The sequence below is a fragment of the Ranitomeya variabilis genome, chromosome 3, assembly GCF_051348905.1.
Source record: "Ranitomeya variabilis isolate aRanVar5 chromosome 3, aRanVar5.hap1, whole genome shotgun sequence".
NCBI lineage: Eukaryota > Metazoa > Chordata > Amphibia > Anura > Dendrobatidae > Ranitomeya > Ranitomeya variabilis.
The window spans coordinates 250,158,183-250,302,361 of NC_135234.1; the positions used below are offsets into that span (position 1 = coordinate 250,158,183).

At 45.8% G+C, this 144,179-nt stretch overlaps 1 protein-coding gene across 3 annotated transcripts; it reads right to left on the minus strand.

Annotated features, from left to right (window-relative positions):
* Positions 1-56,716: 56,716 nt before the first annotated feature.
* Positions 56,717-106,757, minus strand: SLC30A2 (solute carrier family 30 member 2). 3 transcript variants are annotated; one of them, XM_077295360.1, is made up of 8 exons: positions 106,095-106,757; positions 98,291-98,505; positions 78,774-78,920; positions 76,050-76,203; positions 69,330-69,513; positions 61,008-61,113; positions 60,766-60,900; positions 56,717-57,407 (listed from the first exon to the last, which is right to left on the minus strand). In XM_077295360.1, exons 1-8 carry the CDS (start codon positions 106,136-106,138, stop codon positions 57,262-57,264), a joined length of 1,131 nt encoding a protein of 376 aa, XP_077151475.1. In that variant the 5' UTR covers positions 106,139-106,757; the 3' UTR covers positions 56,717-57,261. The 3 variants fall into 3 exon arrangements, with proteins under 3 accessions (XP_077151475.1, XP_077151476.1, XP_077151477.1); XM_077295361.1 differs by lacking the exon at positions 106,095-106,757 and adding an exon at positions 104,881-105,018; XM_077295362.1 differs by lacking the exons at positions 98,291-98,505; positions 106,095-106,757 and adding an exon at positions 79,364-79,448.
* Between the last annotated feature and the right edge of the window lie 37,422 nt (positions 106,758-144,179).

Genomic DNA, 144,179 nt, shown 5'->3' on the forward strand with positions numbered 1-144,179 from the left:
TCCTAAAAATCAGAATAGAAAGCAATGAAAAAACGTCATGAGTCTGAAAATGGTACCAATAAAAACGTCAACTCATCCCATAAAAAACAAGCCCTCACATGACTTTGTCAGCAGAAATATGTAAAAATTATAGCTCTCAAAATATGGTGACCCAAAAAACTAGTTTTTAAAAACAGCAGCCAAACATAAAAACACAATATAAATCTGATATCGCTGTAATCGCACCAACCCAAAAAATAAAGTTATCCAATCAATTATAGCACACGAGGAACAGCATAAAAAATAAATAAAAGCAAATCTTCACCTATAGTTGATTTGTTCATTCTGCTTCCCAAAGATCACAGTAAGGCTCGGCTCTAGTGATGAGCAAGTATACTCGTTGCTCGAGATTTCCCGAGCATGCTTGGGTGGTCTCCGAGTAATTGTGAGTGCTCGGAGATTTCGTTTTTGTTGACTCAGCTGCATGATTTACGGCTGCTAGCCAGCCTAAGTACATGTGGGGGTTGCCTGGTTGCTAGGGAATCCCCACATGTATTCAAGCTGTCTAGCAGTCGCAAATCATGCAGCTGCTGAGACAAAAACTAAATCTCAGAGCACTCCCAAATACTCGGAGACCACCCGAGCGTGCTCGGGAAAACCCAAGCAACGAGTATACTCGCTCATCACTACACGGCTCACATTTATCCTGCGCTCTACATTGAGCGCTTACACCGGGTTTCCATGTAAATTTTTGAAATACGGGATTCAGACAGAAGCCACGGAGGAAGATGCCCAATAAAGAGGCAGATGGAGGCACTGTGGATGCCAGTGAATAGACCCCTCCGGGGTTTCATCTGTTAAGTCACTCGGAGATTTAAATGAAAACCCGAAAGTGGTCAGTGTAGAGTGCCGGATAAATGTGATCTCAAGCGTTATGTAAAATATTCCCAGTAAAAGCTTTACCTCAATCCACAAAACAAGCAAGTTCCAACTCAGGTTTGTCATCTGTTAATGGAAATATTGGGGGTTTCCACTTTACTGGTAGTACAAAGGCTATGAAAAAGCGAAATGGCTCCTCATCTGCCAAAAGAAATTCAGCAAATTCTGTGCTCCCAAATCCAAATGCCCCCTCCCTTCTGAGCTCCACAGTGGCACAGTGCCACATCTGAGGTGGCTCAGTGGTTAGCACTGCAGCCTTGCAGAGCTGGAGTCCTGGGTTCAAATCCAACCAAGGACAACATTTCATCTGCGAGCAGTTTGTATGTTCTCCCCGTGTTTGCGTGGGTTTCGTCCGGGTACTCCGGCTTAGACCCACATTTCAAAGACATACTGATAGGGAATTTAGATTGTGAGCCCCATCGGGGACAGTGATGATAATGTGTGCAAACTGTAAAGCGCTGTGGAACATGTTAGCTCTATATAAAAAAATAAAGATTATAATTATTATTATTACCTAAACCACATATAGCATCCACATGTTTGGCATTCCCGAAGAGATGAGAGACTGCCAAACTTACGGGTGCATGTCTCCAGAAGCACGGACTGAGCATAACGTATTGGTGACTGCAACCTACTGGTCACTACAATGGCAGTTTACAATTTTCACTCGGAAACATTCATTGTTGCTTCTTTCTGGAAAATACCCATGGAGTCAAAATTGGCACTACACCTGTAGATAAATTACCAAAGGAGTATAATTTCTAAAATGGGGTCACTTGAGGGGGGATTCTGCTCTTCTATCAATTAGGGGCTCTGTATATGGGGTCGGTAAACTCTTCCAGGAAAATCTGCGCTCCAGGAGGCAAATAGCAATTTTACGGCTCAACATTATAAACTTTTTTGAAGCACTTGAGGGTTCAATGTGCTCACTAGGGTTGAGCGAAACGGGTCGATCATTTTCAAAAGTCGCCGACTTTTGGCTAAGTCGGCGTCTCATGAAACCCGATCCGACCCCTGTGCTTGTCGGCCATGCGGTACGCGACTTTCGCGCCAAAGTCGCGTTTCAATGACGCGAAAAGCGCCATTTCTCAGCCAATGAAGGTGAACGCAGAGTGTGGGCAGCGTGATGACATAGATCCTGGTCCCCACCATCTTAGAGAAGGGCATTGCAGTGATTGGCTTGCTGTCTGCGGCGTCACAGGGGCTATAAAGGGGCGTTCCCGCCGACCGCCATCTTACTGCTGCTGATCTGAGCTTAGGGACAGGTTGCTGCCGCTTCATCAGAAGCAGGGAGAGCGTTAGGCAGGGTCCACTAACCACCAAACCGCTTGTGCTGCAGCGATTTCCACTGTCCAACACCACCTTCGGTGTGCAGGAACAGTGGAAGCTATTTTTTTTTTTTTTTCCCCTCAGCGCTGTAGCTCATTGGGCTGCCCTAGAAGGCTCCGTGATAGCTGTATTGCTGTGTGTACGCCACTGTGGAAACCAACTGCTTTTTTCAAAGCACATATCCTCTTGTTCCTTCCTTTCTGCACAGCTATCTTTTTTGTTTGTCCACACTTTTTATTTAATTTGTGCATCAGTCCACTCCTATTGCTGCCTGCCATACCTGGCTTACATTACTGCAGGGAGATAGTAATTGTAGGACAGTTTTTTTTTTTTTTTTGATTTTTTTTTGGGGGAGATTAAGATTGGCATTTCTGCTACAGTGCCATCCCTGTGTGTGCCATCTCTCACTGAGTGGGCCATAGAAAGCCTATTTATTTTTTCCGTGATTTGTGTTCTAAAATCTACCTCAACACAGAAACACTACATCAATCAGTGGGAGAAAAATATTGGCCTCAGTCAGGGCTTGTGTGCCACTGCTGTGTGTGCGCTATCTCTCATTCAGTGGGCTATAGCAAGCCTATATTTTTTTTTTTTTTTTTTTTTTAATATTATTTGGTTTCAAAAGTCTCCCTGAAAAAAAAAAAAAACCTAAAAAAACAGTGGGAGAGTAATATTGCCCTTTCAGCTTGTGTGCCAGTCTTGACTCCTGGGTGTGCCACCTCTCTCCCTCTCATTCAGTGGGCCATAGAAAGCCTATTTATTTTTTTTTTTAAATATTATTGGGTTTCTAAAGTCTCCCTGAAAAAAACAAAAAATACATAAAAAAACAGTGGGAGAGTAATATTGCCCTTTCAGCTTGTGTGCCAGTCTTGACTCCTGGGTGTGCCACCTCTCTCCCTTTCATTCAGTGGGCCATAGAAAGCCTATTTATTTTTTTTTTTAAATATTATTGGGTTTCTAAAGTCTCCCTGAAAAAACAAAAAAAACCTAAAAAAACAGTGGGAGAGTAATATTGCCCTTTCAGCTTGTGTGCCAGTCTTGACTCCTGGGTGTGCCACCTCTCTCCCTCTCATTCAGTGGGCCATAGAAAGCCTATTTATTTTTTTTTTTAAATATTATTGGGTTTCTAAAGTCTCCCTGAAAAAACAAAAAATACATAAAAAAACAGTGGGAGAGTAATATTGCCCTTTCAGCTTGTGTGCCAGTCTTGACTCCTGGGTGTGCCACCTCTCTCCCTCTCATTCAGTGGGCCATAGAAAGCCTTTTTTTTTTTTGGTTTTTTTAATATTATTTGGTTTCTAAAGTCTCCCTGAAAAAAACAAAAAAAACATAAAAAACAGTGGGAGAGTAATATTGCCCTTTCAGCTTGTGCGCCAGTCTTGACTCCTGGTTGTGCCACCTCTCTCTCTCTAATTGTGGGCCATAGAAAGCCTTTTTTTTTTTTTAAAATATTATTGGGTTTCTAAAGTCTCCCTGAAAAAACAAAAAATACATAAAAAAACAGTGGGAGAGTAATATTGCCCTTTCAGCTTGTGTGCCAGTCTTGACTCCTGGGTGTGCCACCTCTCTCCCTTTCATTCAGTGGGCCATAGAAAGCCTATTTATTTTTTCCGTGATTTGTGTTCTAAATTCTACCTCAACACAAAAACACTACATCAATCAGTGGGAGAAAAATATTGGCCTCAGTCAGGGCTTGTGTGCCACTGCTGTGTGTGCTATCTCTCATTCAGTGGGCTATAGCAAGCCTATTTTTTTTTTTTTTTTTTTAATATTATTTGGTTTCTAAAGTCTCCCTGAAAAAAAAAAAAAACCTAAAAAAACAGTGGGAGAGTAATATTGCCCTTTCAGCTTGTGTGCCAGTCTTGACTCCTGGGTGTGCCACCTCTCTCCCTCTCATTCAGTGGGCCATAGAAAGCCTATTTATTTTTTTTTTTAAATATTATTGGGTTTCTAAAGTCTCCCTGAAAAAACAAAAAATACATAAAAAAACAGTGGGAGAGTAATATTGCCCTTTCAGCTTGTGTGCCAGTCTTGACTCCTGGGTGTGCCACCTCTCTCCCTCTCATTCAGTGGGCCATAGAAAGCCTTTTTTTTTTTTGGTTTTTTTAATATTATTTGGTTTCTAAAGTCTCCCTGAAAAAAACAAAAAAAACATAAAAAACAGTGGGAGAGTAATATTGCCCTTTCAGCTTGTGCGCCAGTCTTGACTCCTGGTTGTGCCACCTCTCTCTCTCTAATTGTGGGCCATAGAAAGCCTTTTTTTTTTTTTTTTTTAATATTATTTGGTTTCTAAAGTCTCCCTGAGAAAAAAAAAAAAATAAATTAGGTGGGAGATTAATATTGACATTAGTGCTTGAGTGACAGTCCTGCGTGTGTGTCATCTCTGTGATTTTGTGCCACAGAAAACAGAGTGTGTAACATTGTGCCTGATTTTCCTTGTGGTCTCACCAACCTGTTAAGGGATATTGAAATCATACTGAAGTTATAGCTCACCGTGTAAGTTGTTTGATAGCAACAAATAAAGTTACTTTGGTTAAGATTTTAAAACAATGAGGAAGTCTGGTGCAAGAGGTCGTCGTGGGCGTTCATTGTCAGCTGGTAATGATGGTAGTGGTAGTGGAGCATCAGGTGGTCGTGGGGATAAAAATATTCCACCTAAGTCTGGAGCTGTGGAGCCAGTTTCGTCGTCAGGCTACACAAGGCCTCGAACGCTCTCTTTTCTGGGAGTAGGAAAACCGCTTTTAAAGGCGGAGCAGCAACAGCAAGTTTTGGCTTACATTGCAGACTCAGCCTCTAGCTCTTTTGCCTCCTCTTCCGAAACTGGTAAATGTAAAAGCAGCGCGTCGCTTGTGGATGTTCACGGTCAGGGACAAGTCGCTTCCTTGTCCTCCTCAGCAAAAACTACAACAAGAGAGAAGGATGCAGCAGGCGACACAACGGGTCACTCCATGGAGCTCTTTACACATACCGTCCCTGGCTTAGAAAGTGAAACATTTAACAGGCCATGCCCATTACAAGTATATTCTGACATGGAGTGCACTGATGCACAGCCACAGCCAGAGTACTATGCTGCTCCTTTGACTCAGACCACCACATTGCCCTCTCAGGGTACAGATCCACAATCAGACCCTGATGAGACTATGTTGCCCCGCCACGAACGCTATACCACCGACCGACACAGTGACACAGACGAAGTTGCACACGAGCTCGAAGAGGAGGTAATAGATGACCCAGTTATTGACCCCGATTGGCAGCCATTGGGGGAACAGGGTGCAGGCGGCAGTAGTTCAGAAGCGGAGGTGGAGGAGGGGCCGCAGCAGGCATCAACATCGCAACAGGTTCCATCTGCCGGGCCCGTATCTGGCCCAAAACGCGTGTCAAAGCCAAAACCTGTTGGAGCACAGCGTTGCCATCCGGTTAAAGCTCAGTCTGCAATCCCTGAAAAGGGATCCGAGTCTAGGAAGAGTGCAGTCTGGCATTTTTTTAAACAACATCCAACTGATCAGCGCAAAGTCATCTGTCAAAAATGTTCAACTAGCTTAAGCAGAGGTCAGAATCTGAAAAGTCTAAATACTAGTTGCATGCATAGACACTTAACCACCATGCATTCTCAAGCCTGGACTAACTACCAAACGTCCCTCAAGGTTGTAGCACCCTCGGCCAATGAAGCTAGTCAGCAACGCAACATCCCTTCCGTCACTGTAAGGCCACCATTTTCCGCACCACCGGCAGTATCTGTGCAGGTTTCTTTGCCAGCCAAAAGCAGTCAGGGTCAGGGAATCACCAGTTTTGTAGGAGGAAATATTGCATGTAGGGCACCGGCGGAAACAATACCGTCTCCAACCGTCTCTCAGTCTGCCATGTCCACCGGCACACCCGAAAGTTCCACGATCTACAGCTCTCCAGTCCAGCTCACCCTACATGAGACTCTGGTTAGAAAAAGGAAGTACTTATCCTCGCATCCGCGTACACAGGGTTTTAACGCCCACATAGCTAGACTAATCTCGTTAGAGATGATGCCCTACCGGTTAGTTGAAAGCGAAGCTTTCAAAGCCCTGATGGAGTACGCTGAACCACGATACGAGCTACCCAGTCGACACTTTTTTTCCAGAAAAGCCATCCCAGCCCTGCACCAGCATGTTAAACAGCGCATCGTCCATGCACTCAGGCAATCTGTGAGTACAAAGGTGCACCTGACTACAGATGCATGGACCAGTAGGCATGGCCAGGGACGTTATGTGTCCATCACGGCACACTGGGTGAATGTGGTGGATGCAGGGTCCACAGGCGACATCAATTTAGGGACAGTTGTGCCTAGCCCACGGTCTAGGAAACAGTTGGCTGTAGGCGTTCGCACCCCCTCCTCCTCCTCCTCGTCCTCCTGCAGAAGCTACAGCTCTTCCACAGAACGCAGTCGGCCAACCACTCCATCGGCAGATGACACTGTTGCACACCAGTTGTCCCATTATGGGCCAGCTACTGCCAAGCGTCAGCAGGCTGTATTGGCTATGAAGTGTTTGGGCGACAACAGACACACCGCGGAAGTTCTGTCCGAGTTCTTGCAACAAGAAACGCAGTCGTGGCTGGGCACAGTAGATCTTGAGGCAGGCAAGGTAGTGAGTGATAACGGAAGGAATTTCATGGCTGCCATCTCCCTTTCCCAACTGAAACACATTCCTTGCCTGGCTCACACCTTAAACCTGGTGGTGCAGTGCTTATTGAAAACTTATCCTGGGTTCTCCGACCTGCTCCTCAAAGTGCGTGCACTTTGCTCACATATCCGACGTTCGCCTGTACACGCCAGCCGTATGCAGACCTATCAGCGGTCTTTGAACCTTCCCCAGCATCGCCTAATCATAGACGTTGCAACAAGGTGGAACTCAACACTGCACATGCTTCAGAGACTGTGCGAACAGAGGCGTGCTGTTATTTATTTGTGGGAGGATACACGGGCAGGCAGTAGGATGGCAGACATGGAGTTGTCAGGTGTGCAGTGGTCGAAGATACAAGACATGTGTCAAGTCCTTCAGTGTTTTGAGGAATGCACACGGCTGGTTAGTGCAGACAACGCCGTAATAAGCATGAGCATCCCCCTAATGCGTCTGCTGATGCAAAGTTTGACGCACATAAAGGAGCAGGCGTCTGCACCAGAGGAAGAGGGAAGCCTTGATGACAGTCAGCCATTGTCTGGTCAGGGCAGTGTACAGGACGAGGTAGCGGGCGAAGAGGAGGTGGAGGACGAGGAGGATGATGGGGATGAGTATATTTTTAATGCGGAAACTTTCACGGGGGCACAGGAAATTGGTTGCGTGTCACGGCCGGGTTCTGGTTTTTTGAGGGACACAAGTGACGTAGATTTGCCTGCAACTGCCCCTCAACCAATCACAACCGGAGATTTGACAAGTGGAACTTTGGCCCACATGGCGGATTATGCCTTACGTATCCTACAAAGGGACACACGCATTACGAAAATGATGAACGATGACGATTACTGGTTGGCCTGCCTCCTTGATCCACGCTATAAAGGCAAATTGCAAAATATTATGCCACATGAGAACTTGGAACTAATATTAGCAACCAAACAATCAACTCTTGTTGACCGTTTGCTTCAGGCATTCCCAGCACACAGCGCACGTGATCGTTCTCACACGAGCTCCAGGGGGCAGCAGACTAGGAGTGTTAGGGGTGCACACATCAGAAGTGGCGTTGGACAGAGGGGTTTTCTGACCAGGTTGTGGAGTGATTTTGCTATGACCGCAGACAGGACAGGTACTGCTGCATCAATTGAAAGTGACAGGAGACAACATTTGTCCAGTATGGTTACTAACTATTTTTCATCCCTTATCGATGTTCTCCCTCAACCGTCATTCCCATTTGATTACTGGGCCTCCAAATTAGACACCTGGCCAGAATTGGCAGAATATGCATTGCAGGAGCTTGCTTGCCCGGCAGCAAGTGTCCTATCAGAAAGAGTATTCAGTGCTGCAGGGTCAATATTAACCGAAAAAAGGACTCGTCTGGCTACCCAAAATGTTGACGATCTAACATTCATTAAAATGAACCACAACTGGATTTCAAAATCTTTTGCCCCACCTTGCCCGGCCGACACCTAGCTTTCCTATGAAAAGCTCTTGCCTGTGAATTACTTTTCTAATGTCTAATTTGCTGCTGCAGATTGTACAGCATACGACATGTTTACACCTCCCTAAATGGCCAAACTCCCCACACGGGGCCGTGGTATCGCGACTTGGCGCAAGCACCCGTGAGACTGCTGTTTGTCTGAAGAGGTGGGTGTGCTCGCTTTTGGTTGACGGCATTGCTACTGGGTCCCTCATAGTACAATGTAGTGTCTCTGGCGGTGGTGGTGCGCACCCAACGTCAGACACACCGTTGTAACATGAGTGGCCCTGGGGCGGTCCCGCCGGCCTCAAGAGAGTTCCCCCCTACCCCAGCTCAAACTGGGCTCTACTACGTGCAAAATTATGTCGCACAGCTCCACCAATCTTTAGTCTATTCGCTGACATCATTCAATGTCTGGCACTGACAATACAAATTTGTAGACATCTATGATGCAACTTAAAGTAGTCTGTGTCTGTGTCCTATATTGGCACCATTAAATAGTTACTGCCAAATTACTATGTCAGAAACACAGCAGATGAGCCCACCCCTGTACCTAAGTATGCCATCTTTTTTTTTGTTTTGGTTGTTTTGCGAGACATTAACATCTATTTATATTTTGGGAGTACTGGGACAGACACTCCTTGCACTACTCCTCCACTCAGCACCAAGCTGCCTGCCCGTGTATCCATGTAACCGCTGTAAAACTGCCATGAGCCTATTGTTTGTTATTTTAGGCCTTTGATAGCCTGTCTGCGGTCCCTACTCCTCCACTGACCACCAAGCTGCCTGCCCGTGTATCCATGTAACCGCTGTAAAACTGCCATGAGCCTATTGTTTGTTATTTTAGGCCTTTGAAGCCTTTCTGCGCTCCCTCCTTCCACTAGTCCTCCACTGACCAGACCACTGCTGCCCGTGTACCCCTGGAACCAATTTTAAAGTGCCTACAGCCAGCCCATTTTATTGTGTTAGGCCTTCGAAGCCTGTCTGCGGTCCCTCCTTCCACTAGGCCTTTGTTGACCAGACCACTGCTGCCCGTGTACCCCTGGAACCAATTTTAAAGTGCCTACAGCCAGCCCATTTTATTGTGTTAGGCCTTCGAAGCCTGTCTGCGGTCCATACTTTAAATACTCCTCCACTCACCACCACCAAGCTGCCTGCCCGTGTATCCATGTAACCGCTGTAAAACTGCCATGAGCCTATTGTTTGTTATGTTAGGCCTTTGAAGCCTTTCTGCGCTCCCTCCTTCCACTAGTCCTCCACTGACCAGACCACTGCTGCCCGTGTACCCCTGGAACCAATTTTAAAGTGCCTACAGCCAGCCCATTTTATTGTGTTAGGCCTTCGAAGCCTGTCTGCGGTCCATACTTCCACTAGTCCTCCACTGACCAGACCACTGCTGCCCGTGTACCCCTGGAACCAATTTTAAAGTGCCTACAGTCAGCCCATTTTATTGTGTTAGGCCTTCGAAGCCTGTCTGCGGTCCATACTTCCACTAGGCCTCCACTGACCAGACCACTGCTGCCCGTGTACCCCTGGAACCAATTTTAAAGTGCCTACAGCCAGCCCATTTTATTGTGTTAGGCCTTCGAAGCCTGTCTGCGGTCCATACTTCCACTAGTCCTCCACTGACCAGACCACTGCTGCCCGTGTACCCCTGGAACCAATTTTAAAGTGCCTACAGCCAGCCCATTTTATTGTGTTAGGCCTTCGAAGCCTGTCTGCGGTCCCTCCTTCCACTAGGCCTCCACTGACCAGACCACTGCTGCCCGTGTACCCCTGGAACCAATTTTAAAGTGCCTACAGCCAGCCCATTTTATTGTGTTAGGCCTTCGAAGCCTGTCTGCGGTCCATACTTTAAATACTCCTCCACTCACCACCAAGCTGCCTGCCCGTGTATCTATGTAACCGCTGTAAAACTGCCATGAGCCTATTGTTTGTTATGTTAGGCCTTTGATAGCCTGTCTGCGGTCCTTACTTTAAATACTCCTCCACTCACCACCTAGCTGCCTGTGTATCCATGTAACCGATGTAAAACTGCCATGACTGCCTACTGTTTGTTATTTTAGGCCTTTGATAGCCTGTCTGCGGCCCCTACTTGCAATACTCCTCCACTGACCACAATGCTGCCTGGAGTGCCTGCCTGTGTATCCATGTAACCGATGTAAAACTGCCATGACTGCCTACTGTTTGTTATTTTAGGCCTTTGATAGCCTGTCTGCGGCCCCTACTTGCAATACTCCTCCACTGAGCACAATGCTGCCTGGAGTGCCTGCCTGTGTATCCATGTAACCGATGTAAAACTGCCATGACTGCCTACTGTTTGTTATTTTAGGCCTTTGATAGCCTGTCTGCAGCCCCTACTTGCAATACTCCTCCACTGACCACACCAATGCTGCCCGTGTACCCCTGGAACCTATTTAAAAGTTCATAGAGCCTAGTTATATATTTTATTTACTATTAATAAGGCCATGATGGACTACGCTGTACCACGCTACAAGCTAACCAGTCGACACTTCTTTTGCGAGAAAAGCCATCCCAACCCTCCACCAGCATGTAGAAGACCGCATTGTCCATGCACTCTGGCAATCTGTGAGTACAAAGGTGCACCTGACAACAGACGCATGGACCTGTAGGCATGGCCACGGAAGATTACGTGTCCATTACGGCGCAATGGGTTAATGTGGTGGATGCATGGTCCACAGGGGACAGCCTACTAAGTCTGTCTGCAGTCCCTAATTCAAATTGTCCTCCACTGTCTAAATCGGAGCTTCCACCTTCTGGCTTTCGGCCTATAGTATCAGAAATTAAACTGCATTTGGCCTTCAACTTTGGTTAGGGCCTACTAACGGCTTCTGCCCCTCCCTGGTGTTGCCCTCAACTAAATAAAGCTGAGCTTCAACCTTCCGGCTCTCATTATGTGGTTTTAAAAAAAAAAATGGTGGTTAGGGCCTACTAACGGCTTCTGCCCCTCCCTGGTGTTGCCCTCAACTAAATAAAGCTGAGCTTCAACCTTCCGGCTCTCATTATGTGGTTTTAAAAAAAAAAATGGTGGTTAGGGCCTACTAACGGCTTCTGCCCCTCCCTGGTGTTGTCCTCAACTAAATAAAGCTGAGCTTCAACCTTCCGGCTCTCATTAAGTGGTTTTAAAAAAAAAATGGTGGTTAGGGCCTACTAACGGCTTCTGCCCCTCCCTGGTGTTGTCCTCAACTAAATAAAGCTGAGCTTCAACCTTCCGGCTCTCATTAAGTGGTTTTAAAAAAAAAAAAAATGGTGGTTAGGGCCTACTAACGGCTTCTGCCCCTCCCTGGTGTTGTCCTCAACTAAATAAAGCTGAGCTTCAACCTTCCGGCTCTCATTATGTGGTTTTAAAAAAAAAAATGGTGGTTAGGGCCTACTAACGGCTTCTGCCCCTCCCTGGTGTTGTCCTCAACTAAATAAAGCTGAGCTTCAACCTTCCGGCTCTCATTAAGTGGTTTTTAAAAAAAAATGGTGGTTAGGGCCTACTAACGGCTTCTGCCCCTCCCTGGTGTTGTCCTCAACTAAATAAAGCTGAGCTTCAACCTTCCGGCTCTCATTAAGTGGTTTTAAAAAAAAAAAAATTGGTGGTTAGGGCCTACTAACGGCTTCTGCCCCTCCCTGGTGTTGCCCTCAACTAAATAAAGCTGAGCTTCAACCTTCTGCTCCAAATTACCATTTTAAAAAATGCAATAGGCTTTTCCGGCCTACTAAAGGTGTCTGCCCCTCCCTGGTGTTGTCCTCAACTGAACAAAGCTGAGCTTCCACATTCTGGCTTTCGCCCTATACTATCAGATATTAAACTGCATTTGGCCTACTAGTGTGGTTAGGCCCTTGAAACAGTGTCTGCTGCTCTTGGGTTTGCTACTCCACTGAACAAAGCAATGCCGCCTGTTTAGTCCTGTTACCAATTTTGAACTGCATGTAGCCTACTTTATTCTTTGGCCCTATATCTGTTTCCTCCTCATCCTGCCCATTGCCCAGCCACTGCTAAATGAGTCTGCTGGTACATTGACCTAGACCACTACATTCCCCTTGTACTCTACACAGCCAGAATCTGTCCCTGCTGAAAGTAAGGTTCCCCTTCCCGCATGTTATACCACCTTACACAGGGACAAAGAGGAAGGTGCAGATGAAAGTGCAGGTTCCTTCATCAGGTGGGGGGGCATACTCGTTGGCGACGTCACTGGCACAGGGCCCCTCAGAGTACGCAAAAGTGTCGCTGCTGGTGGGAGGCGCCCCCGCCATGCAAACACACCGCCGTACTTTGAGGGGCCCTGTGCCAGTGGCAATGCGAACGAGTGGGCCCCCCCTGCTTGCTCAGGATCACAGCACTTGCAACTTTTAAATACTTACCTTTCCCTGCAACACCGCCGTGACGTAGTCCGCATTTCCTGGGCCCACGAAAAACTTGAGCCAGCCCTACTCCCCCCACAACTTTCCCCCAATTCCCTATGCCCAACTATTATTATACAGTTAATTAAGATTGGCAAGCTTCAGAAACAAGAATGGATGTTTTTGGCATTAAAATGGGCACTGTAGGTGTTTTCCTGGCCTCCACTCACTGCCGACTATGCTTCCCCATTGACTTGCATTGGGTTTCGTGTTTCGGTCGATCCCCGACTTTTAGCGATAATCGGCCGACTGCACTCGACTCGACTCTGGACAAAATCGGGTTTCCCAAAACCCTACTCGATCTTAAAAAAATGAAAGTCGCTCAACCCTAGTGCTCACCACATCTAGATCAATTCCCTGAGGGATCTGGTTTCTAAAATGGTGTCACTTGTGGGGGGGTTTCACTGTGGTTTTCTTCCTTTTATGGGGTATCGGCACACTCAGAAGAAACTACACAACAAATGTTTGGGTCCATTTTTTCCTGTTACCCTAGTCAAAATAAAAAAATTGGATCTGAAATAATTTTTTTACGAAAAAAATAAAATGTTATTTTTTTCCGATTCACATCCCATGAAGGACCTGAAGCATTAATAAACTTCTTGAATTTGGTTTTGAGCACCTTGAAGGGTGCAGTTTTTAGAATGGTGTCACTTTTGGGTATCTTCTATCGTAGGTATGCAGATGGAGAGACCCAATCGGGAGTCTCCACATTCCAAAAAATTATGGCCTGACACCAGCAAAGTGGCATTACTTTCACCAAAGTAGAAATAGTAGAATAGAGACCAACACTACAGCCAACCAGCAGATGAAGAGACACAATCAGGAGTCTCCACATTTCCAAAAATGTGTGGCAGACACCAACAAAGTGGCATCAATTTTAGCAGAGTAGAAATAGTATAATAGGGATCGACATCTCTTCCACTACAGCCAATCAATCAGATGGAGACCCAATCAGGAATCTTAAAATTGAAAATAATTAGGGGCAGATGCAGCGCCCCAGAGTCCTGGTCGTTGCAGTATTGTTGCTCTTCCACAAGGGGGAGTGATGGTACATCTGATGGCACTAAAGGAGTTCACCTGACCAGGTATCACAGTCACACACTACACTTCACACTCCGGCCACCAGGGGGAGCAAAAGGTTCTATGTATTAGGCCACTCCTCACACTCTGGTAAAACTGGGAGTCGGATAGGAAGTTAGGGAGAAGCTGACTGGGTTTTGCACAGGTAACATCTAGTGAGAGGAGAGCGTTGCTTGGGAAGACTCAGGGAGGTCCCTGTCAGGGGTGGGATCATGACAGTGGCCTAGCACGAGACAGATCGTTATGGAGCTGCACCTGCACTTCCTTGCGGCAGCATCCTAAGAAAGGACAAGAAGCGAAGTATTTTGTGGAGAAGTGAGAAACGAGATCACAGCACAAAGGAGATAGAACCAGGAGGAGTCGTGCCCCAAGATCGGCAACATCCTTCTGAGGCGCGTAGCCGGCAGCCAGAACGCAGAGGGAGTAATAGGCTCTACGCATTACTCTGAACTACGGCAGGGCAGTTAACTCTAGGTTGGCTGTCTCACCTTTACACCTAATGAAGACAACGGAGGAAATTGTGGGAGAGGGGCGTCTCTAGGGTCCCTATAAAATAACTCCAGGCCTACCCCGTCATACGGGTGCGTCCTATCCAAACCATCTGGGGGACGGAGAGAGAGAGAACGGAAACATACAGGACAGTTGTGAGGACTATCCCGTGGTGCTCAGCAGGGAGGTACTTCAACACACAGGCGCTAGTAGGAAGGCTACTGATTTCCACCTGCAAAGGGAACTCTGGATGTGCCTTCGGACCGGCCGGTCCCAGCCAGCCCTGTTAGCAGTGCTCTGGATTGTGGATGCCGAAGCCTTCAGTAAAAAGGTAAAGAGACTGCAACCCTGTGTCTTTGTCATTTACTGCGACCTACACCATCACCATCCGCTCATCAAGGGAAGCCCTGGGGACATACTTCACCTGTGGGAAGTTACACCATCTAGCTGCCATTCCATCACCCCAGCAGACCCCTAGCAGCGTCGGTCACCCTGACCGAACACCACAGGTGGCGTCATGAACACTTGACAAACTCTCACCTACACCTTTAATTGGGTGCCCTTTAGCAGGGCCACGGACCGGGTCGGGCCACCGTGACATCCTCAGAACCGAGACAGAAGGGACCCGGTACCGAGTACCCCACTGCCCTGCGTTTGGGGGCCGCTCCAAACTTGGCGTCACGAACAGGATCTACTTAAGCCTGAGAATCAGGTCATGTGTGCCTTGGAACTGTGCCAGAATTGTGCTTGAACTGTGATTTATTGCCAAGACTGTGTATTGCCATTTGCCGCCAAAAATTCCCGCCAAAACCGCTGCCATTACAGCGCCACGAGGAGCGCAGGAGAAGAAGAAGGGCGTGGAGTTGTGGGCGTGAACAAACTGAAGAGCGCGAAGAACAATGGCCGCCCAGTCTAAGTATTTCTGTACCTTGAGGACGTGTCCGTCAGCAGCCGAGATCCGCCTCCTGATTCTCAATGGAGGGCGAAGACAAAGAAAGCGAAACCGCCCACGAAGGAGAGAGCGGGAAAAGGACAAAGCAGAAGTCAGCCACGTGGAGGATGCCATGGCCAGCCACCCGGAGCGTGGGGTCGGAGCAGAGGACTCCCCCAGCTACCCGGAGGGGCACCTGTTGTGGATTCTGTTTTTGGGCTCCCTCTTTTGGTTACGGCTGGTACTGGGTGACTTTGGTGGGTTGCGGTCTCTGCTTTCCACCTGTCCATCAGAGGCTGGGTGTTTCCTATTTAACCTGGCTTTTCTGTCATTCCCTTGCCGGCTATCAATGTACTCAGATGTGCTCAGTTTGGTTCCTGACTACCTGCTCCCAGATCTCTCAGGATAAGCTAAGTTCGGTTTTTTAGTTGTTTGGTTTTTTGTCCAGCTTGCTAATTATGACTCTATGCTAGCTGGTAGCTCTAGTGGGCTGAGGTTCTCCCCATGTGCCATGAGTTGGCACATGGGTTCTTGTAATCTCAGGATGGTTTTTGATTAGGGTTTTTTGCTGACCGCTCAGACCCCTTTTGTATCATTCTGCTTTCTAGTTATAGCGGGCCTCATTTTGCTAAATCTATTTTCATCTCTATGTGTGTGCCTTCCTCTCATTTCACCGTCAATACATGTGGGGGGCAACTATACCTTTTGGGGTTCATTCCTCTGGAGGCAAGCTAGGTCTTTATTTCCTCTGCAGTGCTAGTTAGCTCTTAGGCTGGCGCGTGGCGTCTAGAATCAACGTAGGCACGCTCCCTGGCTATTTCTAGTTGTGTTTGTCAGGAGTAGGGCAGCGGTCAGCCCAGGTTCCATCACCCTAGAGCTCGTCCGTTATTTATGTTATTTTGCTTGTCCAGTGCGATCCCCAGCCATTGGGATCCATGACAGTATAGCCGGACTACAAAGTGTTAATTGTTTGGGCTGAAGCAGGAGAAAAAGAAGTGTTTAAGGGAAATTTTTTTTTTTTTTTTTCCCCTCAGAGTTTTGCTGCCTAGCCCTTAATTGCTGTCTAGCTGCTTCTTACCTCCTCTTAACCCTTGAATGGCTCTGACCTTAGCTGTTTAACATGGATGTCCAGAGTTTGGCTTCCAGCCTGAGTAATCTTGCTGCAAAAGTTCAAAACATACAGGATTTTGTTGTTCACACTCCCATGTCTGAACCTAGAATTCCTATTCCAGAGTTTTTTTCTGGAGATAGATCTACCTTCCTGAATTTCAGGAACAATTGTAAATTGTTTCTTTCTTTGAAATCTCGCTCCTCTGGAGACCCTGCTCAGCAGGTTAAGATTGTAATATCTTTCCTGCGGGGCGACCCTCAGAATTGGGCATTTGCATTGGCACCAGGGGATCCTGCATTGCTCAGTGTGGATGCGTTTTTTCTGGCACTGGGATTGCTCTATGAGGAACCTAACCTGGAGATTCAGGCTGAAAAGGCTTTATTAGCCCTCTCTCAGGGGCATGATGAAGCGGAAGTATATTGTCAAAAATTTCGGAAATGGTCGGTGCTTACTCAGTGGAATGAGTGCGCCCTGGCTGCAAACTTCAGAGATGGTCTTTCTGAGGCCATTAAGGATATTATGGTGGGGTTCCCTGCGCCTACAGGTCTGAATGAGTCTATGACTATGGCCATTCAGATTGATCGGCGTTTACGGGAGCGCAAACCTGTGCACCAGTTGGCGGTGTCTTCTGAACAGGCACCTGAGACTATGCAATGTGATAGAATTCAGTCCAGAAGTGAACGGCAAAATTATAGGCGGAAAAATGGATTGTGTTTTTATTGTGGTGATTCAGCTCATGTTATATCAGCATGCTCTAAACGCACAAAAAAGGTTGATAAATCTTTTGCCATTAGTACTCTGCAGTCTAAGTTCATTTTGTCTGTAACTCTGATTTGTTCACTGTCATCCATTTCCGTCGATGCCTATGTGGATTCGGGCGCTGCCCTGAGTCTTATGGATTGGTCATTTGCCAAACGCTGCGGTTTTAATCTGGAGCCTCTGGAAGTTCCTATTCCTTTGAAGGGAATTGACTCTACACCATTGGCTATGAATAAACCGCAGTACTGGACACAAGTGACCATGCGCATGACTCCCGTTCATCAGGAGGTGATTCGCTTCCTTGTACTGTATAATTTACATGATGTACTAGTGCTTGGTCTGCCATGGTTACAAACTCATAATCCTGTCCTGGATTGGAAAACAATGTCTGTGTTAAGCTGGGGATGTCAGGGGGTTCATGATGATGCACCTCTGATTTCAATCGCTTCATCTACTCCTTCTGAGGTCCCTGCGTTTTTGTCTGACTATCGGGATGTTTTTGAGGAGCCTAAGCTCAATTCGCTCCCTCCTCATAGGGATTGTGACTGTGCTATAGAATTAATTCCTGGCAGTAAGTTCCCTAAGGGTCGTTTATTTAATCTGTCAGTGCCAGAGCATACTGCTATGCAGAATTATATTAAGGAGTCCTTGGAAAAGGGACATATTCGTCCATCTTCGTCCCCTCTGGGAGCAGGCTTTTTTTTCGTGGCAAAAAAAGATGGTTCCCTGAGGCCTTGTATAGATTATCGCCTTCTGAATAAGATTACAGTCAAATATCAGTATCCATTGCCATTATTGACTGATTTGTTTGCTCGCATTAAGGGGGCTAGGTGGTTCACTAAGATAGATCTTCGCGGTGCGTATAATCTTGTGCGGATAAAACAGGGTGATGAGTGGAAAACCGCATTTAATACGCCTGAGGGCCATTTTGAGTATTTGGTAATGCCTTTTGGACTTTCTAATGCTCCTTCAGTCTTTCAGTCCTTTATGCACAATATTTTCCGTGAATATCTGGATAAGTTTATGATTGTGTATTTGGATGATATTTTGGTGTTTTCTGATGACTGGGAGTCTCATGTTCTTCAGGTCAGGAAGGTGTTTCAAGTCCTGCGGGCCAATTCTCTGTTTGTGAAGGGCTCAAAATGTCTCTTCGGAGTCCAGAAAATTTCTTTTTTGGGGTACATTTTTTCTCCTTCTACTATTGAGATGGATCCCGTCAAGGTTCAGGCGATTTGTGACTGGACACAACCTACATCTGTTAAGAGTCTTCAGAAGTTCTTGGGTTTTGCTAATTTTTATCGTCGGTTCATTACTAATTTTTCCAGTGTTGTTAAACCTTTGACTGATTTGACTAAAAAGGGTGCTGATGTTGCTAATTGGTCTCCTACGGCTGTGGAGGCCTTTCAGGAACTTAAGCGCCGGTTTTCTTCTGCTCCTGTGTTATGTCAACCAGATGTTTCACTTCCTTTTCAGGTTGAGGTTGATGCTTCCGAGATTGGAGCGGGGGCGGTTTTGTCACAGAGAAGTTCCAATGGCTCGGTGATGAAGCCATGTGCGTTCTTTTCTAGAAAATTCTCGCCCGCCGAGCACAATTATGATGTGGGTAATCGGGAGCTTTTGGCCATGAAGTGGGCATTTGAGGAGTGGCGTCATTGGCTTGAGGGTGCTAGACATCGTGTGGTGGTCTTGACTGATCACAAAAATCTGATTTACCTTGAGTCTGCCAGGCGTCTGAATCCTAGACAGGCTCGTTGGTCGTTGTTTTTTTCTCGTTTCAATTTTGTGGTTTCATACCTGCCAGGTTCAAAGAATGTGAAGGCAGATGCTCTTTCCAGGAGTTTTGTGCCTGACTCTCCTGGAGACTCTGGGCCTACTGGTATCCTTAGGGATGGGGTAATATTGTCCGCCGTCTCCCCAGACTTGCGACGTGCATTGCAGGAGTTTCAGGCGGATAAACCTGATCGTTGTCCACCAGAAAGACTGTTTGTTCCGGATGATTGGACCAGTAGAGTCATCTCCGAGGTCCATTCTTCTGTGTTGGCTGGTCATCCTGGAATATTTGGTACTAGAGACTTGGTGGCCAGGTCTTTTTGGTGGCCTTCCTTGTCAAGGGATGTGCGCACCTTTGTGCAGTCTTGTGAAGTGTGTGCTCGGGCTAAGCCTTGCTGTTCTCGGGCCAGTGGGTTGTTGTTATCCTTGCCTATCCCGAAGAGGCCTTGGACGCACATTTCCATGGATTTTATTTCAGATCTCCCTGTCTCACAGAAAATGTCCGTTATCTGGGTTGTGTGTGACCGCTTTTCTAAGATGGTTCATTTGGTACCCTTGCCTAAGTTGCCTTCCTCTTCTGAGTTGGTCCCTTTATTTTTTCAGAACGTGGTTCGTTTGCATGGGATTCCGGAGAATATCGTTTCTGACAGGGGATCCAAGTTTGTGTCTAGATTTTGGCAGACGTTTTGTGCTAAGATGGGCATTGATTTGTCTTTCTCGTCTGCATTCCATCCTCAGACGAATGGCCAGACGGAGCGAACTAATCAGACCTTGGAAACTTATTTAAGGTGTTTTGTTTCTGCTGATCAAGATGACTGGGTTGCCTTTTTGCCACTGGCCGAATTTGCCCTTAATAATCGGGCTAGTTCTGCTACTTTGGTCTCTCCTTTCTTTTGTAATTCGGGGTTTCATCCTCGTTTTTCCTCTGGTCAGGTGGAGCCTTCGGATTGTCCTGGAGTGGACGTGGTGGTGGACAGGCTACATCAGATTTGGAATCAGGTGGTGGACAATTTGAAGTTGTCTCAGGAGAAGACTCAGCAGTTTGCTAATCGCCGTCGCCGCGTGGGTCCCCGACTTCTTGTTGGGGACTTGGTGTGGTTGTCTTCTCGTTTTGTCCCTATGAAGGTCTCTTCTCCTAAGTTCAAGCCTCGGTTCATCGGTCCTTATAAGATCTTGGAGATTCTTAACCCTGTATCTTTTCGTTTGGATCTCCCAGCATCGTTTGCTATTCATAATGTGTTCCATCGGTCGTTATTGCGGAGGTATGAGGTGCCCGTTGTTCCTTCGGTTGAGCCTCCTGCTCCGGTGCTGGTGGAGGGAGAATTGGAGTATGTTGTTGAGAAGATCTTGGATTCTCGTGTTTCCAGACGTAAACTCCAGTATTTGGTTAAGTGGAAGGGTTATGGTCAGGAGGATAATTCCTGGGTGGTCGCCTCTGATGTTCATGCGACTGATTTGGTCCGCGCCTTCCATAGAGCTCATCCTGATCGCCCTGGGGGTTCTCGTGAGGGTTCGGTGACCCCTCCTCAAGGGGGGGGTACTGTTGTGGATTCTGATTTTGGGCTCCCTCTGGTGGTTACGGCTGGTACTGGGTGACTTTGGTGGGTTGCGGTCTCTGCTTTCCACCTGTCCATCAGAGGCTGGGTGTTTCCTATTTAACCTGGCTTTTCTGTCATTCCCTTGCCGGCTATCAATGTACTCAGATGTGCTCAGTTTGGTTCCTGACTACCTGCTTCCAGATCTCTCAGGATAAGCTAAGTTCGGTTTTTTAGTTGTTTGGTTTTTTGTCCAGCTTGCTAATTATGACTCTATGCTAGCTGGTAGCTCTAGTGGGCTGAGGTTCTCCCCATGTGCCATGAGTTGGCACATGGGTTCTTGTAATCTCAGGATGGTTTTTGATTAGGGTTTTTTGCTGACCGCTCAGACCCCTTTTGTATCATTCTGCTTTCTAGTTATAGCGGGCCTCATTTTGCTAAATCTATTTTCATCTCTATGTGCGTGCCTTCCTCTCATTTCACCGTCAATACATGTGGGGGGCAACTATACCTTTTGGGGTTCATTCCTCTGGAGGCAAGCTAGGTCTTTATTTCCTCTGCAGTGCTAGTTAGCTCTTAGGCTGGCGCGTGGCGTCTAGAATCAACGTAGGCATGCTCCCTGGCTATTTCTAGTTGTGTTTGTCAGGAGTAGGGCAGCGGTCAGCCCAGGTTCCATCACCCTAGAGCTCGTCCGTTATTTATGTTATTTTGCTTGTCCAGTGCGATCCCCAGCCATTGGGATCCATGACAGGCACCGTAACCAGGCCTCCACCGCTGATGCTGAATTCCTGCAGGTCGGAGTGGACGAGCCCAGCGACCAACTCCGGTGGACGCAGCTGAGCACTGAGGCCTGGTGGAAAAAGACCTTCGTCAGGAGCCTCCCCAGACACCTGTCGGCAGCCTCGTCTGGTACGGAGCAAGAAAGAAGTTCCAGCGCTCCGAAGCCAGAAAGCAAGGCCCTGCCGGAAAGCGAGATGCTGCAAACAGAGATGACAACGCCGCAGCACAAGGCCCTGCAACCAGCGTTCCAGACCCCAGCAGAGACGGAGCAGACCAGCACCGGAGGGACCGCATCTGAAGCAGGTATGAAGAACGACCCTGCCCTGAAGTCCGACACCACTCCAGCGACTGCTCGTGCCACCGCTACTGACTCCGTTCCAGTGACTGATCCTGCAGCAGTGCTACCTGCTGCCACAACTAAGACTAACGACATTAATCCCCTAGTCTCTGAACTAGCGGGTCCCAACACTACTACCACTACGACTATTATGCCTACTTGTACCTTTACTAAGACAACTGTGTGCACTGTCACAAATACTGAAGCTGTCGTGGCCATAGAGCCAACTCCAATGGTAACCGGTGCCCAGGTTACCCCTGAACGGAACATTGTGGGTACTCAGACCCTCGTCTGGAGTGAGGGAGCACCCTATGTAGCACCTGGTAGCCGCCAGTATCCAACCGGGCTACCTCCACCAGTGCTACCTCCAGAGCTGCAATAAACCTCGGAGCCAGGAGTATGTAAATAGTTAACTGTTTGTTTTACTGCCGTTTTGCTGCTTTACACCCGACCAGGGTTAGTTCTTAAAGGGATCCCTTTGTTGACCTGGGATCCTTATTGTTTTTGAGTTTGCACAAGTTTTTCTAATTTTGCATCAAAGAACTGCTGGGATCATGAACTGCGCATGATTACAAACTGCCTGTACATAGTTTGCACCTTCTTAAAGGTGCTCCCTACTGGTTTTACAAAAAGAAGAGCTTTTTGAAGAGACTGTTCCTGATTACAGCGCAGAGGTTCTTGATTTTAAACTGACTTGCAACTTGAGAGTTCGCACTACCTCAGAAGAGACTTGGGTCCCTCTTAAAGGGAATGTTCATTTGTTGCACTTAGTTGAAACCTGATAATGTTGCCTTAAATAGTAAATAGTGATAGTATGTAGCTAGAAATAGGAATGTTGATAATGTTTGCTGAATAAAACTGAAGTTAGAGTAATTACCAGAATTCTATGAGAGACAAGCTGAAGAAAGATGCAGTAGGCCCGTAGAGGTAGACAGATAGTCCTGCATATGTGAAAGTAAGTGTTAAAAGAAGAAAATGATGACTTATGCCTTAAAGTTTTATAATATACCTTTAGTGGGTACCTGCCCTTACGCCCTTAAAGTAAAAGTTAAATTATTGTTCAAGAAAAGTTTGCACTTAGTAGATAGTAGATAGTATGCCCTGCTGGGTAATGATAGTTATTTATAGTTAGTTAATTATGAGTGTTATTGAAAATCTTAAGCACAATGTAAATATGTTCTTGTTTGCAACGTTCAAGTGTCCTCACCTCCCATAAAGGGAAGCACTGTTAAATTTAGTTGTCTACCGCATTCCAAAAATGTTGTATGTCTTTTGCTAACATGTATTATTGTTCTTCTTTTCCCAGTCCGGGAGTACTGGATTTAACGGGGGGGAGTGCAGCGCCCCAGAGTCCTGGTCGTTGCAGTATTGTTGCTCTTCCACAAGGGGGAGTGATGGTACGTCTGATGGCACTATAGGAGTTCACCTGACCAGGTATCACAGTCACACACTACACTTCACACTCCGGCGACCAGGGGGAGCAAAAGGTTCTATGTATTAGGCCACTCCTCACACTCTGGTAAAACTGGGAGTCGGATAGGAAGTTAGGGAGAAGCTGACTGGGTTTTGCCCAGGTAACATCTAGTGAGAGGAGAGCATTGCTTGGGAAGACTCAGGGAGGTCCCTGTCAGGGGTGGGATCCTGACAGTGGCCTAGCACGAGACAGATCGTTATGGAGCTGCGCCTGCACTTCCTTGCGGCAGCATCCTAAGAAAGGACAAGAAGCGAAGTATTTTGTGGAGAAGTGAGAAACGAGATCACAGCACAAAGGAGATAGAACCAAAAGGAGTCGTGCTGTTATGATCCGGTGACTTTGGAGCCGCATGAACTTTCTCTGGAGTAGGTGGAAACTGTACTGACCACAAAACCTGAACTAACACCGCAACTAGAAGTAGCCGTGGGGTGTGCCTAACAAACCCTAGACACCTCGACACAGCCGGAGGACTAAATACCCCTATAGATGGAAATAGGAATACTACCTTGCCTCAGAGCAGAACCCCAAAGGATAGGCAGCCCCCCACGAATATTGACTGTGAGTAGGAGAGGAAAGACACACGCAGGCAGAAAACAGGATTCAGCAAAAGAGGCCACTTTAGCTAAATAGGGAAAGATAGGACAGAATACTAAGCGGTCAGTATTAAAACCCTTCCAAAAATATCCACAGCAGATAATACAAAAAGTTCCACAATCTAACTAAAGACATGGAATGTATATCTGCCACTCCAGAGAATCCAACAAGACTGAGAAAATACTGACACAATCTAAGCTGGACAAAAAAACACTGAATAGCACAGAATTATTAAGCACACAGCATGTGTGCCACAGAAACAAAACCAGACACTTATCTTTGCTGATTTGGCAGAAGGCAGAAGGAACCAAACCAGGACCAAAACCTCCCAACAACCATAGACAATTGGCAAGGACTAATGAATCCTGCACGCCTAAATACCCCAGTCAGAACTGCAATCAGCAGATACACCTGACCAGGACTGCAACTCAGGGACAACTGCATTACCACCTACAACCACCGGAGGGAGCCCAAAAGCAGAATTCACAACATCGTGCCCCTAGATCGGCAACATCATAGTAAAATGGGGAGCAGATATGGGAAAAAAGGAAAAACAGATTGCAATAGGGTCTTAACTGATAACACAATAAGGTGTAGAGAAAAAAGGAATATGCTCACCTGATGAAGTTGCACCTAAGTAACATGTTTAGCACATGTCAGCCTCTGCAAGACACAGGTCCATAAGGCAAGAGTTTCACAAGATCTGGGTGAAGTGTCAGTGGATGTGCTGGTAATGAATATATTCGGATAGTCGGTAATATTTTCAAACGCTTTACTGGATAGGTTTCAGGTCAACGCGTTTCAAGTCATACACAGGACCTCTTCATTAGGACAAAACCTATGTTGACCTGAAACCTGTCCAATAAAGCTTTTTGAAAATATTATCGACTATCCGGATATATTCATCAGCAGCGCATCAACTGACACTTCACACAGATCCTGTGCCACACTTTCCATAATAAGGAGCGACATTTCTTCCACTACAGCCAACTCAACAGATGGAGAGACCCAATCAGGAGCCTCCACATTTCCAAAACTTAGTGGCAGACTGTTATGATCCGGTGGCCTTGGAGCCGCATGAGACCTTCTCTGGAGAAGGTGGTACCTGTACAGACCGCAACCCTAAACTGACACCGCAACTAGAAGTAGCCGTGGGGTGTACCTAACACATCCTAGACACCTCGACACAGCTGGAGGACTAAATAACCCTATAGATGGAAATGGGAATTCTATCTTGCCTCAGAGCAGAAACCCCAAAGGATAGGCAGCCCCCCACAAATATTGACGGTGAATATAAGAGTAAAGACACACACAGGCTGAAAACAGGATTTAGCAAAAGAGGCACTTCTAGCTAAATAGTAAAGGATAGGACAGAGTACTAAGCGGTCAGTATTAAAACTCTGAAAATATCCACAGCAGAAAATACAAAAATTCCACATCTAACTAAAGACATAGAATGTATATCTGCATCTCCAGAGAATCCAGCATGACTGAAAAAATCCAAACAAGTCTAGGCTGGACAAGACAAAACAATGAATTGTTCTGAACTGAAAAGCACACTACATGTGTGCTGCAGGAAAATAAACCAGACACTTATCTTGGCTGAATTGGCAGCAGAGCAGAAGGAACCAGACAGGGATGTAAACCCTCCAAGAACAATGGACAACTGGCACTGACTAATGAATCCAGCACACCTAAATACCGAATAGAGCTGCAATCAGCAGAAACACCTGCCCTGGATTACAACCCAGAGACAACTGCACTATCACAAACAACCACCGGAGGGAGCCCAAGAGCAGAATTCACAACAGTACCCCCCCTTGAAGAGGGGTCACCGAACCCTCACCAGAGCCCCCAGGGCGATCAGGACGAGCCAGATGAAAGGCACGGACCAAATCAGCAGCATGGACATCAGAGGCAAAAACCCAAGAATTATCCTCCTGGCCATAACCCTTCCATTTGACAAGATACTGAAGCTTCCGCCTCGAAAAACGAGAATCCAAAATCTTCTCAACCACATACTCCAACTCCCCATCAACCAACACAGGGGCAGGAGGATCAACAGAGGGAACAACGGGCACCACATATTTCCGCAACAAAGATCTATGGAAAACATTATGGATGGCAAAAGAAGCCGGAAGGGCCAAACGAAAAGACACCGGATTGATAATCTCAGAAATCCTATAAGGACCAATAAACCAAGGCTTAAACTTAGGGGAAGAAACCTTCATAGGAACATGACGGGAATACAAATCAGACCAAATCCCCAACCCGAAGCCAGGAACCAACACGCCGACGACGGTTAGCAAAACGCTGAGCCTCCTCCTGAGACAACACCAAATTGTCCACCACATGAGCCCATATCTGCTGCAACCTGTCAACCACAGAATCCACAAAAGGACAATCAGAAGGCTCAATCTGCCCTGAAGAAAAACAAGGATGAAAACCAAAATTATAAAAGAAGTGCGAAACCAAGGTAGCCGAACTAGCCCGATTATTAAGGGCAAACTCGGCCAATGGCAAGAAAGCCACCCAATCATCCTGATCAGCAGACACAAAGCATCTCAAATAAGTTTCCAAAGTCTGATTAGTTCACTCGGTCTGGCCATTTGTCTGAGGATGAAATGCGGAGGAAAAAGACAAATCAATGCCCAGCCTAGCACAAAAGGCTCGCCAAAATCTAGAAACAAACTGTGAGCCTCTGTCAGACACAATATTCTCCGGAATACCATGCAAACGAACCACATGCTGAAAAAACAACGGAACCAAATCAGAAGAGGAAGGCAATTTAGGCAAAGGCACCAAATGGACCATCTTAGAGAACTGGTCACAAACGACCCAGATAACAGACATCCTCTGGGAAACCGGAAGATCTGAAATAAAATCCATAGAAATATGCGTCCAGGGCCTCTCAGGGACCGGCAAAGGCAAAAGCAATGCACTAGCACGGGAACAACAAGGCTTAGCCCGCGCACAGGTCCCACAGGACTGCACAAAAGAACGCACATCCCGCGACAAAGAAGGCCACCAAAAGGACCTACCAACCAAATCTCTGGTACCAAAAATACCAGGATGGCCAGCCAACACAGAACAATGAACCTCAGAAATCACTCTACTAGTCCATCTATCAGGAACAAACAGTTTCCCCACTGGACAGCGGTCAGGTTTGTCAGCCTGGAATTCCTGAAGAACCCATCGTAAATCAGGGGAAATGGCAGAAAGGACCACCCCCTCTTTCAGAATGCCGACCGGTTCAAGGACCTCAGGAGAATCAGGCAAAAAACTCCTAGAGAGGGCATCAGCCTTAATATTCTTAGAACCCGGAAGATACGAGACCACGAAATCAAAACGGGAAAAGAAAAGGGACCATCGAGCCTGTCTAGGATTCAGCCGCTTGGCAGACTCGAGGTAAATCAGATTTTTATGATCGGTCAAGACCACAATACGGTGCTTAGCTCCCTCAAGCCAATGTCGCCACTCCTCAAACGCCCATTTCATAGCCAACAACTCCCGATTGCCGACATCATAATTGCGTTCAGCAGGCGAAAACTTACGGGAAAAGAAGGCACACGGTTTCATCAAGGAACAATCAGAATTCCTCTGAGACAAAACGGCCCCTGCCCCAATCTCAGAAGCGTCAACCTCAACCTGAAACGGAAGAGAAATGTCCGATTGACGCAACACCGGGGCAGAAGTAAATCGGCGTTTAAGCTCCTGAAAGGCAGAGACAGCCGCAGAGGACCAATTCGTCACATCAGCGCCCTTCTTCTTCAAATCGGTCAAAGGTTTAACCACACTGGAGAAGTTAGCAATGAAACGGCGATAAAAATTAGCAAAGCCCAAAAATTTCTGAAGGCTCTTCACGGATGTGGGCTGAATCCAATCATGAATGGCCTGAACCTTAACCGGATCCATCTCAATAGATGAGGGAGAAAAAATGAAGGCCAAAAAAGAAACCTTCTGCACTCCAAAGAGACACTTAGACCCCTTCACAAACAAAGCATTATCACGAAGGATCTGAAATACCATCCTGACCTGCTCCACATGAGACTCCCAATCATCGGAAAAAATCAAAATGTCATCCAAATATACAATCATGATTTTATCAAGATAAGTCCGGAACATGTCGTGCATGAAGGACTGAAAAACAGATGGAGCATTAGAGAGCCCGAATGGCATCACAAGGTGTTCAAAATGGCCTTCGGGTGTATTAAACGCAGTTTTCCATTCATCCCCCTGCTTAATACGAACAAGATTATATGCCCCCCGAAGGTCAATCTTAGTAAACCAACTAGCCCCCTTAATCCTAGCAAACAAATCAGAAAGCAAAGGTAAAGGGTATTGAAACTTGACCGTGATCTTACTCAAGAGGCGATAATCAATACAGGGTCTCAAGGAGCCATACTTCTTAGCAACAAAAAAGAATCCCGCTCCCAACGGTGAAGAAGATGGCCGAATATGCCCTTTCTCCAAAGACTCCTTAACATAACTCCGCATGGCGGTATGTTCAGGCACAGACAGGTTGAAAAGTCGGCCCTTAGGAAACTTACAGCCTGGAATCAAGTCAATAGCACAATCACAGTCCCTATGCGGTGGAAGGGAACTGGATTTGGGCTCTTCGAATACATCCTGAAAATCAGACAAAAACTCAGGAATTTCAGAAGAGTAGGGAGAGGAGATTGACATCAAAGGAACGTCACTATGAACCCCCTGACAACCCCAACTAGTCAGACAGACATAGACCTCCAATCCAACACAGGATTATGTACCTGCAACCATGGAAAACCCAGCACAATAGCATCATGTAAATTATGCAACACCAGAAAACGACAATCTTCGTGATGGGCTGGCGCCATACACATGGTCACCTGTGTCCAAAACAGGGGTTTATTTTTAGCCAAACGTGTAGCATCAATGCCCCTTAAAGGAATAGGATTCTGCAAAGATTGCAAGGGGAAACCACAACGCCTGGCAAATTCAAAGTCCATTAAGTTCAAAGCGGCGCCTGAATCCACAAACGCCATGACAGAAAATGATGACAATGAGCAGATCAGGGACACAGATAACAGAAATTTAGGTTGTACAGTACTGATGGTAACTGAACTGGCGATTCTCCTTGTATGCCTAGGACAGACTGAAATAACATGAGAAGCATCGCCACAATAAAAACACAACCCATTCTGATGTCTGAATCCTTGTTTTTCTGTTCTAGACAGAATCCCATCACACTGCATAGGCTCAGGCATCTGCTCTGAGGACAACGCTACAGCGCGCACAGCTCTGCGCTCACGCAAGCACCGATCAATCTGAATGGCCAGAGACATAGAATCACTCAGACCGACAGGCGTGGGAAACCCCACCATAACATCTTTAACGGATTCAGAAAGACCCTTTCTGAAAATTGCCGCCAAAGCATCATCATTCCATTTAGTCAGCACAGACCATTTTCTAAATTTCTGACAATACAATTCTGCCGCCTCTTGACCCTGAGACAGGGCCAACAAGGTCTTCTCCGCTTGATCCACAGAATTTGGTTCATCATATAATAATCCTAGACCACCAAAGTGGCATAATAGAGATCGACACATCTTCCACTACAGCCAACCCAGCAGATGGAGACCCAATCAGGAGTCTTCAAATTTAAAATAATTATGGGAAGGCACCCCCAAAGTAGCATTAATTTCACCAGAGTAGAAATAGTATAATGGGGAGCGAAATCTCTTCCACTACAGCCAACCAGCAGATGAAGAGACCCAATCAGGAGTCTCTACATTTCCAAAAATGTGTGGCAGACACCAACAAAGTGGCATCAATTTTACCAGAGTAGAAATAGTATAATAGGGACCGGCACCTGTTCCACTACAGCCAACTGATCAGATGGAGACCCAATGAGGAGTCTCCTCATTTTTAACCCCTTAGTGACCAGGTCAAATTTTTGAAATCTGACCAGTGTCACTTTATGTGGTAATAACTCTGGAACATTTCAACAAATCCCAGTGATTTTGAGATTATTTTTTCATGGCACATTGTAATTTATGATAATGGTAAATTTAGGTCGATATGTTTTATAAACACAAAACATAAAAAATTTGGCAAAAAATGTAAAAAAATATGCAATTTTCGATTACCCCTTTAATCCCGATAGTTATACCACAGAAAAACATAAATAAATATCATTTCCCTCATGTCTGCTTTACATCAGCACCATTTGTAAGATGTTCTTTTATTTTGTTAGCATTTTAGGAGGTTTAAAAATGTATCTGTAACTTTTCATTTTTTTCAAGGAACTTTACAACATTCATTTTTTATGGATTTATCCAGTTTTGAAGTGACTTTGAGGGTCCTATATATTGAAAAAACTAATTTTAAAAACTGCACCCCTCGACATATTGAAAACTGCTGTCAGGTAGTTTATTAACCCTGCAAGTAATATTCAGGAATTAATGCAAAGTGGCATAAAAGAAACAAAAAAGTGTATTTTTACTACCTAAATGTCACTGACTTCTGAACAGGTCTCTGTAGCCGGGAGACTAAGGCCACTATTTGGCGAAGAATTCCCATGGCAAACATCAGGACCACAAAATCATGATCTCTTGGTACCGATGGGGTTAACTAGGAAGCCCCACACTCTGTTAACCATTTATATGATGTAGTCACTTTTGACAGCAGCATCTAAGGGGTTAAACAGATATGGACGGTGCCAACACTGATCGTGGCTTATGTAGCAAGTTGTCAGCTATAGTGTACAGCCGACAGCTGCTGGATTGTCACTTGATTGGGGATGCTATTCTCTTATATCTCAGGTCAGTAAAAAGACCAGTTGGCGATCATTAAGGGGTTAAAAATTATGGCCTGACACCACCAAAGTGACATCAATTTTACAGAGTAGAAATTGCAGAATAGGGACCGAGACATTTTCCACTACAGCCAACCCAGCAGATGGAGAGACCTAATCAGGAGTCTCCACATTTCCAAAAATTAGGGCCTGACACACCCAAATTGGCATCAATTTCACCAGATTAGAAATAGTATAATAGGGATCGCCACATCTTCTACTACAGCCAACCCAGCAGATGGAGACCCAATTAGGTGTCTTCAAATTTAAAATAATTAGGGGTAGGCACCACCAAAGTAACATCAATTTCACCATAGTAGAAATAGTATAATGGGGAGTGACAACTCTTCTACTACAGCCAACCCAGCAGATGATTAGACCTAATCAGGAGTCTCCACATTTCCACAAATTAGTGTTAACATCTGCAGCAGCAACAACAGCAGGCATACAAGCCCCACTATAGATATTACAGATTGAAATTACGCAAGATCAATGCAGCATACTAAAAACTACAACATCGCCTAGTTTGTACAGTCTGCAATTGGGGTGCAAACGTCCTTGGAGAATCCATGACTTGTTCATCTTGATGAAAGTTAGGCAGTCTACACTTTCAGGGGACAGTCGGCTGCGCTTATATATCAAGACACCACCAGCAGTGCAGAAGACACATTCTGAGAGAACGCTGGCTGCTGGGCATGATAAAACCTCCAATGCATGACAGGCGAGCTCAGGCAACTCATCCATTTTTGAACACCAAACTGTAAAAGTCCAAACCCTCCCTAATGGCATTGATACTGGGTCATTCAGTCTCCAGTCATTCACCACGTGTCAGACTTGGACTCTGTTGTGCTGGTGCACAAGCTGGTCTAAAAAATATGTCAAAGGACTCACAGAAATTGCTTCTGCCACTAACACCGCTGCTGCTAATGTTTTAGCATTGACAAATTGGCTTGCTGGAGGTTAGAAGTCTACAGGTGCAATGCACACTGTGTGCCTCACCACTGTCTTGGGGAATACCTCTCTTATGGTTGTGTAAAAGCGTGTTTCAATACTTCATCATTCGCAGGTCTCTTTCCAGAACAGGAAGCATCTGGCAAAATTTTACATTCATAATGTGGATCTAACAGAATGGCAATCCAGTAGTCAGCACTATTTTGAATTATAACTATACAGGGATCATGTTGCAGCTAGTCGGGCTCTTCCATGAGGTCCAAGCTCATGCGGTGTTGGCGGCTGGATAACACTGATGCTTTTTTCCTCCATCCCCTCACACCAACCACGATCAACACAGATGGGATGATTATCTTCTTCATCTCCTGACAGTTGCTCGTTCATCACCTCTACCTCCTCCATTTGTTCCTTGGCTCTTGCACCTTCACTAAACACTTTGTCTGGTATCACCAGCCCCCTTCGATCGCAGTAATCCACCCTCCCTTGGCACACGCCTGTGTGACGACAGTCTGGAACTTTAAGACATTGTTATCCCTTCCGCAACTTACATAGTAACAGAATATTATTGAGGCTGAAGGAAGACTTTAAGTCCATCTAGTTCAACCCATAGCCTAACCTAACATGCCCTAACATGTTGATCCAGAGGAAGGCAAAAAAAACCATGATGCAAAGAGTAAGCTCCACATTGGGGAAAAAAATTCCTTCCCGACACATATGTCAAGCAGACTAGTTCCCTGGATCAACGCCCTGTCAAGGAATCTAGTATTTATAACCTGTAACATTATACTTTTCAAGAAAGGCATCCAGTCCCCTCTTAAATTTAAGTAATGAATCACTCATTACAACATCATACGGCAGAGAGTTCTATAGTCTCACTGCTCTTACAGTCTGTTATTATGCTTAAACCTTCTTTCCTCCAGACGTAGAGGATGCCCCCTTGTCCCTGTCTCAGGTCTATGATTAAAAAGATCATCAGAAAGGTCTTTGTACTGTCCCCTCATATATTTATACATTAAAATAAGATCACCTCTTAGTCTTCATTTTTCCAAACTAAATAGCCCCAAGTGTAATAATCTATCTTGGTTTTGCAGAACCCCAGTCCTCTAATAACCTTGGTCGCTCTTCTCTGCACCCACTCTAGTTCAGCTATGTCTTTGTTATACACCGGAGACCAGAACTGTACATAGTGTTCTAAGTGTGGTCGAACTAGTGACTTGTATAGAGGTAAAATTATGTTCTCCTCATGAGCATCTATGCTTCTTTTAATGCATCCCATTATTTTATTTGCCTTTGTAGCAGCTGCCTGACACTGGCCACTAAATGTGAGTTTGTCATCCACCCATACTCCCAGGTCTTTTTCATTGACGGTTTTGCCCAGAGTTTTAGAATTAAGCACATAGTTATACATCTTATTACTTCTGCCTAAGTGCATGACCTTACATTTAATCCCATTAAAGCTCATTTGCCATTTATCAGCCCAAGCTCCTAGTTTACATAAATCATCCTGTAATATAAAATTGTCCTCCTCTGTATTGATTACCCTGCAGAGTTTAGTGTCATCTGAAAATATTTAAATTCTGCTCTGTATGCGCCCTACAAGGTCATTAACAACTATGTTAAAAAGAAGAGGTCCTAATACTGACCCCTGTGGTACCCCACTGCTAACCACGACCCAGTCCAAGTGTGTTCCATTAATAACCACCCTGTTTCCTATCCCTGAGCCAGCTCTTAACCTACTTACACATATTTTCCCCTATCCCCATTATTCTCATTTTATGTATCAACTTTTTGTGTGGCACTGTATCAAAAGCTTTTGAAAAGTCCATATACAGTACGTCCACTGGGTTCCCTTGGTCCAGTCTGGAACTTACCTCTTCATAGAAATTGATCAGATTTGTCTGACAGTAAACCCATGTTTACTTCCTCTGTTTCCTTCTCTTTCTCTGGGACCACCACCTCCCGCAGGCTATTGAAAGTCTGCTCCAGCATGTAGATGACCGAAATAGTGATGTTGTTGTTTGCATCGTCAATGCTAACCATCTTTGTAGCCATTTCGAAACTGTGCTGAAGTTTCTTAATCTGTGCCCACTCCATAAACGTGATATGCCCTACGTCCGTACTGCGTTGGCCCAGTCTATATCACATGCTGTACTGCATCAAGATTAGTTTCTGCTACTAAAGTCACTGCAACATGTGCAGAGTGGAATTTCACGGTGTCAGCACATTGCATATCATCCTGTCAACCGGCATTGACAAAAACCTCTGTATCGATGCAAGTCGATAACGTGAGGGGTGCAAACGGTGGAAGTGAGCACACAGTTTCCATGCTTTATGCAGCAGCTCACCCAGGCCAGGATAGTGAAGAAATTTCTCTACTACCAGGTTGAGGACGTGGGCCATACAAAGCACATGTGTGAGCTTGCCTCTGCATAGGGCTGCCACCAGGTTCGCATCATTATAGGACACGGCCTTTCCTTGTTCAAAGTTTAACGGAGACAGCAATTGCTCAAAATGGACCTAGAATGCTGTCCACAACTCTTCAGGTATATGATCGTGATCTCCAAGGCATATCACTTTTAACACTGCCTGATTATGGCGAGCCCTGGCTCCGCAGTACGGATGTGGTGGGGATTCACTCTGCACTGTTTGAACACATGTCTCATTAAGGCAGAGTTGAGGGCAAAGGTGGAGGCCCTTAGAAGAGCTGGAGGAGGCAGAAGCAGTGGAGGAAATGTGAAATACAGAGGTTTGTCCTGCAAGCCTTGGGGATTCCAAGACTTGTGGAGCAGCACCATCCCCGCCTGCTCCCCACAGCCATCAGTTACCCAGTTCCCAGTCAGCAAGATGTAGCGTGCTCGGTCAAGTGTCTGTGGGGAAATGCACCCTGGCAGACATAGATTTAGTCAAGGAACAGGTGATTTTATCTGTGACATGCTGGTGTAGCGCAGACACCGCTTTCTTAGAGAAATAATGGCAACTGGGAAATTGGTACTGGGGGACTGCAACATCCATCTGCTTTCAGAAACCGTCTGTATCCACTAGGCAGAAAGGCAGCATTTCGGTGGCAAACAGATTGGAGATGGTGGAGTTCAACCTCTTAGCTTTGTCATGCGTAGGTGGAAACAATCTTTTACGTGATCCCAACTGCGGAACCGAGGGCTGGATACAGTGCTCAGAGATGGTGGAGTATGGTGAATTGGACAACTGCTGGACTGTGAGAGAGTTGCAGGCTGAGATTTACGGTGGATTGATAAAGTTGTGGTGTGCTCATTCTCTGACATCGGTCAAAAACAGCAGACATGTCCGCTTCAGTTACAACTGATGGACTCTCAATCAGTCTGACTGGAGTGGGTAGAGAACCGGAGGTTCTGCGGTCAGAGGCCTGTGTGACAATACTTGGCACGGTAAAAGAGGAGGACGAAGCAGCAGATGCGGTTGATGAGATGGCTCATGGTTGCTGAGGTCTGCTGGTCCATATTTTATAACAGTGGGATTGCCAGAGTAACGCATGTTGATTGTGCATGTGAAGGTTCATGCATGTAATAGTCAAATTATTGCACTTTTTCCTTCTACTCAGTTTTGTTTTGCAAAGTTTGCAGATAACGTGAGTTGGTTCATCCTTTGTGATGTCAAAAAAGGCCCAGGCTAGGCAACCCTTGCCACCCCTGTGAGCTGCATACACACAAACTCTGCTGGCTACAGTTGTGGCTGAGGATGCAGTGGTCGTCGTGGTTACACCACTCTGTGTCTGCACCGTAGGGTGCAACATAACCTCTTTTTCCTCCACCTCATCAGATGACATACTCAGCTGCGTGCCTCTGTGTTCACACCAAGTGGGATCTACAACCTTATCAACCTCTCTGTTATCCCATTCCTCACCCTGACAGTCACCCTTCTCCTCTTCCAGCCCTGACAGCAGAGTACAGTCCGCGTGAGCCTCAGATATCTTCGTCTCATCAGGATCAACTCCTCCTCCAGGGGTTAACGTCTGTGATGAGGGTTAGGATGCTGCTCGGACCCAAATTTGTTCTGCCCTGGATCCAATAAAAAATAATTGGGGGCATCAGTGCAGATAATTTCCTCCTCTTCACTCTGTGAAGATTTTGAGTACACTTCTGAAGCCCATGGCATAGAATGTGTGGACAGCAATGCAGACTCACTCATCTATGGTTCCCTACAGTCAGTTGGGCGGTTGAAGAGTTGTGACATGGCGGGAAGCAAGGGTAATTGGGTTGCCACCTTAACATTACCACCTACCCCATGTACGCCTTGAACAACAAGCCTATGCCCCCTTCCACCACGACCTTGCTTTTTCCCCACTTATGTTGCTCAGATAGCGTGGTAGGAGCACAGTATTAGCAACAAAAAGATAGATTTTTTTACTCTGCACCAGCTCTGCACACAGCTGAATTTCAGCGCCACTAAATGACAATGTGAAATATGGTGTGCTAAGTCACATTAGTAACAGAAGAAATTATTTTTTTTAGTGTGGATGAGACCTGCATAACAAAGAGTATATGCTCCAAACTATTTCAAACTGAGATCTCCCCTACTGCATCTCGTTAGTAACAGAATGAAGTATTTTTTTTAGTGTAGATTAGGCCTGTATAACATAGAAGATATGCTCCAAGCAATTTCATATTGACATCTAGCCTACTGTAAGACATTACTAACAGAAAAAAGTATTTTTTTTTTTACTGTGGCTGAGGCCTGTATACAACAGAATATATGTTCCAAAGAATTTCAAACTCAGATCTGCTGTATCACGTTTGTCACAGAAAAAAAATGCTTTTTTTTTTTTTTTTTACTCTGCATGAGCTCTGCATACAGATGAATTTCACTGCCACTAAATGATAAGGTGAGATATGTCGTGCTAAATTACGTTAGCAAGAGGGATAAGAGAATAGCTTCGTATAAGTCCTTACCCGAATAGCTATAGTGCTTACCGAATAGCTGCATCAGGAACCCGGATACCTGCAGCGCTCCGGATAATCAGTTATTCGGCACCGCAGCTTCATTTTTCGTGGCTGTGTGACAGTCACAAAGCATGCAAGAAAAGCCCAACAAACAGGCTGAATAAAAATCGGCGCAGAAGAAAAACACCTTTTCAATGTGTCAAACACTTTCCTGGCAGGATTGGTCCACCTGGAGAAGTCCATCCTCTTCTTGGTCATATCTGTAAGAGGTTTGGCTACTACCGAAAAGTTATTTATGAATTTACGGTAGTAGTTGGTGAAACCAAAAAAATCTCTGTAAGGCCTTCAAATCCTCTGAATGATCCCATCCAAAACCGCCCGGACTTTCGCTGGATCCATGCGAAAACCGGTGGAAGACAACACATACCTAGAAAAGGGATCTCTTCCAGTGAGTTCCCCGCTAGCACAATAAGCGCTCACGGTGCTAGCGGGGATCTCACAGAAGTCACTGCAGCTCAGCCCAGCTGGAAACAGAGCTCAGGGACCGGAGGTTACCTTTATGACATCACCCCCAGTCACTGACGCTGCATTCCCAAGCAGATCATTCACCAGTGGTTTTCATCCGGGACGGTCGCATTTTGACACCGTTCAGGTTGAAAATGTATATCTCCCAGACATGGATTACATGGGACACAACGATGGACAGGGCTGGTATATTATTGTTTTATTATTTTACTTTTATTACAGGAGATCGAGGGCTTTGCTGGAATTAGGCGCAGTAATAATAAAAATGTTTTTGTGTTTTGATTTTATTTCATATAAAACACTTTATTCTTGCTGTGACTTTATTTACTATACAACTATAGGATTAGTAATGGATAGGTGTCTTATAGATGCTTCTCCATTACTAAACCGTGGGCTTGATGACATCAACCCCACAACTATTACCCCACTTGCCACAGCTACAGGGCAAGTCGGAAGTGCAGGGCAAAGTGCCAGAATTGGTGCATCTAATAAATGTGACTTTTCTGGGCAGCTGTGGGCTATTTTTAGGCTGGGGGGGTCAATATCCATGGCCCCTTACCTGCCTGAGAATACCAGCCCCCTGCTGTGAGCTTTAGCAAAGCTTGATGTCAAAAATGGAGGGACCCCTCTCCGTTTTTTTTAAATTATTTATTTAAATAATTAAAAAATATGGCATGTGGACCCCTCTATTCTTGATATGCAACCTTGGTGAAGCTGACAGATGAGGGTTGCAGCCCCCAGCTGTGAGTTTTGTCTGTCTGGTTATCAAAAGTAGGGGGAACCCAAGCAGATTTGTTTTTAATTACCATATTTATTTACAGCACAGGAGCAGATGAATACTCCCATCCGCTGCTCCTGCTGTCACTGGTATTAGCAGCAGCAGCCTGTTGTCTCTTTTATTACTGTAATGTAGCTCTCTTCATTCTCCCCTGCTCGTACCAATTGCCGGCAGAGCAGGGAAGAATGAGAAGAGCCGTGTTCAGCACCCGGCACCGCGGGGAACAGCGCTTACTGTACCGCTTCTTCCACGGTGCCGATGCGTGTCACATGGATGACATCCATGTGTGTTATGTGTATGCACATGTGCGGGACATTTTATGGCCCGTGCTGACATGAAAAAATGGACATGTCAGAGTGTTTTGCCAATGGACACACGGTCCATGGAAACACACTGACATGTGCACAGACCCACTCACTTGAATAGGCAAATAGAACGCCCGAGTCTCTCTGCATGGCTAAGCAGCACTGTACAGCCACATATGGGGTATTGCACACATTCAGTAGAAATAGTGGGACAAACTTTGTTGCCATTTTTACCCACTTCTTGTGTGAAAATGTAAAATCTTTGGCTGAAACAAAATTTTGGTGGTAAAAATGTAGTTATTTTGTCCTCACTGCCCAATGGTATAAAATTATGTGAGACACCCATGGTGTCAATATGATCACTGCACCCCTAGCTGAATTCATTGAGAGGTGTAGTTTGTAAAATGGGGTCACTTGTTGGGGATTTTGCTCTTTTGGCACCTCATGGGCTCTCCCAGTGTGTCATGGCACCTGCAAACCATAACAGTAAAATCTGGCGCTCCTTCCCTTCTGAGCTCTGCCTTGCACCCAAACAGTGGTTTATCCCCACATATGGGGTATTGGCATACTCAGGACAAATTGCACAATTACCATTGGGGTCCAATTTCTTCTGTTACCCTTGGGAAAATAAAAAATGGGGGGCGAAAAAATAATTTTTGTTGAGAAAATTATGATTTTTTATTCTTATGGCTCTAAATTATAAACTTCTGTGAAGCAGCTGGGGGTTCAAAGTTCTCACCACACATCTAGATAAGTTTATTAGGGGGTCTAGTTTCCAAAATGTTGTCACTTGTGGGGGGTTTCCACTATTTAGGCACATCTCTCCAAACGCAACATGACGTCCGATCTTAATTCCAGTCAATTTTGCATTGAAAAGTAAAACGGTGCTCCTTAACTTCTGAGCTCTGCCATGGACCCAAACAGAGGTTTACCCCCACATATAGGGTATCAGCATACTCAGGAAAAATTGCACAACTTTTGGGGTCCAGTTTCTCCCGTTACCCTTGGTAAAATAAAAAAACATTTTGGTCTGAATTAAATTTTTTGCGAAAAAGTTAAATTTTCATTTTTTAAAACATTCCAAAATTCCTGTGAAGCACCTGAAGGGTTAATAAGCTTCTTGAATGTGGTTTTGAAGGGTGCGGTTTTAAGAATGGTGTCACTTTTGGGTATTTTCTATCATATAGACCCCTCAGAGTAACTTCAAATGTGAGGTGGTCCCTAAGAAAAAAAAATGGTGTTGTATAAATGAGCATTGCTGTTTAACTTTTAACCCTTATAACTTCCTAATAAAAAAAAAATTACTTCCAAAATTGTGCTGATGTAAAGTAGACATGTGGGAAATGTTACTTATGGAGTATTGTGTGTGACATATCTCTGTGATTTAAGGGCATGAAGATAAAAAGTTGGAAAATTGTGAAATTTTCAAAATTTTCGCCAAATTTCAGGTTTTTTTCACCGGGATCCATTGAAGCGTTCCACAGTTATTTCTTCATAAAGGGACAGTGGTCAGAATTGTAAAAATTGGCTTGGTCATTAACATGCAAACCACCCTCAGGGATAAAGGGGTTAACGCTGCTATAATTTTTGTGAAAACCCTGAGAGCGGTTGCGAGGCCGAACGGTAGGGCTACGAACTGAAAACGGTCCTGCTGCACCGCACAACACAGGAATCTGATGCCTTGAGAAGATAGGGACATGGAGATAGGAATCTTGGAAGTCTATGGAGCATAGGAACTCCTGCGAATCCATGGAGGCAATTAGGCTATGTGCACAAGTTGCAGATTTTGATGCGTTTCTGCAGTGTTTTTGGACACGCGGAATTGCATCAACTCCGCAGTGTAGTGCACAAGCAATGTTAGTCAATGGGAAATTGGTGTGCACATGCTGTGGAAAAAAACATGCTGATTTGCCGGTTTGATGTCACCTTACAATACAAAGGTGACATTAACCCATTACCCCATATGCCACCACTACAGGGCAGTGGGAAGAAAGAGGCTAAGTGCAGGAATTGGCACATCTTAGAGATGTGCCATTTCTGGGGTGGCTGTGTGCTGGTGTTTGTAGCCGGGGGGGCCCAATATCCATGGTCCCTTCCTAGGCTCTGAATATCAGTCCGCAGCAATCTGCATAGCCTTTTATGGCTATTAATTATAGGGGGACGCCATGTCGTATTTTTTAGGGGGTCTCCCTATTTTAATAGCCAGTAAAGGCTAAATATACAGCTGCAGGCTGATATTCATAGCCTAGGAAGATCCATGGGTATTAACCGCTTCCTAGGCTATAAATATCAGCCCCCAGTCACTGGCTTTCCCTCTCTGGTGCAGAAAATTGCACAGGAGACCACACCATTTTTTTTTTTTTAAATTAAACAGATATTGCGTTTAAGGCCGGGGTCACACTTGCAAGAAACTCACACGAGTCTCTCACATCAACAGGTACTCGGGACTGGAGTGTGCGGCTGCATGTCTTTCTATATAGCTGAACGCTCCAGTCCGAGTGCTGGTAGCAGTGCCGGGTACTGAGGTGCGAGACTCGTGCGAGTTTCTCGCAAGTGTGACACCGGCTTAACGCATATTTCGTGTGTGTGTCTTTATTTAACTCTTTATGTACCATTTTATTATATTTATTACTAAACATCAGTCTTGGTATCATCTATCTATCTATCCATCTATAGATATATCTATCTATAGATCTATTTATTATGTGTCTACAGGTGTGTGTGCGCATGAACATTCTTCAATGAAGAGGTACGACAGAAAATGACTTCACAACTTTTTTTTTTTGTTAAATAATAGATCTTTATTTAGCCTACAAAAACGCATACAAATCCGTAAGGAAAAAATGCATGAAAATCCGCATCAAATACTGCGTTTTCTGCCAAGAGATGCAGAATCTGCACAGAAAATTCCACAGGCAAATCTGCAACATGTGCACATACCCTTACTGAACGAAGAGACTCCATCCTGAAATGTCATAGACAGACCCTTTTGTTCAGTAACTTTAGATCCAGAATGGGTTGAACCACGCCATCCTTCTTCGGAACCACAAATAGGTTTGAATAAAAACCTGTGAAACGTTCCCGATCAGGGACAAGAACTATGACCCCTGAACTGAGAAGGGAGACAATGGATGCAGAGAAACCTGGAACCAGAGAAGCATCTCTTGGAGAATGGGATTCGAAGAATCGATCTCGGGGCCCCGAAACTAAATCTATTTTGTATCTGGAGGATACAGCCTCCATGACCCATGTGTCCTCCACTGAGGCAAGCCAGATGTCTCTGAAAAACCAGAGATGGCTGCCCAGCCTGGGGGATTCTCTGGGATCTGGAGTTGAGTTACACAGAGGAAGCTCTGCCGGGTCTAGGCCTGGAGGATCTACCCTGCGTGTTATGGGGATTCCGGGGGGTGGGTTTAAAGGACACTCTTTTGCTATCCCAGCGAGCCTGTGGCCTCTCTTGACAGGAAAAAACCTCCGCTGCAGAGAAATGCCGAAAGGGCCGAAAGGACCGAAACTGATGCTTCTGAGAAGGCTGGAGAGGTTTAGACTGAGGAAGGAGGGAGCTCGTCCCTCCGGTGGCCTTCTTTATAATTTGAACCAACTTGGAGCCAAATAGACGGGAACCCTGGAAAGGCAAGTTGGTAAGGCACTTTTTTGAAGATAAGTACGCCTGCCACGCTTTAAACCAAACAGTCCATCGGATGACCACAATATTGCTGGACACCTGAGCCACACATGAAATAGTGACCAGGGAGGCAGATATCATGTGCTTCCCGGCATGAGAAATCTAGTCCGCGAGGTTGACCAATTCCTCCGGTCAAGCTCCAAAAAGATTGCCCTAACGGAATTGATTAACCCACCCACGTATTGGAAAAGGCAGGGCACAATGTAGAAGTGGTCGCTTCAAAGGCAGACTTTGCAAAAGACTATGATCCTGTCATTGGAGTCCTTGAGGGATGCTCCATTCGTAAGCAGAAGGACTGTGTTGGTGCACAGTCTGGAAACTGGAGGATTCCCAGTTGGAGATGTGGTCCAGTTCGCAGTGAGCTAAGGCATATAGGATACCAAGGCGCTTCCCTCTTTGAAAGCGTCTGGTCAGGTTTTCCCACGCCCTGGAAAGTACCTTCTCAAATTCTCTGTGGTGCAAAGATCTTGGGATTGGTCTCGACCCACGCTCTGCAGGTTCCGTAGAAGTATCGTTAATGTTAGCCCCTTTCTGCCATCTGACGTACTATCCCGTCAAGGTGACCTGGGACTTAATTCACAGGGACGGGATAGTACATCATAGGCGATCAGCCGCGCTCACGGGGGGAGAGCGGCTGATCGCGGCCGGGTGTCAGCTGATTATTACAGCCGACATCCGGCACTGTGTGCCGGGAGCAGTCCGTGATCACTCCTGGCACATAGTGCACTTTAACCTCCGGAACACTGCGATCAAACATGATCGCAGCGTTTCGGCGGCATAGGGAAGCATCGCACAGGGAGGGGGCTCCGTGCATGCTTCCCTGAGACCCTCGGAACAAAACAATGTGATTTCGTTGTTCGAGCGTCTCCTCCGTCCTCCTCCCTGCAGGCCCCGGATCCAAGATGGCCGCGGGGGTCCTTCCGGGAGGTGGCTTGCCGGCAAGCCTCCTACATTGTCTGTCAGATCACTGATCTGACACAGTTCTTTGCAAAGTGTCAGATCAGCGATCTGACACTATACAATGATGTCCCACCCTGGGACAAAGTAAAAAAAAAAAATATTAACGTGTGAAAAAAGAAAAAAAAAATCCTAAATAAAGAAAAAATATATATATTTTTCCAATAAATATATTTCTTTAAATAAACAATAAAAGTACACATATTTAGTATCGCTGCGTTCGTAACGACCCAACCTATAAAATTGTCCCACTAGTTAACCCCTTCAGTGAACACCGTAAAAAAAATAAAAAACGAGGCAAAAAACAATGCTTTATCATACTGCCGAACAAAAAGTGGAATAACACGCAATCAAAAAGACGGATATACATAAACATGGTAAAGCTGAAAATGTCATCTTGTCCCGCAAAAAACGAGCCACCAAACAGCGTCATCAGCGAAAAAATTAAAAAGTTATAGCCCTCAGAATAAAAAGTGATGCAAAAAGTCATAGTTACTCACCGATAACGGTGTTTCTCGGAGCCCATGACAGCACTACGGAGAGAGGGGATCCGCCCTTCGGGGACAGGAAACCTACAGATACATAAGGGCGGTACCTCTCCCTCGCATCAGTTGGTTTACAGAGCATCGGAGGACCTCCAGGTTAGTTTACAACAGAAAAAATACCATATTATAACATTTCTTAACAAAAAAAGGAACCCCGTGCCTAAATTGTAATATATACATTATATAAATCATATGTAATTAAAGGTGCTCACCACACTCGTGATGGGAGGGAAATAAGCGAGTGCTGTCATGGGCTCCGAGAAACACCGTTATCGGTGAGTAACTATGACTTTCTCGGTCACCCATGACAGCACTACGGAGAGAATTGCAGAGACTAAGCTTAGGGAGGGACCACCGGCTTAAGAACCCTTCGACCGAAGGTTAGGTCAGACGTAGAGGCTAGATTTAGTCTATAGTGTCTAAAAAAGGTTGACGGTGATGACCAGGTGGCCGCCTTACAGATCTGTTCTATTGATACCTCTGACCTCTCAGCCCATGAGGTAGCAACTGCTCTTGTGGAGTGCGCTCTTATACCGTCCGGGATCGCATTTCCCATAGATGAATATGCCAATGCTATTGCCTCTTTTATCCACCTTGCCAACGTGCCTTTAGATGCCCGGAATCCTTTTCTGGGACCCTGGAAACAAACAAACAGAGAGCCTTCCTTCCTATACTCCCTGGTGGAATCTAGGTATTGGACTAGGCATCTTTTGACATCTAAATTATGGAACTTCTGTTCTTTCCTATTTCTAGGGTTCGGGCAGAAGGACGGAAGGGATATCTCCTGTGACCTATGGAATTTAGACGCCACTTTTGGCAGATAGGCCGGGTCAGGTCTAAGAGTAACTCTATCATCCAATATTTTTGTAAAAGGAGGGTTAGAGGATAGGGCTTGAATATCGCTTATTCTGCGTGCCGATGTTAAGGCTACTAGAAGAATGGTTTTTAGTGACAGTGTTTTTATGGAAATCGTGTCTATAGGTTCGAATGGTGGACCAGATAATGCAGAAAGGACTAAACTTAGGTCCCATGAGGGCATCTTTTGGGTAACTACAGGTTTTGATCTTGTTACCGCTTTAACGAATCTTATTATCCATGGGTTGGCTGCTATATTCTGGTTATAGAGAGCACCCAGGGCTGCTATCTGCACCTTAAGAGTACTAACCGCTAATCCTTGTTCCAGTCCTTTTTGTAGGAACTCAAGTATCTTATTAATTGAAGGTCCGTCCTGGATTTTGACTTTGGATACAGACAAGAATTTTTTCCATGTTTTGCCATATATTTTGGTAGTAATAGGTTTTCTACATTTTAATAATGTTGCAACCAAGTTGTCTGAAAAGCCTCTTTTTATTAACAGTTCCCGTTCAAAAGCCAGGCTGTCAAATGCAAGTTCGTCTCCTGTGGGTGGAGGATCGGTCCTTGCTGTAATAGGTCTGGCAGATTCGGTAGAACCCATGGGTCTGAGACCGATAGCATCCTTAGCCAGGAAAACCATGTCCTTTTTGGCCAGAATGGGGCAATAAGGATCATCTTTGTTTTGTCCTCTCTGACCTTGCGGATGACCGCCGGAATTAGAATGGTTGGTGGAAAAGCGTAAGTTAGTTTGTGTGTCCATGGAATGAGAAAAGCATCCAGAGCCTGGGGATTCCCTTCTGGGCTTAGAGAACAAAATTTGTTTACTTTTTTGTTTTTGTGATTGGCGAACAGGTCTATTGTTGGGGTTCCCCACATTTTCGTGATCTGGTTGTAGACAGACTGATTCAGGGACCATTCGCCTTGTCTCAACTGAGTTCGACTCAGGTAATCCGCTTTCTCGTTTTTTGAACCTAGAATATGTAGTGCGGAAAGGGAAAGTAAATTCGTTTCTGCAAGGCGGAGAATTTTGGCGGAGGAATTCATCAGTGACCAAGACCTTGTTCCCCCCTGGTGATTTATGTAAGCTACTGTCACTATATTGTCCGAGAAAATTCGGACATGATGTCCTCGAATGTAGGGAAGAAACGACAGGAGAGCCTGATACACCGCCCAGAGTTCTTTTTGATTTGAGGATGCTGATAGTTCCTGAATTGACCAGTTGCCCTGAGTCACTCTGTTTCCCATGTGGGCCCACCACCCCCTGGGACTCGCATCGGTTGTTATTACCCGAGATATTTTGGGTACCCAAGGAATCCCTTTTGAAATATTCTGGCTCTTTCCCCACCAGAGGAGGGAATGAATAACGGAGGAATTTAGAGTGACCCTGCTTTCCAAATTGTTTTTTAAAATTTCCTGCCATTCTAGTATGTGCCACTGAAGCTCCCTTGTGTGGAATTGTGCAAAGGGTATCGCCGGCAGGCATGAGGATAGAGACCCCAGTAGAGACATTGCCCTCCTTAGAGTCATGGAGGGGTTTTGCAGTGTTTGTGCTATCATGGCCAAAATTTTGTCTTTTTTGGGGCCCGGGAGCCGGCATTCTTGAACCCGGGAGTCTAACGTCAACCCTAGGAACTCCTGTACCTGAGAGGGTTCCAACTTTGATTTTTTTATATTTATGAGCCAACCTAATTCCGTCAGAGTAGTCATTACCCGGTCTCTCTGATGTCTGCAATTTTGAGCCGAGTCGCTGGCAATAAGAAAATCGTCCAAGTAAGGGACTATGATAATGTTCTGTTCCCTTATGTGGGCCATCATCTCCGCTACTATTTTTGTAAATATCCGCGGAGCTATAGAAATCCCGAACGGGAGGGCCCTGTACTGGAAGTTTCTTATTTTCCCTTTTATGGATACCGCCATCCTGAGAAACTTTTGAGAATTCTCGTGGATGGGCACATGGTAATATGCGTCGGTTAGATCTATCACAACCATGTAGCAATTCGGAAAGAGAATTTTTATTGTAGATTTTATTGTCTCCATTTTGAATTTGTGATTCCTTACATAATTGTTTAGGTTTCTTAAGTTTATAATTGTCCGAAAGGACCCGTCGGGTTTTGGTACTAGAAACAGAGGGGAGAAAAACCCCTCCCCCATTTCTTGAGGAGGAATCTCCTGAATTACAGCTTTCTTCAGTAGGGCGATAATCTCTTTCTCTAGTGCCGCTTGCTCTACCGACGAAGACCTCATTTTTGTTATTACATAATTTCGAGGGGGGAGGGAAAGGAAATCTATTTTTAGGCCAGACTGTATGAGTCTTAGAATCCAGGTGTTGTTGGATATTTTCTTCCAAGCAGGAAGAAATGCGGTGAGTCTTCCCCCCACCGCAGGGACAATGTCATTTGGTGGGTTTTTTGTCACGGGAGGTGTTGCCAAAGAGGTAGCCTCTATCTCGCCTTCTACCTTCTACCCATTTATTTTGGTCTCTAGGAGGTCTTCGACGAAAAAATTTTCTATTCCGAAAGGACTGTTTAAATGGGGCTGGTCCCAGATTTGGAAACCCCTTCTTTTTGTCTCCCGCTTTCTGGAGGATGTCATCCAAGGTTTCCCCGAATAAGAAGTTTCCCTCGCATGGAATAGAACACAGCTTTAATTTGGTTTGGAGATCCCCTGGCCAGCTTTTAAGCCATAGGGTCCTTCTGGCCGCATTGGAGAGAGCAGCGGCCTTGGATGTTAGACGTACTGAGTCCGCTGAGGAGTCTGCTAGAAAAGCTGCTGCTGCTCTAATTGCAGGAATTGAGTCTAACAATTTACTTCTGGGTGATCCGTCCTTGATCTGGCTTTCCAGCTGGTCAACCCACACCATCAAAGACCTGGAGGTGCAGGTCGCTGCGACTGCAGGTCTCAGGCTACCTCCAGCCGATTCCCAAGCCCCTTTGAGAAAGGTATCTGCTTTTTTGTCTAAGGGGTCTTTGAGGGTACCCATATCCTCAAATGGGAGCGCAAATTTTTTTGAAGCTTTAGCTACTGCTACGTCCAATTTGGGTGCCTTGTCCCAAGAAGTGGACGCTTCATCATCAAAGGGATACTTTCTTTTCAGCGAGGGTACTGAAGAATTTCTCCTGTCCGGTTTCTCCCATTCTTTTTTGATTAGTGTCTGGACATTGGAGTTTAATGGAAAAGCTCTCCGCTTTTTTTGTGTCAGACCTCCGAACATAATGTCTTGAGCCGTTTTATCGGGTCTGGGATCCTCAACCCCCATGGTGGCCCTGACGGCTTTAACCAAAGCGTCCACTTCCTCTAATGGGAAGCAGTGACGGCCCGAATCTTCGTCAGAGGAAGATAGGGAGGATTTGGAATCAGAGTCCGCATCCTCAGATGAGGATCGGACAGAGTGAGCATATACCGTCTCCTTCACCTTTTCCTTCCCTTTTTTGGAGGATAATAGGGCATTCTGAACTTCCGATCTAATTATGGTTTTAAGTTCGGAAGCGAAGTCAGGGGTTTCTTCACATAACAAACGCTGGATACAAGATTTACAAAGCTTTTTTCCCCAGGTTGCTGGCAAAGCTTTGTTACATGTGGGGCAAACTCTATTTCTCTTTTTCTCCAGGCTCTTCTTACCCTAGTAAGGGAGAAGAGGGAGCCCTATTATAGGAAATGTGTACTTTCACGGAGATCACTCACCATTCAGATGTGGAGGCAGGTACCGGTTCTGGAGGAGGGCCGGGATCTGGAAGTGAAGCCTCTTGAGGAGGAGAGTTAGTCCTTGCAGCAGATCTGCTGCGCTGTGTGGATCGACTGCTTGATCCACTTCTGGAGCTCTTTGGGTCATTTTTCTTATGATGCTGCTGCCTTGGCTGCAGCTGCTGTGAATCGCTGTCCTCCATAGTGAAAGGGAGATAGTGCGACAATCATGTGTGCACCATCTCCCTTTTTAAATCCGGCGTCAGCTCCGGCGTTTTCCGTCACTTCCGGTCCTGCACACATCCCTGGGAGAGGAGAACTTGCCGCGCATGCGCGCGGGGATGACCCGGAAGTTGATGCCGCATTTCCGGAGCGGCGGCCATCTTACTACACCCGGCCCGTGCAGCAGCCGGCACGGGAGCTCCGGGTGACCAGCGCCCCTTCGTCTGTCGGAGTCTGGCGGCGGCCTCTCCCCCGCTCACCCTGAAAACCCCATCGGTCTCAGCGGTGGCGGCTTCGGGTGCCGGACCAGCCGCGGCAGGAGCCTCCTCGCTGCCAGAACTCGACTGTCCGGTCCCGGTCCGTGGATACGACGTCTTCCTTGCAGGTACCGCCGAAAGGAGGTTCCCCGTTCAGGGACAGGAAACCAACTGATGCGAGGGAGAGGTATCGCCCTTATGTATCTGTAGGTTTCCTGTCCCCGAAGGGCGGATCCCCTCTCTCCGTAGTGCTGTCATGGGAGACCGAGAAATAATTATTTTTTCTATAAAAGTTTTTATTGTATAAAAGCGCCAAAACACAAAAAAATGATATAAATGAGGTATCACTGTAATCGTGAACCTGAAGAATAAAACTGCTTTATCAATTTTATCATTCCCCACTCTGCCTCTGACACTGCCACTGCGGGTGCGCAATGACGTCATCGCGCACTCGCTGTGTCAGCAGCAGCAGCCGCCGAGACCGGAGCAGGGAAGGAGCAGCGCGGCGCGGGAACGTTGAGAGTGAGGAGTGTTTTTTTTGGGGGGTAACTGTAACTGAGTACTGGACTATGGGGCTATTCTTGGGGGGAGGGGAGCTGTGCTGTATACTACATGTCTGTGCTATATACTACATGGCTGTTTTATATACTACATGGCCATGCTATATACTACATGGGCTGTTATATGCTACGTGGGCTGTGCTATACACTACATGGCTGTTCTATATACTAGGTGGGCTGTGTTATATTTGTGGCTGTGCTATATACTATATGGGCTGTTATATTCTACGTGGGCTATGCTATATACTACGTGGCTGTGTTATATGCTACATGGGCTGTTATATACTACATGGCGGTGTTATATGCTACGTGGCTGTGCTATATACTACGTGGGCTGTTATATACTACATGGCTGTGTTATATGCGATCATGAATCGTAGTATGTGTTAAAGGAGGGCCCACTGAGACTCTTTCGCCCGGGGCCCTCAAAAACCTGGAGCCGGCCCTGGTTAGAAGGCTGGGTAGAGGGAAGAGTGCCAGGGAGGCTAGTTCTGATCTGGCACACCCCAATAAGTTTGCTAAGTTGGCAGATGAGGGGGTGCCAGTACAGGGGTAGCACTGCTGCAGCCAGGCATGTGCTCTGAAAGCCAAAAGGAGTGACTGCTACAGTAAGGAGGGAAATAGGAGCTTAGTGCAGGCCAGACAGGTGCTGGTAGTGGGGGACTCAATTATTAGGGGAACAGATAGAACAATCTGTCACAAAGACACAGATCGTCAAACGGTGTGCTGCCTACCTGGCGCTCGAGTCCGACACATCGCTGATCGGGTGGACAGATTACTGGGAGGGGCTGGTGAGGACCCAGCGGTCATGGTGCACATTGGCACAAATGACAAAGTTAGAGGTAGTTGGAAGGTCCTTAAAAACGATTTCAGGGAATTAGGCTGCAAGCTGAAAGCAAGGACCTCCAACGTGGTATTTTCCGAAATACTGCCTGTACCACGCCAGAGAGGCAACGGGAGATTAGGGAGGTTAAATAAAATTAAATAAATACAGAAAATTAAATAAATTCTGTAAAAAGCAAATCAAGGCAGCTAAGATTGAGACAGAGAGACTCCTTGCCAGAGAGTAAAAATAATCCCAAAATATTCTTTAACTACGTAAATCGTAAGAAACTAAAAAATGATAGTGTTGGCCCCCTTAAAAATAGTCTGGGTGAAATGGTGGATGAGGATGAGGAAAAAGCCAATATGCTAAATGACTTTTTTTCCATCAGTATTTACACAAGAAAATTCCATGGCTGACAATATGATCAGCGATAACAAAAATTCCCCATTAAGTGTAACCTGCATAACCCAGCAGGAATTACGGCGGAGTCTAAAAATCATTAAAATTGACAAATCTCCGGGCCCTGATGGGATACACCCCAGAGTACTGCAGGAATTAAGTACTGTCATTGATAGACCATTATTTTTAATCTTTAAAGACTCCATAATAACAGGGTCTGTACCACAGGACTGGCCTGTAGCAAATGTGGTGCCAATATTCAAAAAGGGGACAAAAACTGAACTCGGAAATTATAGGCCAGTAAGCGTAACCTCTACTGTGGGTAAAATCCTGGAGGGCATTCTAAGGGATGCTATGCTGGAGTATCTGAAGAGGAATAACCTCATGACCCAATATCAGCATGGGTTTACTAGGGACCGTTCCTGTCAGACTAATCTGATCAATTTCTATGAAGAGGTAACTTCCGGACTGGACCAAGGGAACGCAGTGGACGTAGTGTATATGGACTTTTCAAAAGCTTTTGATACGGTGCCACACAAAAGGTTGATACATAAAATGAGAATAATGGGGATAGGGGAAAATATGTGTAAGTGGGTTAAGAGCTGGCTCAGGGATAGGAAACAAAGGGTGGTTATTAATGGAGCACACTCGGACTGGGTCACGGTTAGCAGTGGGGTACCACAGAGGTCAGTATTAGGACCTCTTCTTTTTAACATATTTATTAATGACCTTGTAGGGGGCATACAGAGTAGAATTTCAATATTTGCAGATGACACTAAACTCTGCAGGGTAATCAATACAGAGGAGGACAATTTTATATTACAGGATGATTTATGTAAACTAGAAGCTTGGGCTGATAAATGGCAAATGAGCTTTAATGGGGATAAATGTAAGGTCATGCACTTGGGTAGAAGTAATAAGATGTATAACTATGTGCTTAATTCTAAAACTCTGGGCAAAGCCGTCAATGAAAAAGACCTGGGAGTACGGGTGGATGACAAACTCACATTTAGTGGCCAGTGTCAGGCAGCTGCTACAAAGGCAAATAAAATAATGGGATGCATTAAAAGAAGCATAGATGCTCATGAGGAGAACATAATTTTACCTCTATACAAGTCACTAGTTCGACCACACTTAGAATACTGTATACAGTTCTGGTCTCCGGTGTATAAGAAAAACATAGCTGAACTAGAGCGGGTGCAGAGAAGAGTGACCAAGGTTATTAGAGGACTGGGGGGGGTTCTGCAATACCAAGATAGATTATTACACTTGGGGCTATTTAGTTTGGAAAAACGAAGGCTAAGGGGTGATCTTATTTTAATGTATAAATATATGAGGGGACAGTACAAAGACCTTTCTGATGATCTTTTTAATCATAGACCTGAGACAGGAACAAGGGGGCATCCTCTACGTCTGGAGGAAAGAAGGTTTAAGCATAATAACAGATGCGGATTCTTTACTGTAAGAGCAGTGAGACTATGGAACTCTCTGCCCGTACCACCACAGTGAAGCTCTGGACTATGACTCTCATATTAGAGGCCTGGTCAGAATCCAGGTCCGAGCCATCCTCTGACAATACATCCAAAACCGCCTCGCCAGACTCTGGAGAGAAGGACCGGGAAGAAGCTGACCGCCGGGAGAGAGAGCGAGGACCTAGAACGACGCTCCTGCCTGGATCTCTTTTGGCCTTTGGTGGTAGGTGCAGCTGGTGAGTCCTGCTACCCACTAGCAACAGCGGAGGCAGGAAGGAGCAACCTGTCAAGAACGGACACCAGGGTCTGCGATACCTTGGTGAGGTCCGCCATGGACTGTGACAAAGAGGTTGCCCACACTGGGATAGGGGCACCACTCTCTCCTGGGGCAGAAGGGGGCTCCTGGGTAGCAGGCACGGGGGGCTGCTGCAGTCCTGACTGAAGGGAGAGGACTGACCTGAAGGGAGCTTGCATCTACTGTACATGAAGAGCAGACAAAGTGTCTCAAGAGCAGAAGAAGAAGAGAGGCAGGAGGATGAGAGAACTCTTTTAGGATTAGGCTAATGAGCAGACCCACTAACTAATGCCAAAAGAAAGGTTAGGGGGACAGGAAGAGAATGCAGAGGAGAGTGGCAGTCTGCAGGTGTCCTGAAGTCTGCTTCCGGGCTGTAGTCAATTGTAGGAAGAGAAGATGCAGGTCCTGCAGGGAAATGCCATCTTCCAGTTCAAAAAGCCAGAAAATGGCGACTGTGGGGAGGATGAAGAGGACCTTAAGTGTGAAAGCATGCACTGCGGAGGAGTGGGCGAATGCTGAAAAGGCCTGCTCACTGAGGCGGAGCTAACAGCCGGGTGCAGAAGAGGAGAAAGATGGCAATGGCTGCAGAGCTTGCCTGATGAAGGCGGGAGGAGGGGGGAGCTAGCCACCAAGGACAGAAGAGGAAGTGTGCAAGCGATGGGCAGGAGAAAAGCCTACCTGAAGAAGGGGAGAAGGGGCGGAGCCAGACACCAAGACTAGGCCAGAGAGAAGCCAAGACCTAGATTAACCCCTTCACGACATGCGCTGTACTAGTACAGCCTATGTCATGTCTTCCCCTTTGATGTGGGCTCCGGCGCTGAGCCCACATCAAGGTCACGACATGTCAGCTGTTTTGTACAGCTGACATGTGCGCGCAATAGCGGCAGGTGGAATCGCGATCCATCTTCCGCTATTAACTAGTTAAATGCCGCTGACAGCGACATTTAACTACAGCTTCCGGCCATCGGGCCGGAAATGCGCGCATCGCCGACCCTTGTCATGTGACTGGGGATCAGCGATGCGTCGGCATGACAATCTGAGGTCTCGAGACTCTATGGTTGTTGATGCCGGCTTGCTGTGAGCGCCACCCTGTGTCGGCGCTCATAGCAAGTCTGTAATTCAGCTGTATAGGAGCGATCTGATGATCGCTCCTATGTAGCAGAGCCGATCCAGTTGTGCCAGCTTCTGAAGTATGGCAAAAGTAAAAAAAAAAAAAAAAAAGTTTTAAAAAATATGAAAACATTAAAAAAAATATTGAGAAAACAATTCAAAACGCCAGAATTACGTTTTTTTTGGTTGCCGCGACATTGCATTAAAATGCAATAACGAGCGATCAAAAGAACGTATCTACACAAAAGTGGTATCATTAAAAACGTCAGCTCGGCAAAAAATAAGCCCTCACCCGATACAAGATCCCAAAAAATGGAAACGCTACGGGTATTGGAAAATGGTGCAATTTTTATTTTTTTTTGCAAAGTTTGGATTTTTTTTTTCGCCACTTAGATAAAAAATAACCTAGACATGTTTGGTGTCTATGAACTCATAATGATGTGGAGAATCACAATGGCAGGTTAGTTTTTGGCTTTTTTGGTAGGTTCACTAAATGCTAACAAAAAACAAATGTGGGATTGCACTTTTTTTGCAATTTCACCACACTTGAAATTTTTTTCCTGTTTTCTAGTACAAGACATGGTAAAATCAATGGTGCCATTCAAAAGTACAACTCGTCCCGCAAAAAATAAGCCCTCACATGGCCATATTGACGGAAAAATAAAAAAAAAAGTTATGGCTCTGGGAAGGAGGGGAGCGAAAAACGAAACCGCAAAAACGAAAAAGGGCTATGTCTTGAAGGGGTTAAGGATGGTGGCCGACAAAGGGGATAAGCGGCACAGAGGCCCTAAAAGTGCTGAAAAAGGTAGCCCAGTACCCTAACCCAGAGGAGAACAAAAGAAAACAGCCAAACGTAGATCTCAAAAGGCCTACACTTACAGTAAAGCCCTAGAAATAAAGTGAGGGTTTAGGGGGGAAAAAAAAATCTCATCATCTTATCCCTTCATCTTCGATCTTTATTCTGTCTTCATCTTTTGTTCTTCGTATCTTTTTCTTTACCTGTACCTGGAGGAGAGAGAAGAATTAGACGTCCCAACCTCCTGTATTGTGGGATGTCCATGCCTCCTGAAACTGACAGGCTCTGGTGGGCGAGTGGGTAGGAGACGGGGGCTAGGACCAAGTACAGATCACCTAAACACTCTTCATGTGTTAGGGGTTGGGGTCCTGCTGACTAAACATATGAGAATACGGGGCAGCAGTACACACAGTACTCAGTCTCTACGTGGGAATACAGTGTGTTCACACTGTATCCCTCCAGAGGTAGGGGAGGAGATCCATATGAAAAAGAAGAGACGCTACTGGAAAACGCCAAAAACCAAGGTAGGTATGAGTCTAACGAAAGACCTGTGTCCACCCCCTACTGACACTATGCTAAACTGACTAACCTAGAGCCAGTCGGTGGGGTGTACACTGCAGGGGAGGAACTAGCTTTTTTTGTGCAGAGTGTCAGCCTCCTAGTGGCAGCAGCATCCACCCATGGTTTCCTGTGTCCCCTAATGAAGCGATAGAGAAAAGAAACATATGTTGTTATTTAATTAATTTGGCCAATAGGCCATTCAGTCCAGGGGGCACACTAACTGGTATTTAACCCAGTGATTATATTGGCTGTGAGAGAGATATTATATATATATATATATATATATATATATATATATATATATATATATATATATATATATATATATATATATATATATATATATATATATATATATACATACACATACATATATACATATACACACAGTGGGGCAAAAAAGTATTTAGTCATTCAGCAATAGTGCAAGTTCCACCACTTAAAAAGATGAGAGGCGTCTGTAATTTACATCATAGGTAGACCTCAACTATGGGAGACAAACTGAGAAAAAAAAAATCCAGAAAATCACATTGTCTGTTTTTTTATCATTTTATTTGCATATTATGGTGGAAAATAAGTATTTGGTCAGAAACAAAATTTCATCTTAATACTTTGTAATATATCCTTTGTTGGCAATGACAGAGGTCAAACGTTTTCTGTAAGTCTTCACAAGGTTGCCACACACTGTTGTTGGTATGTTGGCCCATTCCTCCATGCAGATCTCCTCTAGAGCAGTGATGTTTTTGGCTTTTCGCTTGGCAACACGGACTTTCAACTCCCTCCAAAGGTTTTCTATAGGGTTGAGATCTGGAGACTGGCTAGGCCACTCCAGGACCTTGAAATGCTTCTTACGAAGCCACTCCTTCATTGCCCTGGCGGTGTGCTTTGGATCATTGTCATGTTGAAAGACCCAGCCACGTTTCATCTTCAATACCCTTGCTGATGGAAGGAGGTTTGCACTCAAAATCTCACGATACATGGCCCCATTCATTCTTTCATGTACCCGGATCAGTCGTCCTGGCCCCTTTGCAGAGAAACAGCCCCAAAGCATGATGTTTCCACCACCATGCTTTATAGTAGGTATGGTGTTTGATGGATGCAACTCAGTATTCTTTTTCCTCCAAACACGACAAGTTGTGTTTCTACCAAACAGTTCCAGTTTGGTTTCATCAGACCATAGGACATTCTCCCAAAACTCCTCTGGATCATCCAAATGCTCTCTAGCAAACTTCAGACGGGCCCGGACATGTACTGGCTTAAGCAGTGGGACACGTCTGGCATTGCAGGATCTGAGTCCATGGTGGCGTAGTGTGTTACTTATGGTAGGCCTTGTTACATTGGTCCCAGCTCTCTGCAGTTCATTCACTAGGTCCCCCCGCGTGGTTCTGGGATTTTTGCTCACCGTTCTTGTGATCATTCTGACCCCACGGGGTGGGATTTTGCGTGGAGCCCCAGATCGAGGGAGATTATCAGTGGTCTTGAATGTCTTCCATTTTCTAATTATTGCTTCCACTGTTGATTTCTTCACTCCAAGCTGGTTGGCTATTGCAGATTCAGTCTTCCCAGCCTGGTGCAGGGCTACAATTTTGTTTCTGGTGTCCTTTGACAGCTCTTTGGTCTTCACCATAGTGGAGTTTGGAGTCAGACTGTTTGAGGGTGTGCACAGGTGTCTTTTTATACTGATAACAAGTTTAAACAGGTGCCATTACTACAGGTAATGAGTGGAGGAAAGAGGAGACTCTTAAAGAAGAAGTTACAGGTCTGTGAGAGCCAGAAATCTTGATTGTTTGTTTCTGACCAAATACTTATTTTCCACCATAATATGCAAATAAAATGATAAAAAAAACAGACAATGTGATTTTCTGGATTTTTTTTTCTCAGTTTGTCTCCCATAGTTGAGGTCTACCTATGATGTAAATTATAGACGCCTCTCATCTTTTTAAGTGGTGGAACTTGCACTATTGCTGAATGACTAAATACTTTTTTGCCCCACTGTATATATATATATATATATATATATATATATATATATATATATATATATATATATATATATATATATATATATATATATACACACACACACACATACATACATACATATATATCTTTTATCTGTCTCACAAGCACAGTTTTCCTTTTTTTTTTTTTTTTTTTTTTTTAAACCAAACTATGCTTAGAGTGGGTGATCAGTATCTGATCAAAGAGATGCAGCACCCTTAGCCCCACCAGTCAGCTTTAACCAGTGGTGGCTAAAAGTACTTTGATTCTGCCTGAGCTCAACAGATGGGTATTACATATCCGCCCTCTGTTCAATTGAGTAAGGGTTTGGATCTACAATACTCAGCTGCAGCCACAATAGTGACGGTGGCGCTGTGTTCTGGCAGTATCTGAGAACTTCCAGCCACCGCCGGTAACAGTTAATAGGTGGGGATGTCAGGAGTTGCACCCAATTGACCAGACATTCATGGATGAATCTAAACGTAGGCCATTAATAAATTAGTGGCCAACCCTTTTAAGCTCAATACTACTTAACCTAATATTGTAAAAAAAAAAAATATATTTTATGAAGAGATATATTTATGCACAACAGTTATCTTAAGATCAAACTTCATTTAAGGAAGGTTACCACGAAGATAAAATAGCAATGTTAGCAGAGGAGTATCATAACTGTTAATTTCTACAATTGTAGTTATATTACAGAAATGTAACAACAAATTACAGCAATTCCTCATGTCCAATGACATGTTTTATTTCTTATCTAGTTATGATAAAGTTTCTCCTTTTTATAATGTGCAAAAGTCTGCAAATATGTGAAGCACTCCATGGTGGAGAATGGATCCTTCTTACTACTCATCTTGAAGAAAATTTCAGGAGGGGTGAAGAGATAACTGATGGCATGCAGCGGACCTATGCAGCTTTAGAATACTTCTCTCCTTAAATCCTTGAGCAGGACACAATTCTCACATTAGGTTGAATGTAATCCTGGGCTAGAGAAGCCAGTGCAAATGGAATTCACATCCAATGAACACCACCAATGGCACAGAAATCAACAGGATCCGATGGATGGAAGGCTTCCAGATCGAAGATGTATTAGTCAGTAGGATCCTGACATTCTTGACAATCTCTCATATCTTCAGAGTAATTTTCTATCTGGATAGTAGTTGTGTGAAAGTGAAATTTGCACTGTAGCTGCAAACTGGCTTCTTTCAGCACCATCTGAGAGTCTGCATCTTCATCTACGTCAAACAAGAGATGGAGAGCGTTTACACAAAAGGAAACACACATGCAGATAAATAGTAAGGACAGATCAAGCTTGTAGGTTCTCCAACGATATACATTTTTAGAAAACCTTATTACTGTATGGTGAGACTCCATTGTCATTACAGTAACAATTAAGCTGGAAGAGGGTGCTCAAAGAGGTCAGAAAGGTAATATACAGAAAATACATTGTAGATGAGAGTTTACTACATCTCATTCACACGGTGTAGAAAATTCACACTTGGTCCAAATATAAAAAAAAGAAACACTTGTGATGGCCTGCAATGCAATTTTATTACTTAATTTACTTATTTATATAGCCCTATAAATTCCACCATGTTTTACAGGCGACATTCTCCATTGGGGCTCACAACTGAAATTCCCTATCAGTCTTTAAAATGTGGGTGGAAACCAAAGAACCTGGAGGAAACCCACACTAACACGGGGGGGAACATATAAACTCCTTGCAGATGTTGTCCATGGTGAGATTTGAACCCAGGACTCCAGCGTTACAACACAAGGAAGCAGTGCTAACCACAAATTGTTGTTGACTGTACAGATTTGCTACAAGTTTTTATATGCATGTGTTAAGGGATCTTACTATCACTTTCATAAAGATGCTTTTGGTTTACAAATAGCTAAAAATCGCACCATAACTCTGTAAAGGGGACTGTACCTCATCCTTTCCCCCCAACTTTATATTCTGCCTATAAGCACATTTAGAAAACTATTTCTGTTGCTGAGTAGCAATGCCATATTTGTTCAGTGTGAACATGTACCTCACATTCCATGCTCCTCTTAGTCTGTAATTGTAAGGGTATGTTCCCACGGTCAGTAAACGCTGCGGGTTGAACGCTGCGTTCATTCGCAGCATCCAGATGTTACAGCATAGTGGATGGGATTTCAAGAAATCCTATGCCCACTATGCGTGCACCGGTGCCAGCGGCTTCCCTGCGAAGATGGACATGCAGTGCGTCTTCCTAGACTGCAGCATGTCTATTTATCTTGCAGAGAGGCTCAGTCTCCACAAGATAAATATCACCAGCCCAATGTATTGCATGCGGGGATTCCGCATAGTTCAATGAACACATGTGGAATCACATGCGTTCAAAAGCCGGCAGCTCTTTGGATGGAGCAGACATGTGCTGCGTCCAAAGCGCTGCCAATTACTGACCATGGGAACATACCCTAAGGGGCTGGTGAACTGCTCCATCAGTACAGACATACCTTGTTAGAGTAGTGGACACCACAATTATGGTTTTCTAGATGTAGCCATGGAGGTGAACAAAGTGCCAATCAGATGGAGCTATAATCCAGAGATTCCTACACCAATGTGACAGTTCTTGTGCTTAGATACTGCACCACATCATTGGCGAATGGAGAATTGAAGTAAAGGGAAGTCTATAAAAGACAGTGTAGAGCACCAACTGACTGTGTGCACAGTGAGACACATGACATGCTTGAGAAACCTGTTCTAAGCACAATTTGAAGTCCATGTACAGCCACCTAGGAGTAAAGGTACCTTCACACTTAGCGACGCTGCAGCGATACAGACAACGATGCTGATCGCTGCAGCATCGCTGTTTGGTCGCTGGAGAGCTGTCACACAGACCGCTCTCCAGCGACCAACGATGCCGAGGTCCCTGGGTAACCAGGGTAAACATCGGGTTGCTAAGCGCAGGGCCGCGCTTAGTAACCCGATGTTTACCCTGGTTACCAGTGTAAAATGTAAAAAAACAAACAGTACATACTTACATTCGCGTCCCCCGGCGTCCGCCTCCTGCACTGACTGAGCGCCGGCCCTAAAAGCAGAGCGGTGACGTCACCGCTGTGCTGTGCTTTCACTTTACGGCCGGCGCTCAGTCAGTGCAGGAAGCGGACGGCGGGGAACGCGAATGTGAGTATGTACTGTTTGTTTTTTTACATTTTACACTGGTAACCAGGGTAAACATCGGGTTACTAAGCGCGGCCCTGCGCTTAGTAACCCGATATTTACCCTGGTTACCATTGTAAAACATCGCTGGTATCGTTGCTTTTGCTGTCAAACACAACGATACACGGCGATCTGACGACCAAATAAAGTTCTGAACTTTAATCAACGACCAGCAATATCACAGCAGGATCCTGATCGCTGCTGCGTGTCAAACACAACGATATCGCTAGCCAGGACGCTGCAACGTCACGGATCGCTAGCGATATCGTTTAGTGTGAAGGTACCTTAAGGCTATGCGCATACTGGGTTCTATGCGCAAGAAGTTTAAGCCAGACAATGACTACAGTCTGGATAGATGAGGAGACATCAATCCTTCGTATGCGCCCATTACAAAAGAGACATACCAGCCTGAATTTGTTTTTTTGTACTGACTGGGCACTTTAGTGTAAGGTTGAACAAATGGTTTGCAGAGGAATACTAGTCAGTCTGAAGACAAAAGAAAACATTTTTGGCCTCCTTCTGACAAATCTGGATCTATGTCAACGTTAGTATAGGTCTGCAAATGAAGAGACAGTCTGAAAACACCCACAGCAGCACAGAGGATTCAGGTAAGAATCAGCAGCCACCTTGGTCACTACCAGACCCCTGGATGACACACGGTGGCTCTAATTGGCAGTTAGGCATCAGTGAGAGATCTTGCCATCAGTTATTGTTGTGTTATCTTGGGAGTCCAAATTCCAGCACCCAATTCAATTATTGACAACATTGCTAAATGCCACAAATTTGTTAGAGACTGTGATTGGTACTGCAATTATTGAATGTGAACAGTTGCTGCGAGTGGCAGTTCTAGGCACAGCAACTAAATACAATGACGTAGAGTCCAGCTACCATTGACTTTCACCCTATCCACTCGGATCTCAGACAGCACAGCCACAGCCCAAATAAATGATACATGAAGAAATAGTCCAGTTTCATGAATAGATTGTTCTTTATTCAGATGAAATCTATACACCAGAATAGAAGTCACGATGACAGATGATCTAGCATTGATGTAACGCTCATATCTACATGTCTCAGGTGATCACTCACCCTTTATCATGATCGATAAAGAAGAATCTAGTCATGCACTTGGACTATTTCTTCATTTACAGCAACTAAAATGCCCAGTGCTGTGCCTACCAAATAAAGAAAGGGACTAGTCAAATACCTTTTATTCAACAGATTTTCACTAAAGTCAGCAGTCACAGCCCCCACATATCAAACTGATGTAGTGATGATTTTATATGAAAAGCCCATTAAGTGAACAAAATAATTAGACAGAAAATGTAAGACAGTCCACATACAAGTCTAGATTTTATATACAAGAAAAATAGTTAATGCTAGTTGGACAGGTAATCACTTACTTATTGCTATGTGAACAGAAAGAACAGGTTGGGACACTGTAAGGGCCCAGATATGCAGGCTGTGAAGAGCTTTCACTCCATGGATAGAAAGAAGGGTATCCCTGACCATGTTAAAGTCAACACCCTTAGGAGTACCTGTAGCGAGACAAAAATACTATATTCTGTTATGGACAAATAGGACCCCAGCACAATTGCCTCAGCTTCAATCACAATCAATATAACATTTGAGTCATCCTACTTACCCTCCATTAGCACAAGCAGAACATCTCTAAGAATGGTTAATGTGGTACCCAAGACCAGGATAGAAAACAGGAATGTGCAGATAGGGTCGATAATTTTGTATTCTGGCTGGTAGAAGACACAGAGATTATTTATATTCAGATACTGGAATCCGGTATTTCGAACTCACGCTCTAGCATTTTCATACACAGTTAGCAGGATGTGCCAATGTAATTAAAGGGGTTGAGCAACTTTATTTTAAAAGGGAATCTGTCACCTCAAAAATCGTATATGAGATAAGGCCACCGGCATCAGGGGCTTATCTACAGCATTCTGTACTGCAGTGCCGGGCCTCTCTGACCTTTCCCAGCACCTGCGCACTGCAGTACTTTGCTCTGCCCTCAACAGGGCAGACAAAGTACGCCTGCGCCGGAGCCCCGGCTGGAAGACAAGAAGAGGACGTCATCGAATGAAGATAGGAGGCACCGGACCCAGACCGTGGCGCCCATCGGACCCGGACCGCCCCTGGGTAAGTATAATATAACCTGTTTTTCTTACCTTTCAGGTTACATCGGGGGCTTATCTACAGCATTACAGAATGCTGTAGATAAGCCCCTGATGGCGGTGGCCGCAGCTCATATGATTTTTGGGGTGACAGATTCCCTTTACCAGAGTCAAGTCAATTGTGCATCACCTGACTTATGAATTGACTGATGGAGGAAACAAAAAGGAAGCAGAATAATGTAGAGAATCAATAGAGCAGAGCTGACCCATACGTAAAAGAGGTCATCTACATATATTTACCAGCAGATGTCATGTTGTCTGAATAAATGTTGTGTATACATAAAGTTGCTCAGACAACATACCATCTGTTGGTACAGATATGTAGATGAAATCTTATGTATTCTTTTGTTTCCGCCATCAACCAAGTCAGACCTCATTTGCAGTTTAGCATTAATTCATCCAAGAAAATTGAATTTCCTTAATTCCCTAGTCATCAAAGATGAACATGGAATACAAAGCAACAGACCTATATACAAAATATACCTATATACTATATATAGACAAATATGGCCTTCTACACTATTCAAGCTGCCACCCCAGACCACAAAGGATTCCATGTCATTAACATTTCATGTTAAAGCCGACATTGGGAGCCATACAAGTAGACTCACATAAGTTATTGGACACCAGGAGAATGGGCACAGTCCTACACCTAAACAGTTCTAGTTGCTTCGAATGTTGTTCAAGGGACTGTCCGCACAAAATGGTTGTTCAAACCACGTACAGTTGCTCAGTGCATCACGATAGGGCATAACATTTAACTACGCCTTCCCACCTGCTTGTTTTCCATCCATCTCCGCCCTTCTATTTCTCTATGAAGCTTAAACTGTCAAGGAGGGGAGGGTGGAGATAAGGGAAAAACAAGCAGTTGAGAAGATGTATTAACATGTTTGGCCCCACCATGATGCACTGAGCACCTGCACTTGTTTTGAACAGTACCTTTATGTCCAATAACTTCCTTTATCCACATACAGGCAAAATCATACCCGATCAAGGGATAACATAACTGTGCGACCAACTAGGATTTATTTTATCAACTGCCATTGCAGTCTGCTATATATTGGAGAAACCAGACAATATGTCTGCGATAAGATAACCAGCCTCAAATCTACCATACGAACATGGTTCCTCTCCCTATAACTTTAAAGGGAACCGGTCACCAGGTTTGGCTGATATGAGTTACGGCCACCCCCATTCTATAATGCTGTAGATAAGCCGCTGATCTGACCTGCAAGAGAAGAAAAATAACTTATTATACTCACCTGGGGGTGGTGCGGTCCGATGGGTGTCGCAAGTCCTGGTCCGGCGCCTCCCATCTTCTTACGATCCCCATCCTCCTGCTTGCTTCATGTGGATGACGCGTTCCTGAGTTATCCACACATGCTCCCTGGCATCGCGCTCCTGCACAGGCATACTTATCTCCACTGTTGAGGGCAGAGCAAAGTACTGCAGTGTGCAGGCGCCAGTAAAGGTCAGAGAGACCCAGCGCCTGCGCACTGCAGTACTTTGCTCTGCCCTCAACAGTGGAGATAAGTATGCCTGTGCAGGAGCGCGATGCCAGGGACCCTGTGAAGCAAGCAGGAGGATGGCATCACAAGAAGATGGGAGGTGCCGGACCAGGACCTGCGACACCCATCGGACCGGACCGCCCCCAAGTGAGTATAATAAAAGTTATTTTTCTGCTCTTGCAGGTCGGATCAGGGGCTTATCTACAGCATTATAGAATGCGGTATATAAGGCCTGAAAGGTGATGGCCGTAACTCGTATCGACAGGTTCCCTTTAAACATGCAAAGCACACCATGGCTCACACTAGATTTCAGGTGATAAAACAGGTCTCTAGACCAAGAAGAGGAGGATGTCATAAGAGACTATTAAAACAACGAGATCCATATGCTACAAACCCTGACCCCTTAGGTCTAAATAGGATGTAGGATTTATGGTTTTAAAATTTACTTTGGTCTAACTTCTTAAATTTTAATTCATATTCACGCCTTCTTATTTTCTTTTTAGACACATTGAAGACTATTACCTAGCAAAATAATAGCTTGAGAGAGACCCGGGAGGGTCGAAACAGAGAATTAATGTTGTATGAACCACTGTATTTTCTAATATATAAATTGAGATATCCTTTAATGACATCTTCTATTAAATATATTATTTCAGGTTTGCACCATTTCGAGAGTGTGCAGTGAACTTGTCATCAAACATGCTGGGAACAATAGTCATAGTTACTCACCGATAACGGTGTTTCTCAGAGCCCATGACAGCACACCAGAGAGAGGGGATCCGCCCTTCAGGGACAGGAAACCTACAGGATAAAAGGGCGGTACCTCTCTCCTGCATCAGTTTTGTTTACAGAGCATCGGAGGTCCTCCAGGTTAGTCACAACAACAAAAAATGTACAATTTTATCATATTGCTTAACAGGTAAACACCGTGTCTATATGAAAAGGCACTTCACACAAAATAATGTGCTCACCGCACACGTGATGAGGGGGGAATAAGTAGGTGCTGTCATGGGCTCTGAGAAACACCGTTATCGGTGAGTAACTATGACTTTCTCAGTCGCCCATGACAGCACACCAGAGAGAATTGCAGAGATATATTGGTTAGGGAGGGACCACAGCCTGTAGAACCCTTCTTCCGAAGGTTAGGTCAAACGAGGAGGCTAGGTCTAGGCGATAGTGTCTGAAAAAGGTTGAAGGTGATGACCAGGTGGCCGCCTTACAGATTTGATCTAATGGTACCTCTGACCTTTCGGCCCAGGAGGTCGCCATAGCCCTTGTAGAGTGGGCCTTCAGTCCCTGTGGAATGGCGTTCCCGGTGGATGAGTAGGCCAAGGCTATTGCGTCTGTCACCCATCGAGCAATAGTGCCCTTAGAAGCTTTGAGTCCTTTCCTAGGCCCCTGGAAACAGATAAAAAGAGACCCTTCCTTCCTACACTGTTGGGTGGATTTAATGTATTGGATTAGACACCTTCTCACATCTAGTGTGTGGAATTTTTCTTCTTTCCTATTTTTAGGGTCTGGGCAGAAGGAAGGAAGGATTATTTCCTGGGACCTGTGAAATATGGATGCTACTTTGGGTAGATAGGCAGGGTCTGTTTTTAGTACAACCTTATCATCCAGGATTTGTGTAAAGGGAGGGTTTGCGGACAGGGCTTGGAGATCACTTATTCTACGGGCCGATGTCAGGGCTATTAGGAGGGCAGTTTTAAGTGATAGAATCCTAAGAGGTATTGACTCTATAGGTTCAAACGGGGGTTCTGTCAGGGCTGACAAGACCAGGTTCAAGTCCCAAGTTGGTAATTTTTTTACTGTTACAGGTTTAGACCTTGCGGCTGCTCTGATAAACCGCATCACCCAAGGGTTTGCTGCTATGTTTTCACAGTACAGTGCTCCTAGAGCTGATATCTGTACTTTTAAAGGTACTTATTGAAGGCCCAGGTCTAACCCCTTTTGTAGAAATTCTAATATTTCAGTCACTGGAACCCCGTCTTGCAACCAGACCCCGGAGGAGGATAAAAATTTTTGCCAAGTTTTACCATATATTTTTGTGGTCACGGGTTTTCTACTTTTCATTAGTGTAGAAACTAGTTTGTTAGAAAAACCTCTATCCCTCAATAGTGACCTCTCAAATTCCACGCTGTTAAGTGGAGATTCTGTGACTGGGGGTGGAACACCGGTCCCTGAGACAGAAGGTCCGGAAGATCCGGAAGGACCCAGGGATCGGTGATCGATAGCATCCTCAGCCAGGAGAACCAGGCCCTTTTGGGCCAGAAGGGGGCTATTAGGATAAGTCTGGATTTGTCCTGCCTGATTTTTCGCAGAACTGCTGGAATGAGGATGATGGGAGGAAATGCGTATGCAAGGGTTTGTGTCCAGGGAATCGTAAATGCATCTACTGCCTGAGGATTCCCTCTGGGATCTAAGGAGCAAAAGGTTTTCACCTTCTTGTTGTGCATGTTTGCAAAGAGGTCTATTACAGGGATGCCCCATAAGTCTGTGATTTTTTTGAAGATTCCCTGATTCAAGGACCATTCCCCTTGTTTTAGTTGGGTACGACTTAGAAAGTCCGCTTCCTGGTTCTCTACTCCTTTTATGTGTAGGGCTGATATGGATAGAAAACTGTTCTGTACTAGGCTGAGAATTTCGGAGGTAGTTTCCATTAATGTTTGAGACCTGGTACCCCCCTGGTGGTTCAAGTAAGCTACAACTACTTTGTTGTCCGAAAAAATTCGGACGTGATGCCCCTGTAATTCTCTTAGGAAAAAACGCAGTGCATGATTCACCGCTCTCAGCTCTTTTTGGTTTGAGGAAGTCTCGAGTTCCTGACTCGACCATACCCCCTGAGCGACTTTGTTGTTCAGGTGAGCCCCCCACCCTGTGGGACTTGCGTCTGTTGTTACTATCTGAGGGTTCTCTATCACCCATGGAATCCCTTTTGATAGATTGGTGGGATTTAACCACCAGGTTAGGGAATGAATAACAGGCGAACTTAGAGTCATGCGACCCTCTAACCGACCTCTTAGTAAACTCTGGTTTTTTAAAATGTCCCACTGGAGGGGTCTCGTGTGGAGCTGCGCCCACTGAACTGCTGGAAGGCAAGCAGAGAGGGACCCCAGTAACGACATCGCCTTCCTCAGAGACATGGATGGTTTTGAACAAGCTTCCGACACTAGATGTAATATCTTTTGTCTTTTCTGAACTGGGAGGCGACATTCTTGGGAACTTGAGTCCAAAGTGAGACCCAAAAATTCCTGAACCCTGGTTGGTTCCAGTTTTGATTTTTGAAGGTTCACCAACCAGCCTAGTTTTTTCGAAATGTCTATCACTCTTTGGCAATGCTGACTGCAGAGTTGGGCCGAGCTGCTTACAATCAAAAAGTCGTCCAAATATGGAACGATTAAAATGTCCTCTTCTCTTAGATGTGCCATCATCTCTGCTATCAATTTGGTGAAGATGCGAGGTGCGATTGATATGCCAAAGGGAAGGGCTCTGTATTGGTATTCCCTTATCTGCCCTTTCATGACCACTGCCAGTCTGAGGAATTTTTGAGAATCCTTGTGGATGGGGACGTGATAATACGCGTCGCTGAGATCTAGAACTATCATAAAACAGTTCGGAAACAGGTTTTTTATTGTCGACTTTATTGATTCCATTTTGAATCGTTTGTTCTTTACGTAAGTGTTTAATTTCCGTAAGTTTATTATGGTCCGGAAAGACCCGTCTGGTTTGGGAACCAGAAATAATGGGGAGTAGAAACCCTTCTTCCTCTCCAGAGGGGGAACTTCCAGAATGACATTTTTGTCCAATAATTTTAGGATTTCGAGTTCTAGAGCTTCTTGTTGTTGGGGAGAAGACCTTGGTGAAGTTACTACATAATGTCGGGGGGGTAGGGAAAAAAATTCTATTTGAAGTCCTGCGTTTATCAGATTTAGTATCCAGGGGCTGGTAGTGATTTTTTCCCAGGCCGGGAGGAACTGAGACAACCTCCCTCCCACCCTGGGGGAGATGTCACTTAGGGGGGGGTTTCTTATCTCGTGGGGAACTACCGAAGAGGAAACCTCTTTCTCTTCTTTTCCCATCATCCCAGCGGTTTTGTTCTCTTGGCGGTCTTCTCCTAAAGAATTTCCTACTCCGAAAGGGCCGTTTATTGAACGTTTGAGGTAGGATGGGGAACCCCTTCTTTTTATCACCTGCTTTTTGCAGGATATCGTCTAGAGTCTCTCCAAAGAGAAACTTGCCCTCACACGGGATAGAACACAGTTTGTGTTTAGTTTGTAAATCTCCTGGCCAGCTTTTAAGCCACAGGGTTCTGCGTGCAGCATTCGAGAGGGCTGCAGATTTAGACGTTAATTTAATCGAATCGGCAGACGAATCGGCTAAAAATGGCGCAGCACCTCTAATCATGGGAATAGAGTCTAACACCTTATTTCTGGGTACCCCATCCGTCAGCTGTTTCTCTAAGTTGTCAATCCAGATCATAAGGGAGCGTGACGTGCAAGCCGCTGCTATGGCCGGTCTCAAGCATCCCCCTGCCGACTCCCAGGCACCTTTGAGAAAAGTGTCGGCTCTCTTGTCAAGAGGATCTTTAAGGGTTCCCATATCTTCAAATGGTAACGCGTATCTTTTTGAGGCTTTAGCTACCGCCACGTCGAGTTTGGGAGCCTTATCCCATGAAGAGGAAGCTTCCTCTTCAAATGGATATTTTCTTTTAATAGAGGGAACTGATGCATTTTTCCTCTCTGGTTTTTCCCACTCTCTTTTGATTAAGGTTTGTATATTTTCATTTAGGGGAAAAACTTTCCGCTTTTTTTGGCATAGTCCTCCGAACATGACATCCTGAACGGTTTTGTCAGGACGAGGGTCCAATACCCCCATTGTCGACCTCACCGCTTTAACAAGGCCGTCAACCTCATCTAAGGGAAAGCAATGACGACCTCCCCTTTCGTCATCTGAAGAAGAGAAGGAGGAGTCCTGTGTATCTGAGTTTACGATATCAGAGCTGGAGGAATCAGAGTTCCTATAGGGAATAGGTTTTTCCTTACTGACTTTCTTTTCTCCTTTAAGGGTTTTAAACACAGATTCCACCTCTGCTTTGATTACGGACCGTAACTCAGAGGCGAAGTTTGGAGTCTCCTCGCAGAGGACTTGACCAATACACGAATCACATAACTTTTTATCCCAAGATTGCGGTAATTCTATATCGCATAATGGGCAGGTTCTGTGCTTTGTTTTTGCCGTTCTCTTCCTTGCCTAGGATAAAGGAGAAGAGGGACCCCAATTACAAACAAATGAGCTTTCACGAAGATCACTCACCAATCAGACGCAGCCACAGGTACCGGTTCTGGAGGAGGGGTAGGATCTTGAAGTGAGAGATCCGTAGATGGTAGCTGATTCACCACACTGGAACTCTTGCTACGTTGTGTGGAATGGCTACCAGACCGAGAACTCCGGGTGCCCGTAGAGGTTCGCTTCTTTTGTGCGTCCGGTTTCGGTCGTTGATGGTGGCGCTGCTGCTGCTGCGGTGGCGGCGGCTGGAGCTGCTGATCGCTGTCTTCCATGGCTCTATTACCTTGGGACGGCATGCAGCAAGGAGTCTCCTATGCGCACCATCTTTTAAGCAGAGCGCTTCTTAATAGCCCCTCCTCTGTGGCTGCGTCAAGGAGGAAGCGTCCCTTTTTTTTTTTTTCCGACATGCTACTGCGCATGCGCGCACAGTCAGGGACCCGGAAATGAAGCAATCCAGTTCCGGGGCAGCGCCATCTTGGTACACCTTAGTTACAGCGCTGCCCCCGAACCGGAAGTCGTCACATCACCTCCGGTGCGGCGCCATTTTGGAAACGCCAGCGTCCTGAGTGCGGCCGAGTGTCGGGAGCCCCAGCCTCCTATCCGGAGTGGCAGCTACACTTCCCCCCGCTCACGCTGACGGCCCGTCGGTCACAGCCGTGGCAGCTTCGGACACCGCACCAGCCGTGGCAGGGGCCTCCCCGCTGCCAGGACTCGGACTGGCCGGCTCCGGATTCCAGGCTTCTTCACGGTTCCAGCTTCTCAGGTACCGTCCAGAAGGTTCCCCGTCAGGGACAGGAAACCAAACTGATGCAGGGGAGAGGTACCGCCCTTTTATCCTGTAGGTTTCCTGTCCCTGAAGGGCGGATCCCCTCTCTCTGGTGTGCTGTCATGGGCGACTGAGAAATAATGGGATAATCACGAATAGGTTATGAAAAGAAAAAATTAAAAGGGACAACCCATTAAAGATTTCTGTTATCACCGAATTACCTTGAAATAGATGACATAGGCAGCAACTAAGACACCTAAGCTTTGCAGCAGGTCTCCCACCACATGAATAAAGGCAGCACGAACACTAGGGTTATGCAGCTCTCCATTACTGTGCGAATGAGTGTGAGTATTTTCACCTCCGTGACTGTGTCCGTGTCCAGTCTGATGAAGTGTCACACCCATGCTATAGAACAATAATTAAGATAATGAATTTACACAAACATTACACTGCATAAGACATACAGTTGGGGTACCGTCACACAGTGCCATTTTCATCGCTACGACGGCACGATTCGTGACGTTGCAGCGTCGTATGATTATCGCTCCAGCGTCGTAGACTGCGGTCACACGTTGCAATACACGGCGCTGGAGCGATAATTTCATGACGTATTTGCGATGTAGAAGCCGTTGGTTACTGTGCGCACATCGTATACAACCTGTGTCACACGATGCAATCATGCCGCCACAGCGGGACACTAGACGACGAAAGAAAGTTTCAAACGATCTGCTACGACGTACGATTCTCAGCGGGGATCCGGATCGCAGTAGCGTGTCAGACACAACGATATCGTAACGATATCGCTAAAACGTCACGAATCGTGCCGTCGTAGCGATGAAAATGGCACTGTGTGACGGTACCCTTAGGTCCCGAAATATTTGGATAGGACCGAATCTTCGCAATGTGGCATCCACATACCACTATTCTTTATTTAAAAATGAAACAATTAGGATACAATTGAAGTGCAGACTTTCAGGTTTAATTAAAGGGATTGAACAAGTAAATCCTTTCAGGGGCTCAAAAGGTATCTATGATTACGTCCACTGATGAAGTGATAGCTAGTTGCTAGTGGTTGTAACCGTCGATACCCAAGGCCCTGCAATGTCTGCACAAAAGGAAAGAGGCATAACGAGAAAAAAAACAAAACAAAAAACTATAGTACATTTCTAATTGCAGGCATTTGCTAATATTATTGATACTACACCTACTACATATTGGAATAGGATCTTGGAGATGGGAATACCCCTTTAACCCAGAGTCGGTTTTCACCTTCATGACCAGGACAAAATATATAAATTGTCTAAGGGGTACTTCCGTCTTTCTGTCTGCAACTTCCGTCACGGAAATCCCGCGTCGCTGATTGGTCTCGCCAGCTGCCTGTCATGGCTGCCGCGACCAATCAGCGACGGGCACAGTCCGATTAGTCCCTCCCCACTCCCCTGCAGTCAGTGCCCGGCGCCCGCATACTCCCCTCGTCACCGCAAACACGGGGTTAATACCAGCGGTAACGGACCGCGTTATGGTGCGGGTAATGCACTCCGTTACCGCTGCTATTAACCCTGTGTGTCCCCAACTTTTTACTATTGATGCTCCCTATGCGGCATGAATAGTAAAAAGATGTAATGTTAAAAATAATAAAACAAAAAAACGGCTATTCTCACCTTCCGTCGTCGGACAATGCGCTCGCGCCCGCCGCCATCTTCCGTTCCCAGAGATGCATTGCGAAATTACCCAGAAGACTTAGCGGTCTCGTAATTTCGCAATGCATCCTGGGAACAGAAGATGGCGGCAGGTGCGAGCGCATTGCCAGGACTTCGCTGGATCCCTGCGGGTGATTATATAACTATTTTTTTTAACAGGGATATGGTGCCCACACTGGTAGATACTATGAGGGCTGTGTGATAATACTACATGGCTGCTATATACTGCGTGGGCTGCTATATACCACGTGGGCTGTGCTACATACTATGTGGGCAATGTTATATACTGCGTGGCCTGTGTTATATACTGCGTGCCCCGTGTTATATACTACGTCGCCTGTGCTATATACTGCGTGGCTGCTATATACTGCATGGGCTGTGTTATATACTGTTTGGGCTGCATTAACGCATTGGGTATTCTACAATATGTATGTATGTATGTAGCAGCCACATAGTATATAGCACAGGCCACGTAGTATTTGTCTGCTATATACTACATGGCTTCTATATACTACGTGGCCTGTGCTATATACTGTGTGGCTGATATAGATATATATATATATTTATTACACACACACACACATACATACATACATATTCTAGAATACCCAATGCGTTAGAATCGGGCCACCATCTAGTGCGGTAAGAACTCTGGAAAGCCTCAATGAATCCCACTGATTCAGAGCTTGTTTTTTCGTGATTTATTGTTCTTTATGACAGTGGTAAAATATCTTCGTTAGGACTTGCATATAATTTTGAAAAAGAGTAAATTTGGTGAAAAATTTGCAATTTTCAAACTTTTAATTTTTATGTCCTTAAATCAGAGAGATATATCACACAAAATAGTTAAATAACATTACTGAGTTGTAAACACACCGGTGCTCCTGGTATAAATAAAAGTGAACTAAAGCCGCTGGTGCCTAGACAGCTTCTGTGCTAGATCTGTCAAACTACAAGGAACTACATAAGAGTAGAAGGACACCGCGCTAAAGCTATGATAGACAAATCAACATATGGAATGCTACACTTACGGACAATACTGTAAAAAGATTCTATAATTACAATTAAATTGTAAACGGCTACATGTACTGATAAAATTGTAGATAGTATGTTGCTAAGTGCACTAACATAATAGTAGATAATATATAGCAATATCCAAATAGTTGTATACTAGAAGACCAGCCAGCACATATATGACAATGGCAATCAATGCTGTATAGGGTATAAAACTTACTGGTAGTAAGCCGTAATGTCGATCCTGTGTACAAAGTGTGGTACAGTAGATAACTAGGAAGTATGGGTCCACATATGGATACACTGCTCCGTAGATCCCGATGCTGGAATTAGATGTGGAGGAGGGAGGATGAGGTCCGGGGAGCGTCCCTCCTTTAAGAGAAATACCTCCACTACCTCAGTCAGTCAAGGCAGGCGGCGTACTTCAGCTGTGGCAACTCTTCTTGGCATCTTTTCAGTGCTTCCCAAACAGCTCTGAGTTCCCTGTGGTTTGAGGAAATGTTGCATACAGATGGTAATGCCCATCTATGCGAGTTCCCCAGCCACTGAGGCTTTCATCTATGGTGATTTTTATGCATGGGACAACCCTCCAGGGTATCCCTTCCCTGAGGTTTGCTATGCTGGTCCACCATGACAGGGACTGTTTTACCTCTTTGGGCAATAACATCTTGTCGTCCAACGAAGCTTTCTTGCTATCCCATACTGAAAGGACCTCCCGTTGTAGGATCCTTGAATGGAACTGACTCCACTGGATGCTGGGAATACATGCAGTCATTAGACCTAGAAGCTTCATGGCTTTCCTGATGGATATGTATTTTCATTTTATTAGAGCCTGAATCTCGCTTGATAGTCTGTTTTTGCACTGGAAGGAATGACTACTCCTGTTCGGCGTCTAGAAGTACCCCCAGGAATGTTTTCTTCCTTTCTGGTCTAAGACTTGATTTTTTTAAATTTATTACCCACCCCAGCTTCTGCAGGAGTGACGTGGTTACGGTTAGAGACTCCATCTGTTGTGGTGAGTCTGCCACCAACAAAAGGTCGTCCAGGTAAGGGACGATAAGAATGTTCTTTTCTCTCAAGGAGGCCATAACTTCTGCCATGAGTTTTGTGACTATACATGGAGCAGAGGCGAGACCAAATGGCTGGCAACGGAACTGGAAAGGATGTATTTTCCCGTGGTCTTTTATAGCAAATCTGAGGAATTTCTGATGTGAGGCATGGATGGGTACATGGTAATAAGCATTTTTGAGATCTAGCGTGCTCATTACGGAGTCCTTCCTTATTGATGGTATGATCGATCTGAGAGAGTCCATTTTGAAGCGCCTGCAAGCTACCCACTGATTTAATGGTTTTAGGTTTATTACTGTACGGTATTCCCCTCCTGGTTTTTTTTTTTTTTTTAATAAAGAACAGACTGGAACAATGTCCATGGAAACGTAGGGAACAGGGCACCTGAACTATGACCTGCAGTTCTGTAAGCTCTTGTATATCCTTTAGAAGCCTTTGATGGACTGCTGGAGATAGGCAGTATCTTTTGGGAGGTAGCAGGAACACATGGGCTACTTGCACAGTGAACAAGTCTGTAGGAACATGTTCACACACCACCAAGAAACTTGAAGACATAAAAGAGCATAGTAAAACCAAAAACACTAAGTTTCAAAAAAATCACAGTAATCCGCAAGTGCTAGTTAAAAGATGTAAAAAACAGGGTATTTGGTTGATACGTTTTTTGCCAAAAATGTATACTAAGCTGCTCCACCAAACGTCAAGGTATACCCATATAGAGCAGTCCTAACTGATGTATGCAATCCCTATCTGATTTATTTAAAAACCTGATCATCTGTATATTACCTGTGTGAATAGGGTTCAGAGAGGAAATGTCCATGTGGATTTTTTTGAAACGGAGTGTTTTTGGTTTTACTATGCTCTTTTGGGTCTTCAAGTTTCTTGGTGGTATGTGAACATGTTCCTACAGACTTGTTCACTGTGCAAGTAGCCCATGTGTTCCTGTTTCCATAATTGTTCTCTTGTGTCTACAAGACTAGGGAGTTAGCCCACAAGGAGTGGTGGGTATCTGCACAAAAGCTGTTCCACATGGACATTTCCTCTCTGAACCCTGTCCAAACAGGTAATATACAGATGATCAGGTTTTTAAATAAATCAGATAGGGATTGCATACATCAGTTAGGACTGCTCTATATGGGTATACCTTGACGTTTGGTGGAGCAGCTTGGTATACATTTTTTGCAAAAAACGTATCAACCAAATACCCTGTTTTTTACATCTTTAAACTAGCACTTGCGGATTACTGTGATTTTTTTGAAACTGAGTGTTTTTGGTTTTACTATGCTCTTTTGTGTCTTCAAATCTTTTGGTAGCTGGGTGAATTCTATCCTGTACCCTTGAGCAGGAGGGAGATGCGGTATCCACCGCAAGTTACCAGACTTGTGGTGGATACCACGTCTCCCTCCTGCTCTCCAGCTGCTTCTAACTTGATCGGCTGGCCTAGCCCTCTATCTACAGGATTGCCTGTGTATCCAAATAAATAAATCTTTTCTGATGCAATATCCTTCTCAAGGGTTTATTCCACATACCCTTCTCCGATTAGCTATAGAGCACACTTATGAAGGTTGTTTGCAGACCAAAACGTTTGTGAACATTGTGAATACTGTATGTATTAAACACTTTGTTGCATCAGACTCCCCAGAGTGTGCCTAAGTATAACTTTATCATTTTATCTCTGATTTAAAGGGCACAAAAATTAAAAGTTTGAAAATTGTCAAAATTTGCCAAATTTCCTCTTTTTTTCATACATTAATGCAAGTCTTATCGAAGAAATTTTACCTTTATCATGAAGTAGAATATGTCCCGAAAAAAAAAAAAAAAAACAATCTCAGAATCAGTGGGATCCGTTGAAGCATTCCAGAGCTATAACCTCCTAAAGTTACAGTGGCCAGAGTTGTAAAAATTGGCTTGGTCATTAAGGTCAAAATTGGCTCTGTCACTAAGGGGTTAAATATGTTTTGGTAAGCAGCTAAAATGCCAAAACTTGTGCTACTTTCTAAATATTTCTGGACTTAACAGTATGTTTCACCTAGGACACAAACATTAAAAATGAAACACATAAATAGTATATCGTACAGTATATACTCGATTATAAGCAGAGTTTTTCAGCACATTTTTTGTGATGAAAACGCCCCTCTTGGCTTACAGCAGCAGGGCAGCAGCAGCGAAGCAGCGGGTCACAGGAGGCAGCTGCTGCAACTAAAGCCTGTGCCAGCTGCTAAAGAGTAAAGAGAAATGAATATTCACTGCGCTGGCAGTGAATATTCATTTCTCTGTAATAGCGCGCACAGTGTCAGCTGCAGCCCCCAGCAGCAGCCGGGCGATCACGTGTGCCCAGAACTTAAGAGAAATGAATATTCACCTCTCTCCGCGCCCATAGGCATGGAGTGCAGTGAATATTAATTTCCTTAAGTAGCGGGGGACATATGATCACCCGGCAGATGCTGGCACTGGAACAAGATGCTGGGAGGGAGTGCAGGGACGGTAAGTATGACAGGTTTTTTTTTGTTTGTTTTTTTTATGCCTTTTTGATGGGGGCCATACATACAAGGATAGGAATGAGGGTGCCATGCATACCAGGATAGGGGATGAGGAGCCATGCATACCAGGATAGGGGATGGGGAGCCATGTATACCAGGATGGGGATGACGAACCAAGCATACCAGGGATGAGATTGCCATGCATACAAGGATGGGGATGAAGGGGGCATGCATACCAGGATAGGAATGAGGAACCATGCATACAAGGATAGGAATGAGGAGCCATGCATCCCAGGAAAGGGATGAGGGGACAATGAATAACCGACTTATACTCGAGTCAGTAAGTTTTCACAGTTTTTCGTGGCAAAATTAGCTGCCTCGGCTTATACGGTAATTATTTCTTACGAGAAAGATCACAGATGTCGTATGTACATTAACTTTTGGATGTGGATTTCATAAATAGGAGTTTACTGCAGCTTATTATGGTCATGCTTTCCCATAATTTAGGAATACGGTACTTATTTTAACAGCTATATATATATATATATCAATTAATTGTGGTTCATGGTGGACATATCTTAATGCCAAAGATCTTTTTATGTTCTTAACTACACACTAGTGGACCAATAAACAGAATGTTACAGACAATTGTTAGTGAGAGCAAAAAGAATCCATTACATACATAATATTCACGGCAACTGCACAGCCGGATGTGATTAACATTGCTTCTCCTTCAATTTCATAGTTTCCTGAAATTATCCGTTCTACAGCCAAATACACCAAGACACCAGTCACTACCCAGATGGACAGGACAGATAGGAGGGCTCCCAGGATTTCTGAAGAGGAGACAACAATGCACACTCAAGACTACATTTAGGAAACCAAATGTCGTATATATGCAGATAACGCAGCAATTCACTGTGGTAATACTAGACTGGCAGATCCACTAGATCCAAGTGTAAATGGAGGCATAGCAAGCTAGCATCAGCTCTGAAGACTGTGTGGCATAATCTATCAATGTTGATTACATTTTTATACCGGTATAATGGATTTCTAATAAAGGAGAAGCAAAGGTTTTGTATTTTCAGTGTGCCATTATTTTTTCCCCAATGGCATAATCTAAGATCTGCTGACTGCAATCACAAAGCTTTCAGGAAACTTAAGGCAGTAGAAATATACACTACCCATGTGTGTGAGAAGGCTATGTTGTGTGTGTGAGAAGGCTATGTTGTGGAGTATAATAAAGGTAAGGCTCAGAATTTGACACTGTACGTCATAGCATACCACCAGATAAAATCTACTTTCGTATATACAATATGTATAGACAATTTCACTTTGTATATGCCATGTACAGTGTAACAAGCTCAAAAGGTGTTGTCCAGGCCTATAATATTCATGGCCTAAACTTAGGAAAGATCATTAATATCGGATCGGTGGGGGTTCAACACATGGCACCCACACCGATTAGCTGTGATAAGCTCTATCGGTGGCCGAATATAAACATTCAACATAGCTGAACAGCACAGCTCCATTTTGTTGTGCTGTTCAGCTCTATCCAAGGTTTATATATTAGGTCCAGCGGTGACTATAACCAATCAGCCAGGGAGCCAATTATCGGACCACCATCTATCCGATACTGATGATTTCAAGTGAAGGAAATAATTATTTGATCCCTTGCTGATTTTGTAGGTTTGCCCACTGACAGACATGAACAGTCTATTTTAAGGGTAGGTTAATTTTAACATTGAGAGATAGAATATCAAAAATAAAATCCAGAAAATCACATTGTATAAGTTATATAACTTTATTTGCATTTTGCAGTGAGAAATAAGTATTTGATCCCCTACCAACCATTATAAGTTCTGGCTCCTACAGACCAGTTACCTGCATTAAAAAGGCAGCTGTCTTACATAGTCACCTTTATAAAAGACTCCTGCCCACAGAGTCAATTAAATAAGTCAGTCAGACTCTAACTTCTACAACATGGGCAAGACCAAACAGCTTTTTAAAGATGTCCGAGACAAGATCATAGACCTGCACTAATATGGAATGGGCTACAAAACCATATGTACGACGCTGGATGAGAAGGAGACAACTGCTGGTGCAATAGTAAGAAAATGAAAGAAATACAAAATGACTGTGAATCAACATCGATCTGGGGCACAATGCAAAATCTCACCTCGTGGGGTATCGTTGATCATGAGGAAGGTGAGAGATCAGGCTAAAACTACATGGGGGGAACTTGTTAATGATCAAGGCAGTTGGGACCACAGTCACCAAGAAAACCATTGGTAAAACATTACGCCGTACAGGTGTAAAATCCTGCAGTGCCCGCAAGGTCCCCCTGCTCAAGAAGGCAGATGTGCAGGCCCATGTGAAGTTTGCAATGAACACCTGGATGATTCTGTGAGTGATTGGGAGAAGGTGCTGTGGTCAGATGAGACAAAAAATGAGGTCTTTGGCATTAACTCAACTGGAGGAAGAGAAATGCTGCCTATGACCCAAAGAACTCCATCCCCACTGTCAAACATTGAGGTGGAAACATTATGTTTGGGGGTGTTTCTCTGCTAAGGGCACAGGACTATTTCATCGCATCAATGGGAGAATGGATGGAGCCATGTACTGTAAAATCCTAAATGACAACCTCCTTCCCTCTGCCAGGACATTAAAAATGGGTCGTGACGGGGTCTTCCAGCAAGACAATGATCAAAAATATACAGCCAAGGCAACAAAGGAGTGGTTCAAAAAGAAGCACATTAAGGTCATGGAGGGGCCTAGCGAGTCTCCAGACCTACTTATGGAAGAAGTTGAAGCTCCGTGTTGCCAAGCGACAGCCTCAAAATCTTAATGATTTAGAGATGATCTACAAAGAGGAGTGGATTAAAATTCCTCCTGATATGTGCGCACACCTCATCATCTACAAAAAAGTCTGACTGCTGTGCTTGCCAACAAGGGTTTTGCCACCAAGTATAAAGTCTTGTTTGCCACAGGGATCAAATACTTATTTCTCATTTCAAAATGCAAATAAATGTATATAAATTTATACAATGATTTTCTGGATTTTATTTTTGATATTCTCTCAATGTTAAAATTAATCTACCCTTAAAATTAGACTGTTAAGGTCTTGATCAGTGGGCAAACTTATTTGATCCCTTGCTGATTTTCTAATTACTTCCTTCACTGTACATTAAATGGCTAGGCAACGCCTTTAAACCTTTGTGTAATGAGCAAGTCGTTGAATGTTGGTGGTACGGTAGATCATGGTGTGATTTATGTCTTAAGTAAAATTAGGGATAACTTTGGGGAAAAAAAAAAAAAAACACATCGAGAAAGACTTACAGAAATATTCTACCATCTAGTCTTACAAATCCTCCTTCCCATCAACTGTAGTAAAGTGGCTGCTCACCTGCCCGATGCCAGCCAAAATTCATAGTTTTTGTGGCTGGGCGAGAAGACATCCAGAGGGCAAATAAACTGATCATCATGCTTGCAAAATCTGTCAGAAGATGGGCAGCATCAGTCATGATGGCCAAACTGTGTGCAATGTACCCACCTGTCAATAGAGAAAAAGGTGGGGAAAATGGTATAAATGTGGGATTTTTTGTCCACTCACTCATAAAAAGATAAAATCCAGTTTGTAGAGAATGCAGACATCTTTAAAGGGAATCTGTCTGCAGGATTTCACACTCTAAACTATTCATATGTGCATGCAGCTTTATCAAATACTAGCTGAAGAGCCCAGCGTTGCCCGGGCATAGTAACTAATTGTGGTTAGTTATAACAAATTATAATGATTATCCTCCATCCCATAGTCCCGTGCCCATATACACATCATACACATCCTCCATCCTTTAGTCCCGTGCCCATATACCAATCATACACATCCTCCATCCTATAGTCCCTTGCCCATATACCCATCATACACATCCTCCATCCCATAGTCCTGTGCCCATATACCCATCACACAGTCCAACCCATAGTTCCGTGCCTATATACCCATTATAGCATCATCTTCGTCATAGGAACTTATTATGACATCATTGTCACCATGGCAACCAATACCCATCATACACATCCTCCATCCCATAGTCCCATGCCCATATATCAATCACACACATCCTCCATCCCATAGTCCCTTGCCCATAAACCCATCATACACATCCTCCATCCCATAGTCCTGTGCCCATATACCCAATTACACAGTCCAACCCATAGTTCCGTGCCTATATACCCATTATAGCATCATCTTCGTCATAGCAACTTATTATGACATCATCGTCACCATGGCAACCAATATGACTAGTGATGAGCGAATATACACGTTAGAGATTTCCCGAGCACGCTCGGGTGTCCTCCGAGTATTTTTTTAGTGCTCGGAGATTTAGTTTTTATTGCCACAGCTGAATGATTTACATCTGTTTGCCAGCATAAGTACATGTGGGGGTTGCCTGGTTGCTAGGGAATCCCCACACGTACACCTGAAGGGTTAATAAACTTCTTGAATGTGGTTTTGAGCACCTGGAGGGGGGCAGTTTTTAGAATGGTGTCACTGTTGGGTATTTTCAGCCATATAGACCCCTCAAACTGACTTCAATTGTGAGGTGGTCCCTAAAGAAAATATAAAATAAATGGATTACTTACTGGTAATGCTCTTTTATAGAGCCACGACAGCACCCACAGAGAGGTGATCCGCCCCTAGGAACAGGAAACCCTATGAAGAGATAAGAGGGGAGGTACCCCTCGCTCCCACAGTTGGGTTACAGAGAATTAGAGGAACCGCCCACCAGATTTAGTAGGCAATTCAATATTTCTAAAGTAGTCGTTATAATCTTCAGAAAAGGAATGGCACTAGGACCACATGAATCACAGCACGCAGACTTTCAATCACATCTCTCCATGTGGGTGCAGTCGGCGTGGAACAACTGGGTTTATGGTGCTCAACTATGTATTCAAGAATTGCAGTGCATCATTCCAAAAGTTAATTGTAAGAAAATAGCGGCACTCACCAGTTGGCTGATCCACAATGTTTAATCCATGTGCAGGTTAATACAAACACATTTTGGAAAGTGCAGAGGGTGCAGGGAGTGCAGAGGGACGACGGCCGTTTCGTGCGATTAGCACTTCTACGGGTCCAGGTGTGATAAAAGTGATGTAATTTCCTTTTATACAGGTTACATCAGTAAAAAGAACAACAAATTACTGGCTTTTTTTTTTTTTTTTTTTTTAGACAATCTTATAAATAAGTTATATCTAAATATTTTTCACATATGTCAGTAACTATTTTATCGTATGCTTACTGTGTGTGACGACATTTATAAAAATACGGCCATATCCAGCTTCTCATTTAAGCCTAACGGACCTTGAGCATTGGTGCTTATAATCCATTTTCCTTCCTCTCTTAATAGGAGCCCGTTATGGTTACCTCCTTGAGGGGGAAATTTAACTAACTCTAAGCCAGCAAAGTGCATTAATTCAGGGTTAGTATTATGCTTTTCTTGCATGTGGTTAATAAGCCTCATGCAGCCCTTGCCTGTAGTAATGGAATTATAATGCTCTCTAAATCTGGTGGCCAAAGGACGTATTGTCTTGCCGATATAAAAATAATTACAAGGACAAAAAATAATATAGACCACATATTTGCTCTTACATGTCATAAAATCTTGTATTCTGTGGGAGATCCCCCCAATAGTTAATGGATTATCCAATTTGTGCAGGTGGCAGAATCTACAATTTTTGCATTTAAAGTTACCTTTTGGTAAATCCTTTGATAACCAATTGTTATGCGCTGGTAATAACCAGATCACCAAGATTTTTTGTGCGTTTATACGCAAACTGTGGATCTAGTGTCGTAATTTTTACTAAATCCCAGTCGTTTTGCAGAATATGCCAATTTTTTCTCACTGCAGTGTGAACTGCTCTGTCCATTGGGCTATGTTTAAATGTGAAATTAAACCTGCGTAGAGCTTTGTTATCTAATGTCTGATTTTTAACCATTCGTTTTTTGAGCAATGCAGACTGTGATAATTTATCTGCCCTATTTTCTGCTTTATTTAAGATTTCTATTGGATATCCCGTTTCTGAATCGCTGTTTGAGTTCGACAATTTGCTCTTTATACTTTTTGTCTTTATTATTTATTTTTCTCAACCTCACCATTTGACTGTAGGGGATTGCGTTTCTTGTATGGGGCGGGTGGGCACTTTCATAGTGCAACACATTATTTGTCGCTGTGGGCTTTCTGAATACACTAGTCTGGATTTCCCCCTCTATCACATCTATTTTCACATCTAGAAATTCCAGGGAGTTTTTACCAAAACACGCGGTAAACCGCATGTTTTCATCATTATTCATATTCAAATGTGATACAAAGTCATTGAAGTCACATTCAGTTCCATCCCATATGATGAAAAGTCATAGTTACTCACCGATAACGGTGTTTCTCGGAGCCCATGACAGCACTACGGAGAGAGGGGATCCGCCCTTCAGGGACAGGAAACCTACAGATAAAAGGGCGGTACCTCTCCCTCGCATCAGTTGGTTTACAGAGCATCGGAGGACCTCCAGGTTAGTTTACAACAGAGAAAATACCATATTATAACATTTCTTAAAAAAAAGGAACCCCGTGCCTAAATTATAATATATAACTATATAAATCATATGTAATTAAAGGTGGCTCACCGCACTCGTGATGGGAGGGAATAAGCGAGTGCTGTCATGGGCTCCGAGAAACACAGTTATCGGTGAGTAACTATGACTTTCTCGGTCCCCCATGACAGCACTACGGAGAGAATTGCAGAGACTAAGCTTAGGGAGGGACCACCGCCTCAAGAACCCTACGACCGAAGGTCAGGTCAGACACAGAGGCTAGATTTAATCTATAGTGCCTAAAAAAGGTTGACGGTGATGACCAGGTGGCCGCCTTACAGATCTGTTCTATTGATACCTCTGACCTCTCAGCCCATGAGGTAGCTACTGCTCTTGTGGAATGCGCTCTTATACCGTCCGGGATCGCATTCCCCGTGGATGAATATGCCAACGCTATTGCCTCTTTTATCCACCTTGCCAAGGTACCTTTAGATGCCCGGAATCCTTTTCTGGGACCCTGAAAACAGACAAACAGAGAGCCTTCCTTCCTATACTCCCTGGTGGAATCTAGGTATTGGACTAGGCATCTTCTGACGTCTAGATTATGGAAGTTCTGCTCTTTCTCATTTCTAGGGTTCGGGCAGAAGGACGGCAGGGATATTTCCTGTGACCTATGGAATTTTGTCGCCACTTTTGGCAAATAGGCCGGGTCAGGTCTTAGAGTGACTCTATCATCCATGATTTTTGTAAAGGGGGGGTTAGAGGACAGGGCTTGAATGTCGCTTATCCTGCGTGCAGATGTTAAGGCTACTAGAAGAATGGTCTTAAGAGATAGTATTTTAATGGGAATCATGTCTATTGGTTCAAACGGAGGACCAGATAATGCCGAGAGTACTAGATTTAAGTCCCATGGGGCCATTTTTTGGGTAACTACAGGTTTTGCTCTTGTTACCGCTTTAATGAATCTTATTATCCATGGGTTGGCTGCAATATTCTGTTTATAGAGTGCACCCAGGGCTGCTATCTGTACTTTAAGAGTACTAACCGCTAACCCCTGTTCCAGACCTTTTTGTAGGAACTCAAGTATTTTATTAATTGAGGGTCCCTCCTGGATTTTAACTTTGGATACAGACAAGAATTTTTTCCATGTTTTCCCATATATCTTAGTAGTAATAGGTTTTCTACATTTTAATAATGTTGTGACCAAGTTGTCTGAGAAGCCTCTTTTTTTTAATAGTTCCCGTTCAAAAACCAGGCTGTCAAATGCAAGTTCGTCTCCTGTGGGTGGAAGATCGGTCCTTGCTGTAATAGGTCTGGCAGATTCGGTAGAACCCATGGGTCTGAGACCGATAGCATCCTTAGCCAGGAAAACCATGTCCTTTTGGGCCAGAATGGGGCAATAAGGATCATTTTTGTTTTGTCCTCTCTGACTTTCCGAATGACTGCCGGAATCAGAATGGTTGGTGGAAAAGCGTATGTCAGTTTGTGTGTCCATGGAATCAGAAAGGCATCCAGAGCCTGAGGATTCCCTTCCGGGCTTAGAACAAAATTTGCTTACTTTTTTGTGTTTGTAATTGGCGAACAAATCTATTGTTGGGGTTCCCCACATCCTCGTGATCTGGTTGTAGACAGACTGATTCAGGGACCATTTGCCTTGTTTCAACTGGGTTCGACTCAAATAATCTGCTTTCTCGTTTTTTGAACCTTGAATATGCAGTGCAGAAAGGGATAGTAGATTTGTTTCTGCAAGGCTGAAAATTTTGGCGGAGGAATTCATCAGTGACCGAGACCTTGTTCCTCCCTGGTGATTTATGTAGGCTACTGTCACTATATTGTCCGAGAGAATTCGGACATGATGTCCCCGAATGTAGGTAAGGAATGATAGAACAGCCTGATGCATCGCCCAGAGTTCTTTTTGATTTGAGGATGCTGACAGTTCCTGAATTGACCAGTTGCCCTGAGCCACTTTGTCTGCCATGTGGGCCCCCCACCCCTTGGGACTTGCATCGGTTGTTATCACCCGAGATATTTTTGGTACCCAAGGAATCCCTTTTGAGATATTCTGATTCTTTCCCCACCAGAGAAGGGAATGAATAACGGAGGAATTTAGAATGACCCTGCTTTCTAAATTGTTTTTTAATATTACCTGCCATTCTAGTATGTGCCACTGAAGCTCCCTTGTGTGGAATTGTGCAAAGGGTATCGCCGGCAGGCATGAAGATAGAGACCCCAGCAGTGACATTGCCCTCCTTAGAGTCATGGAGGGGTTTTTCAGTGTTTGTGCTATCATGGTTAATATTTTGTCTTTTTTGGGGCCCGGGAGTCGGCATTCTTGAACCTGGGAGTCTAACGTCAGCCCTAGGAACTCCTGCACTTGAGAGGGTTCCAATTTTGATTTTTTTATATTTATGAGCCAACCCAAGTCCGTCAGAATAGTCATTACTCGGTCTCTCTGTTCTCTGCAACTTTGAGCCGAGTCGCTGGCAATAAGAAAATCGTCCAAGTAAGGGACTATGATAATGTTTTGTTCCCTTATGTGGGCCATCATCTCCGCTACTATTTTTGTGAATATCCGCGGAGCAATAGAAATCCCGAACGGGAGGGCCCTGTACTGGAAGTTTCTTATTTTTCCCTTTATGGACACTGCCATCCTGAGAAATTTTTGAGAATGTTCGTGGATGGGCACATGGTAATATGCGTCGGTTAGGTCTATCACAACCATGTAGCAATTTGGGAAGAGAATTTTTATTGTAGATTTTATTGTTTCCATTTTGAACTTGTGATTTCTTACATAGTTGTTTAGATTTTTCAAGTTTATAATCGTCCGAAAAGATCCGTCGGGTTTCGGTACTAGAAAGAGAGGGGAAAAGAACCCTTCCTCTATTTCTTGAGGAGGGATCTCCTGAATTACGGCTTTCTGCAGTAGGGAAATAAATTCTCTCTCTAATGCCGCTTGTTCTGCTGCCGAAGACCTCGTCTTTGTCACTACATAATTTCGGGGGGGGGGGGGGAGAAAAGAAATCTATTTTTAGACCAGATTGTATTAGTCTTAAAATCCAGGTGTTGTTGGATATTTTTTCCCAGGCAGGAAGAAATGAGGTGAGCCTTCCCCCCACCGTAGGGAAAATGTCATTTGGAGGGTTTTTTTTATCACGGGAGGTGTTGCCAAAGAGGTAACCTCTATCTCGTCTTCTCCCTTCTTCCCATTTATTCTGTTCTCTGGGAGGTCTCCGACGAAAAAATTTACGGTTCCGAAAGGACTGTTTAAATGGGGCTGGCCCCAGGTTTGGAAACCCCTTCTTTTTGTCTCCTGCTTTCTGGAGGATGTCATCCAGGGTTTCCCCAAACACGAAATTTCCCTCACATGGAATAGAACACAATTTCAACTTTGTCTGGAGATCCCCTGGCCAGCTCTTAAGCCATAGGGTCCTTCTGGCTGCGTTGGAGAGGGCAGCGGCCTTGGATGTTAAACGTACTGAGTCCGCTGAGGATTCCGCTAGGAATGCTGCTGCTGCTGCCCTAATTGCAGGGATTGAGTCCAGCAATTTATTTCTGGGTGACCCGTCCTTGATCTGGTTTTCCAGCTGGTCAACCCACACCATCAAAGATCTGGAGGTGCAGGTCGCTGCAACTGCAGGTCTCAAGCTACCTCCAGCCGATTCCCAAGCCCTTTTAAGAAAGGTATCCGCTTTCTTGTCTAAGGGGTCTTTGAGGGTACCCATATCCTCAAACGGGAGCGCGAATTTTTTCGAGGCTTTGGCCACTGCCACGTCCAATTTGGGTGCCTTGTCCCAAAAATTGGACGCCTCATCATCGAAGGGATACTTTCTTTTAAGCGAGGGTACTGAAGAGTTCCTCCTGTCCGGTTTTTCCCATTCTTTTTTGATCAGTGTCTGGACATTGGGATTTAACGGAAAACTTCTCCGCTTTTTTTGTCCCAGACCTCCGAACATAATATCTTGAGCCGTTTTATCGGGTCTGGGATCCTCAACCCCCATAGTGGCTCTGACGGCTTTAACTAAAGCGTCCACTTCCTCTAGTGGGAAGCAATGACGGCCCGAATCTTCATCAGAGGAAGATAGGGAGGATTTGGAATCGTCAGAGTCCGCGTCCTCAGACGAGGATCGGACAGAGTGAGAATATACCGTCTCCACCTTTTCCTTCCCTTTTTTGGAAGATAACAGGGCATTCTGAACTTCAGATCTAATTATAGTTTTTAGTTCAGATGCGAAGTCAGGGGTCTCTTCACATAATAATCGCTGAATGCAAGATTTACAAAGCTTTTTTCTCCAGGTTACCGGCAAAGCTTTGTTACAGGTGGGACAGACCCTATTTTTCTTTTTCTCCAGGCTCTTCTTACCCTAGTAAGGGAGAAGAGGGAGCCCTATTATAAAAAAAGTACACTTTCACGGAGATCACTCACCATCCGGATGTGGAGGCAGGTACCGATTCTGGAGGCGGGCCCGGGTCTGGCAGTGGAGCTTCTTGAGGAGGAGAGGTAGTCCCTGCAGCAGATCTGCTGCGCTGTGTGGACCGACTGCTTGATTCACTTCTTCTGGAGCTCTTTGGGTCCCCTTTCTTATGGTGCTGCTGTCTGGGCTGCAGCTGCTGTGGATCGCTGTCCTCCATGGTTACAGGGAGATGGTGCGCACATAGTTGTCGCACTATCTCCCTTTTTGAATTCGGCGCCACCCCCGGCGTTCTGCCTCACTTCCGGTCCTGCGCACATCCCAGGGAGAGGAGAGAGTACCGCGCATGCGCGCGGAGATGACACGGAAGTTAACGCCGCATTTCCGGAGCGGCGGCCATCTTTCTTCACCCGGAGCGTGCAGCAGCCGGCACCGGAGCTCCGGGTGACCAGCGCCCCTTCCTCCCTCGGAGAGAGGTACCGCCCTTTTATCTGTAGTAACATATAAGAAGAAAGAGGATCCTCTTTGTATTCACAAACCCTCCCTGCACTGCATGATTACATGTGAATAAACCGCCCTGATAGTTCAAAACTGGTGAGTGCGCTTTTATTTTCTTCTTATATGTTACAGTGGAATTGTTTTTTTCAAAAGCAGCACCAAGGTGGAACCTTTGCAGCGGTTTTTGGTTTATTTGACAAAAGGTATAGACGGTGCGATTTCATGCCTCTGGAGCAAAAAGGGTCTGGCGTATAGCGGCTGTGCGATAGCATTTTTTTCTTTATTGTGGACTGTGGACCATTTATCTGTAGGTTTCCTGTCCCTGAAGGGCGGATCCCCTCTCTCCGTAGTGCTGTCATGGGGGACCGAGAAATATCATCTGCGAATCGCAAATATGTGCGAATAAATTTTAGATATGGATTATTAATATTTGTAATATGTTTTTCCTCAAATGCCGCAAGAAATAAATTTGCAAATACGCAAGCTACCGGTGTACCCATCGCGGTGCCCGTTTTTTGTGCGTACCATTTGTCCAAAAATTCAAATGTATTATGGGACAGAATGAATGTGAGACTTTCTATAATAAAAGAAAAACAAATCGTCTTTTTCAGTATTTTTTTAAGATTTTTTCTATTGCTTCAATTCCCTTTGACTGGGGGATTCTCGTATAGAGATTCACCACGTCTATAGATACGAGTGAGAAAGTACCGTATTTTTTGGACCATAAGACGCACTTTTTTTCCTCCAAATTTGGGAGGAAAGTGTGGGTGCGTCTTATGGTACGGATGTAGCATGTGGGGAGGGGGGCAGCAGTGAGTGGGATCGCACTGTTATCCCACTTCAGGATGTCCCCGCTGCCCCGAATCAGCGCTGGGAAAACCATGTGGTCCCGATGATTAAGTGCAGTGAATATTCATTAGCGGCTCCCCGCCAACCGATCAGCTGAGCAGTGAGCCTGGAGCAGCAAATGAATACTGCACTTAAGCAGGGACACGCATGGCTTCCTCAGCGCTGATTGCTGCAGCAGCTAGGGAAATTTGTGTGTCCTGGGGAGGAGGCAGCAGCAGGGGCCAGAGGAGAGAGGAGATCGCTGTACACCTGCCTGCCATGCCTGGATGCCGAGTGCTGTGCACAAACAGGACCTGTGTGATGTCAGGAGTGGGCGGGCTGGAGCATCACATGGCAGCACAGAGCCCTCCCTCTTCTTGACATCATCACAGGTCCTTCAGGCTCCCCACTAGAATCTGCAGACTTCCTCAAAACCTGTGCTGTGGAGAGGCAACAAGAGGGAGGGCTCTGTGTGCGGTCATGGGATGCTTTTACCTCACCACAGGCTGGCAGGCTGCCACAATTAAGAGGTTAGTCTTTACAATACACAATAAAGCACTCTGCCACTCCTGTGGTGAACTATAACTCTCAGCATGTCATAGGATCTGAAGGACATGCTGGGAGTTATAGTTCTCCCATGGGATTTTAAAGCAGCACTCCAGTGCTATTTTGCAGTGCTGGAGTGGTGCTTTCAATATCAGCCCTGTGCCCCCATTCTTATACTCACCCTCCAGCATCTTCATATAGTACTGTACAGACACCACACTGGTCCTGCAGCTTCTAACATAATAACATACTATTATATGTAATAGCACCACATATAATAGTAGGTTATTTATGTTATTAAATATTTTACCACATTTTTTTGCTTCAAATATTTTTTTTCCCTATTTTCCACCTCTAAAACCTGGGTGCGCCTTTATAGTCCGGTGCGTCTTATAGTCCGAAAAATACGGTACTTTGCCAATCCACATTTCTCAAGGCACATAAAAAAAATCACCACTGTCCTTAACAAAGGCAGGAATTTTTTTCAGCAGTGGTTTCAACAACCAGTCCAAGAACTGCGAGAGGGGTTCTGTCAGAGAATTCAGACCCGAGATTATTGGACGTCCCGGGGGCCTTTTTGCACACTTGTGTATCTTAGGGATACTATACCAGTGAGGAATATTAGGGCAGTCAGGCATGAGTTTTCCTGCCCTAGTTTTTTCAAGACACCTTTTTCTACATATTTATTAAGTAGTACCCTTAATTTTTCTTTATGTTTATACGTAGGGTTTCCATCAAGTAATTGATATGTTTCTGCATCGTTTAATTGTGATAACGCCTCACTGGTATAGTAATCCCTTTCTAAGATAACAAGATTGCCCCCCTGATTTTCTGATCACTACATCCTCCCAGGCTCGTATTTCTCGGAGTGCTTTAGTCTCCTCCCGCTGTGAGAGATTCCTGGCAGGCGTTGGGTAGATAATCGCTTCAATGTCTTTTAATACCGCATTGTGAAACGCATCAATTACATTCGTGGAAGATGTTGGGGGCATAAATGTGGATTGGACACCACCTTTAAATGGAGCCCACTGGTCTTTTTTGATGCCATCCTGTGCAGCTGAATCACTATTTTCATTACTGCTCATCAGGAGACGTGCGTCTTCTACATCCTGGGTGTCATCAGGAGGATAAGCTATGAAGCCCAAATTACCTATGGTCGCTGGGATGTCCGTTGAGACCACTTGTTGCAGTCCTTTTTTATTATTTTCCCCACTGTTATAATATTTGTGCAAGTGTAACTTTCTTATGTCCTTGAAAAAAAAAAAAAAATGCCAGTAATTTGTTGTTCTTTTTACTGATGTAACCTGTATAAAAGGAAATGACATCACTTTTATCACACCTGGACCCGTAGAAGTGCTAATCGCACAAAACGGCCGTCGTCCCTCTGCTCTACCCGCACCCTCTGCACTTTCCAAGATGTGTTTGTATTAACCTGCACATGGATTAAACATTGTGGATCAGCCAACTGGTGAGTGCCGCTATTTTCTTACAATTAACTTTTGGAATGATGCAATTCAATATTTCTATTTATGATTACTTAACTAAGTATGACTAACCAATTGAACCATTCACCCCTAACAGTGCGCTATGCAGAACAACCATTGGGGAAGAGAGTGGGTGCTGTCGTGGCTCTATAAAAGAGCACTACCGGTAAGTAATCTGTTTTCTTCTCCTCGCCACGACAGCACCCACAGAGATTTTCACAGGCAATCCCGGGGGGGGGGGGGGGGGGGGGGGGGTTTAAGGGTAAATCACCGTGATAAGAACGGATCTACCAAAAATTAAGTCAGTAGAGAAAGACAAGTCCAATCTATAGTGACTGTAAAAGGTGGAAGGAGAAGACCGAGTTGCAGCCTTACATATTAGTTCATTTGGGAAATCCGCTCTTTCAGCAAAGGATGATGCTATGGCCCGGGCAGAGTGTGCTTTTTCGGCTTCAGGCAGATTCTCTCCTTTTGATGAATAAGCCAGGCATTTTGCATCCCGAATCCACCGGGATAACGTGCGTTTCGTGACTCCAGATCCTTTCTTATGGCCCTGGAAGGTAACAGAGAGCCCTGCTCTTCCTCCAGGGGCTAGTTCTATCTAAGTAAGCTATTATAACCCTTCTTACATCTAGTGTATGATATTTTTCTTCTTCCTGGTTTGCGGGGTTATTATAGAAAGAAGAAAGGAAGATCTCTTGAGAGCTATGGAATTTAGTGCCTACTTTAGTCACCAAGTAGAAAGAATTCTCCTAAAAACAGACCCTATCTTGAAATATTAACAGGAAGGGGGGGGGGGGGTATCTATCGATAATGCCTGAATGTCACTTAAACTTCTTGCTGACACTAGGGCAACTAGAAGGGCTGTCTTAAGTGAAACATATTTTATCTGGGCCGAGTGCAGTGGCTCAAATGGGTCCCCTGTCAAGGCTTCTAGGACTAGGTTGAGATCTCATGGTGGTATTTGGGGAATCTGGACAGGTTCTGTCCGCTGACATGCTGAAATTAAACGGGCTATCCATCTGTCTCTTGCAATACTGTGACTATATAAGGCTCCTAGAGCAGATACTTGTACTTTTAAAGTATTGACTGAAAGGCCTAAGTCACGCCCTTTCTGTAGAAACTCTAAAATAGCAGGAATGGGAATTTCTTTGGACAGAGAAGCGGAGTGGAAACTAAGAAATTTCCTCCATACCCTTACATATATTCTTGTGGTGGCAGTTCTCCTGCTTAGTAGAAGGGTATCGATTAATTTTTCTGAAAAGCCTCTTAGTCTTAGTAACTGCCTTTCAAATTCCAGGCTGTCGGTCGTAGGCCCTTCACATGAGGGTGGTAGAAGGGCCCCTGAGACAGGAGATCCTGGTCTTCCGGGAAAATCCATGGATCCGAGATCGACATGACTCGGAGCCAAGAGAACCATGGCCTCTTGGGCCAAAATGGTGCTATCAGGATCACATTTGCTCTCTCCTTCCTTATCTTCCTGATGACTGCCGGTAGGATTATCATTGGAGGGAATGCATATGCTCGGCAGTATGTCCATGCGACTTGGAGGGCGTCAAGAACATTGGGGTTCTCTGTCAGAAACAAAGAAGTGAACTTTGACTTGCCTGTTGCTCCTTGTTGCAAAAAGGTCTATTTCGGGTGTGCCTAATTTCTCTGTTATCATTCTGAAGATGTGACGATTGAGTACCCACTCTCCTTGGTGCAGGGTGTGACGGCTGAGGAAATCTGCTTTGGAATGGTCTACTCCCCTGACATGCAGAGCTGATAAGGATAGGAGATGTTTCTCGGCTATTGTTAGGATCTTGTCTGCTATAGACATGAGAGCTCCTGATCTCGTTCCTCCTTGATGATTTATGTACGCGACGGATGTCATGTTGTCTGACAGTACTCTTGTGTGTGTTCCTTGCAACTGCGGAAGACATTCACATATGGCATGATAGATGGCTTTTAGTTCCCTTACATTAGAGGAATCATTTGACTCAGTAATAGCTCAGGGACAATGGTCTGTTCTCCTAGGTGTGCTCCCCAGCCTCTAGGACTGGCAACTGTAAAAATTGTTTTGAAGGTTTAGTTACCCAAGGAACCCCTCCTACGAGATGGTCTGGCTCTAGCCACCAGGCAAGAGACTCAATTATGTCTGCTGGTAGGGATAGAAGACTTCCTAAATAACCCTGTAGTTTCTCTTCTTCCTGCAGTATGGTATACTGTAGCTGCCTAGTACGGAACTGAGCCCATAGGACTACTGGAATGCATGATGTAAAGGAACCAAGAAGGGACATGCCCTCCCTGAGGGAAATCGTAGGGTTGTTGACCACTGATTGTACTTTATTCATTATTGTCAGTTGTTTAGTTTCTGGAAGGAAGCACTTCTGACTTAAGCAGTCTAGGAGAAGGCCTAGGAATGTTTGGCGGGTTGGCGGGCACAATCTGGATTTTTCCCAGTTGATTAACCATCCCAATTCCTGTAAAGATGAGATTGTATTTGGAGCGCCCCCACTGCCGCAGGGCCGAGGGGTACCCGGTACCGGGCCTCTGAGTCTCTGCTCTGGGGTTGTCACGGTGGCTAGACCCGGTACGTGACCCTGCTGAGGGGCGTCCAATGAAAAGTGATGGTAAATGGTGGTGATGTTGCGGTGCAGTGCAGGTTGTAGTAAATAACGAGGACACCAGGTTGCAGTCTCTTTACCTCTTTACTGAAGGTTTTAGAGTCCTCAGTCCAGAGCGCTGTCAACAGGGCTGTCAGAGACCGGCCGGTCCAAAGGCACATCAGGAGTTCCCTTTACAGGTGGGAATCAGTGTCTACCTTCTAGCGCTGGGTGTTGTAGTTCTTCCCTGCTAAGCTCCCGGGATAGTCCTCACAACTGATTCTGCCTGTCTCTGATGTTCGTTCTCTCCGTCCCCCAGGTGATATGGTAGGACGCACCCGTATGACGGGGTAGGCCTGGAGTTCTTCCGGGACCCTAGAGTCGCCCCTCTCCCACAGCTGCCTCCGTTGTCTGCTTAGGTGATTTGTGTGAGACAGCCAACCTATAATTGGCTGTCCGGCCGTGGTTTGCAGTAGTACTTAGAGTCTCTTACTTGCTCGGCGTTCCGGCCACCGACTATTTGCGCCTCAGAAGGATGTTGCCTCGGTCTAACAGCACGACTCCTTCCGGTCCTAATTCCTCTTTACTGTATTCCTGTTGTTCACTGGTTAGTTCTGCTCTTAGGAGTCTGCCAGGATCCCATCCCTGACAGGTCCTCTCACTAGCTCTTCCCAGTTACTTCTCTCTCTGTCTTCCTGTCCAACCCCCAGTTTTACCAGAGTGTGAGGAGTGGCCAACTAGATAGAACCACCCCCCCTGGTGGCCGGAGTGTGAAGTGTAGTGTGAGTGTTACCTGGTCAGAGAAACTCCTTTAGTGCAATCAGACATAACATCACTCCCCTTAGTGGCAGAGTGACATTACTGCAACGACCAGGACTCTGGGGCGCTGCATATTAACTGAATGTTGCTGACACTGAGGCAGACCACAGAGGCAGTTCCTACCACTAGAAGGTCGTCTAAGTATGGGACTATAAGAGTGTCTTTTAACCTCAAATATGAGGTTTGGTGAAGACTCTGGGAGCCACTGACAGTCCAAAGGGCATTGCTGTATATTGGAAATGACAGACTTGTCCTTTCATCATGACCGCCACTCGGAGGTATTGTTGATGTTCGATATAAATTGGTAGATGGTAATACGCATCTTTGAGGTCGAGGACCGCCATAATGCACCTGGGAAATAGAAGTTTTATCAGATAGAAAACCCAGACCTTCAAAATGGAATCTAAGAAGATATTAAATTTCTTTAGATTTATTATGGTTCTATATGACACATCTGGTTTCGGAACCAAAAATAAAGGGGAGTAAAATCCCTTCCCACTTTGATGAAACGGGACTTCTGTTAGAACCCGTTTGGATAATAGAATTCTTATTTCCTGCTCCAAAAACCCCTGTTGAGATTGGGATTTTAGAGAAGTCAACAGGAAGGTGTCCGGAGGGACCCGGGCAAATTTTAAATTTTAAGTCTGAAGTTACAAGGCTAATAGCCCATGAGTTGGATGTTATCCCTCTCCATTGTTGGAAAAAAAAAAAAAAAAAAAAAAGGGAGGACAATCTACCACCCACTGGTAAGTCTGTTCTAATGTGGTTTATCTTCCATTCTAAATGGACGTTTGCCGATGAATGCACCTTTTTGTTTAGCCTCTCTATTGGCCCAGCTGTCCTGGTTCCTAAAGTCCTTCCTCTTATTAAACATGGGTTTTCGGAATGCTCTCCTATAAGACGGAAAATTATTATTAGGGAACCCCTTTTTCCTCTCACCCGCCTTGGTGAGAATCTCATCCAATTTTGTACCAAACAGGTACTCACCCTGGCATGGTAGGCTACAGAGTTTGGACTTAGTCTGCTCATCTCCTTTCCAACCCTTTAACCAAAGAGCCCGGTGTGCTGCGTTGGTCAAGCCTGCTGATTTGGCCGCTAAACGAATAGAGTCAGCTGAGGAATCTGCCAGGAAGGCTGTAGTGCCTCTAATCAAAGGTATGGAGGAGATTAACTTATCTCTGGAGAGACCACCTTTTATGCCTTCCTCCAGATCATTTAACCAGACTAACATGGATCTTGCCGTACCATGTACATGATATTGTTGGTTTAAATGCCCCTGTACATGATTTCCAAGATCTCTTTAGAAGGGAGTCAGCTTTACGATCCAACGGGTCTTGAAAAGAACCCGAGTCCTCTACTGGTAACAAGGACCTTCTTGATGTGGACCCTACAGCTGCATCTACTTTTGGGGCTTTTGTCCAAGTAGACAGATCCACATCATTAAAGGGATAGCGTCTTTTGGATGTTGAAGGCAACCCTTTTTGTCCCTGACTTTCCCATTCTTTTTTGACCAAATTTTTATTTGCCATAATCACTGGAAATGTTGGTATTTTCCTCTCAGACAGACCTGTGAACATGATATCTGTGGCGTTTTGGGGTCTATGGTATCTGTTATACCCATGGTATCTCGCACTGATTTAACAAGATTAAGGCCATGTGCACACGTTCAGGATTTTTCGCGTTTTTTTCGCGTTTTTTCGCTATAAAAACATGATAAAAACGTGAAAAAAACGCTAACATATGCCTCCTATTATTTACAGGGTATTCCGCATTTTTTGTGCAAATGTTGCGATTTTTTTCGTGGAAAAAAATGCATCGCGGAAAAAAAAGCAACATGTTCATTAAAAATGCGGAATTGCGGGGATTCCGCACACCTAGGAGTGCATTGATCTGCTTACTTCCCGCACAGGGCTATGCCCACCATACGGGAAGTAAGCAGATTATGTGACTCTCCTCCACGGACTGGGCACCATATAATTGGTAAAAAAAAAAAAAAGAATTAAAATAAAAAATAGTGATATACTCACCCTCTGATGGCCCCCGCTCTCTGATGGCCCCCGAAGTGTTCCAGCCTCTCCGGTGCATGCTTTCTCTTCCGTTCCTATAGATGCCGGTGTGGTTCAGGACCTGTGATGACGTCGCTGTCTTGTGATTGGTCGCGTGACCGCTCATGTGACTCACGCGACCAATCACAAGCCGCGACGTCATCGAAGGTCCTGAACCACACCGGCATCTATAGGAACGGACGCCGCTGAGATCGGCTGTCTGCAGAGGGTGAGTATAACCATTTTTTTATTTTTTTTATTATTTTTAAACATTCTTTTACTATAGATGCTGCATAAGCAGCATCTATAGTAAAAAGTTGGTCACACTTGTCAAACAGTATGTTTGACAAGTGTGACCAACTTGTCAGTCAGTTTTCCAAGCGATGCTACAGATCGCTTGGAAAACTTTAGCATTCTGCAAGCTAATTACGCTTGCAGAATGCTAAAAACACGCAAAAAAAAAACGGAAAAAACACGCAAAAAAAAAAAAAAAAAAATGCGAATTTCTTGCAGAAAATTTCCGGTTTTCTTCAGGAAATTTCTGCAAGAAATCCGGACATGTGCACATACCCTAACAAAACTTTCCATTAGAAAAAATGTGTCCTGTTCTCCATCTGAGGAAAGGGATTCCTGGGAAAAATCTGAACCCCTATGATCAATATCTGTGGTAAGGTCAGATTTTGGCGAATCATATTTTTTATTGGATTTTATTTCTGGAATACTACCTGAACCTTTCAAGGCCCGTAATTCCTCTCTGATCATTAGCCTGATATCCTCTGTTCTTATAGAGGATTCTTCATGTAGGGTGTTCTCAATGCATGTATGACACATCCACTTTGGATAGCTATCCGGGAGGGGCTGGGAGCATAAAGCAAATTGTTTTTGCTTAGATTTTTCAGTTCTTTTTGCCTAGGGTGCATAGAAGAAAAAAGGGGGGAATGATTAGCTTAATAGGGTGGGAAACACACTCACCCAGTGAAGCTTTCTGTCAGTCAAGGTACCGGTTGAAGAGGAGGAGGTGAAGGCACAGGCTGTGATGTGGAACGATCGGATGTTTTGTCTTTAGCGCTCCTTGTAGAGGATCTACTCTGCTTGGGGCTTCCACTGCTGCTTCTATGGCTGTGTACCGCTTAGTCTACGTTCACATTAGCGTTCGGCGCCGCAGCGTCGGGCGCCGCAGCATCGCCGCATGCGTCATGCGCCCCTATATTTAACATGGGGGCGCATGGACATGCATTGTGCTGCGTTTTGCGACGCATGCGTTTTTTTGGCCGCAAGCGTTGGGCGCAGCAAACGCAGCAAGTTGCATTTTTTTTGCGTCCAACTTTCGGCAAAAAAGGACGCATGCGTCGCAAAACGCAGCGTTTTAGCGTGCGTTTTGTTGCGTTTTTGTTTGCGTTGTGTCGCCGACGCAGCGGCGCACAACGCAAATGTGAACGTAGCCTATGGCTGTGAACGGCTATCGCAGTGTCTTCTAAGGAAGGCACAGCTGAGACCTTGGGGGATGCCAAGTTGGACACCGGAGGTCTCACCGCCGGTGTCCTTTATACTGGAGGCAGCCATTTTCTTCTGTGCCCGGAAGTACTCATCACTTCCGGGTCACGGCCACGCTGTGCGCACCATCGCTGCTTCAGCGCAGGCGCCCTCTCTCTTCTAACACCCCCGGAAGCTTTACATCACTTCCGGGGGAAAGGTTCATGGGACTGTACACTCGTGCGTGCGCCAGCCAAACACGGCGTGGCGGCGCGCTTACCTGAGTGTAGCACCCTCCTGCAGGCAACGAGAATTCCGCTCCCTATCCTCCGTGAGCCAGGCGACTCCCCGGATCCTGGCCTCACGGTGTCCTGCCAGCAGAGGGAGGAGCTGAAGACAGGACCCCCGACGCGGCTTCCAGCTCTGAAGCCTTTGCCACCCTCAAGGTAGCCGCGCAAGCGGCATCCAGGCCAGGTATCCTCTTCTCTCCACGAATTCCCTTAGGAACAGGAAACCAACTGTGGGAGCGAGGGGGACCGCCCCTTTTATCTCTGCATAGGGTTTCCTGTTCCTAGGGGCAGATCCCTTCTCTCAGTGGGTGCTGTCGTGGCAAGGTGAAAAAAAATGGTTTTGTAAATTTTGTTGTAAAAATGAGAAATCGCTGGTCAACTTTTAACCCTTATAACTTACTAACAAAAAAAAATGTTGTTTCCAAAATTGTGCTGATGTAAAGTAGACATGTGGGAAATGTTATTTATTAACTATTTTGTGTCACGTAACTCTCTGGTTTAACAGAATAAAAATTCAAAACTTGAAAGTTACGAAATTTTCAAATTTTTTACCAAATTTCCAATTTTTTCACAAATTAACGCAAAAAATATCGACCTAAATTTACCACTAACATGTAGCCCAATATGTCACGAAAAAAAAAAAAAAAAAAAAAAAAAAAACAATCTCAGAAATGCTAGGATCCGTTGAAGCGTTCTTGAGTTATTACCTCATAAAGGGATAGTGGTCAGAATTGCAAAAAATGGCCAGGTCATTAAGGTCAAAATAAGCTGGGTCATGAAGGGGTTAAACACGAGGCTCTTCAGCTAGAGGCATTACACATGAGGAACAGCAACATTATAGGTCAGAAACTAGTAACTAAAAATTAATTGATAGCACTGTGCCATTTGATAATGGCCATACATCAAAGCATGCATGTCCAACCAATATAACCTTATGGCTTCCTATTATTAAAGTGGCTGTAAACCCCGCTAAGATGTACAATACACATATACAACTGTTTTGTCACCAATAGCTATCCCTCTCACACAGCTACCATATCAAGCCTCATGTACCCTTTCACACTATGGGTCCATGTGCATCCTTTCAACTGTTATGAACAAATCATGTCATTTCTCAAAAAAAAAAAAAAAAAGTTGGACATAATTTGTTGGCAGATACATCTGGCACTTATTTTTGCTAAATTAAGAAAAAAAATTAATAGGATTGGATGAGTTAAAACGATCTCTCAACATATGTGAATACAGTATGTAACTTATTGCTATGGCCAGCATGACATCATCAGTGGCTATTAAAGATTGATTTCAGTGACTGGAATTCCAGTATTATTGGAAATAATTCACAATGTTATGGTTCTCCTACCTATAACCTCTCCGATCATGAACAGCAGACACACTGCCGATGCCACATAAAGTTTCCTTCGAGCACGTTCCTTTTCGGTGCTGTGCCACTCATCCTGTGCTCTGTTGGAGTGGCAGTGCTTCTTCCCATGGTTACCCAATTCAATGCCATTTAGATCCGACATATATGCAAACATTTGGTTATGGAAGTCTTTGCCCAAAACGCCAGAGTACAACCTAGCAAATACAAGAAGTGGTCATAAAAAAAACAGAACCCAGATAAGCAACCAAAAAGCATGGCTTCTTTTAGCGAGTGGAGTATTAGTGAATATTACTTGTGTACAGGAGCCACAAAAAACACTAACAGAAACCAAGATGGCTCATTTCATGGTAATTCTGCATTATAAAATAGGCTTTCCATCACCCGATGAATGAGCAAAACACTAATTTATTGTCGAAATTATCTTTTGTGCTGCTCAAAAGGTTATTCACAGCAACGCAACTGCCTAGCAAACAGGACTCAAACTGCCGAGTACTGTGCGATCCATTATAGTTTCTTCAATGCGCATCGTTAAGAGCGGACTGCTTGTTTGACCACTTCCAGACCATGCATAGATGTTAACCCCTACATGACATACAAAAACGTACTGTATATGGTGTGCCTACCTTAGAATCCTTCAGCCATCATCTGCCTCCAACAGATGAAAGTGGAGCCCATTAACCTGTTAAATGCTGCTGTCAATCTCTGACAGTGGTATTTGACACTGAGCAGTGGGTCCAAGGACTGTCAGTGACCACCTTTGAGCAGCTAAAGGACCTGATGTTGAAAGACCAGTTCCTACTAGGGTTGAGCGAAACGGATCGTTCATTTTCATAAGTCGCCGACTTTTGGTAAAGTCGGCGTCTCATGAAACCCGACCTGATCCCTGTGTGGGGTCGGCCATGCGGTACGCGATCTTGGCGCCAAAGTCGCGTTTCGTATGACGCGTTTAGCGCCATTTTTACACCCAATGAAGGAGCGTGGGCAGAGTGATGACATAGGGGTTAGGGCGTGCACGGCCATCACCATTTTATCGCTTGTGCGCAGTAGCGATTTGGAATGTGTAAAACGAAATTTTCGGGAGAGGGAGAGGGAGAGGGAGAGGGAGAAGATTAAATTAAAAAAAAAAAAAAAAAATCCCCATTGACGTGCATAGGGTTTCGTGTTCCGGCCGATCCTCGACTTTGCGCAGTAAACGGCCGATTTCGCACGACTCGACTTTTCCAACAGTCGGGTTTCGTGAAACATGACTCGACCCTAAAAAAGTCAAAGTCGCTCAACCCTAGTTCCTACATCTTTGTCCAGCTAAGGTGCGACAGTTCGTGATGGATTGGGAGCCAAAAGAGGCGGATAAAGCAGCAAAGATAGCCGACACCTACGAGGCCAATCGTAAACCGAAGGTGCGGAAGTCGGTCATCACCAGCTGGAAAGGGGGTAAGCCATCGACCACCCTACCTGTCCCTGCCAGCCAACCATCCGGAGTACTAGCTCCTTTTGCCAACGTCAGGCCTACATCTGATCCCCGCAAGTGTTATTTCTGCATACGGACTGGACACCTCAGTGCCACTTGTCTGGAGAAGCAAAGTGCCCCCCATCCAAGGCCCCAGGGCCTAATGCAGCAGTTCTTTTTGTGGGTGGGACAGTGGGAACGGCCTGTGAAAATTTTCAGTCTGACACCGTGGGGGGCACTGTCACTGTAGGCCTCAAGGACACTGGGGCCGAATGATCCCTCATCCGACCCGCACTGGATTACCTTGAAGAGATTATCACGGGGAAAACCCTGACTGTCACTCGAATTGGGGGCGTCCGCTGTCCCTTGCTGATGGCCCAGGTTTTTAATCGATTGGGGTGTCGAGAGTGGGGTGAAGGAAATGGGTGGTGTCCGAAAACCTACCCACAAACATTTTGTTGGGGACTGATTTGGGGAGGATGTTTGATACTGATGGTAATGTTAATGCTAATGATGTGAATGTCAATGCTTTACCTGATAATGATGTATCTGGAGGTACAGGAGGGCTCAGCCATGTCACGCAGCGGGGTGATATTGCTCAGCACCGCCTAACATGAGCATGCGTCAGTGCTAGGGGGGGGATGGGGAGAAGCACGGGAACCATGAAGCAGGTGATGTTGTGAAACTGACCAGTGTCACAAAGGAAAGTGACCTGGCTGATGGTAGCTGCCCCATAATCAGCACTGCTCCTGAGGCAATAGGGGAGGATGGGGAGGTAGTACCCATGGCCAGGCAGGCAGATGGGACTGTTATTTCCTGGTGAGATGGCCTATAAAGCTGCTGTCACCTGCAGTCAGAGTGCTCAGAACGCAAGTAACGCCCTGCCTTCTGGACCCTCCTCAGCCAGAGGAATAACAACTAGTTAGGGACCCAGAACAGGTCCCAGAGGGTCCCCGCGAGGACGGGACTTTAACGACACTTCTGTCTGCCTCCATCCAGGAGTTCCAGGCAGCTCTGCACTCAGATGCTAGCCTGGAGACTAGTGATGAGCGAGTGTACTCGTTGCTCAGGTTTTCCCCAAGCATGCTCAGGTCATCCCTGAGTATTTGTTAGAGCTCGGAGATTTCATTTTTGTGGATTCAGCTGCATGATTTATGGCTGCTAGCCAGCCGGAGTACATGTGGGGGTTGCCTGGTTGCTATGGAATCCCCACATGTATACAAGCTGTCCAGCAGCCACAAATCATGCAGCTGAGGGACAAAAACGAAATCTCCGAGCACTAACAAATACTCGGAGATCACCCGAGCAACGAGTATACTCGCTCATCACTACTGGAGACGTTGAGCAACCTCGCTGAGAAGCCCACCTTCGAGACTGATAAGGAGAGGGTATTATGGGAACAAGGGAGGCTTTACCGGGAGATAGTTCCCTGTAAACCCCAACAGGAGTGGTTGAGGGAGAGACAGCTGGTCGTACCCTACCAATTTAGGGATGAGTTGTTATGGATTGCCCATGAGATTCCACTTGCTGGACACTTGGGGGTCAGTAAACCTAAGGCCCGGCTGTCTCAACACTTCTATTAGCCCAAAATGGGGACAGATGTGACAAACTACTGGTGCTCCTGTATCACGTGTCAAAGAGTTGGAAAGTCAGGGCCTGCTCCCAAAGCTCCCCTGATCTCTTTGCCAGCAATTGAGTCTTTCCGGAGGATTGCTGTGGACATTGTGGGACCACTGGCCATACCCAGGAGCTCTGGAAACCATTTCATCCTTACTATGCTACCCAGTATCCAGAGGCAGTGGCTCTGTCCTCAATTAGGGCGGATAAGGTGGTGGATGCCCTGTTGGCCATCTTTTCTCGAGTAGGATTTTCCAGGGAGATGCTTACCGACCAGGGGACTCAATTCATATCTCGCCTAATGGAGGCTCTCTGAAAGAAAATGCAGATGCGGCGTCTGGTATCGAGCGCATATCATCCCCAAACCAATAGTTTGTGTGATCGCTTTAACTGTACCCTCAAACAGATGCTAAAAATGTTAGTTGAGTCCCAGGGACGTGACTGGGAGTGGTACCTCCCACATCTGCTGTTTGCTTACCGAGAGGTTCCGCAAGCCTTGACGGGGTTCTCCCCCTTAGAGCTCCTGTACGACAGGCGAGTCCGGGGACTCCTTGGTTTGGTAAGGGAATCCTGGGAAGAGCCCTCCAAGAGTGTCCATCGTGGAGTATGTCCTGCGCTTCTGTGACAAGACTCAGACTTTGACGCAGTTGGGTCACGACAACATGTCTCAGGACTAGGCTGACCAGAAGCATTTGAACGAACAGAACACCCAAGAGCGGACCTATCAGGTGTGTGTGCCGGTCCCCATACCAATAGACAAGCTTCAGGAGACCTGGGAAGGCCCATACGTCATACACCAACAGCTCAACACAGTCACCTACGTGGTCACTCTTGACCACACTCTGGGTAGGAGAAAAGGCCTTCCACATTAATGAAGGCTCATCAAGAACCTGAAGCCTGTGTCCTACCGGTCTGCAACCTGCCAGAGGATGGGGAGGAAGACCCCCTCTTGGACATATGGCCTGTTATGTCCCATGAATGAGACATTTTACAGACTGTCCTGTACATTTTACATGCTGTATTACAGTCTCTCATATCGTTTATTGTTGCTATGTGTTCCTGTGTTTTGCATAGCTTAAATCCTCCCTTTCCATGATGTTTGTCCCTTCTGTCTCCCTCTGCTGGGTGTCATGTCACTTCCTTCTCCCTGTGTCTCAGTTTCCATCTTGGCTTCATTAGAGGCACATGTGCTTTCAGCCTGTCTGAAGAAAGTATTTTTTACCTGCTGCTGTTTGTATGCATTCAACAAGAATTCTTAAAGAAAGCAAAGTCTCTTCTGGATTCTTCATAACGTGTGCCTGCAGCTGAGTTAAGCTATCTGCGAACGTCGCCAATTGTAAGTAAGGTGAAGAGATCCAGCATCTCACAGAACCATATTTGCAGCGACAGGCCCCAGGGACTAAATATGGCCCAAGTGAAGGCCGGACGGTCCATAGAGGATGTGGAGATAAGCGCCTTGCTATCCACAGACCAGCGGTCTCAGCTGCAAGCAACGCTAAAATCCTTCCAGGCCGTGTTTACCAACATGCCTGGAAGGACAGAGGTAGCGGTCCACGAAGTGCACACCAGGAATCATACCCCAATCCGGCGGACATCCTATCGAATATCGGACGAGTTGCAGCTTGTCATGCGCCAAGAGATCGGTGAGATGCTGAAGTTGGGGGTGATTAAACGGTCTAAGAGCGTGTGACGGGGGCTCAACGCCATAACGGCCTCCGGTGCACACCCATTGCCACGCATCAAGGAGCTGCTTGAGCAGTTAGCTAGCGGGCGCTAGCTAATCCATTATGGATCTGAGCCGTAGATATTGGCAGATTCCCCTGAGCCCCGAGGCAAAGGAGAAGTCTGCCTTTATCACACCCTTTGGCCTGTATGAGTCCACGGTCATGCCTTTTGGCATGAAGAATGCTCCCGCCACATTCCAGAGGATGGTCACCAGAGCATGGGAAAGTGGACACTATTGCATCCTGGCCCATCCCCAGGACCAAGAAGCAGGTGATGTCCTTCTCCAACACTGCAGGGTACTATAGGCGCTTTGTACAACACTATAGTAGCCTTGCAAAACCCTTGACGGACCTCACCAAGAGTAACCTACCCCATACAGTCGATTGGATAAATGACTGTGAGGTGGCCTTTCGGGTTTTGAAGACTGCCCTTAACATTTCCCTTGTGCTAAGGGCGATCGACTACAGTCAGCCTTTCTTAGTACAGAACGATGCCAGCGAGTTTGGCCTCGGTGCTGTGCTTAGCCATGTCAACTCTAGGAACCAAGATCACCCCGTGTTGAACCTAAGCCGCAAGCTCCTGCCGACGTATGGCCTATTCCACTATAGAGAAGGAGTGCTCGGCCATTAACAATTTTGAAGATGAAGGACAGGGTGGCATTAAGGTGCAGTGACTGTGTCCAGTTAAGTCACAAAAAGTTGAAAGCAGTTAAATTTTTGCTGGTTGCAGGGACAGGACCTTGTGGGATGCAACGAGACTCAATTAAAAAAAGGCATATTAAGGGGAACCTGTCACCCCCAAAATCGAAGGTTAGCTAAGCCCACCGGCATCAGGGGCTTTTCTACAACATTCTGTAATGCTGTAGATAAGCCCCCGATGTATCCTGAAAGATCGGAAAAAGACGTTAAATTATACTCACCCAGGGGCGGTCCCACTGCGGTTCTGGTCCGATGGGCGTCGCGGTCCGGTCAGGGACCTCCCATCTTCTTACGATGACGTCCTCTTCTTGTCTTCACGCTGCGGCTCCGGCGCAGGCGTACTTTGCCTGCCCTGTTGAGGGCACAGCAAAGTACTGCAGTGCGCAGGCGCCGGGAAAGGTCAGAGAGGCCCGGCGCCTGCACACTGCTGTACTTTGCTCTGCCCTCCACAGGGCAGCAAAGTACGCCTGCGCCGGAGCGTGAAGACAAGAAGAGGACGTCATCGTAAGAAGATGGGAAGCCCCGGACCGGACCGCGACACCCATTGGACCAGAACCAGAGCGGGCGACGAATGCGTCGTGTTTTGGCGGACCGTCGGCACAAAAAATCATTCCATGTAACTTTTTTGGGGCGTCGCGTCTGCCATTTTTGACAGCGCATGCGCGGCCGAAACTCCGCCCCCTCCTCCCTGGACATTACAATGGGGCAGCGGATGCATTGAAAAACTGCATCTGCTGCCCCCGTTGTGCATTTATTTCACAACGTCCGTCGGTACGTTGGGCCGACAGAATGCTGTAGATAAGCCCCTGATGCCGGTGGGCTTAGCTCACCTTCGATTTTGGGGGTGACAGGTTCCCTTTAAAGTATGCACGCACCACATTGAAAAATTTAGGGCATCCTATGAGATGTGCACCATACAGGGGAATTTAGTGAGCACAGCGTGTAAAAGATGGGAGATGTGCATTAATGCGAAATTTAGCCCACACGCAGCGTATCATATGGGAGGTGTGGATTAATCTGGAATTTAGCGCACACGCAGCGTATCATACGAAAGGTGTGCATTAGGCTTCTTTTACAGTTACCGTGGTTTTGCGTCCCCTTTTTACGACCCCAACAGATTTCTATAGGGCCGCAATAATTCCAAGGAGCGCCGTACTCCGTATGGCCGTGAGGGCCATATGAGCCTGCTCGATATTTTTCATGGCTTACGGACACGGTCTGCATTGAAAATCAATGGGGCTGCAAAAACAACAGAAGCTTGTTTTTGAGGTGCACTGTGACTTCCAGTTTTGAGGAACCCCATCCCCCCCCTAATACTTATGCAATAGCATTGAAAACCCGATAAACGGTGATCAGCAAGTTTTTTGTGGTCCGTTATTGAGGCAGACCTTGAAAATTGTGGCAATACGGCCCGCAAAAAAGGCCCACAATAAAGGGCGGCCAAAAAACACGGTAAGTGTAAAAGAAGCCTAATAAATGTTGAATTTAGCGCACACGCAGCATCTCATATGGGAGGTGTGCATTAGGCTACGTTCACATTTGCGTTGTTGTGTGTTGCGTCGGCGATGCATCAGCGACGCAACGCACAACGCATGCAAAATGCATTGTTTTGTGACGCATGCGTCCTTTTTTTGCTTGATTTTGGCCGCACAAAAAATGCAACTTGCTGCGTCCTCTGCGCCCTGACGCGTGCGCTGCAGTGACGCATGCGTCACAAAACGCAAGTGCAACGCATGTCCATGCACCCCCATGTTAAATATAGGGGCGCATGATGCATGCGGCGACGCTGCAGCGCCCGACGCTGCAGCGCAGAACGCTAATGTGAACGTAGCCTTAATGCGGAATTTAGCTCACACCCAATATTACATAAAACTAGGGCTCAGTGCTGAAATATCGCTCACAAGGTGAGATCGCAGTACTACATGCTCACCGGCTGCACATGCTCACCTGTCCTGGCACTCAGGGGGGAGATTCCATCGGTATCTTACAACGTTACAAAACCCTGAGGGAAACAATCCGCAAAGAGAAAGCTGGAGCTCCACTGTCCAGAAATATCCTGCTGTAATGTGACCGTCTCAGGTGGACCCCAATACCTCAGGTGGACCCCTATACCTCATGGGTGGTCAGTGACAGGACGCTGGTAGCCACAGCCCCGAGATTCTTCCCACCCTGTGCACACTATACACATGAGAACGTTTCCCGTGGAGTCAGTCAATCTATAGCCAGCCCCGGTGCTCCCATCCCCCGGACACGGGCTACAGCCGGCGCGCACAGGTGGCAATACTGAGCTTCTCACCGGTTCTCTCCATGGAGCAGTTGCAGCTTCTCGTCCACGTCCATATTGTCCGGCTCTGTCCGCTCCGCAGCTATGACTGCTCTCACCGATGTCGGGATGTCTGTCCTTTATCTGCCCGGAGTCCGTGTGAATGAAGCGCCGAGTGCAAAGGGCCGGCTGCAAAAGTTCCCAAACATCTAACAGCGCCTCCCGCGTGGAACAGCCGGAGCCCCTCCATTCATGACCGGGGTCAGTGCACACGAGCCGCGCATTCCAGCACTGCTGGAGGGAGCCCGAGGTGAGGGGCGCCATGTCATCCCTCCGGAGAGCCTCACATGGAGGGTGCGCCTACACCTCATGCAATGGTGCTACCATGAGAAATGAGCCTACACCTCATGTATTGGTGCTAATATGGGAGATGAGCCTACACCTCATGTATGAGTGCTAACATGGGTGCTGAGCCTACACCTCATGTATGGGTGCTAACATGGGTGCTGCGCCTACACCTCATGTATGGGTGCTAACATGGGAGCTGCGCCTACACCTCATGTTTGGGTGCTGAGCCTACGCCTCATGTATGAGTGCTAACATGAGAGCTGCGCCTACACCTCATGTATGGGTGCTAACATGGGAAATGAGCCTACGCCTCATGTATGAGTGCTAACATGGGAGATAAGCCTACACCTCATGTATGGGTGCTGCGCCTACACCTCATGTATGCGTGCTGAGCCTACATCTCATGTATGGGTGCTAACAAGAGATGAGCCTACACCTCATGTATGGGTGCTAATATGGGAGATGAGCCTACACCTCATGTATGGGTGCTAATATTGGAGATGAGCCTACACCTCATGTATGGGTGCTAACATGGGAGATGAGCCTACACCTCATATATGCGTGCTGAGCCTACATCTCATGTATGGGTGCTAATATGGGAGATAAGCCTACACCTCATGTATGGGTGCTGCACCTACACCTCATGTATGGGTGCTAAAACGGGAGATGAGCCTACACCTCATGTATGGGTGCTGACATTGGTACTGAGCCTACACCTCATGTATGGGTGCTAATATGGGTTCTGCTCCTAGATGTCATGCAAGAGTGCAGTTGGAGCGCCCCCAGACGCAGGGCCGCGGGGTACTCAGTACCGGGCCTCTGTCTCAGTTCTGGGGTTGTCACGGTGGCTAGACCCGGTCCGTGACCCTGCTAAGGGGCGTCCAATGAAAGATGTGATGCGTGGTGCGCGATGAATAACGAGGACACGGGGTTGCAGTCTCTTTACTGAAGGCTTCAGGATCCACAATCCAGAGCACTGCTAACAGGGCTGGCTGAGACCGGCCGGTCCGAAGGCACATCCAAAGTTCCCTTTGCAGGTGGAAATCAGTGCCTACCTAATAGCGCCTGTGTGTTGTAGTACCTCCCTGCTGAGCACCACGGGATAGTCCTCACAACTGTTGTGTCTGTTTCTGATGTTCTTCTCTCACAACTCGTATCTGTTCTGATGTTCTTTCTCCATCCCCCAGATGATATTGATAGGACGCACCCGTATGACGGGTAGGCCTGGAGTTCTTCCGGGACCCTAGCGTCGCCCCTCTCCCACAATTGCCCCCTATGTCTGCTTAGGTGATTTAGGTGAGACAGCCAACCTATAATTAACTGTCCTGCCGCTGTTTGAAGTAATGCTTGGTGCCCAATACTTCCTCGGCGTTCCGGCCACCGGCTACGCGCCTCAGTAGGATGTTGCCACGATCTTAAGGCACGACTCCTACTGGCTTTATCTCCTTTTTGCTGCGATCTCGTTTCTCACTTCTCCACAATAAACCTCGCTTCGTTTCCTTTCTTAGGATGCCACCGCAACGGGTGCAGGCGCGGCTCCATAACGTTCTGTTCTTTTCGCTAGGCCACTGTCAGGATCCCACCGCTGACAGAGACCCCCCTGAATCTTCCCCCGCAACACCCTCTGCCACAGGATGTTGCCTGGATCCAACCCAGTCAGCTTCTGACTAACTTCCTATCCGGCCCCCAGTTTTACCAGATTGTGAGGAGTGGCCTAATACTTAGAACCCTTTGCCCCCCTGGTGGCCAGAGTGTGAAGTGTAATGTGTGACTGTGATACCTGGTCAGGTGAACTCCTTAGGTGCCATCAGACGTACCATCACTCCCCTTAGTGGCGGAGCGTCAGTACTGCAACGACCAGGACTCTGGGGCGCTGCACTGACATGGAAAGGCCACCTATACTTCATGTATGGGCTCGCTCACACAGCCGTATATTCTCTCATGCAAGAGAATTGAGCCTATTATACCAATGATGCTCAACTGAAATGTCAGAGTTTGAGCCGAGCGTCCCTTTACTGTGATCCCAACTGCAGAGCAGCTCCTGACATAGGAGCAGCATGGGAGCAAGGAGGAGAGGTGAGTATTGTGTTTTGGGTTTTTTATATACTAGCTGAAGAGCCTAGCGTTAACCGGGCATAGTAACTAACTGGTTAGTTATAACAAATTATAATGATTATCCCGTGCTCATATACCCATATACATGTCCTCCATCTCATAGTCCCGTGCCCATAACCCCATCATACATAACCTCCATCCCATACTCCCGTGTCCATATACCCATCATACACATCCTCCATCCCATAGTCCCGAGCCATTATACCCATCATACACATCCTTCATCCCATAGTCCCTGCTCATATACCCATCATACACATCCTCCATCCCATAGTCCCGTGCCCATATACCCATCATACACATCCTCCATCCCATAGTCCCGTGCCCATATACCCATCATACATATCCTCCATCTCATAGTCCCGTGCCCATATTCCCATCATACATATCCTCTATCCCATAGTCCCATGACCATATACCCATCACACATCCTCCATCCCATAGTTCCGCGCCCATATACCCATTATGACATCATTTTCGCCATGGCAACCATTCTGATATCATAGTTGCCATGGCTACCTATTATGACATCACCACCATGGCAACCATTATGATATAACCAAATGAGAAAAGGCAAACAAAAGAAAGGGAATGGTGCTTCACCGTGTATTATATAGTAGGTAGCTTCTGATACTGCAGTTAGGATAAAGATTCCCTTTGACCATCGGATAAGTTAGGAAAAAAAAATTGGATCAGCAAACTGAATTTCAATAAAAAAAATTCTTCTTTATTTCATTCTTATTAAAAAAAATTAGTCCAGACAGATGATAAAATCATGTAGCATTCTTACGCGTTTCTGGCCGTAGCCCTTAGTCGAAGAATAAAGAATGAAATAAAGAAGAATTTTTGTTATTGAAATTCAGTTTGCAACCTATTATAACATCATAATCGCCATGGCAACCATTATGACATAACCGTCACCACTGCAACCTATTATGACCTCATCATCGCCATGGCAACCATTGTGACATCATCTTTGCCATGGCAACCTTTATGACATCATCGTCGATACACATATATTTACATCATCGTCATCATGGCAACCATTATGACATAACTGTCACCATTGCAACCTATTATGACATCATCGCCATGGCAACCATTATGACCTAACCGTAACCATTGCAACCTATTATGACATTATCGTCGCCATGGCATCCATTATGACATCATCTTCGCCATGGCAACCTTTATGACATTATCGTCGCCATGGCAACCATTATGACATCTTCGATAAACACATACACTCATTTTTATATTTATAGATATATCAGTGAGTCCTGGTTGTATGGGGTGGGAGCTACATCATACCTTATGGGGGGAGGAGCTGCATGATATCCTATGGGGGGGCTGCATCATACCTTATGGAGGTGTCAGGACTCTGAATATTTTTACCTTTTGTGCATTACTGCCCTTTTCCAATATGGCGTCTTTGGTCTCATGTGCACTGTGTCTTCCTGCTATAAAACTCCACCCCAGCCTTCAGTCTGTGCTAGAGTATTCTGCCTTGCATCCAGCTCCTGACCTCTGATTACTCCCTGGCTATATACCTGCTCATGTGAACCTGTGTGGTTATCCTGTTACTCTGCTCTGAGTTCCTGCTGCATACACCAGTTCCAGTAATCCTCCTTCATCTGCTGCTCGTATTTACTTCCATCTGCATTTGCTGGACATGTAAGCGTTTGCTGCTCTGCAAAAACCTGAGACTATTAACCAGGCCTCCCTGGTTGAGCTAAGATATTATTTGAACTGCCTTAAAAGCATATCTATCTGTGTTTTGGACTAAGCAAGGACTTATTCGTGTCAAGTATCCTCAAGAATAATTGTGCTTCATAGACATTCTGCGTGATTGCATTTTCCTCTGAAGTTTCCTATAGACTGCTGAGCTGCATTTGATATTTGCACCAAGTGTTGTGGACTTGAGTTTCTCTCTGCACCTGTTTGAATCACTGTGTGATAATATAGACTTTACCACTTATAAAACTGTGTCCTGTAGTTGTCTTGTTCCACGCAGTGTCTCCTGAGTTATCACCTATAATTATTACAGGATACTCTAGCCATAAAAAAAAGGAGACTGCTGGAACTATGACTGCAGAAAGCAGACTAGAGCAGGTGTTTTCCATAATTAGATCACTGCAGAAAGATGTGGAAGGTCTGCAAAAGAAGTTTGGAAGCTTTGAACTCAATCAACAAGTGTTTGGACAGACTTTGCAGGACTTAAGCAACCGCATGGCAGTCCAGGAAAACAAACTTGCTGGCATAGAGTCCCAGTATGGAAGGGCTTTTCAGAACATAAGCACGCAAATAGCTGCACAAGTGACTTTACCCTCTGGGCAACCGCCACCTAAGTTGCCCCCATTCAGATTTAATGCTGATCGCGACAAATTTCGTGGCTTTGTGAATCAATATATGCTATATTTTGATGTGCATGCTGACCATTTTTCTACTGATAGATCCAAAGTATTGTGTGTAATAATGCTGCTGACCGCACGAGCGCTCGCCTGGGCGAATCCGATGATTGAGTCTCGTGACCCACGGTTAAATAACTTGGATGATTTCTTGGCCGCTATGGCATTAATGTTTGATGACCCTAATCGCCGTGCAACCGCTGAATCTGCTTTGTTTTCTTTATGCCAGGCTAAACGTTCTGTTATTGAGTATGCCACTGAATTCAGGAGATTAGCGGTAGATACCAATTGGGACAGTTATGCACAATTGCCTATTTTTAAAAGGGGTCTGTCTAGTATTATAAAAGATGAACTAGCTCGCTCAGAGTCACCCCAAGAGCTAGAGACATTTATACAGCATTGTGTGAGCATAGACATTCGCCTTACTGAGCGTAGGCAGGAGAAATTTACTGCTTATAACCGTATTTCTAACTTTTCCATTCCTTCCAAAGAGCCTGCAGGTAAAACCTCTCTGGAGGTGGAGGAGGTGCCCATGCAAATTGATTCCGTTCAGAAGCTCGAGATCAATGAGCGCCTGGAGCATCGCCTTCGTGAAAGTCTATGTTTCTACTGCGGCCAGTCTGACCACTTCTTGATCAATTGTCCTAAGTGTCCTAGACGGCCTAACAAGGTGCTAGCAGCAGTAGGGGAGTATGACAACTGTGATGATGAATCTGACATCTCTGAATGTAGCCTGCTTTTAAACGCTGTATTCCATTCACTTTCTATGACTTCACCCCCTAAGGAGCTGAAGGAAAAGAACTCTCACTGTTCTCTCCCTATTAAGATCCTGTGTTCAGGACAGTGGATTTCCAGTGCAGCTATGATTGACTCTGGTGCAGGTGGCAATTTCATGGATATCGCATTTGCCAAGGAACATGGTATTGAAATTCAGCAAAGAGCCTCTCCAATTACCATGGAAACAGTGGATGGGTCACCTTTAATCTCTGGGCCTGTGGATCAGGAGACCGTACCCCTTGAAATTGTGTTGGAGCCTAATCAGGAACAACTTTTTTTCTTGCTAATTTCTTCTCATTTTCCTGTGATTTTAGGCATTCCTTGGTTGCGTTCTCAGAACCCAATTATCAACTGGGAGACCAAGGAGATTACCTTTCCAGCAAGGAGCAACTCAGCGTTAACAGAAGCTGTCCCGGAGTCCACGGCTACGGAACTACATGTACAGGTATTTACTTTACCTCCAGCATATAAAGAGTTCTCTGACATCTGTGACAAGAAGAATGCAGATCAGCTTCCTCCACTCAGGCATTATGACTGTCCCATTGAGCTGCTTCCTGGGGCAGCTATTCCTTTTGGTAACGTATACCCTTTGGCGGCACCTGAGCTGCAAGCCTTAAAGGAGTATATTGATGAAAATCTGGCCAAAGGCTTCATACGTCCTTCTTCCTCACCAGCAGGGGCACCTATATTTTTTGTAAAAAAGAAGGATGAGACCCTGTGTTGACTATCGAAAACTCAAAAAGGTAACCGTACGAAACGGTTACCCTTTGCCTCTGATTTCTGAATTACTGGAAAGAGTCCGCCATGCTAAGGTGTTCGCTAAACTGGATCTTCGTGGGGCTTATAATTTGGTGCGTATTCGTCCAGGGGATGAGTGGAAGACAGCATTCAGATGCCGGTATGGACACTTTGAACCTCTTGTGATGCCCTTCGGGCTTTGTAACGCCCCTGCAACGTTTCAACACCTTGCTAATGACATTTTCAGAGATTTTTTGGATCAGTTTGTGGTGATCTATTTGGACGATATACAAATCTTTTCTGACTCTCTACAGCAACATGAAGAACATGTCAAAACTGTTTTAAGATGTCTGAAAGAGAACCATCTGTATATTAAGCCGGAGAAATGCGAGTTCCATCGTTCTGAGATACAGTTCTTAGGTTATATCATCTCTCCCCAGGGGCTGAACATGGAATCTGGTAAGATTCAGGCTATTCTTGACTGGCCGGTACCCAAGAACGTTAAGGAGGTCCAACATTTTATTGGTTTTGCAAATTTCTACAGACGCTTCTGTTACAGAACCCCCCAGCACCAAGAATATGCTATGCAGTATATGTATGTATAATAGGTTCCATGTGAAATGCATCAGTCCACAGGCTGCGCCCCTGGACAAGATATTCTCCTTCTGACCTCCCCCACCTTTGTAATTCCCACAGTAAATATCGGCAGGCTCCGGCCACCTGCGGCTATTTTAATGTATGTCTGGCCTGCTGTTTTTCTATTGGCCTGCCCTCTGTATCTGTGTTATATATTCTGTGTGCTGTGAATAAAGTGTTGTTAGACTGGAAATACGTGGAGAAGCAGTGAGATTTTATATGCACCCATGTAACCAAGGAATTCCAGCCAGAGTCCTTCATTCAGAATCCAGCAAAAGCAGAGTGGACCTCCTGAACCACGGGGTGGTACTGAAAGAGGTACTACAGCACAGTAGACCCCGTTACACTGGTGGCAGACAGCGGGATGTGAGACCCCTTCTACAGGAGGAAAGGAATGAATGGAAAATAACTACCCTGTTAAAGAGGACTACATTAAAAGATCTGGTGGAAGCCCGAGGGTTAATCGCCAGCAACAAAACAAAAGCGGATTTGATAGCAGCCATCATGGAACACGACAGTGCTGCACCCCCCAATGTGAACTTGGAGGAGACTGAATTCCAGAGGGAGGTAAAGAACAGACTGGATTTCTATGGCCCAAACCCTGCAGTAGAGATCATAGGAGAGGTGATGGCTGATGTGCGTACTGATGTGAAGGAAAAGATGGCCGAGCGGACCAGGATAGAGCTAGCCAAGATGGAGATGGCAGAGCGGACCAAAGTGGAGCTGGCCAAGATGGAGCTGGCAGAGCGGAGAGAGGAGAGTCAGCGAGCAGAGGGAGCTCTGGCCTCCGACCAGGTACCTTCAACAGTAAGCCACAAAAAGATCCAGTATAATGCCTTCCGACAGTTGGGGGAGGCAGAGGAAGACATTGTTGGCTTTCTGCAAGACTTTGAGCGGCAGTGTGCCCTTCATCAAGTGAAGCCGGAGGAACAGGTTCAGGTTCTGGCCAGCAAGCTGACAGGCCGGACAGCGGACGCCTATCGCACGGTACCTGATGAGGACTGTATGGACTATGAGCGGATCAAAGAAGTGATCTTGGCCCGGTATGCGCTGACACCAGAGGCATACCGCCAAAAGTTCCGCGGACTTATAAAACGAGTAATCGATACCCACGCTGAATGGGCCTGTAAATTACGGTGGTCACTGCTACAGTGGGTACAAGGGAGCCAAGCAACCACTCCAGCTCGTCTTGTTAGAACGATTCTTTAATGGACTAACCCCCGAGACACAGGAATGGCTTCGGGACAGGCGGCCAACGACTTGAGGAAGCCGCTCGTCTGGCTGATGAACATCATGATGCCAGGAGGCCTCAGTTGTCCGGATCAAAGATGGTCACTAAGGGTCCGCCTATGGACCTGGAGGGCCCCAAACCACAGAAGATTGTAGGGGGACCAGCTAGAAACCTGGCCTACCACAGTTCCCCTGGGGCGCGATGCCACTCCTGCCGTCAGCTGGGCCACCTGCAAAGACAATGTCCCAACCGGACTCAGCATACCCAGTGGCCAAAGGCGGGAACAGCTACCTTCAGCCGGGCCGCTGTACACTGCTACCAAGGCGAAGTTGACCCGACATTGGGGGCTACGACTAACCAAGAGGTGGAAGAGATGGAGGAAGTGCGGCATGAAGTGGACCCCGTGCAGGCAGCCCGGGCAGATAACCAACAACAGCATCGACAGGTCGTGTGGATTAATGGGAAACATATGCAGGGACTAAGAGATTCAGGGGCAACTTTGACCCTTGTGAAGCCTCATCTCGTTCGGGACCAAGAGAAGACAGACCAGACAGTGGCAGTCCATGTAGCAGGGGGAGCCATACATCGACTGCCCACTGCCCGGATTCACCTGAACTGGGGAGTCGGGGATGGCCTTGTTGAGGTCGGCTTGATGGAGGATTTGCCCGCAGATGTCTTGCTGGGAAATGACTTGGGGCCCATGTTGTCTGCCTTCTCGGTTGCCCCTCTGGCTGAGACATATCTTGTGACCACCCGGAGACAAGCTCGAGCTGCGGAGGCGAAATCGCACTCAGAGGAGCCCCAGGTAAGACATCCCAGCCCTACACATATTCCCATAACCAGGCACATTTCTTGGGCCACACCAGATGAATTTAAGAGGGAGTTACTTGAGGATCCTTCATTGGAGGGATATCGTGGGAAGGCACAAGAGGGGAAAGGGGTACTGGAAGGGGAACAGTTTATATGGAAGCAGGGACTCCTCTACCGGATCACAGAGCAGCACCACACAGGGACGAGCCCCACTATAAAACAACAGCTGGTAGTTCCCAAGAAATACAGGCAGGAGTTACGGCGAATCTCTCATGACATACCCTTGGCCGGGCACTTCGGCGTCAGTCGCACCAGGCATCGTCTGACACAAAACTTCTTTTGGCCGGGGTAACCTATGATGTTCGTCAGTACTGCCAGACCTGTGACAGTTGCCAGCGCATTGACAAGAGGGGAGATCGATGCAAGGCCAAATTACGCCCCCTCCCCATTGTGGAGGAACCATTTAGCCGAGTAGCGGTCGATCTGATAGGGCCGTTAGCCAAACCCAGTCCGTCAGGGAAAAGGTATATATTGACAGTGGTAGATTATGCCACACGGTATCCAGAGGCGGTTGCGTTACCTAACATACTGGCAGAGACGGTGGTGGCTGCCCTGCTCCAGGTTTTCTCACGGGTTGGATTTCCCCGGGAGATTATCTCGGACCAGGGTACCTAGTTTACAGCAGAGGTGACCAACCAACTGTGGAAGCTGTGCGGCGTAAAGTCCACTAGAAGCGCCGCAAACCAATGGGTTGTGTGAACGCTTTAACGGGACGTTAAAACAACTCATTGGGACTTTTACCAGGACCTACAGGGACTGGGAGAAATTCTTGCCTCACCTCCTGTTTGCCTATTGGGAGGTGCCCCAAGAATCCACGGGGTTCTCCCCGTTCGAACTGGTATACGGGAGACGGGTAAGGGGACCCCTAGACTTAGTGCTAGAACACTGGGAAGGGGAGGGCATCATAGAAGGGGTACATATTGTACCCTATGTGCTGGAATTCCGGGACCGCCTACAGGAGCTGACCCAGGCTGTACGTGGGAACATGCAGGTGGCTCAGTGGCGCCAGCACGTATGGTACGATCGGAGGGCCAGAGAGCGCACCTTGGAAATAGGACGGAAGGTCCTGGTGTTAGAGCCCACTAGGCAGAACAAGTTCCAAGCTGCATGGCAGGGGCCCTACCAGATAGTGGGGAAAATAGCCGACACCACCTATAATGTCGCCGATTGTGACGACCGCAGGGTTATCTGCATGTTCCACGTGAATATGCTGAAGCCCTACCGGGAGCGCCCTGAAGAGGTAGTGGCCATCTGTGCACCTGAAGCAGAGGATTTAGCCGGACTTCCCTTGCCTGATGTTTTAGGGGAAAGGACTCAGTCTAAAACATGGGACCAGGTACACTTGGGTGAATACCTAGGCCCCCGGGAGAGACAGCAGGTGGAGGCATTGTTGAGGCAGCGACAGAGGATGTTTTCAGGGAAACCCGGGTACACTCACCTGGCACAACACAAGGTTGAGACCCAGGATCAGACCCCCCTGCGACAACCCCCCTTCCACGTCCCGGAGTCTGTACGAGAAGGGATGCGACAAGAGATACAAGAGATGTTGCGTTTAGGGGTCATTGAAGAGTCAGATAGTCCCTGGGCATCCGCCGTAGTGTTAGTGCCCAAGAAGGATGGGACTACATGGTTTTGTGTAGACTATCGTAAGCTCAATGAGAAAACAGTGACGGATGCGTGTCCCATGCCGCGTGTGGTTGAGTTGTTAGACCGGCTGGCAGGGGCAACGTATTTGACCACCATCGATCAATGCAAAGGCTACTGGCAGATTCCCCTTAGCCCTGATGCTATTCCCAAGTCGGCATTTGTCACCCCGTTTGGCTTATTCCAGTTTCGAGTTATGCCATTCGGGTTGAAGACTGCCCCGGCGACCTTCCAGAGGCTGGCTGACCGGCTTCTGGATGGTCTCCAGGACTATGCGTGTGCCTACCTGGATGACATCGCCATCTACAATGCGACATGGGAAGAGCATCTAAATTACCTAGAGACAGTGGTGGACAAGATCCACAAGGCCGGAATCACCCTGAACCCAAACAAGTGTCATGTGGGCAAAGCAGAGGTTCAGTATTTAGGGCATTAGGTGGGAAGTGGGAAACAGCGACCAGAACCAGCCAAGATTGAGGCAATGGCCAACCCCACGCACTAAAACCCAGGTCATGGCGTTTCAAGGGACAGCGGGGTATTACAGGAAATTCATTCCCAATTACAGCAGCGTAGCCAAGCCCCTCACTGATCTGACCGGTAAGAACCAACCCCGCCAGCTAACCTGGACCCCAGAGTGTGAGGAAGCCTTCCACCAGCTAAAGGATGCCCTCACCAATACCCCTGTATTGGCCGCACCCAATCCAACTAAACGTTTCCTAGTTCACACAGACGCTTCTATGTTTGGATTGGGGGCAGTACTAAGCCAAGTCGGGCCGGACGGCCAAGAACACCCGGTAGCTTACCTGAGTCGGAAACTACTGCCACGTGAAGTGAGCTATGCGGCCATCGAGAAGGAGTGCCTGGCAATAGTATGGGCACTCAAAAAGTTACAACTATATTTGTATGGATGACAGTTTTCCCTCCTAACGGACCATAATCCCCTAGTCTGGCTTAATCAGGTCTCCGGAGACAACGCCAGATTACTGCGGTGGAGTTTAGCCCTACAACCTCTGGACTTCACCATCCACTACAGACCCGGCAAACAAAACGGTAATGCCGATGGACTAAGTCGACAAACGGAACTTGTACCAACCCCATAAACTTCAGTCATCCCCAAACCGATCCGTTAAGGATCAGACTGTGTATGCCGATCGCGTCGCTGAAAAGGGGAGCCGTGTTACAGAACCCCCCAGCACCAAGAATATGTTATGCAGTATATGTATGTATAATAGGTTCCATGTGAAATGCATCAGTCCACAGCTGCGACCCTGGACAAGATATTCTCCTTCTGACCTCCCCCACCTTTGTAATTCCCACAGTAAATATCGGCAGGCTCCGGCCACCTGCGGCTATTGTAATGTATGTCTGGCCTGCTGTTTTTCTATTGGCCTGCCCTCTGTATCTGTGTTATATATTCTGTGTGCTGTGAATAAAGTGTTGTTAGACTGGAAATACGTGGAGAAGCAGTGAGATTTTATATGCACCCATGTAACCAAGGAATTCCAGCCAGCGTCCTTCATTCAGAATCCAGCAAAAGCAGAGTGGACCTCCTGAACCATGGGGTGGTACTGAAAGAGGTACTACAGCACAGTAGACCCCGTTACAGCTTCATTCGAAATTTTTCTGATATTGTCCGTCCCATTACATCCTTGACAAGGAAGGAAAAGCCCTTTAAGTGGTGGTCATCACAGGCTCAAGAAGCTTTTGATCGGCTTAAGATCTGTTTTACATCAGCACCGCTGTTGATACACCCAGATCCAACACTTTCATTCATTGTGGAGGTGGACGCTTCTGATAATGCTTTGGGGGCTATTCTCTCCCAAAGAACTGGAGAGAAGGGTCTGCTACATCCTTGTGCTTTCTTTTCCCGTAGACTAACCTCAGCAGAGAAGAATTACGACGTGGGAGAACAGGAATTGTTCACTATTATTGCGGCTTTCAAAGAATAGAGGCATCATCTGCAAGGAGCTGCACAACAGATCATAGTGCTAACTGACCATCGCAATTTAGAGTTCCTTAAATCCGCTAGATGTCTTTCTCCTCGTTAGGCTCGTTGGAACTTATTTTTAAATCAATTTAACTTTGTTATCTCGCACCGTCCAGGTTCTCGTAATGGGAAGGCTGATGCTTTATCCCGAATCCATGCTGCGGATTCCGTACCTGGAGCCCCATCCAAGACCATTCTATCTGATGCCAATTTCATCGGAGTTATCCACGATCAGGACTTGTGGAAGGAGTGCAGGGAGGCCTATGACGGTGATGTATTTCTGGCCAACCCACCTGTGGATATTAATCTTGTCTTTAAGGGTGGCATGTGATTCAGAGATCGACGTATCTATGTCCCTGAGGTCGTCCGTCTGCAGATCCTCAAGTTGGTACATGACTCCAAGTTGGCTGGTCACAGGGGGGTACAGAAGACAAGAATTCCTGAGCCGATTCTTCTGATGGCCAACTTGCCTGAAGGATACCAAGGACTATGTTCTCTCTTGCGAGGTATGTGCCCGTTACAAGATTCCTCATGCGGCACCTACGGGTCTTCTACAACCATTACCTGTTCCGTCCCGCCCTTGGGGGTCTATATCAATGGACTTTATTGTGGAGCTGCCTACATTGGAGGGCATGAATACAATCATGGTGGTAGTTGATCGCCTGACTAAAGCTGCTCATTTTGTTCCATGCACCGGCCTCCCCTCAGCTAAAGATACAGTGAACTTGGTTATTCAGAATGTCTTTCGGTTGCATAGGGTTCCGGATGAGATCATCTCTGACCGTGGAGTACAGTTCACTTCAAGATTCTGAAAGGGGTTTTGCTCTGCACTAAATATTAATGTCTGTCTCTCTTCTGCTTACCATCCCCAAACAAATGGTCAGACTGAGCGTACCAACCAGACGCTGGAACAATATCTAAGATGCTATGTCAGCCATCTCCAGGATGATTGGTTGGAGTTGTTGCCGTTAGCCGAATTTTCATATAATAATTCTCAGAGCGCCTCCACTAAATTTACACCTTTCTTTGCCAATCTGGGTTATCATCCATGTATTTTTCCTAGGTCTCCAATTAATTCTCCGGTTCCAGCAGTGGAGGAAAGGCTGACTGCGGTGAGACAAAATCTGGAGGTTCTGAAGGAATCCCTGACCACAGCTCAGGAACGTTATAAGAGATCGGCTGATAGATTCCGTAAACCTGCACCCATGTTCAAGGTAGGAGATTCCGTGTGGTTAGCAACTAAGAATCTGAAGTTAAACGTTCCTTCACAAAAACTTGGACAGAAATTCATTGGCCCTTTCAAGATCAACGGTATTGTGAGCTCTGTGGCCTGCTGGCTGAAGCTGCCTAGGACTATGAAGGTACACCCAGTTTTTCATGTATCTTTACTAAAGCCTGTATCTCCTAATACCTTCCAGGGACGTGTTGTGCCACCTCTGCAGCCTGTGGTGATTGATGGGCAAGAAGAATTTGTGGTGGAGGAAATTATTGATTCCAGGATTCGCAGGAATCGGCTCCAATATCTGATAAGATGGCAGGGATATCCCCCTGAGGAAGACTCTTGGGAACCTGTGGAAAACATCAATGCCCAACAGAAGATTTCTTGTTTTCATCAGAGATTCCCTGAGAAACCAGGTCCAGGATCGTCCTGAGGCCGCTTCTAAGGAGGGAGTAATGTCAGGACTCTGATCATTTTTTACCTTTTGTGCATTACTGCCCTATTCCAAGATGGCGTCTTTGGTCTCATGTGCACTGTGTCTTCCTGCTATAAAACTCCACCCCAGCCTTCAGTCTGTGCTAGAGTATTCTGCCTTGCATCCAGCTCCTGACCTCTGATTACTCCCTGGCTATGTACCTGCTCCTGTGAACCTGTGTGGTTATCCTGCTACTCTGCTCTGAGTTCCTTCTGCATACACCAGTTCCAGTAATCCTCCTTCATCTGCTGCTCGTATTTACTTCCATCTGCATTTGCTGGACATGTAAGCATTTGCTGCTCTGCAAAAACCTGAGACTATTAACCAGGCCTCCCTGGTTGAGCTAAGATATTATTTGAACTGCCTTTAAAGCATATCTATCTGTGTTTTGGACTAAGCAAGGACTTATTCGTGTCAAGTATCCTCAAGAATAATTGTGCTTCATAGACTTTCTGCGTGATTGCATTTTCCTCTGAAGTTTCCTATAGACTGCTGAGCTGCATTTGATATTTGCACCAAGTGTTATGGACTTGAGTTTCTCTCTGCACTTGTTTGAATCACCGTGTGATAATAAAGACTTTACCACTTATAAAACTGTGTCCTGTAGTTGTCTTGTTCCACGCAGTGTCTCCTGAGTTATCCCCTATAATTATTACAGGAGGGGAGCTGCATGATACCCTTGGGGAGGGAGCTGCATGATACCCTATGGGGAGGGAGCTGCATCATGCCCTATGGGGATGGAGCTGCATCATACCCTATGGGGAGGGAGCTGCATCATACCCTATGGGGAGGGAGCTGCATCATACCCTATGGGGAGGGAGCTGCATCATACCCTATAGGGAGGGAGCTGCATCATACCCTATGGGGATTGAGCTGCATCATACCCAATGGTGAGGGAGCTGCATCATTTCCTGTGAGGGGGAGCTGCATGATACCCTAGGGAAGAGCTGCCTCATACCCTATGGGGAGGGATCTGCATCATACCCTATGGGGAGTGTTGTGAATTCCGTTCTCGGGCTCCCTCCTGTGGTCGTGAATGGTACTTTGTTGAGTTCCGTTCGTGGGCTCCCTCTGGTGGCTTTGAGTGATACTGCTGGTCTTTAGCTGGGCTCCCAGCTGCCTCGTTTTCTGCTATGCTGGCTGCCTATTTAACTCCACCTAGATCTTTACTTGTTGCCAGCTGTCGTTGTATTCAGTACTGGTTCAGATCTCTCTGGGACTTCCTTGTGACCTGTCTCCTCCTGGAGAAGCTAAGTTCATGCTAGTTCATTTTGCTCAATGCTTTTGGAAAATGTTTCTCAGTATATGATTAATTCAGTCCAGCTTGCTTATATGCTATTTTCTTGCTAGCTGGAAGTTCTGGGGTGCGGAGTTGCTCCCTCACATCGTGAGTCGATGTGAGGGTCTTTTGTATTCTCTGCGTGGATATTTTTGTAGTATTTTATACTGACCGCACAGTTACCTTGCTATCTTCTTCCTATTTAGTATTAGTGGGCCTCTTTTGCTAAAACCTGTTTTCATTCCTGTTTGTATTTTCCTCTTAACTCACCGTCATTATTTGTGGGGGGGGCTGCTATTACTTTGGGGAAATTTCTCTGAGGCAAGTGAGGCTTTTGTTTCTCTCTAGGGGTAGCTAGCTCTCAGGCTGTGAAGAGGCGTCTAGGGAGAGTTAGGTACGCTCCACGGCTGCCTATAGTGTGTGCGATAGGATCAGGGTTGCGGTCAGTAAAGTTCCCACATCCCCAGAGCTTGTCCTATATTTCTGGTTTACCTATCAGGTCATCCCAAGTGTTCCTAACCACCAGCTCCATAACAGTACAGCTGGCCAAAGAGTTAATGCATCGCAAAAGAGGGATAAGAGAAGTCCTGAGCTCATTTTTTTTTCTCTGCAGTGTGTTTTGCCTCTCTCCTCCCCTTAATCTCTGGGTGGTTCAGGACTCAGCTGCAGATATGGATATTCAAAGTCTGTCCTCTAGTGTGGATCCTCTCACTGCAAGGGTACAAAGCATTCAGGATTATGTAGTTCGGAATCCTATGTTAGAGCCTAGAATACCAATTCCTGATTTGTTTTCTGGCGATAGATCTAAGTTTCAGAATTTCAAAAATAATTGCATATTGTTTCTTGCTCTGAAACCCCGCTCCTCTGGTGACCCTACTCAGCAAGTTAAAATTATTATTTCTTTGTTACGTGGTGACCCTCAAGATTGGGCATTTTCCCTGGCGCCAGGAGATCCTGCATTGCTAAATGTGGATGCGTTTTTTCTGGCACTTGGATTGCTTTATGAGGAACCTAATTTAGTAGACCAGGCAGAAAAGATCTTGCTGGCTCTGTCTCTGGCCCTGGCAGCGATTTTCAGAAAGGGTCTTTCTGAAGCCCTTAAGGATGTTATGGTGGGGTTTCCCACGCCTGCAGGTCTGAATGAATCAATGTCCTTGGCCATTCAGATTGATCGGCGTTTGCGGGAGCGCAAACCTGTGCACCATCTGGCGGGGTTCTCTGAGCAGAAGCCTGAGTCTATGCAATGTGGTAGGATTCTGACCAGAATTGAACGGCAAAATCACAGACGTCAGAATGGGTTGTGTTTTTACTGTGGTGACTCCACTCATGCTATCTCTGATTGTCCTAAGCGCACTAAAGGGTTCGCTAAGTCCGTCACCATTGGTACTGTACAGCCTAAATTTCTTTTGTCTGTTACTTTGATTTGCTCTCTGTCGTCCTACTCAGTTATGGCTTTTGTGGATTCAGGCGCTGCCCTGAATTTGATGGATTTGGATTTTGCCAGGCGCTGTGGTTTTTTCTTGGAGCCTTTACAGTCCCCTATTCCACTGAGGGGAATTGATGCTACGCCATTGGCCAAGAATAAGCCTCAGTACTGGACTCAAGTGACCATGTGCATGACTCCTGCTCATCAGGAGGATATTCGCTTTCTGGTATTACATAATTTGCATGATGTTGTCGTCTTGGGGTTGCCATGGCTGCAGGTTCATAATCCAGTATTGGATTGGAAATCAATGTCTGTGTCTAGTTGGGGTTGTCAAGGGGTACAAGGCGATGCTCCTTTGGTATCAATTGCATCTTCTACTCCTTCTGAAGTCCCTGAATTTTTGTCAGATTACCAGGATGTATTTGATGAGCCCAAATCCAGTGCCCTACCTCCTCATAGGGATTGTGATTGTGCTATAAATTTGATTCCTTGTAGTAAGTTCCCTAAGGGTCGACTTTTTAATTTGTCTGTGCCAGAGCATGCCGCTATGCGGAGTTATATAAAGGAGTCCTTGGAGAAAGGGCATATTCGCCCGTCCTCGTCACCCTTGGGAGCAGGGTTCTTTTTTGTGGCCAAGAAGGATGGTTCTCTGAGACCCTGTATAGATTATCGCCTTCTTAATAAAATCACGGTCAAATTTCAGTACCCTCTGCCTCTGCTGTCCGATCTGTTTGCTCGGATTAAGGGGGCTAGATGGTTCACCAAGATAGATCTTCGAGGAGCGTATAATCTTGTGCGTATAAAACAGGGCGATGAATGGAAAACAGCATTTAATACTCCCGAAGGCCATTTTGAGTACTTGGTGATGCCATTTGGGCTTTCTAATGCCCCTTCTGTTTCAGTCCGTTATGCACGACATCTTTCGAGAGTATCTGGATAGATTCATGATTGTATACCTGGATGATATTCTGGTCTTTTCTGATGATTGGGAATCTCATGTGAGGCAGGTCAGGATGGTATTTCAGGTCCTGCGTGCTAATGCCTTGTTTGTGAAGGGCTCTAAATGTCTCTTCGGAGTCCAGAAGGTTTCCTTTTTGGGCTTTATTTTTTCCCCTTCTACTATCGAGATGGATCCAGTTAAAGTCCAGGCCATTTATGATTGGACTCAACCTACATCTGTGAAGAGTCTTCAGAAGTTCCTGGGCTTTGCTAATTTTTACCGTCGCTTCATCACTAATTTTTCTAGTGTTGTTAAGCCTTTGACTGATCTGACCAAAAAGGGTGCTGATGTGACGAACTGGTCTTCTGCGGCCGTTGAGGCCTTTCAGGAGCTGAAACGTCGGTTTTCTTTGGCTCCTGTCTTGCGTCAGCCGGATGTTTCTCTCCCTTTTCAGGTCGAGGTTGATGCCTCTGAGATTGGAGCAGGGGCTGTCTTGTCTCAGAGAAGCTCTGATGGCTCTGTGATGAAGCCATGTGCTTTCTTTTCGAGAAAGTTTTCGCCTGCCGAGCGTAATTATGATGTTGGTAATCGGGAGTTGTTGGCAATGAAGTGGGCATTTGAGGAGTGGCGTCATTGGCTTGAGGGAGCCAAACATCGTGTGGTGGTCTTGACGGATCACAAGAATTTGATTTATCTCGAGTCGGCCAAGCGGCTAAATCCTAGACAGGCTCGATGGTCACTGTTTTTCTCTCGTTTTGATTTCGTGGTTTCGTACCTTCAGGGCTCTAAGAATGTGAAGGCTGATGCCCTTTCTAGGAGTTTTGTGCCTGACTCTCCGGGAGTTCCTGAACCGGCTGGTATCCTCAGAGAGGGGGTGATTCTGTCTGCCATCTCCCCTGATTTGCGGCGGGTGCTGCAGGAGTTTCAGGTCGATAGACCTGACCGTTGTCCACCGGAGAGACTTTGTCCCTGATAGATGGACCAGTAGAGTTATTTCTTAAGTTCACTGTTCAGTGTTGGCAGGCCATCCTGGGATTTTTGGTACCAGAGATTTGGTGGCTAGGTCCTTTTGGTGGCCTTCCTTGTCGCGGGATGTGCGTTCTTTTGTGCAGTCCTGTGGGATTTGTGCTCGGGCCAAGCCTTGCTGTTCTCGTGCCAGTGGATTGCTTTTGCCTTTGCCAGTCCCAAAGAGGCCCTGGTCGCATATCTCCATGGATTTTATTTCAGATCTTCCGGTCTCTCAGAGGATGTCTGTCATCTGGGTGGTTTGTGACCGTTTTTCTAAGATGGTCCATTTGGTGCCTTTGCCCAAATTGCCTTCCTCCTCCGATTTAGTTCCGCTGTTTTTTCAGAATGTGGTTCGTTTGCATGGTATTCCGGAGAACATTGTGTCTGACAGAGGGTCCCAGTTTGTGTCCAGATTCTGGTAGTCCTTTTGTGCTAAGATGGGCATTGAATTTTCTTTTTCTTCGGCTTTCCATCCTCAGACAAATGGCCAAACCGAACGAACTAATCAGACCTTAGAAACTTATCTGAGATGTTTTGTTTCTGCTGATCAGGATGATTGGGTGACTTTTTTGCCATTGGCTGAGTTCGCCCTCAATAATCGGGCTAGTTCGGCTACTTTGGTTTCACCTTTTTTTTGTAATTCTGGTTTTCATCCTCGTTTGTCCTCAGGGCAGGTTGAGCCTTCTGACTGTCCTGGTGTGGATTCTGTGGTGGATAGGTTGCAGCAGATTTGGAACCACGTAGTGGACAATTTGACGCTGTCACAGGAGAAGGCTCAGCGCTTTGCTAACCGCCGTCGCTGTGTGGGTCCCCGACTTCGTGTGGGGGATTTGGTTTGGTTGTCCTCTCGTTATGTCCCTATGAAGGTTTCCTCTCCTAAGTTTAAGCCTCATTTCACCGGTCATTATAAGATCTCTGAAATCCTCAATCCTGTGTCATTTCGTTTGGACCTCCCAGCATCTTTTGCCATCCATAATGTGTTCCATAGGTCATTGTTGCGGAGGTATGTGGTGCCTGTGGTTCCTTCTGTTGATCCTCCTGCTCCGGTGTTGGTTGAGGGAGAATTGGAGTATGTGGTGGAGAAAATCTTGGATTCTCGTATTTCAAGACGGAAGCTTCAGTACTTGGTTAAATGGAAGGGCTATGGTCAGGAGGATAATTCCTGTGTTGTTGCCTCTGATGTTCATGCTGCCGATCTTGTTCATGCCTTTCATTTGGCTCATCCTGATCGGCCTGGGGGCTCTGGTGAGGGTTCGGTGACCCCTCCTCAAGGGGGGGGTACTGTTGTGAATTCCGTTCTCGGGCTCCCTCCTGTAGTCGTGAATGGTACTTTGTTGAGTTCTGTTCGTGGGCTCCCTCTGGTGGCTTTGAGTGATACTGCTGGTCTTTAGCTGGGCTCCCAGCTGCCTCGTTTTCTGCTATGCTGGCTGCCTATTTAACTCCACCTAGATCTTTACTTGTTGCCAGCTGTCGTTGTATTCAGTACTGGTTCAGATCTCTCTGGGACTTCCTTGTGACCTGTCTCCTCCTGGAGAAGCTAAGTTTATGCTAGTTCATTTTGCTCAATGCTTTTGGAAAATGTTTCTCAGTATATGATTAATTCAGTCCAGCTTGCTTATATGCTATTTTCTTGCTAGCTGGAAGTTCTGGGGTGCGGAGTTGCTCCCTCACATCGTGAGTCGATGTGAGGGTCTTTTGTATTCTCTGCGTGGATATTTTTGTAGTATTTTATACTGACCGCACAGTTACCTTGCTATCTTCTTCCTATTTAGTATTAGTGGGCCTCTTTTGCTAAAACCTGTTTTCATTCCTATGTTTGTATTTTCCTCTTAACTCACCGTCATTATTTGTGGGGGGGCTGCTATTACTTTGGGGAAATTTCTCTGAGGCAAGTGAGGCTTTTGTTTCTCTCTAGGGGTAGCTAGCTCTCAGGCTGTGAAGAGGCGTCTAGGGAGAGTTAGGTACGCTCCACGGCTGCCTATAGTGTGTGCGATAGGATCAGGGTTGCGGTCAGTAAAGTTCCCACATCCCCAGAGCTTGTCCTATATTTCTGGTTTACCTATCAGGTCATCCCAAGTGTTCCTAACCACCAGCTCCATATCAGGGGAGGGAGCTGCATCATGCTCTATGAGGGGGAGCTGCTTGATACCCTATGAGAGGAGCTGCATGATACCCTATGGGGGAGCTTCATGATACCCTGTGGGGAGGAGCTGTATGATACCCTATGGGGGTGAGCTGCATGATACCCTATGGGGGGAGCTTCATGATACCCTATGTGGAGTGAGCTGTATGATACCCTATGGGGGTGAGCTGCATGATACCCTATGGGGATGGAGCTGCATGATACCCTATGGGGGAGCTTCATGATACCCTATGAGGAGTGAGCTGCATGATACCCTATGTGGGTGAGCTGCATGATAGCCTATGGGGAGGGAGCTGCATGATACCCTGTGGAGGGGGGCAGCATGATACCCTATTGGAGGGGGGCAACATGATACCCTATTGGAGGGGGGCAGCATGATACACTATTGGAGGGGGGGCAGTATGATATCCTATTGGAGGGGGGCAGCATGATACCCTGTGGAGAGGGAGTAGCATGATACCCTATTGGAGGGGGGCAGCATGATACACTATTGGAAGGGGGCAGTACGATACCCTATTGGAGGGGGGGCAGCATGATACCCTATTGGAGGGGGGCAGCATGATACCCTATTGGAGGGGGGCAGCATGATACACTATTGGAGGGGGGCAGCATGATACCCTATTGGAGGGGGGCAGCATGATACTCTAATGGAGGGGGCAGCATGATACCCTGTGGAGGGGGAGCAGCATGATACCCTGTGGAGGGGGTCAGCATGATACCCTGTGGAGGGGGTCAGCATGATACCCTATTGGAGGGGGGCAGTATAATACCCTTTTGGAGGGGGGCAGCATGATACCCTATGGGAGGGGGCAGCATGATACCCTATGAGGGGGCTATATTATATTCTGTTGGCTGCATTATATTCTATGGAGGTGCTGCAATTATACCTTATGAGGGGGCTACATTATATTCTGTGGGGTGCTGCATTATACCTTATGAGGGGGTTGCACTGTACTCTATGAGGCTGGTAGCATTATATTCTATGGGGGGGCTACATTATATTCTATGAGGGCTGCATTATATGCTATGAAGGGGCTACATTATATTCTGTGAGGAGGCTGCATTATACTATATGAGGGGGCTACTTTATATACTATGAGGGGATATATTGTACCCTTTAAGGGGGCTACTTTATGTTCTATGAGGAGGCTACCCCAACCCCTGCCACATAATTAAGACATGTACTACCTTATATTATACCCTGATAGTAGGGTGTTTCACCTCACAATTGGTGGTCTTGTATTTATTTCTATGTTGCTACATAGTGGGCCCCAAGAATGATTTTCTCTGGTGGGCCCAAGGTGCTCCAGTCCGTCCATCATACCCTATGGGGAGGGAGCTGCATCATACCCTATGGGGAGGGAGCTGCATCATACCCTATAGGGAAGAACCCGGTCTGTAAGTGACAACAAAATTGAACCGCGTGAAAAACAATACCCAGCGAGCCTACCTGGGGGACAGACGCTTGGCTGACTCCAAATACAGCAGATTCTTATGATCGGTAATAACAGCAACCTGATGTACCGACCCCTCTAAGAAGTGTCGCCATTCCTCAAAGGCCAACTTGATTGCCAACAACTCCCTGTTGCCGATATCGTAGTTACGTTCGGCGGACGACAGTTTCTTGGAGAAATAGGCGCACGGACGCAAACCACTCAAAGATGAGCCTTGAGATAGTACCGCCCCCACACCAACCTCAGACGCATCAACTTCCACAACAAAGGGTTTTGATACGTCTGGCTGCACAAGAATGGGGGCTGAAACAAAACTGTTCTTAAGAAATTGGTACCCTTTTTAGTCATGTCATTTAGCGGTTTAGCAATGATGGAAAAATCCTTGATAAATTTCCCATGGTAGTTAGAAAACCCAAGGAACCGCTGAAGTGCTTTCAGGTTATCAGGACGTTCCCAATGCAGCACCGCTTGCACCTTAGCGGCGTCCATTTTAAAACCAGAAGCAGACACAATATAACCCAAGAAAGGCAACTCTTGAACAGAAAATACACATTTCTCAAGTTTAGCATACAGCTTATTCTCTCTGAGAAGCTGTAACACCTGCCTGACATGATTTAAATGAGCATCACGGTCGCAAGAATATATGAGGATGTCATCTAGGTACACGATAACAAATTTCCCCAAAACATGCGAGAACACATCATTGATGAAATGTTGGAATACTGCAGGTGCGTTAGTCAACCCAAAAGGCATCACCAAATTTTCAAAATGACCCTCAGGGGTATTAAAAGCCGTCTTCCACTCATCACCTTGACGGACTCTTATGAGGTTGTACGCCCCCCTGAGGTCAAGCTTGGTAAACCACTTAGCACCCGCCACCTGGTTGAACAAATCTGGTATCAGTGGCATCGGGTATGGATCACGAACCGTAATCTGGTTCAACTCCCTGAAATCCAAACACGGGCGTAATCCGCCATCTTTCTTCTTCACGAAGAAGAACCCTGCTGCCACCGGCGAGGATGACGGCCTGATGTGCCCTTTGCTCAAGCTTTCAGCAATATAATCTTTTAACGCTTGTCTCTCCGGACCGGAGATGTTAAGCATCCTTGCTTTAGGCAACTTGGCCCCCGGTTTAAACCTGATAGAACAGTCATAGGGACGATGTGGCGGCAACTCTGAACAACCCTTTTCAGAGAACACATCCACAAAATCCAGAAGTGACTCCGGAACGCTTGAAGTCACCGCAGCCACACATGTGGCCAGGCAATTCTCCTGGCAGAACTCGCTCCACTGAATTATGTCCTGAGTTTTCCAGTCAATTACCGGGTTGTGCATGGACAACCAAGGAAAACCCAAAACCACCTGAGCAGGAAGATTCCTGAGCACCTTACATGTAACCTGCTCGGAATGTAGAACTCCAATGTGGAGTTTCACCTCAGCCACAAATTCAGTAATCTCCCCTTGAGAAAGAGGAGCAGCATTGATGGTGACCACGCGGATAGGATGAGACAGTTTTTCAATCCTAAAAGCTGCTGTGCGCGCAAACTCCTCATCAATGAGATTTGTGGCTGAACCACTATCCACAAAAACAGTAATTGGCAGCTCACTGCCAGCGATAAAAACCTTAGCAGGGAGCATGCATTAAGAAACCACCATGGAGGATATACATAAGCTCAGATTGGTCTCCTCCACACCCTCTGAGCTTAGAAGTTTTCCGCCGTTGCGTTTTTCTTAGACAGCAGAGGACAGATGTTAATAAAATGACCAGTTTTACCACAGTAAAAACAGGCTCCCTGCTTCCTGAGCTCGGGGCTTGACGCTTCACATGTGACACCCCTGCGATTTGCATAGGCTCCGTGGGCTCACCTGCAGCAACCTCACGTGAACCTCAACCCTCTCCCATAGGCGGTGTCTCATGCTCCCCCTGACGCAAACGGCGATCAATGCGGACAACCAGACTCATAGCGGAATCTAGAGAAGCAGGAGTCTCGTACATCAGAAGGGCTTTTTTAACCCTTCCAGAAACCCCATGAATAAACTGACTCCGCAATGCTGGATCATTCCATTGTGTATCGATCGCCCAGCGACGAAATTCAGAACAGTAATCCTCTGCAACTCCCTCCCCCTGGCGAATAGTGCATATCTTAGATTCTGCTAGAGCCATTCTGTCAGGTTCATCGTAGATTTTTCCAAGAGAGGAAAAAACTCTCCACAGAGTCAAATGCAGCAGAATCAGATGGCAAAGAAAACGCCCATGCTTGGGGATCCCGCTTAATAATGACAACACCAGGCCCACACGCTGAGCCTCATTACCCGAGGAGATCGGGCGCATACGGAAATATAGTTTGCAAGCTTCACGAAAAGAAACAAATTTACTGCGTTCCCCAGCAAATTTTTCAGGCAAAGGGAATTTAGGCTCAGCAACTCTTCCAGTTGCTCCAGCTTGCACATTAGATACTGCTAGTCCCTGTTGCTGAACTGCCCCCCTCAACTCAGTGACCTGTAGGGACAGCGCCTCCAACTGGCGGGTTATGGAAGTCATGGGATCCATGACAAAAGAAAAAAAAGAAACCCCTTTTTTTTTTCTTTTTTTTTTTTTGGGCCGATTATAATGTCACGGGGAGACTAGGTGAGCGAGAGCTAATAACCCGGGCCCCTGCAATTTCCCTCAGACTAGGGAAATCCTGACTGACCCTCTACCTGGAGTTTACACTGATGGTGTGCATGTCCAGGCCTCGAACCTTACCCTGTCTCCTGTTTCAACCCTAAGCTGAAACCTCAGCCCACCACCCAGTGAAGAGGTAATACACCAATACCCACAGTTAGCACAGACAAGGATAAAGGAAAATACACACCACGCCGCAGTCACTCAAGAATACACTATAAATGTGCAGGGCAAAATAAATACAAATATAGGAAGGAGTAAATAAGACTAAGGAAAATACACCACCAGCAACGAATCTCCAACAACCAGCTCTCCACTCCAGACCGAGATAACAACGCACAAGACAGAAGCTATAATCGGCGACGCCCAATGATCAGGAGAACTATTTAAAGGCAATGGGCATGGCCCAGCTTCCAATCCGAGGATCAGGTAAATTAACCCCGGAATAGCCAGACAAAATCTAGCCGACGCCAATGAGCAAACAGTGGTCAAAAGCGGAATTACCACTGTCTGTCGAACGACCTGGTCTGAACAGCGTCCGACATGACATCGATGTCCTAACTATTTGATGGAATGGTACTATATACTGGTCCTTAGGCCCGTTCACATGTTGTAAGCCAAAACCAGGAGTGGAACAATTAGAAGAAAAGTATAATAGAAACATATGCACCACTTCTGCATTTATCACCCACTTTTGGTTGTGGCTTACAAATACTGATGTATAATACTGACCAAATACTGCACGTGTGAACGTGGCCTTAATCAAATAACAGCTATCCCGGCACGGCAGCCCAGTTGTGTCTTACCTGTTGTGTCAGTATATTTTTCCTTGATAACAGGAAAGCAATGAGAGAGCATTCAGATGAGACCTTGACTCAGGTGTGGGTCTAGTAACAAGCTCGGTTCTTTGGTAACCTACTGTAGGTATAGAACTATTGATGGCTAGTAGTGAAGAGCGAGTGTACTCGTTGCTCGGGTGGTCTCCGAGTATTTGTGACTGCTCAGAGATTTAGTTTTTGCTGACACAGCTGCATGATTTACAGCGACTAGCCAGCCTGAGTACATGTGGCGGTTGCCTGGTTGCTAGGGAATCCCCACATGTAATCAAGCTGGCTAGTAGCCACAAATTATGCAGCTGCTGCAAGGAAAATTACATCTCCGAGCACTAACAAATACTCGGAGACCACCCGAGCAACAAGTACACTCGCTCATCACTAATGGCTAGTCCATGCTATTAAATACAGGTATGAAAAGTGCATTTATCTGTACCTTCCATTTGATAACAAGGGATGGCTAGGTCACATTCATACAGTATATTTAGAAAGGGAATATGTCAACCATTTTTGCCTCCTTGGAAGTAGCATAATATAGAGACACTAGATGGTGGCCCGATTCTAACGCATCGGGTATTCTAGAATATGTATGTGTAGTGTATAGCACAGCCCACGTGGTATATTGCGTAGCCCACGCAGTAATTTGCGCAACCCATGCAGTACATTGCGCAACCCACGCAGTACATTGTGCAGCCCACGCAGTACATTGCGCAGCCCACGCAGTACATTGCGCAGCCAACGCAGTACATTGCGCAGCCAACGCAGTACATTGCGCAGCCAACGCAGTACATTGCGCAGCCCGCACAGTACATTGCGCAGCCCACGTAGTACATTGGGCAGCCCACGTAGTACATTGCGCAGCCCACGTAGTATATTGCGCAGCCCACGTAGTATATTGCGCAGCCCACGTAGTATATTGCGCAGCCCATGTAGTATATTGGGCAGCTCACATAGTATATTGGGCAGCCCACGTAGTATATTGCGCAGCCCACGTTGTACATTGCGCAGCCCACGTTGTACATTGCGCAGCCCACGTTGTATATTGCGCAGCCCACTTTGTATATTGCGCAGCCCACGTAATATATTGCCCAGCCATGTAGTATATAGCACAGCCCATGTAGTATATTGCCCAGCCACGTAGTATATAGCACAGCCCATGTAGTATATTGCCCAGCCACGTAGTATATTGCCCAGCCCACGTATATTGCCCAGCCACGTAGTGCATTGCCCAGCCACGTAGTATATTGCCCAGCCCATGTAGTATATTGCCCAGCCACGTAGTATATAGCACAGCCCATGTAGTATATTGCCCAGCCCACGTAGTATATAGCAATGTGGGCATCATATCCCTGTTAAAAAAAAGAAATAAAATTAAAAATAGTGTTATACTCACCTTCCGGAGCCCCCGGATCCAAGCGAAGTGGTTACTGACGCTGCTCGTGTGCTCCGGTCTCAAGAGTGCATTGCTGTCTCGCGAGATGATGACGTAGCGGTCTCGCGAGACCACTACGTCATCATCTCGCGAGATCGCAGCATGGACCGGTTACCGGAGCGTCGCAAGCGGGAAAGGCCTGTTGTCGATCCGGGGGCCGACGGATGGTGAGTATATAACGATTTTTTATTTTTTTTATTATTTTTAACATTAGATCGTTTTACTATTCATGCTGCATAGGCAGTAACGGAGTGCTTTACACCGCGGCATAACGCGGTCCGTTACCGCTGCCATTAACCCTGTGTGAGGGCAGACTGGAGGGGAGTATGGAGTGGGCACTGACTGCGGGGAGGAAGGAGCGGCCATTTTTCCGCCGGACTGTGCCTGTCGCTGATTAGTCGTGGCTGTTTTGCCACGACCAATCAGCGACTTGGGTTCCATGACAGACAGAGGCCGCGACCAATGAATATCTGTGAAAGAAAGACAGACAGACAGAAGGACAGACGGAAGTGACCCTTAGACAATTATATAGTAGATAAGATGTGTCACTTTCTTGGCTTCTTGCTGTACATTTGATAAAATCACTGTTTAATCAGCAGGATATTATCACTAGAGGACTAGTAATCCTGCAGCCATGTACTCCTCCATATTCATAAGCTCTGTATAACCTTCCCCCACCACTGATTGGCAGATTTCAGCCTATGCACAGTGTAGCCAGAAAGCTGCCAATCATTGGTGTGGCCAGAGTTATACATAGCTCAGCATTCAGAACACTGGTAGATCTGCAGTAGATAAAACTGATTTTATCAAAATGGCAGTAAGCAGCAGAGTGAGATCAACAAGAAATCAGTGTCTCTGACCCTACATCCTGCTGCCCTAACATGGGTTAGCGATTAGCTAAAATCTGGTGACAAATTCCCTTTGAATACATATATATGTAAAGTAATTTGTTTATTTAACTTAATTTATTGGAAAATGGGGGAGCAAATTTTTGGCAGATCTTAGCCATATTCTCATGTCTCCTGGCGCCTCTGTGCAATTTTAAGGTGTTTCCTGTATGTCTTTAATGATAAGTTAATAAAATGAATATTTTTGGTAGCCTCTTGCTTTATATGCTTCTTTTTGTCCTCTTGGGTGCTTACTACTTTAACCCTGTCAAGGCGTGGCCATTAGTCGTTTTCATTTTTTCCTTCTCTTCTTCCAAAAGCCATAACGTTTTTATTTTTCTGCCAATATAGCCATGTGAGGGCTTATTTTTTGAGGGCCAAGTTGAACTTTTTGAATTACACCATACATTTTATCATGTGATCTACTGGAAAGCGGGAAAAAAATTCCAAGTGCTTTGAAATTGCAAAGTGCAATTGCAAAGAGCTGTATATATATACTGTGTGTGTGTGTGTGTATGTGTATATATATATATATATATATATATATATATATATATATACATACATACATATATATATACACTCACCGGCCACTTTATTAGGTACACCTGTCCAACTTCTTGTTAACACTTAATTTCTAATCAGCCAATCACATGGCGGCAACTCAGTGCATTTAGGCATGTAGACATGGTCAAGATAATCTCCTGCAGTTCAAACCGAGCATCAGTATGGGGAAGAAAGGTGATTTGAGTGCCTTTGAACGTGGCATGGTTGTTGGTGCCAGAAGGGCTGGTCTGAGTATTTCAGAAACTGCTGATCTACTGGGATTTTCACGCACAACCATCTCTAGGGTTTACAGAGAATGGTCCGAAAAATAAAAAAAATCCAGTGAGCGGCAGTTCTGTGGGCGGAAATGCCTTGTTGATGCCAGAGGTCAGAGGAGAATGGGCAGACTGGTTCGAGCTGATAGAAAGGCAACAGTGACTCAAATCGCCACCCGTTACAACCAAGGTAGGCCTAAGAGCATCTCTGAATGCACAGTGCGTCGAACTTTGAGGCAGATGGGCTACAGCAGCAGAAGACCACACCGGGTACCACTCCTTTCAGCTAAGAACAGGAAACTGAGGCTACAATTTGTACAAGCTCATCGAAATTGGACAGTAGAAGATTGGAAAAACGTTGCTTGGTCTGATGAGTCTCGATTTCTGCTGCGACATTCAGATGGTAGGGTCAGAATTTGGCGTAAACAACATGAAAGCATGGATCCATCCTGCCTTATATGGAGCATCTTTGGGATGTGCAGCCGACAAATCTGCGGCAACTGTGTGATGCCATCATGTCAATATGGACCAAAATCTCTGAGGAATGCTTCCAGCACCTTGTTGAATCTATGCCACGAAGAATTGAGGCAGTTCTGAAGGCAAAAGGGGGTCCAACCCGTTACTAGCATGGTGTACCTAATAAAGTGGCCGGTGAGTGTATATATATATATATATATATATATATATATATATATATATATATATATATATATATATATAATTGTCTAAGGGTTTTTCCGTCTGTCTGTCTGTCTGTCTGTCTGTCTTTCTGTCTGTCTGTCCTGGAAATCCCGGGCACAGCATGGCGACGATGATGTGATAATGGAAATCCCGCGTCTCTGATTGGTCGAGGCCTGGCGGCAATCAGCGACGGGCACAGTATCGACGTAGATGTCATAATGGTTGCCATGGCGACGATGATGTCATAAAGGTTGCCTCGACCAATCAGCGACGGGCACAGTCTGCCGCGAATTCTGGAATCATCATTGTCCATACACTACGGGGACATGCATATTCTAGAATACCCGATGCGTTAGAATCGGGCCACAATCTAGTATATATATATATCCAAAATCAAAAGAAAAAAGGAGAAGAGCGGCACTGCATGTGTCTTAACGACTTCTCATAGGCTCTAGTCAAGGTGCATTTGTGCAGACTTCGGATGGACAAACCATACAGTGGTGACTTGGTGGTGCACCTCAATGAAAATGTGTCCATAAATATGTAGCAATGAAAAAGAAGAAAATGAGGGCACTCACCAATCTTTCACGTTCTTAATCCTTTATTGCAACACGATCCAGTTAAAACACATGGCCGGGGAAGAGAGAGAGCCGAAGCCCGTGTGAGCAGGCGAGAGACGACAGCTGTTTCGCGCTGTGCTTTGCGCTTCTACAGGTCAGCTTGTGCATAGGTGAAACAGTGGAAATGTAGTGCCGGCCATGACACCGCCCACCACTGTGTCCCCTCCCACAAACCAAACGATACATACATATACTTTATATATATATATATATATATATATATATATATATATATATATATATATATACTAGATGGTGGCCCGATTCTAACGCATCGGGTATTCTAGAATATGCATGTCCACATAGTATATTGCACAGCCCACGTAGTATATTGCCCAGCCACGTAGTATATTGCCCATTTACGTAGTATATTGCCCAGTGACGTAGTATATTGCCCAGCCACGTAGTATATTGGCCAGTTACGTAGTATATTGCCCAGTGACGTAGTATACAGCACAGAACCACGTAGTATATTGCACAGCAACGTAGTATACAGCACAGAGCCACGTAGTATATTGCCCAGCCACGTAGTATATTGGCCAGTCACGTAGTATATTGCCCAGCCACGTATGTCACAGGTTAAAAAATAAACATATACTCACCTTCCGAGGGCCCCTTGTAGTTCTGTTGCCTGTGTGCGGTGCAGGCAGCAGCTTCCGGTCCCAGGGTGTGATGACGTCACGGTCACATGACCGTGACGTCATGGCAGGTCCTTCTCGCGCAAGCCCTGTGATGATGTTGCGGTCACAAGATCGTGACGTCATGGCAGGTCCTACTCGCATACCATCCTTGCCACCGGAACCTGCCGCTTACATGGAGCGGTCACCAGAGAGTCGCGAGGAGCGGGAAAGGCGGCGGAAGGTGAGTATATAATGATTATTTTTTTTATTATTATTTTTAACAATAGATGTTTTTACTATTGATGCTGCATAGGCAGCATAAATAGTAAAAACTTGGTCACACAGGGTTAATAGCAGCGGTAACGGAGTGAGTTACCCGCGGCTGTCAGGACTCTAAACATTTTTTACCTTTTGTGCATTACTGCCCTTTTCCAAGATGGCGTCTTTGGTCTCGTGCACTGTGTCTTCCTGCTATAAAACTCCACCCCAGCCTTCAGTCTGTGCTAGAGTATTCTGCCTTGCATCCAGCTCCTGACCTCTGATTACTCCCTGGCTATATACCTGCTCTTGTGAACCTGTGTGGTGATCCTGCTACTCTGCTCTGAGTTCCTGCTGCATACACCAGTTCCAGTAATCCTCCTTCATCTGCTGCTCGTATTTACTTCCATCTGCATTTGCTGGACATGTAAGCTGTTTCTGCTTTGCAATAACCTGAGACTATTAACCAGGCCTCCCTGGTTGAGCTAAGATATGATTTGAACTGCCTAATAAGCATATCTATCTGTGCCTGGACTAAGACAAGGATTTATTCGTGTCAAGTATCCTCAAGAATAACTGTGTTTCATAGACTTTCTGCTTGATTGCATTTTCCTTTGAAGTTTCCTATAGACTGCTAAGCTGCGTTTATTATTTGCACCAAGTGTTGTGGACTTGAGTTTCTCTCTGCACCTGTTTGAATCACTGTGTGATAATATAGACTTTACCACTTATAAAACTGTGTCCTGTAGTTGTCTTGTTCCACGCAAAGAGTCTCCTGAGTTATTCCCTATAATTATTACAGCGGCATAACGCGGTCCATTACCGCTAGCATTAACCCTGTGTGAGCGGTGACTGCGGAAAGTATGGAGAGGGCGCCGGGCACTGACTGCAGGGGAGTAGGGAGGGACTAATCGGACTGTGGCCATCGCTGATTGGTCGCGGCAGCCATGACAGGCAGCTGGCGAGACCAATCAGCGACTTGGATTCCATGACAAACAGAGGCCGCGACCAATGAATATCCGTGACAGACAGACAGAAGAACAGACAGAAAGACGGAAGTGACCCTTAGACAATTATATAGTAGATATATATATATATATATATATACACATACATACACTGCACAAAAATATAAAGAGAACACTGTTGTGAATTCTGCTCTTGGGCTCCCTCCGGTGGTTGTTTGTGATAGTGCAGTTGTCTCTGGGTTGTAATACAGGGCAGGTGTTTCTGCTGATTGCAGCTCTATTCGGTATTTAGGTGTGCTGGATTCATTAGTCAGTGCCAGTTGTCCATTGTTCTTGGAGGGTTTACATCCCTGTCTGGTTCCTTTTGCTCTGCTGCCAATTCAGCCAAGATAAGTGTCTGGTTTATTTTCCTGCAGCACACATGCAGTGTGCTTTTCAGTTCAAAACAATTTATTGTTTTGTCTTGTCCAGCTTAGACTTGTTTGGATTTTTTCAGTCATGCTGGATTCTCTGGAGATGCAGATATACATTCTATGTCTTTAGTTAGATGTGGAATATTTGTATTTTCTGCTGTGGATATTTTCAGAGTTTTAATACTGACCGCTTAGTACTCTGTCCTATCCTTTACTATTTAGCTAGAAGTGCCTCTTTTGCTAAATCCTGTTTTCAGCCTGTGTGTGTCTTTACTCTTATATTCACCGTCAATATTTGTGGGGGGCTGCCTATCCTTTGGGGTTTCTGCTCTGAGGCAAGATAGAATTCCCATTTCCATCTATAGGGTTATTTAGTCCTCCGGCTGTGTCGAGGTGTCTAGGATGTGTTAGGTACACCCCACGGCTACTTCTAGTTGCGGTGTCAGTTTAGGGTTGCGGTCTGTACAGGTACCACCTTCTCCAGAGAAGGTCTCATGCGGCTCCAAGGCCACCGGATCATAACAGTACAACTGGCCAACAATGAGTTAAATGCATCTCAGAAGAAGGGAAGAAGGGTGTTGAGCCATTTTTTTTTCTGTAGTCTGCTTTCTCTCTCCTTCCCTCTTTTCCTCTGGGTGGCTGTGGAGTCTTGTGCTAGTATGGATGTTCAGGGATTAGCTTCTCGTGTAGACCAGCTTGCTGCTAGAATACAGGGTATTGCAGATTATATTGTTCAGACTCCGGTTTTAGAGCCTAGGATTCCTACTCCTGATTTGTTTTTTGGGGACAGGTCCAAATTTTGGAGTTTTAAAAACAACTGCAAACTGTTTTTTGCTCTGAAACCTCATTCCTCCGGTGATCCCATTCAGCAGGTTAAAATTGTCATCTCCCTGCTGCGTGGCGATCCTCAGGATTGGGCATTTTCCCTGGAATCTGGGAATCCGGCCTTGCTTAATGTAGACACCTTTTTTCAGGCTCTAGGATTATTATATGATGAACCTAATTCTGAGGATCAAGCGGAGAAGACCTTGTTGGCCCTGTCTCAGGGTCAAGAGGTGGCAGAATTGTATTGTCAGAAATTTAGAAAATGGTCTGTGCTGGCTAAATGGAATGATTATGCTTTGGCGACAATTTTCATAAAGGGTCTTTCTGAATCCGTTAAAGATGTTATGGTGGGGTTTCCCACGCCTGTCGGTCTAAGTGATTCTATGTCTCTGGCCATTCAGATTGATTGGCGCTTGCGTGAGCGCAGAGCTGTGCGCGCTGTGGCGTTGTCCTCAGAGCAGATGCCTGAGCCTATGCAGTGTGATAGGATTCTGTCTAGAACAGAAAAACAAGGATTCAGACGTCAGAATGGGTTGTGTTTTTATTGTGGCGATGCTTCTCATGTTATTTCAGTCTGTCCTAGGCGTACAAGGAGAATCGCCAGTTCAGTTACCATCAGTACTGTACAACCTAAATTTCTGTTATCTGTGTCCCTGATCTGCTCATTGTCATCATTTTCTGTCATGGCGTTTGTGGATTCAGGCGCCGCTTTGAACTTAATGGACTTTGAATTTGCCAGGCGTTGTGGTTTCCCCTTGCAGTCTTTGCAGAACCCTATTCCTTTAAGGGGCATTGATGCTACACCTTTGGCTAAAAATAAACCCCAGTTTTGGACACAGGTGACCATGTGCATGGCGCCAGCCCATCAGGAAGATTGTCGTTTTCTGGTGTTGCATAATTTGCATGATGCTATTGTGCTGGGTTTTCCATGGTTGCAGATACATAATCCAGTGTTGGATTGGAAGTCTATGTCTGTGACTAGTTGGGGTTGTCAGGGGGTTCATAATGACGTTCCTGTGATGTCAATCTCCTCTTCCTCCTCTTCTGAAGTTCCAGAGTTTTTGTCTGACTTTCAGGATGTATTCGATGAGCCCAAGTCCAGTTCCCTTCCACCGCATAGGGACTGTGATTGTGCTATTGACTTGATTCCAGGCTGTAAGTTTCCTAAGGGCCGACTTTTCAACCTGTCTGTGCCGGAACATACCGCCATGCGGAGTTATGTTAAGGAGTCTTTGGAGAAAGGGCATATTCGGCCATCTTCTTCACCGTTGGGAGCGGGATTTTTTTTTGTTGCTAAGAAGGATGGCTCCTTGAGACCCTGTATTGATTATCGCCTCTTGAATAAGATCACGGTCAAGTTTCAATACCCTTTACCTTTGCTTTCCGATTTGTTTGCCAGGATTAAGGGTGCTAGTTGGTTTACTAAGATTGACCTTCGGGGGGCATATAATCTTGTTCGTATTAAGCAGGGGGATGAATGGAAAACTGCGTTTAATACGCCCGAAGGCCATTTTGAATACCTTGTGATGCCATTCGGGCTCTCTAATGCTCCATCTGTTTTTCAGTCCTTCATGCACGACATCTTCCGGACTTATCTTGATAAATTCATGATTGTATATTTGGATGACATTTTGATTTTTTCCGATGATTGGGAGTCTCATGTGGAGCTGGTCAGGATGGTATTTCAGATCCTTCGTGATAATGCTTTGTTTGTGAAGGGGTCTAAGTGTCTCTTTGGAGTGCAGAAGGTTTCTTTTTTGGGCTTCATTTTTTCTCCCTCATCTATTGAGATGGATCCGGTTAAGGTTCAGGCCATTCATGATTGGATTCAGCCCACATCCGTGAAGAGCCTTCAGAAATGTTTGGGCTTTGCTCATTTTTATCGCCGTTTCATTGCTAACTTCTCCAGTGTGGTTAAACCTTTGACCGATTTGACGAAGAAGGGCGCTGATGTGACGAATTGGTCCTCTGCGGCTGTCTCTGCCTTTCAGGAGCTTAAACGCCGATTTACTTCAGCCCCGGTGTTGCATCAACCGGACGTTTCTCTTCCGTTTCAGGTTGAGGTTGACGCTTCTGAGATTGGGGCAGGGGCCGTTTTGTCTCAGAGGAATTCTGATGGTTCCTTGATGAAACTGTGTGCCTTCTTTTCCTGTAAGTTTTCGCCTGCTGAACGCAATTATGATGTCGGCAATCAGGAGTTGTTGGCTATGAAGTGGGCGTTTGAGGAGTGGCGACATTGGCTTGAGGGAGCTAAGCACCGTATTGTGGTCTTGACCGATCATAAAAATCTGATTTACCTCGAGTCTGCCAAGCGGCTGAATCCTAGACAGGCTCGATGGTCCCTTTTCTTTTCCCGTTTTGATTTCGTGGTCTCGTATCTTCCGGGTTCTAAGAATATTAAGGCTGATGCCCTCTCTAGGAGTTTTTTGCCTGATTCTCCTGAGGTCCTTGAACCGGTCGGCATTCTGAAAGAGGGGGTGGTCCTTTCTGCCATTTCCCCTGATTTACGACGGGCTCTTCAGGAATTCCAGTCTGACAAACCTGACCGCTGTCCAGTGGGGAAACTGTTTGTTCCTGATAGATGGACTAGTAGAGTGATTTCTGAGGTTCATTGTTCTGTGTTGGCTGGCCATCCTGGTATTTTTGGTACCAGAGATTTGGTTGGTAGGTCCTTTTGGTGGCCTTCTTTGTCGCGGGATGTGCGTTCTTTTGTGCAGTCCTGTGGGACTTGTGCGCGGGCTAAGCCTTGTTGTTCCCGTGCTAGTGGGTTGCTTTTGCCTTTGCCGGTCCCTGAGAGGCCCTGGACGCATATTTCTATGGATTTTATTTCAGATCTTCCGGTTTCCCAGAGAATGTCTGTTATCTGGGTGGTTTGTGACCGGTTCTCTAAGATGGTCCATTTGGTGCCTTTGCCTAAATTGCCTTCCTCTTCTGATTTGGTTCCGTTGTTTTTTCAGCATGTGGTTCGTTTGCATGGTTCGTTTCCGGAGAATATTGTGTCTGACAGAGGCTCACAGTTTGTTTCTAGATTTTGGCGAGCCTTTTGTGCTAGGCTGGGCATTGATTTGTCTTTTTCCTCCGCATTTCATCCTCAGACAAATGGCCAGACCGAGCGAACTAATCAGGCTTTGGAAACTTATTTGAGATGCTTTGTGTCTGCTGATCAGGATGATTGGGTGGCTTTCTTGCCATTGGCCGAGTTTGCCCTTAATTATCGGGCTAGTTCGGCTACCTTGGTTTCGCCCCTTCTTTTGTAATTTTGGTTTTCATCCTCGTTTTTTTTCAGGGCAGGTTGAGCCTTCTGATTGTCCTAGTGTGGATTCTGTGGTTGACAGGTTGCAGCAGATATGGGCTCATGTGGTGGACAATTTGGTGTTGTCTCAGGAGGAGGCTCAGCGTTTTGCTAACCGTCGTCGGCGTGTTGGTTCCCGGCTTCGGGTTGGGGATTTGGTCTGGTTGTCTTCCCGTCATGTTCCTATGAAGGTCTCTTCCCCTAAGTTTAAGCCTCGGTTTATTGGTCCTTATAGGATTTCTGAGATTATCAATCCGGTGTCTTTTCGTTTGGCCCTTCCGGCCTCTTTTGCCATCCATAATGTTTTCCATAGATCTTTATTGCGGAAATATGTGGTGCCCGTTGTTCCCTCTGTTGATCCTCCTGCCCCTGTGTTGGTTGATGGGGAGTTGGAGTATGTGGTTGAGAAGATTTTGGATTCTCGTTTTTCGAGGCGGAAGCTTCAGTGTCTTGTCAAATGGAAGGGTTATGGCCAGGAGGATAATTCTTGGTTTTTGCCTCTGATGTCCATGCTGCTGATTTGGTCCGTGCCTTTCATCTGGCTCGTCCTGATTGCCCTGGATTCTCTGGAGATGCAGATATACATTCTATGTCTTTAGTTAGATGTGAAATATTTGTATTTTCTGCTGTGGATATTTTCAGAGTTTTAATACTGACCGCTTAGTACTCTGTCCTATCCTTTACTATTTAGCTAGAAGTGCCTCTTTTGCTAATTCCTGTTTTCAGCTTGTGTGTGTCTTTACTCTTATATTCACCATCAATATTTGTGGGGGGCTGCCTATCCTTTGGGGTTTCTGCTCTGAGGCAAGATAGAATTCCCATTTCCATCTATAGGGTTATTTAGTCCTCCGGCTGTGTCGAGGTGTCTAGGATGTGTTAGGTACACCCCACGGCTACTTCTAGTTGCGGTGTCAGTTTAGGGTTGTGGTCTGTACAGGTACCACCTTCTCCAGAGAAGGTCTCATGCGGCTCCAAGGCCACCGGATCATAACAGAACACTTAAACAACAGAATATAACTCCAAGTAAATCAAATTTCTGTGAAATCAAACCGTCCACTTAGGAAACAACACTGTTTGACAATCAATTTCACATGCTGTTGTGCAA

Excerpts from the sequence above, each read along its gene's own strand:
- SLC30A2 (XM_077295360.1), bottom strand. The coding sequence starts at position 106,138 with ATGGACGTGGACGAGAAGCTGCAACTGCTCCATGGAGAGAACCG. Across the intron at positions 76,204-78,773 it reads TTTTGGCTGGCATCGGGCAG|AAATCCTGGGAGCCCTCCTA; the intron begins GTGAGCAGCCAC and ends TCTCCTCTTCAG. Across the intron at positions 61,114-69,329 it reads CCTATGTCATCTATTTCAAG|CCAGAATACAAAATTATCGA; the intron begins GTAATTCGGTGA and ends GTCTTCTACCAG.